The sequence below is a fragment of the Hyaloscypha bicolor genome, assembly GCF_002865645.1.
Source record: "Hyaloscypha bicolor E unplaced genomic scaffold K444scaffold_86, whole genome shotgun sequence".
NCBI lineage: Eukaryota > Fungi > Ascomycota > Leotiomycetes > Helotiales > Hyaloscyphaceae > Hyaloscypha > Hyaloscypha bicolor.
Genome location: NW_020194588.1, coordinates 107,519 through 251,697, shown reverse-complemented (window position 1 = coordinate 251,697; position 144,179 = coordinate 107,519). Strand labels below are relative to the sequence as shown.

At 26.3% G+C, this 144,179-nt stretch overlaps 15 protein-coding genes across 15 annotated transcripts in view; 6 read left to right on the top strand and 9 right to left on the bottom strand.

The window, feature by feature from the left end:
- K444DRAFT_530070 (uncharacterized protein) overlaps positions 1-478 on the bottom strand; it is a gene marked incomplete at both ends in the record, with an annotated part of 4,035 nt that extends 3,557 nt beyond the window's left edge. The window contains one exon of the mRNA XM_024874872.1: positions 371-478. Coding sequence (XP_024736265.1) covers positions 371-478 — 108 coding nt within the window. The remainder of the gene's footprint in view (positions 1-370) is intronic.
- A 58,851-nt stretch (positions 479-59,329) lies between these two features.
- Positions 59,330-59,976, bottom strand: K444DRAFT_613336 (uncharacterized protein). The gene is made up of 2 exons (XM_024880327.1): positions 59,572-59,976; positions 59,330-59,519 (listed from the first exon to the last, which is right to left on the bottom strand). The coding sequence occupies exons 1-2, from the start codon at positions 59,703-59,705 to the stop codon at positions 59,450-59,452; spliced, it is 204 nt and encodes a 67-aa protein (XP_024736264.1). The 5' UTR covers positions 59,706-59,976; the 3' UTR covers positions 59,330-59,449.
- Positions 59,977-61,523: 1,547 nt separating this feature from the next.
- On the bottom strand, positions 61,524-62,854 carry K444DRAFT_613335 (uncharacterized protein). The gene is made up of 3 exons (XM_024880326.1): positions 62,411-62,854; positions 62,056-62,361; positions 61,524-61,993 (listed from the first exon to the last, which is right to left on the bottom strand). The coding sequence occupies exons 1-3, from the start codon at positions 62,513-62,515 to the stop codon at positions 61,688-61,690; spliced, it is 717 nt and encodes a 238-aa protein (XP_024736263.1). The 5' UTR covers positions 62,516-62,854; the 3' UTR covers positions 61,524-61,687.
- An 829-nt stretch (positions 62,855-63,683) lies between these two features.
- On the bottom strand, positions 63,684-67,423 carry K444DRAFT_613334 (uncharacterized protein). Its single transcript, XM_024880325.1, has 2 exons — positions 65,459-67,423; positions 63,684-65,413 (listed from the first exon to the last, which is right to left on the bottom strand). The coding sequence occupies exons 1-2, from the start codon at positions 66,948-66,950 to the stop codon at positions 64,002-64,004; spliced, it is 2,904 nt and encodes a 967-aa protein (XP_024736262.1). The 5' UTR covers positions 66,951-67,423; the 3' UTR covers positions 63,684-64,001.
- Positions 67,424-67,969: 546 nt separating this feature from the next.
- Positions 67,970-70,639, top strand: K444DRAFT_613332 (YggS family pyridoxal phosphate enzyme). The gene is made up of 3 exons (XM_024880324.1): positions 67,970-68,296; positions 68,374-68,542; positions 69,877-70,639. The coding sequence occupies exons 1-3, from the start codon at positions 68,183-68,185 to the stop codon at positions 70,428-70,430; spliced, it is 837 nt and encodes a 278-aa protein (XP_024736261.1). The 5' UTR covers positions 67,970-68,182; the 3' UTR covers positions 70,431-70,639.
- A 789-nt stretch (positions 70,640-71,428) lies between these two features.
- K444DRAFT_530225 (uncharacterized protein) lies at positions 71,429-73,102 on the top strand (the record flags this gene model as incomplete). Its single annotated transcript, XM_024874886.1, has 3 exons — positions 71,429-71,624; positions 71,682-71,888; positions 71,937-73,102. The coding sequence occupies 3 exons, from the start codon at positions 71,429-71,431 to the stop codon at positions 73,100-73,102; spliced, it is 1,569 nt and encodes a 522-aa protein (XP_024736260.1).
- Positions 73,103-76,466: 3,364 nt separating this feature from the next.
- Positions 76,467-78,781, bottom strand: K444DRAFT_652994 (carbohydrate-binding module family 35 protein). The gene is made up of 5 exons (XM_024885844.1): positions 78,609-78,781; positions 78,259-78,560; positions 78,152-78,208; positions 77,312-78,107; positions 76,467-77,265 (listed from the first exon to the last, which is right to left on the bottom strand). Exons 1-5 carry the CDS (start codon positions 78,725-78,727, stop codon positions 76,551-76,553), a joined length of 1,989 nt encoding a protein of 662 aa, XP_024736259.1. The 5' UTR covers positions 78,728-78,781; the 3' UTR covers positions 76,467-76,550.
- A 2,788-nt stretch (positions 78,782-81,569) lies between these two features.
- On the bottom strand, positions 81,570-82,016 carry K444DRAFT_410028 (uncharacterized protein). The gene has a single exon (XM_024872604.1). It carries the CDS (start codon positions 81,911-81,913, stop codon positions 81,617-81,619), a length of 297 nt encoding a protein of 98 aa, XP_024736258.1. The 5' UTR covers positions 81,914-82,016; the 3' UTR covers positions 81,570-81,616.
- On the top strand, positions 82,017-83,395 carry K444DRAFT_410049 (uncharacterized protein). The gene has a single exon (XM_024872605.1). It carries the CDS (start codon positions 82,121-82,123, stop codon positions 83,351-83,353), a length of 1,233 nt encoding a protein of 410 aa, XP_024736257.1. The 5' UTR covers positions 82,017-82,120; the 3' UTR covers positions 83,354-83,395.
- Positions 83,383-84,675, top strand: K444DRAFT_643443 (P-loop containing nucleoside triphosphate hydrolase protein; the record flags this gene model as incomplete). Its single annotated transcript, XM_024884860.1, has 6 exons — positions 83,383-83,529; positions 83,622-83,753; positions 83,816-83,828; positions 83,953-84,066; positions 84,123-84,206; positions 84,254-84,675. 6 exons carry the CDS (start codon positions 83,383-83,385, stop codon positions 84,673-84,675), a joined length of 912 nt encoding a protein of 303 aa, XP_024736256.1.
- Positions 84,676-84,685: 10 nt separating this feature from the next.
- On the bottom strand, positions 84,686-86,391 carry K444DRAFT_590189 (uncharacterized protein; the record flags this gene model as incomplete). Its single annotated transcript, XM_024878142.1, has 3 exons — positions 84,686-85,557; positions 85,589-85,778; positions 86,011-86,391. 3 exons carry the CDS (start codon positions 86,389-86,391, stop codon positions 84,686-84,688), a joined length of 1,443 nt encoding a protein of 480 aa, XP_024736255.1.
- A 1,231-nt stretch (positions 86,392-87,622) lies between these two features.
- On the top strand, positions 87,623-88,638 carry K444DRAFT_663787 (uncharacterized protein; the record flags this gene model as incomplete). The annotated part of the gene is made up of 2 exons (XM_024886878.1): positions 87,623-87,949; positions 88,027-88,638. The coding sequence occupies 2 exons, from the start codon at positions 87,623-87,625 to the stop codon at positions 88,636-88,638; spliced, it is 939 nt and encodes a 312-aa protein (XP_024736254.1).
- Positions 88,639-88,907: 269 nt separating this feature from the next.
- On the bottom strand, positions 88,908-96,901 carry K444DRAFT_590185 (uncharacterized protein; the record flags this gene model as incomplete). Its single annotated transcript, XM_024878141.1, has 4 exons — positions 88,908-89,475; positions 89,547-89,687; positions 95,833-95,863; positions 96,656-96,901. 4 exons carry the CDS (start codon positions 96,899-96,901, stop codon positions 89,141-89,143), a joined length of 753 nt encoding a protein of 250 aa, XP_024736253.1. The 3' UTR covers positions 88,908-89,140.
- Positions 96,902-98,120: 1,219 nt separating this feature from the next.
- K444DRAFT_630144 (uncharacterized protein) lies at positions 98,121-99,151 on the top strand (the record flags this gene model as incomplete). The annotated part of the gene is made up of 3 exons (XM_024883161.1): positions 98,121-98,145; positions 98,327-98,455; positions 98,550-99,151. The coding sequence occupies 3 exons, from the start codon at positions 98,121-98,123 to the stop codon at positions 99,149-99,151; spliced, it is 756 nt and encodes a 251-aa protein (XP_024736252.1).
- A 26,842-nt stretch (positions 99,152-125,993) lies between these two features.
- Positions 125,994-126,834, bottom strand: K444DRAFT_530196 (uncharacterized protein; the record flags this gene model as incomplete). The annotated part of the gene is made up of 2 exons (XM_024874882.1): positions 125,994-126,675; positions 126,734-126,834. Coding segments are annotated over 2 exons (783 nt in total), but the record flags the coding sequence as incomplete, so codon positions are not given.
- Positions 126,835-144,179: the final 17,345 nt, after the last annotated feature.

Here is a 144,179-nt window from a genome sequence, read left to right as displayed (position 1 = left end):
AAAAGTCTCTTATAAAAACGATTTAAAGCTAAGAAAGGAAAAACTAGAATATAGGAGGCTTTAAGGGAATATATATACTTTATAATATACTAGTCCTGAAGGGGCTTAGCCTTCTAAATATCTCTAGTATATTCCAAGTATATTTCCCTAATAAGGCAACTATATTATATATATCTAGAAGGCATCTGGTATCTGGGAATTATAATAGTTCGAAAAGCTTTCTAATTCTTTATACTAATAACCTTTTTGAAATCGATTTTAATACTATTTATAGAAATAATAAAGCCAAGATATTTTATATATATATAATATTAAATTTATATTTCTTAATATTTATTTATAAGCCTATATTCTAGATATATTAAATAACTTTCTTTATATAAAGTTCGTATTCTAGCTTATTATTAAAATAAATAAGAATATTATTAAAATAAGCTATATAAAAGTTCTTAAGATAATTAAATAGAATATTATTTATATAATATTAGTAAATAACTAGCTTATTAATTAATTTAAGAAATAAAATCTTATATTTATATATTCTATAATATATATAGAATATTATTAATTCTTCTAATTTAGAGTTTATATAAATATAATAAAAAGCCTAATAAATATTAAGCTTTATAAAGATTTTAGTTTAACTAATTCTAGCTAAGGTTTTATTAATAGAAGAAAGAGAATAATAGTTCTTATAAGTAATCTAATTAAGCTTCTAGTAATTAATATAGAATTATAAACTTCTTTTAGGCTTTTTTATAAAAAGAATAAAAGCTGTAAATAGTAACTAGCTAGAAATAATAAAGTCTTTATTAAGGTTCTCTAGAAGAGATTTCTTTATAGCTTCTAATTTTATTATTATTATTTTATATAAAAGCTATATTTTAGATATTTCTTTATTTATTTCTCTAATTATATCTTATAATTATATAACTAATAAAAATATAAAATATTAGAAGCTTTTTTAGAAAAGATATTATTAAACTTATTATATTATTTAAAAATAATAAAATCTTTAATATTAGCTTTTAAAAGAAACTTTTTTTATTATTCTAAAAGGCTATTAATCTTATAAAGGCTTATAATTAAGGCTTTATTCTCGAATTATTAGAGGTTATAATATATATTTATAAAGCTAATACTAGTAATCTTAATAATAAAAGCTTTTATTAGCTTTTTTTCTATATATAATCTCTTTTAGTATAAGGTATTTATAAAATAAATAATACTAGTTAGAAAGTTTTCTATTTAGTAATAGCTATTTTAAATATTTTATTTATAAAAGTATTTAATCTTTGGCTTTTAAGAAATAGAAGTAATTAGTACTAGTTTAGGCTTCTTATCCGGATCTAATTCTAAATTAGTAAAATTATATTTAGAAGCAATATTATTAATAAAGCTAATATATAAAGAAAAGTTAATAATAAAGTCGTTTTTTATATTATAGTTCTCTATAAAGGCTTATTTCCTAGCTATTATAGGAAAGAAACTATAATAAGATAAAAACCTATATAAAGTATACTAGAGTATAAAATATAACTAGATAGTAAAATAATAAATTAAAAACGTAAATAGTAAAATATAAATAGTATATAATATATAAAAGCTTAATTAATTAAATATATATAAAGGATTATTCTCTAAGTTTATAGAAAAACCAGCTTTCTTATATAATTTCTATAAGTTATATATAAAAGGCCATAGTCTTTATTATATAACCTAAACCTCAAAACTACTAAAATAATATAATTTTTAATAAATATAGCCTATTATATTATATCTGATTCCCTATTTATTTATATTTGTTTCCTAAATACCAAAAATAATAGAAAAATCCTATTTAGAGTCCGAAATAATAAAATATTCAGGATCTTCCTCTATTAGTTAATCCAATTTCTTTTCTATATACCTAAAATAAGATTTATTATTTTCAAATAGTCTTATTTTATATTCCCGAACTTATTTAAAGGTAATCCGAACCCGCTTAGCTATATTCTTATACTAAATCCGATATAGTTCTCTATATTAATTAGTATTCGCCTTTAACTATTACTCAATTTCTGCCTTTATTATAGGGTATTAAGGAGGCTTATTATAGTAAATTATATTATAAATTATACTAATATATTCTAAACAGATAGCTCTTTTAAATTTCGTATTATTTACTATATTCTTAAATCGACTTTTAATAAGAGGAGAAAGCTCTAAGTAAGAGATTTTAATAACCTTATAGAAGATTCTATTTTTATATATTTTATCTTTAATAGTAATTAGACTTATTAGAACTATAGTAAAAGGCCTATTAAATAGCAAATTATTATTAAGCTATTCTTTAACTTATATAGTATCCGAGAACTAATACTTTCCTATAATTCCAGACTTATAAATTATCTAGCTAAAGGTATTTATTTATCTAGTTATATAGATTATATTCGGAGTCTTTTCTTCTATTGCCTTTAGTAAATACTTACTTAAGTCTTTAGCTATTTCTGGCTCAAATTTATCGGAAATAGAAGAGTAATTAATATCTTTAAAGAACTTCTTATTAAAGGTAATAGCCTTCTTATAGTCTATAAGGAAAATATAGCTAATATTCTAATACTCTTTACTAAAATAGAATTTGCTATTCAAAACTTTAGTAGTAGCCAGATCTTTAATATTGTTTTTATACTAATTATAATTAATATTTCCAAGAATAAAGTATTAGGCTAGCTAAGAATAAGTAACTAAATAGATAGGATATTTATTTAATACCTTATAAAATCCAAGCCATATTAATAGATCTATTATTAAAAATTAAGAGATTAAGGTAAAATAGCTATTACTAAGATCTTTATATATTAATATATTTTTTTTTTTAAAGATAGAACTATAGTATCTCTATTTCTTCTATTAAGAGTTTTCGAATACTAAGCTTTTTAATCTATTTTAGATAATCCTTTTTATAAATATAACTATTTATATTTAGATTAGTAATACCAGATTTAGAAATAGGAACTATAGTATTAAATTAGAGCTATAGATTTGGGCGGAATTAATTAGAAATACGGTACTTATATCTATACTTTCTAATTATCTGGGTTTCAAAAAAGAAATCCTGTATTTCCTTATTTATTTAAATAATAGAAATATACTTCTTGCCTTTAGTAACTTTATAGATCTTAGTAGCTAGCTTTAGAATATTATTAATATTATTAATATCTTCTATATTAATAAAGAAAATATTAGTAAGCTACTAAATATATATTATATAGGGAGCTTTAAGGAATTCATTAGTAATTCTATAGTATTCTTATTTATAAATAAGTTCTAAAATACTACTATATATTTCTTTAAAAGTATATTTATCCTATTAAGCAAGTATTAGCTTCTATTTAGCTAGTATCTTATAAGTATACTAAATACCTTCTTTAAGTTCTCCGGATTTAATATTCTTGGTCTTCTACTTCTTGGTTCTAAATATAGATATAGGAGTCTTTCGGGATAGTATCTTTCCCTTTAGTATAAAGGGTTCCTTTTTGCTTTCTGCTATTTTACTAACTTTATATTTAGTCTAATATTTAGATTTCTGCTATTTATTAGAAGTTTTAGGCTTAGCTTACTTTCTATTCTTATCAGGTTTCTCTTATCTAGTTATATTAGTTCTACTAGTCTTACTAGTTCTATTAGCTTTACTAGTAGCCTTCTTACTAGGTTCTATTAAATTAGCTCTATTTTTCTCAGCTAGATCCGGTTAAGTTAAAGCTGAAATTATAATAGGAACCCATTTTTTAGGCTTATTTCGGAAAGCAGGAAAAGGCTTATTACTATAAGCTCTCTTAATTAGAATTCCGGAAGTATTAAAGATATACTATTTAGCTTTGAGGTTATTAGCTAATAATAACTTAAACTCCAATTTTCTATATTTCAAAATAGCTTTAGTATACTTAAATACCTTAATAATATCTAATTTAATAAATATACTAGTATTCTAATACTTCTTATTCTTTATATATTTCAAAGTAGCTTTATTAATTAATTAAATAGCTTTATATATTAAAGCTTCTGTTTTAAAAAGAGAATATAACTTTTTATAGATATTTTTACTAAGATTATTATAGATATTATTAATATATTAGCCAAAAGCTTTACTATATAGTATAATTCTATTCTAACTCTTAGTTTCCAGACCGTTTACTATAGTTTTAATTTTATTGAGTTTCTTTTATCTGCCTTTAGAAATACCTTTAATAATATTCTCGAATTCCCTATTATTGGTTTAGTAATTCTTTAGTTCCTCCTTAATTAATTCCAGTCTAGTTCCATTTCTAATAAAGGTTTTCTATTTCAAGAGTTTATTATATATATTATTTAGCTTGTCTAGAATATTTATATTGAATTCGGTAATTATAATTATCTTTTCTGGTATTAGTAGGCCTTCTATAACTACCTAAGCTCCTTTAATATTCTAAACTTTAATACTATTAATCTATAGGCTTTTAATAATACTATAGCTTATAAGAACTAGCTACTATATTTTACTAACTTAAGAAATCTGTTTTTCGGCTATTTTATTATTTTTAAAGATATTATAAAGATATTATTAGTATAATAGTTATTAGTTATAGAATTAAAGGTTCTTAAGATTATAAGAATTTCTTTTAAATATATTCCAAAATAAAAAGTAAATTAGAATAGGCTTGAATTATATAAAGATATTATATATATTTGAGTTTTTCTTTTTTTCTAATAAGAAAACAAAACTAAAATAGTAGTATATATAATAGGGAAAGTAAATATAATAATTAGATATATTTAAAATAATATAATTATAAATTAGAAATAATTATAGAAAGTAAAATATAGAATTGGGTTTCTATTATAAAAAAGAATATAAATATATATACCTAAGGAAATATAATTAAGGAAATAATTAAGGCAGATTAAACTAAATAATAATAATAGGAAAATAAAAAGGTAATATAATAGAAATATAAATATAGTAATAGTATTTAAAGTATTGAAATATAAAAGGAAATAATGAAAATTTTATAATATAAATATATTCCGATCCCCTATTTATTTAGAAATATTCCTATTAATATAAGAAATAGTATAAAAGAAGAGAAATAGTATAGGGAATATATAAATAGTAAAATAGATAAATATACTAAAGATATTAGGAAAATATAAAATAAATATTAAAAAAAAGAAAATCAGAATAATAGAATTAAGGAATAATTTAGAATAAGGTATTACTTCTTCCGAAACTAATTTGTATTTCTTCTAAAAGCTAATTATATTTATTTAGTATTTATTAAAGTCGGCTTTATATAATATAAAAACTATTTAGTTAATTAGAACTTTAAAGTAATATCTATATCTATAAAAGTAATATTAAATACTTCGGAGGTTATAAAAGAAAGAACTATAAAATAGTATAAATAAGGTTTATAGTACTATTATTAAGTTTGGAATAGTTAATATTAAAGTTAATATAGAATATAAAGAAATTAGGTATTCTAAATTAGTATTAAGAATATAGGAATTATTTAGATAATATTTAATAATAAGAAATAGATTAATAATAAGAATTAGTAAATTATACTAGCTTTTTAAAAGAGTAATTAATTTCTAGTAATAAAACGGTATTATAGTTAGAGAATAGATTCTATACTAGAGAAGTTCTCTATAGAAATAGAAATATATAATATATTAATTAAGCCTTAATATATATTTTTAAAACAGCTATAATATATACTTTAAATATAGTTATAATTATATTAAAGAAGAAGTGGCTTTTCTAGTATAAAATAGGCTTTAAATAGGTAGATTTGGTTTATCTAATATCTAAAAGATTCCCAGAATTATATATTATTAAACTTCTTCGGAAATATCTATTAAGTTTAATAAGGTTTCCCTTTTCTTTTATAGGACTTCTAGTTTATCTATTCTATCTATATATAATTCCCAATTAGGAAGTTTGTTTAGATATTATAAGGAAACTTATAATAATAGTTCAAGTTAAAATCGAGATCTATAGATATTATAATTAAGCTTTAGACTAATATAAGCCGTAAGAATAGCTAGTTAAAAAGGCAAATAGAACTTCTAAAAGATCTCTATTTTAGTAAGATATATATAAAAGGCTATATTTCTTTTTCTCTTTTTCTTTTATTCTAATTCTAAATATAATTACTATTTATTACTATAGTTCGGAATCAAGAGTTTATAAGATAACCTCTGAATCCTCTATTTATTTATATATTAAAAAGAATCTTTTATATTTAATTTCTAAGATCTAGTAATAGGATTTTATATTAATAATACTATCTAGTAATAATAATTATATAATAGTAAGAAATAAATAATAGTAAAGCTCGTCCGATTTCCAGAATAATAGTCTAATAATAATATTCTCTAGAGACTATAAATAATAGTTAGAAGAAAGAAATAAAAAAATATATAAAGAATTAAAGGTAATAAGCTTTATTCTAGATTAAGAAAAGTTTCTATTATTAGATACTTCTTTCTAGTTCTTTATAAAAGAAATATATTTTATTCTTTCTAATTCTAGTAATTCTAAAATATATATAATAATACTAATAGCTTTCTTAATCTCCTAAATATTATTTTACTTATAGTATTCTATAACTACTTTCTTTACTAGTTCTATATCTATCTTAAAATACTTATTTATAAATATATATTTATTATTAACTTTATTTTTAGAAAAGTACTAGAATCTATTTCTTTTAATAAACTATTTAAATTAATTTCTAGTATATATCTTTTAAAATATAGTATTATTAAGCTTTTCTAGTATATAGTATTCTTTTAGTTAATTTATATACCTTATTCTATATAGGCCAAGCCAGTAATATAGTAGCTTTATATTCTTTAACTTATTTTAATTTATTAATTTAATATTATATATAAAAATTAAATCCTTTTCAGAAATAGGCTTTATATGAATTTAATAAGTAATATTAAATTACTCTTTTCTCTTTTAGTATTATCTATTTTTCTTTATTCTAGCTTTTTTAATATCTTTATTTCTTATCTATATTTACTTTATATATATTTCTAGAAGTATTTTTCTATTATAAACTTTATTTTATCTAAGTATTCTCTAGGTTAGAAAATATATTTCTATAAATAATATAGCTTTCCTACTATAGACTATATAAAAGGAAATAAACCTAGTTAGTCTATATATAGTAACTCGATTAGTAAATAAAATATATAATAGTAAATCTACCTAAGACTTCTTTTTACCTATTATAAGTATAATAAGTATTTAAATAATTAGTAAATATCTTTTCTTAATTATACTATTTCCTTTAGAATTATAGGCCGAAATAATAATTCTATTAATTCCCAGCTTATTAAGTTCCTAAATTACTATTTATTTTAAGTTATTTAAATAAACCATATTTATAAATAATTTCTTCTTAAATAAACTTAGTAATCTTCTTACTAGTTAGATTCTTTAAAGATCTAGCTTTAATCTATCCTAAAAAGTCGTTTCTAGTAGTAATTAATAAGTTATATCCTTTATAATCTAGTAGTTTAACTATATTAATTCTAATATAATAGAAAAGAGATATAGATTTTATTAGATATAGAGCTTCTTTTTATCTTCTTTTATTCTTATATTAATAGACTTTATAAATATTAATATACTTCTATATATAGTTATAATAACCTTTCTAGTAATAGTAGCTAGCTACTAAATAAAAGATACTTTCTTTTCTAGTATATCTAATCTTATTATATAGCTTTTTAATAACGATTTCCCTTTACTTTTAATTATTAATAATAAGCTAAAGCAGATATGTTTTAGATATAACTCTCTAGAGTAATTAGTTTCTTATATTATAATTCAAAGCTTCTCTATTTAATTTTCGAAATTCGGCTCTAGATATTTCTTCTAGTCTAAAGAATATTATAAAATATTATATAATATTCTAGTATTATTCGGAATAGCTATTATCTAGAGAATCTAGTAAAATAGTCAGGTTATTAAATAAAGTATATAAGTTAGTATTATTATTTACTATTTTACCGGAAGTTATATATAAAAGGCTATAGCCTTTATTATATAACTTCCGGATTTTATTATTTTTTAATATTACTAATTCGCTTCCAAATATAGTAAGGCTTTAATTATTAATCTCTAGTAATAAAATACTATTATTTAAATATCTAGTAAAGGTTTTGGGAATCTAATTCTTTAAAATAATATTATATAACTAAATCGGAACTACTTCTTTTAACTAAACTTTCTATTTAATAGGTACTATTTTAATAATATTAAGCTCTATTACTAACTATTTATTAATATTCTCGTTATCTTTAGTATTGTCTTTTTACTATAAATGTTTTAATAATTTATTAATAGTAGTATACTTAATTTCTTTAATATACTTAATTTTAAAGTCGAATAATTAAATCTATACTAGCTAATAAGTAATTAGAGTTCTAGAAAAGTCTATAGCTACTTTATTTATCTATATAACAAGTATATTAGTATCTAGTTTAAGAATAAAATAAACTTTATATAGCTAGAATTATACTTTCTATAAATACTTTACTAGTTCTTAATATTCTTTTTTAGTAGTATTATATTTCTATTTAATATTATTCCAGATTCTAGACTTATATTATATAACTCTATTTTTTCTTTTATTATTATATTAACTAAAAGTCCTGCCCTATTTATCTAGGCTAGTATTTACTACTAATATAATTATTTTCTAGCCTTCTAATAAATTATAGTATAACTTATAGAATATTAGAATAATAATAAGCTTTTCTTAAAGAATTTATATAGCTTGCTTTTATTTATTATTCTAGTTCTATATTATATCTTTCCTTATTAAATAATAAATAGATTTAGTAATAATTATAAAGCCTTTAATCCAAATATAGTAATAAATAATAATTCTAATAAATGCCTTACCTTTAGTTATATTATTATAATATTCCTATTTTAAGATCTTAGTAATTCCTAAATTTAAAAGGCTTCTTTTAAATACTCTATAAATAAAGCTAATAATAACTATATTATTATAATAGAACTATAATATTTCTCTAATACTAATTCCGGTTTATTTAATTTTATTCAAGATTATATTTAGGTTTTAAAAGTATTTAAATATAAAATACTAAATTTCAGATAAAATAAGCTATTTATTATAATTTATATAAGGTCCTTTAATTCTAATATTATTAATAAATAGTATAGTAATTTTGGGAAATAGATTCTCTAGAATAATTATAATAACTTATATAAATTATATAATAGAATTAGTAATTTCCTAAAATAATATAGTTATTCTTAATAGCCTCAGAAATATTATAAATATAATTAAATCTCTATTATAAGTATTTAGTATAAGTTAATTATATCCAGAAAAGAAATTAATTAAAAAAATATAAATATATCTAGTAAATTTCTTTAAGATTTTATTAGTAAATAGAAATAAGTTAGTATTTTATAAAATTACTAAATTTATCTTTATAGTAGTATTAATTAGTTTATAAGTTCTAGTAACTTTCTTTATAATTAAGAACTATAGATTTTAGTAAGATCTATTATATTTTTTAAAAATTCTATAATTTAGATATTCTAATAGTATTTTTATTATTATTAGTATTAGAGTTTTGGGATATAGAAAGTTCTTCTCTTATTAGACTTTATATTTAATAGTTTTAATTAGAATAGAGAAGCTAATATCCTTATAAACTTTTCCTATTTCTTTCTAATTAAATATAATAATACCTTTTTAATTAATTATTAATTTTCGGAATATAGCTAGTTTCTCTTTTTAGAGCTAGTTACTAATATTTAATTATTTAAGATATTTCGGAATAAGTTATAAACTTTTTAGAATAGCTAATATTCTTAGTAAAAAATAGTTCTTATATTTCCTAGTATATTTTTATAGGTATTTTCTAGCTTTAGATCTCTTAAACTAGTTCGAATATTTATTAGGGCCTTTTCTAGTTCTATTATTAGTATTTACTAGTTAAATCTTCTTATTTTTTATTTTATATATTTCTATAACTAGAAATAAACTATAATTATTATCTTTTTTTTTAAAAGCTATAGCTATTTTCTCTAATATTCTTTTTATCTAATCTCTAAAGTTTATAACTTTCTTACTTAGCTTCTTTTTAGTTAGATATAAAAAGTATCTTTTTATCTAATATTTTAATATACTTTTCTTAAGCTCTTATATATTCCAGAATTCTTTCTAATCTTAGGTTTAATATTTCTTAGTTTCGGAAATATATTTCTTTATTATTAAGAAATATTATTTTACTTTTTCTTTAGAAATATCTTTATTTAATACCCTTTTTACTTCCTTTTCTATTAAATCCGGAATAATTCTTTATAATATTCTAATTAGAGCCTTTTCTGTTTTAGTTTCTTTAAAAATATTATTAAATTCCTGAATTTCTAAACCTAAAATAAAAAAATCTATAAGAAATTCCGGTATTTTTTTATTTTCTCTAATATTATTACTAGTTATAATATTAGGCTTTATTTTTTCTTTTTCTTTTTAATTTCCTATTTTATATTATTTAATTTTTTAATTCTAAAAGTTTAATATTCTTAAACTATTACTTTTTTTTATTTTCTGGTATTTTTTAAAAATAGAATAATTATAATAATATAAATATTCTAGTTATTTTTAGGATTAATAAATCTTCTATTCTATAAATTATTACTCCTATATATAATATTTATTTTTATCTTTACTAAAAATAGTTAATTAAGTAAGATTTTTAGAGCTTTTTTAATTAAAAAAAATATATCTTTATATTCTATTCTATTTATAACCTTAGTTTTAAACTTTACTATTTTTATAAATCCAAATTCTGCTTTAGTAATAATAGATATTTAATAATCTATAGTATTATATATTACTTTACTAATATTTCTAGAGATCTTTTCGGAGAAAATATTAATTTTAGTTCTAGTATTAATTATTTCTTTATATTTAATACTTTTTTAAAGTTCTTGAAATATAAATCAGAAATATAAAGATTATATAATATATTTATAAGCTAGTAATATCCGAATATTAATACTATTACTTTTAAATTAAATAATTCTATTAGTATTAAATATCTAAACTAGTATTTCTAGTTCTTTAAATATTCTATCTATTATATAAGCTATAGCTACTAGCTTTATAGATCTTCTAATATATCTAATTATATTTAATATAATAGTATTTCCTATTTATAAAATAGTAAAATAGGAATTATTATTCTTAATTTATTAGTTTTAAAATATAATAGCTAGATCTAGTATTTTTAAAGTATTAATAAGTATTCTTATTCTTTTCTAAGTTCTTAGAAATAGGATAATTACTTTCTTTAGTAATATTATTAGAATATTATTAATTTCGGGAATTCTATATTTATTATAATTAAATATATACTAGATTTCTAATTTGTCTTATTTATTTCCGGAACTATTAATATTTATATTTTTAGCTAAATTATTCTTTTATTTATTATTTTTTAGAATAGTATTTTTCTAGCCTCTTATATAAAATAGCTTTTCTTTTATTCTAGCTTATTTTCAGAAAACTTCTTTAACTATTTCTATTTCTTTTCTCTTTCTCTTTAATAAAGAATCCGTTATAATATTAATAGAAATACTATTTATAACTAAATCTTAATACTATTTATTAATTCCAGAACCTGAAATATTAGTAATTCTAATATAATTTCCTCTAAGGTAAAGTAGCTATTTAGATTCTCTAGATATAACTTACTTACTTCTATATATAGATTCCGGTTAGCTAGTTCTCTTTTTTCTTTCTTATCTAGTAAACTAGATATCTCTTATTAATCTCTAGATATTTTTAGGCCGAGTATTTAAGTTATAGTTAAATTTTCCTTTTCGGATTTGGGATATAATTTAATTAAATTACTAGTATTTATTAGTAAGGAAAAAGGAAATACTTTTTTATCTAGGCTTAAATAGCCCTTTATATTATCTTCTATTAAATTAATAAATATATTTATAATTTATAAGTTCTTTTATTAGTAAGTAATAAAACCAAAAAATATAGATATATTTTGGATTAATATTATTATTCTTATCTTTACTATAATATTTATAATAAATTTATTTTCTCGGTTCTGGGTCTATATTATAGGCTATATTAACTTAAGTAGTATTTTCTAATTATATTTAAGATTAATTTTTTCTAGAATATAATTATTTAGATTCTTTATCTAATCTAGTTTAACTATTATAGCTACTATAGTATTCTCTATATTTTCTATTATAAATTCTAATATATTTTTCCCGAAAACCCGAATTATATTTACTAGGCTATTAATACTATTATATTAGTTATATTTATTATAATTAATTAGATTATATAAGTAGATTATAAATATTCTCTCGAATTATAATAGTAGCTATATTAAGTTATTTCTATAAGTTCTCTTGAGTTATAGTAATAATAAATAGTTTTTCCAGATTTCTTATTAGCTAGTTAATATTATTTCCCTTAGGTTTACTACTTTTAGTAGGTTTTATATAATTAGCTATAAACTAGATTCTTTTCTTATTTATACCTATAATAGCTTTAAGAAATATAATAGAAAAAACTAGTAAAAAATAATTATTTTCTGGTTTAGGAACTATATTATAGACTATTATATTTAAATATTCTTATCTAAGTCTAGATATATCTGGGTTATTAGTAATATTAAAATAATATTTCTTTTCTTTATACTAATAGAATATTACTACCTTCTTATATATTTTATTATATTTATAAATAGAAATATTTATAAGCTCGAAATTTATATTTTTAAGAATATAATTCTTTACTAAAATAAATAATTCTTTTATAAACTCTCGGTATTAAGTGATTTTATCTATCTCTTTTCTCTTTAGTAATTCCTTTAATACTTTATTAAATATATTAATATAAGACTTGGAAGAGATTCTTCTATTCTGAGTTTATATAATAATCCAATTAAGAAAGTTATAACTAATTTTAAGTATTTTCTAGTTATACTTTCGGAATTTCTTTAGTAAAGCCTTAAAGAACTTGGTTTTCTAGTAATCTTCTGAGTTATTAGTATAGTATTCTGGTATAGCCTTAATCTAATTCTTATAAATAGATAAGATATAATAGATAATTCTTTTTCTTTTAGTATTATTAGAAATATAATAATTCTTATATATTTATATATTATTCCAAGAATATAGAAATATTAATTTTCTAAAACTATAGTATTTTAGGAGCTCCTATAAGCGGCAGGTTTAAACCCGGTACTAATATATACTTATTCTTAGCTATATTAATCTTAATAACTTCTTCTATAGCTAATTATAGAGTTTCTATACCTAAAACTTCTATTAATAATATTTTTAAAGAACTAATTTCCTATTTAAATATATCTTTTAATTTAAAAACCGGAATTAGAGAAAAACCGGTTAATAATAATAAATATAATTAAGGTTCGAATTTTAGTATTAGTAGTAATAAAGTAATAGCTTTTCCTATCTTATTTCTATTATATATATTCTCTTTCTTATTTCTTTAACTTAATACTTGCCATATTTTCCTTTAATTTTACTAAACTAAGTATATTTATTAATATTATTAAAAATAATAATAAAAATAATAAATATAATTTTACTAATTTTTCTGACTTTTCTAAATTCTCTTTTATTTTTTTATTTAGTATTTATTCTTTTCTCTAGAAGCTTTTCTAGTTTATTTATATAATTTCTTATTTCTGATTTCTTTTTAATTCTTATTTCTAATTCTAGTTTACTATTCTATTTAAATTTGAGGATATTTTCTCTTTTGAATATTTTCTCTAGACTTAGAAGTAAGCTTTTCTACTAAAATTAATACTATTTCTATTCCCGTTTTTATTATAACTAAAAGTAATATATAAATTAATAGTATAATTTTATTTCCGAGTACTAAAGTTTATTTCTAATTAAGATCTAATTTATATTATTTTAGTATAATTTTTTCTATTCTATTTCCTTTATTTCTTTTCCTTTTATAATTAGCTTCTATTTCTATTATTCCTATATACTATACTAGTAACTATATTTTATAGCTAATCCGTATTCAAATTATTAGATATATCGGAAATTAATATAAAATACTGAGATTAATACTTATATATCTTTAATATTTTGGCCTTAGGCTTAAAGTATTATAATAGCTCTTTTTTCTCCTAATTTACTAAGCTAATATTCTGCCTTATAGATATTCCTTAGAACTTTATAAAAGTATTATCTTAATTATAAAGTTTCTATTCTCCCTGTATTATTTACTATAAAATATATAAAAGGGAAACTATAATAAGACAAAAACCTATATAAAGTATACTAGAATACAAAACATAACTAGATAGTAAAATAATAAATTAAAAATATAAATAGTAAAGTATAAATAATATATAGTATATAAAAGCTTAATTAATTAAATATATATAAAGAATTATTCTCTAAGTCTATAGAAAAACCAGCTTTCTTATATAATTTCTATAAGTTATATATAAAAAGCCGCGGCTTTTACTATATAACCTAAACCTTAAAACTACTAAAATAATATGATTTTCGATAAATATGGCCTGCTATACTATATTATTCATTATTAGTTTTCTTTATTAAATATATAATCTCTAGCTTTAATATTTATCTAATAATTAGAATAAGAAATATATTTCGAAATAGAAAATAAAGCTTTTTAAAATATAAGGATCTCTTATATAATCGAAAATAATAGAAAGAAGCTTTTAAATAATATTAAATATTAGTTTTAAATATTAAAAAGCAAATTAAAATATTCTAGCTATTTATAATTAAAAATAAGTTTATAAAATTCTAGTTTAAGAATTAATAAAAAAAATATTATATTATTATTTCTTATTAATAATAAAAAATATTTTTAGGAAATAAGTAATACGGGTTCCTAATTTACTATTATAATTTATTAGATATCCAGATATCCGGTATTTGAAATATCTGGCCAGATATTTAAATACCTTTTAGATATATATAATATAGCTATTTTATTAGAGAAATATATTTGAAATATACTAGAGATATTTAAAAGGCTATATTCTTTCGGGACTAGTATATTATAAAATATATATACTTTCTTATAGCCTCCTATATTTTAGTTTTCTCTTTTTTAGCTTTAAATCGTCTTTATAAAAGACCTTTTATCTTGCTTTTTAAATCCTAAATACTATATATATAATAGTATTTGAAGTTTACTTTTTTTAATTCTATAGAGGATTTCAAATAAATTAATTTAAAACTATTAGAAATATAAATATTACTAAAATAATAGAACCTCAGAAATTTAAATAATAGATTCCAGAATAATAAAAGCAAAATGCTTTAGAATTCTTAGAAGAATTAGATATTTATATCTTTATAAATATATATAAATAATATATTAGAAATCCTTTTAAAAACCCTAAAAATTAAAGAACTTTATATAAAGGCTATTCTTTAATTAAGTTCTAAAATAATAGGTATTTATAGATTTGTAAACTAACTACTATTTTCAAGTTCTATTCTATAATTTTATAGGCCTTATATATATACTAGTAATAAGACTATTAGAAAGAATATAATAAAAGAAAAATATAATAGACTAATTTCCTAAAATACTATATAACTAGAAACTATATTAGCTTTTACTAAGGCTTCTAAAGCTTCTATTAGTTTAAATTATTTTATTAGTAGCCTTTTTCGAACTAAATATCCTATTAGTATTTCTAGAGAATTTATAAACAAGTCTATAAAAATAGAACTCTTTATTTTTATTTTAAAGCTTCTAGAAACTAATAATTATATTACTACCGGAAAGTTATATAAATGGGCCAAGAAGTCTAATATTTTACTTTTAGATATTAATATTATTATAAAGAAATATTAAAAGAATATTTATAAGGCCCTTTATATAAGAATATCTATAGCTATAATAAAGCTATTCTCGAGAATACTAAGCTTTATAATACTAAACTCGAGGATAATATTAAATATTATATAGTTATAGTAAATCGATTTATAATAACTCTAGCTATTTCTATTCTATTTGCTTTTACTATTTCTATAGTTCCGGCTATTTCGAATTAGTTTCTAAAGAATTCCGAACTATTTCTTATTTATTTCCGTCTAGAATCTCTTATATCTTATATTTCTTTTAAAGATATTAGAATTACTAAGCTTCTAGATCTAATTCTCTTTACTAAAAAAATATACTATTTTTAATAACTAGCTAGTTCAAATTAAAAATAAGCTATAAAGAAATACTAATTTATATTTCTTAAATAATTTTAAAATTATCTATATTTCTAGTAGATTTATAAATAATACTCTTACTCTAACTAACTCTTATATAAATGAAAATAGTCTGAATTAATATTATTAGCTTTTAGAATTATATTTCTATTTAAAAAAGCTATATTCTAATTCTAATAAAATATATAATACTTACTATAACTTTAGTAAGCTTTAAATATATTCTAATTAAATATTTTAGAAGTTCTATATTTTCTTTTTATAACTATTTATAAAAGGCAATATTAATATTTAAGATATTAAGTATAAACTAAATAAAAAGCTTTTATTAAAGCTTTATAAATTAGTATATATATATATTATAATAATTCTTCTATTAATACTATATTACTAATAATTAGTAAATTAAGGTTATATATAAGAAAACTAAGAAATATAAAAAAATAAAAGCTATTTTAGTTAAGTTTATTTCTAGTATTATATTCTTTTATATTTCTAAGAAATATATTTCTAAAAAGAAATTCAAGAAGTCTATATTAGTTGTTTTAATTAAATATATATTTCCTTATAAATATAAGTAATATTTTATAAAAACTAAAAATCTCTTAACTATTAAATATCATAATTCTACTAAGTTTAGCTATTATATTAAATACTATCTAGTTAATATAATATAATAAGCTATATTCTATTAAAATTACTTTATTTTAATAGTTTTAATATTTTAGTTATATAATAAAAGCTAAAGTCTTTTATATATATCTTATAGAAATTATATAAGAAAGCTAGCTTTTTTATAGTTTTAGATAATAATTTTTTCTTTATATTTAATTAATTAAGCTTTTATATATTATATATTATTTATTATTAATTTACTAGTAATATATAATATTATTTTATAAATATAAAAATATTATTTATATTAAGTTAATAAAGTTATTATTATTTAGAAATAAGAATTATAGTATTATAATATTAATATATAATTCCTAAATCTATTAAGTCTAATAGAATCTAGTTTACTAGTTAAATTACTTATAAGATATAAGGTTATATAACTATATTCTATATTCTATATCCTATTACCTATATTTTATTACCTATATCCCATATCTCGAATCCCGTAACTATATATATAACTTCTAAAGAAATAGCTATACTAATACTAGAACTTTTCTAAAAATACAAAAAAATAGTATTTCTTTCTAATTATATACTAATTCTCTAATTCGGTCTAGTATTAGATTTCCCAAATACTCTATATATTTATATTACTTTTTAAGGTTTTAGTTATATACTAAAAGCTATAGCCTTTTATATATAACTTCTCTTCTTATACTATTCTCTTATCTTATATATCTATTTCTTGCCTTATTTATATTTAATTTATTTCTTTATATCTAATTATATTAATTAGGTATTTAAGAATATTTATTAGCTTTAATTTTATTATAAAGTCGGTAGAATTTAATTCTCTTTTAATTTATTTAATTTCTATAATCTCTTATTATTTATAAATTTAGTAAAGGTATATTATATTAATTATTAGGCATTTCTTTCGAGTAATACCTAATTTAATAAGGCATTTATATAACGACTTCGAATTTATATAAATTACTAGTAATAGTTCTATTTCTAATATTTTATTAATAATAGATTTAACTAAAGTACTAATATTAAAGCTATAAGTTATATTATAGAGTTCCGAAACTAGAATACTTCTAATAACTTTCTTATATTTAATACAGAACTAGTAGATAATATTAGTATATCTAGTTCTATTTACTAGAACTAAAATATAACTAATTTAAAAAAAGAGATTTCTATTATTTATAAATAAAGCATTTATAAAAATAATTAAATATAAGTATTTCTTTACTAGCTTTATAAATCTTAGTTCTTTAGTAATATTCTTAATTTGCTATTAAATATATTTATTAAATATCTTTATATTAATTTCCGAGAGTTTAATAGCTTAAATAGTAATTAATAAGTTATATAAAGCTTCTAGTTAATAGACTAATATAATATATACTTTTCTAGTATATTAGATAATATATTAGTTCTTAATAAAGAGATCTTAATAAATAGTACTTCTATTACTTATAATAATAATATTTTTTATAGAAATAATTCTGAGGTTTTTATACTAGTATTTTTATATAAGAGTAATTTTAGTAGTATTTATATAAATAATACCTTTATTAAACTTGAGATTATAATTAAAAGTAAGGTATTTATATTTCTTAACTAAGAACTTAGTTTCTTAAAGCTTTAATTATTTTGCCTTTATAAAATTATTAGTTCTAATAAATATTATATTATTAGTTTAAAGGCTAATAATTCCGAAGAATTACTTATTATAGAAAAGGTAAGAGTTATAAGTTAATTATTCTATAAAAAGCTTATTAATTTAATAGAAATAATAAGTTTTAAACTAGTAGTTCCCAGTTTCTGGTATATTATATAATAGTTTTATAACTTTTAGAATAGAATTATTCTTTAGATTTAGTTCTCTAGTAAGTTTGCAAAATAAATTAATATAAAAATTATAGTTAAATAAAATTATTAATTAGATATAAGATTTCGAGATATTATATAAATATAATTCTATAATATTTATTATTATAATAGTAATACTAAAAATAATTCTCTAGCTAATATATTAAATAATAGGTAATTATATTAATATTATATATTTCTTACTATTATTATAAGCTTAGATAACTAGTTGCAATTTCTTAAACTCTCTCTCTATACTTTTATTTTTAATCTTATTAATAAACCGGGAATTAAAGATATATATCTCCTTTAATACCTGAAATCTAAAAATAATCTTAAATATATTCTTTTCTAGAAGGCTAGTAATTTTAATTTAATAAGAGTTCTTATATAGGTTATTATCTTATAGAAATACTATAATATCCGGGTTCTTATAAGGGCATTTTCTACTATACTTTAGTAAAATAGCGAGAATAATAAAAGAAATTATATCTGTATTATTTTTAGCCTTATTATAAAATTCGGGAATAGATTCAGGTTCGGAACTATTAGTAATAACCTTAATATCTCTTATATAAAAGGGCTTTATAGAGGTTAAATAGAAGGTAATATTACTATATAATAGAGCTAGTATATAGTTTTCTTTATTAATAGCTACTAGCTTATATAGCCTATTTTAATTACTAGATTAACTAGTATTTCTTTTATATTATATAAGAATATTTGAGTTTAAAGAAAGTTTATAAATATTAATAATACTAGAACTATTTCGGGTATTAAGAATATTTGTAATTTAATATCTAATTCAAAGCTTCTAAATTTCTACTATTACTTTCTTAAGTATTACTAATTATTATAATATAATTAGTAATAGGATATTATATTTGGTTATTTGAGAGAAAGTACTATAAACTAAAAGAGTTAAAATAATATTATTAGGTCCTATAGAATTATTAATAGCCTTAAAAGCTATTTGAAATATAGTATTCTTATTAATTTTATTAATTTTAGCTATAATAATAAAATAAATATATTAAATTAGGCTTATAATAGTATTTTATAAGAATAATTTTAATCTTAATTCCTATAGTATTTATAAGTTAAGTAAACTTTTTACTAATAAACCGCTTTTTAGTATTTGCTATAATCTAATTAAAAGAGCCTAAATAGATATTAATCTAATATTATTTTAGAGTATCCCAAATATATAAAATACTAATATTTTAAAGCTATTAGCCGGCTTAATATCGAGTTTCTTTATTAATAATATAAAATATAGAATTACCGGAAATATAGAAAATATTAATAATAATAAAGTAATTAAAGCTAATATTATCTTTTAAATTAAACTTGAATTATTTTAATAATTATTTCAATTTCTAGTATTACTTATAATATTTTTTAAGATATTTAAGGGCTTTTATATTAATATTATAGCCTGCTTATTCTAGTATCTTTTAAAGCTTACTAATAAATAAATAACTAAAATAGTAATATAAATATTATAATTTAATCTCTATAAAAAAGCAGGAATTATAAATAAAGAATTCGGAAATAAAGCTTTATAATATAATATTTCAAAGAAGGAAAGAATATTTAAAACATTATATTATAAATATATAATATCTAGTAAAAGTAATAATATAATTAGTAAAATTATTAAAATAGACCTTTAGCTTATTTATATTAACTAAGCTAAATAGAGTTTTTATAAATATAATATAGAATTATACTTATCTAATTAGTATTTTTACTATTATAGATCTAATAAAGAATATAGATCCAATACTAAACTAGATATTAACTTAATTATTAGTAGTTTTATTAAGTTTAATACTATTATTAGTCTATTATAAGGCTTGAAATTAATTAGAACTAGTAGTTGAGAATCAGAAAACTCTAGTATTAATTATAATTTTATAAAAATAATAAGTATTATATTTTAATATATTATTAATTATAAATATCTAAATATTTTCTATTTATTTAATAGGCTTTAAGGCATGGTTTTTACCTATTATCTAATATATAAGAAAAAGAGAAATAAGGTTATTTATAAGAGTATTAGTTATAGAAATAGTAGAAGTAGAAGTAATAAAAGTAGCTAAAAAGCTCTTAATAGAAATAAAATAGAAATTTAAATAATATTTCTTTTCTTTATTTATTTCTATTAGTAAAACTTTAAATTTATTATTTTCTAGTTTATTTTTACTATTTTTATTATTTTCTTCTTTTTTAATTCCGGTAATATACTATATATAGGTACTACTAAACTATTTATTAAAGTTATAGGAATTTCGAAATCTAAATTAATAGATATTTCTATTCTTAAATAAAGCCTTTTAGTGTTTTTTTCTCTAGTATATATTTCTATAAATAGTATTCTGGTCTCTTATATATAAAATATAATTATTATAATTATAGGACTTAAAGTAATTATTACGGGTTTCGAAGTTATAGCTAGGTTTATATTAATAATTTTCGAATAAATAATAGCTTAGAGAATTTTTAAAAATAGTATTATTAATTAGTAAAATAGGTTTTAGTATTAATTCATTACTTCTTTTTATAGGTAATAATAGATAATTAGAGCTTATTAATAAGCTAGCCGAGTTTATTAGAAGAGTCCGAAACTATATAATAGTATATTAGTATACCTTAATAATAGTTAATAATTTTATTATATAAGAATTCGGTATTTTATAAAATTGGAATAAGGCTATATTATAGTTTATATAGGTTATTAATTAGTATTTAAACAAGCTCAAATATCGTCTTTTTAGGGTTTTTAGTTATTATAGTTATTAAGGTAATAGTATTTTATTTATCTAAATTTTAATAATAGAAATTAGGGCTTTTAAAAAAACTATAAATATTTATATAAGCCTCTTTATATATATATATTAAAAGAGCTAGTTATTTTCAAAATAGTCTTATACTAGTTCCTTTAATATAATAGAAAAGGCTCTTACTAGTATCTCTTTTAGAGGCTTTATATATTAATAAATATTAAAAAAAAATAAGTTTATAATTAAAACTACTATTAGTTCTATTATATTTATATATCTCGAAATATATCTTTCCTATTTCCCTAATAAGTTTCCTAGTAATAATAGTAAATACTAATAAATAGAACTTCGGGCTTAATAGTAATAAAAATAGTAATAAAAATAGAAGTAATAAATAGCCTTAATTTAGAAAAGATAAATAAATAGCTTAATTTCTTAGCTAAGAATATCTAGTTCTCTTATATCTAGTTCTATCTAAAATAAAATAAACTAATAAAATAGATTTCTAAAAAAAGATCTAATCTAATTAAATTATTATTAATAATATTAGCTTTATTTTATATGCTTTTTATTTCCTTTTAGGTAAGATTAATAAGAGATTATATAATAATAAGGCTCTTATAAATCTATTTAATATAGATACTATTATATTAAAGTTAGATTTAAAGATATTATAATAATATATAATTAATTTAACTAAATACTATAATATTAAAGTTCTTGAAATTATTCTAAAACAAATCCTATAGATTATTATTATTCTTTTTATATAAGATATATTAATATATTTTAATAATTAGGTATTTCTAAAGATTATTCTTTATTATAATTATTAAATTAATACTATTCTCTTATTTCTTAATTAGTTTTTTTCCCTTATTAGTATTTATACTAAATAGAGTTCAGGTTTTCTCTAGTATATATATATAATTTATAATAGGTTTATAGAAAGAATTTAGTAATAAAGATATTCAGATATTTAGATATTATAAGAGAGAAACTATAATAAGACAAAAACCTATATAAAGTATATTAGAGTACAAAACGTAATTTAATAGCAAAATAATAAATTAAAAGTATAAATAGTAAAGTATAAATAGTATATAGTATATAAAAGCTTAATTAATTAAATACTTATAAAGGATTATTCTTTAGAATTATAGAAAAACCAGCTTTCTTATTTAATTTCTGCAAATTATATATAAAAGGCCATAGTCTTTATTATATAACCTAAATCTCAAAACCGCCAAAATAATATAATTTTTAAAGAATATGGCCTGCTATACTATATCTGATCTCTTATTTATTTATACTTATTTCCTAAGTACTAAAAATAATAGAAAAATCCTATTTAAAGTTCGAAATAATAAAATATTTAGGATTTTCCTTTATTAATTAATCTAATTTCTTTTCTATATACCTAAAATAAGACTTATTATCCTTAAATAGTCTTATTTTATACTTCCGAACTTACTTAAAGGTAATTCAAACCCGCTTAACTATATTCTTATACTAAATCCAATATAGTTCTTTATATTAATTAGTATTTACTTTTAATTATTACTTAATTTCTGCCTTTATTATAGGATATTAAAGAGGTTTATTATAGCAAATCATATTATAAATCATACTAATATATTCTAAATAAATAGCTTTCTCGAATTTTATATTATCTATAATATTCTTAAATTAATCTTTAATAAAAGAGAAAAGCTTTAGATAAAAGGCTTTAATAACCTTATAGAAGACTTGATTTTCGTATATCCTATTCTTAATAGTAACTAGACTTATTAGAATTATAATAAAAGGCCTATTAAGTAATAAATTATTATTAAGCTATTTTTTAATTTATATATTATCCGAGAATTAATACTTTCCTATAATTTCAGACTTATAAATTACCTAGCTAAAAGCATTTATTTATCTAGTTAAATAGACTATATTTAAAGTCTTTTCTTTTATTATCTTTAGTAAATACTTATCTAATTTCTTAGCTATTTCTGGTTTAAATTTATTAGAAATAGAGAAGTAATTAATATTTTTAAAGAACTTCTTATTAAAAATAGTAGCTTTCTTATAGTTTATAAGGAAAATATAGCTAATATTCTAATGTTTTTTACTAAAGTAAAATTCATTACTTAAAGCTTTAGTAATAGCCAGATTTTTAGTATTACCTTTATACTAATTATAATTAATATTTTTAGAAGTATAGTATTTAGTTAGCTAAGAATAAGTAATTAGGTAAATAGAATATTTATTTAATACCTTATAAAATCCGAGTTATATTAATAGATCTGCTATTAAGAATTAAGGGACTAAGATAAAGTAATTATTACTAAGATCTTTATATATTAATATATTATTTTTTCGGAAATAGAATTATAATATCTCTATTTTCTTTATTAAGAGTTCTTAAATACTAAGCTTTTTAATTTACTTTAGGTAATTCTTTTTATAAATATAGCTATTAGTACCTAGATTAGTAGTACTAGACTCAGGAACAGGAATTATAGTATTAAATTAAAGCTATAGATTAGGGTAAAATTAATTATAAATATAGTACTTATATTTATATTACTTAATTTCCTAGATCTTAAAAAAGAAATCCCGTATTTCCTTATTTACTCAAATAATAAAAATATACTTCTTATCTTTAGTAACTTTATAGATCTTAGTAATTAGCTTTAGAATATTTTTAATCTCTTATATATTAATAGAAAAAGCATTAGTAAATTACTAAATAAATCCTATATAGGAAGCTTTAAGAAATCTATTATTAACCCTATAGTATTCTTGCTTATAAATAAGTCTCAAAATATTACTATATATTTTCTTAAAAATATACTTATTTTACTAAGCAAGTATTAATTTCTATTTAGCTAATATCTTATAAGTATACTAAATGCTTTTATTAAATTCTCTAGACTTAATATCCTTGGTTTTCTATTTCTTAGTTCTAGATATAATTATAGAAATCTTTCTAAATAATATTTTTCTCTTTAAAATAAAAAGTTCTCTCTTACTTTCCTTTATTTTACTAACCTTATACTTAGTTTAGTACTTAGATCTCTATTATTTATTAGAAGTCTTAGGCTTAGCTTATTTTCTATTCTTGCCAGGTTCTTCTTATCTAGTTATACTAGTTTTACTAGCCTTACTAGTAGTTTTCTTACTAGGCTTTATTAAATTAGTTCTATTTTTCTTAGCTAGATCTAATTAAATTAAAGCTGAAATTATAATAAGAGCCTATTCTTTAGACTTATCTCGGAAAGCAGAAAAAGGCTTATTATTATAAATTTCTTTAATTAGAATTCCGGAAGTATTAAAGATATATTATTTAGCTTTGAGATTATTAGCTAATAGTAACTTAAATTCTAATTCTCTAGATTCCGAAATAGCTTTAATATACTTGAATATCTTAGTAATATCTAATTTAGTAAATATACTAATATTCTAATATTTCTTATTTTTAATATATTCTAAAATAACTTTATTAATTAACTAAATAGCTTTATATACTAAAGCTTTTGTCTTAAAAAGAAAGTATAATTTCTTATAAATATTCTTACTAAGATTATTATAAATATTATTAATATATTAGCTAAAAGCTTTATTATATAATATGATTTTATTCTAATTCTCAATTTTCAGACTATTTACTATAGTCTTAATCTTATTAAGCTTCTCTTATTTACCTTTAGAAATGCCTTTAATAATATTCTCGAATTCCCTATTATTAGTTTAGTAGTTCTTTAGTTCTTCCTTAGTTAATTCTAGTCTAGTTCTATTTCTAATAAAGGTTTTCTATTTTAAGAGCTTATTATATATATTACTTAGCTTATCTAGGATATTCGTATTAAATTCGGTAATTATAGCTATTTTTTCTAGTATTAATAGGCCTTTTATAATTATTCAAGCTTCTCTAATACTTTAAACTTTAATATTATTAATTTATAGGCTTTTAATAATATTATAGCTTATAAGAACTAGCTATTATATTTTACTAACTTGAGGAATCTATTCTTTGGCTATTTTATTATTATTAAAGATATTATAAAGGTATTATTAGTATAATGGTTATAGGTTATAGAATTAAAAGTTCTTGAGATTATAAGAATTTCTTTTAAGTATATTCTAAAATAAAGAATAAATTAGAATAGACTTAAATAATATAAAAGTATTATATATATTCGAGTTTATTTTTCTTTTTAATAAGAAAATAAAGCTAAAATAGTAATATATATAATAGGGAAAATAGATATAATAATTAGATATATTTAAAGTAATATAATTATAAATTAAAAATAATTATAGAAAATAAAATATAAAGTTAGGCTTTTATTATAAAAAAGAATATAAATATATATATTTAAAAAAATATAATCTAGAAAATAATTAAGGCAGATTAAACTAAATAATAATAATAGGAAAATAAAAAGGTAATATAATAGAAATATAAATATAGTAATAGTATTTAAAGTATTGAAATATAAAAGAAAATAATGAAAATTTTATAATATAGATATATTTCTATTAATTTAAAGAATAGTATAAAAGATAAGAAATAATATAGGAAATATATAAAAAATAAGATATATAAATATATTAAAAATATTAGGAAAATATAAAATAAATATTAATAAAAAAGAAGTTAGAATAATAGAATTAAAAAATAACTTAAAATAAGATATTATTTCTTCTAAAACTAATTTATATTTCTTCTAAAAGCTAATTATATTTATTTAGTATTTATTAAATTCGACTTTATATAATATAAAACTATTTAGTTAGTTAGGACTTTAAAGTAATATTTATATTTATAAAGGTAATATTAAAGGTATTAGAGGTTATAAAAAAAAGAATTATAAGATAATATAAATAGAGTTTATAATACTATTATTAAGTTTGGAATTATTAATATTAAAGTTAATATAGAATATAAAAAGATTAGATATTCTGAATTAGTATTAAGAATATAGTATTAAAGGTATTTTCTTAATTATTCAGATAATATTTAATAATAAGAAATAGATTAATAGCAAGAATTAGCGAATTATATTAGCTTTTTAAAGAAGTAATTAATTCCCGGTAATAAAATAATATTATAGTTAGAAAAAGAGTTTTATATAAAAGTAGAAATATATAATATACTAATTAAGTTTTAGTATATACTTTTAAAGTAGCTATAGTTATATAAAAGAAAAGGTAGGCTCCTTAGTTTAAGATAGGCTAAATATAAGATAGGCTTTAAATAAATAGATCTAGTTTATCTAATATCTAAAAGATTTCCAGAATTATATATTATTAAGTACTTTTAGAAAAACCGTTTAATAAGGTTTCTCTTTCTTTTTATAAAGCTTCTAGTTAGCTATTTCATTTATATATAATTTCTATTTGGAAAGTTTATTTAAATATTATAAGTAAACTTATAATAGTAATTCAAGTTAAAGTCGAGATCTATAAATATTATAATTTAGCTTTAGACTAGTATAAGTTATAAGAATAGCTAGTTAAAAAGGCAAATAGAGCTTTTAAAAGATTTCTAGTTTAATAAGACATATATAAAAGGCCCTTTTTTTTCTTTTTTTTTCTTTCTAATTCTATATATAGTTACTATTTATTATTATAGTTCGGAATTAAAAATTTATTAGGTAATTTCTTAATTCCCTATTTATTTTATACTAAAAGAGGTACTTTATATTTAATTTCCAAGATCTAGTAATAGAATCTTATATTAAGAATATTATCTAATAGTAATAATTAGATAATAATAAGAAATAAGTAATAATAAAGCTTATCTGATTTCCAGAATAATACTCTAATAATAATATTTTCTAAAAGCTATAAATAATAATTAGAAGAAGAAATTAAAAGATATATAAAGAATTAAAAGTAATAAGCTTTATTTTAGGTTAAGAAAAGTTCTTATTATTAGATATTTTCTTCTAGTTCTTTATAAAAAAGATATATTTTATTTTTTCTAATTCTAGTAATTCTAGAATATATATAATAATACTAATAGCTTTTGTAATTTCCTAAATACTATTTTATTTATAGTATTTTATTATTATTTCCTTTTCTAGTTTTATATTTATCTTAAAACATTTATTTATAAATATATATTTATTATTAATTTTGTTTTTAGGAAAGTACTAGAACCTATTTCTTTTAATAAACTACTTGAATTAATTCCCGGTATATATTCTTTAAAGTATAGTATTATTAAATTCTTTTAGTATATAGTATTCTTTTAGTTAATTTATATATTTTACTTTATATAAGCCAAGCTAGTAATATAATAGCTTTATATTTCTTGACTTATCTTAATTTATTAATTTAATATTATATATAATAACCAGATTCTTTTCAGAAATAGGCTTTAAATAAATCTAGTAAATAGTATTAAATTACTTCTTTTTCTTTTAGTATCTTTTATCTTTTTTTATTCTAGCTTCTTTAATATCTTTATTTCTTATTTATATTTACTTTATATATATTTCTAGAAGTATTTCTCTATTATAAACTTTATTTTATTTAAGTATTTTATAGATTAGAAAATATATTTCTATAAGTAATATAGCTTCTCTATTATAAACTATATAAAAAGAAATAAATCCAGTTAGTTTATATATAGTAACTCGGTTAGTAAATAGAATATTATAATATAACAGGCTATACTTTTTAAAAATTATATTATTTTAGTAGTTTTAAGGTTTAGGTTATATAATAAAGGCTGTGGCCTTTTATATATAACTTATAGAAATTATATAAAAAAGCTGGTTTTTCTATAGTTCTAGAAAATAATTCTTTATAAGTATTTAATTAATTAAGCTTTTATATACTATATACTATTTATATTTTTAATTTATATTTTTAATTTATTATTTTACTATTAAGTTATGTTTTTTATTCTAGTATACTTTATATGGGTTTTTGTCTTATTATAGTTTCCCTCTTATATATTTTATAGTAAGTAATACAGGAAGAATAGAAACTTTATAATTAAGATAATATTCTTATAAAGTTCTAAAAAATATCTATAAGGCGAATTATTAGCTTAGTAAATTAGGAGAGAAAAGAGCTATTATAGTATCTTAAGTCTAAGGCCAAAATATTAAGGATATATAAATATTAATTTTAGTATCTTATATTAATTTCTAATATATCTAGTAACTTGAATATAGGTTAGCTATAAGATATAATTACTAGTATAGTATATAGGAATTATAGAAATAAAGGCTAATTATAGAAGAAGAAAAAATAAAGGAAATAGAATAAGAAAAATTATACTAAGATAATATAAGTTAGACCTTAGTTAGAAATAGATTTTAGTATTTAGAAATAAAATTATATTATTAATTTATATATTATTTTTAATTATAATAAAGACCGGAATAAAAATAGTATTAGTTTTAGTAAAAAAGCTTATTTCTAAGTTTAGAAAAGATATCTAAAAGAGGAAATATCCTTAATTACAAATAAAATAATAAAAAGAAATCAGAAATAAGAATTAAAAAGAAATCGGAAATAAGAAATTATATAAATAAACTAGAAAAGCTTCTAGAGAAAGAAATAAATATTAAATAGAGAAATAAAAGAGAATTTAGAAAAGTTAGAAAAATTAGTAAAATTATATTTATTATTTTTATTATTATCTTTAATAATATTAATAGATATATCTAGTTTAGTAAAATTAAGGAAAAATACTATAGGTATTAAGCTAATAAAATAGGAAAGAAAATATAAATAATAGAAATAAAACTAGAAAAGCTATTACTTTATTACTACTAATCCTAAAACTCAAATCTTAATTATATTTATTATTATTAACTAGTTTTTTTCTAATTCTGGTTCCTAAACTAAAAGATATATTTAAACGGGAAGCTAGTTCTTTAGGAATCTTATTAGTAAAAGTCTCAGATATAGAAACTTTATAATTAATTATAAAGGAAATTATTAAGATTAATATAACTAAGAATAAGTATATACTAATACCGGATTTGAATCTATTATTTATAGGAGCTTCTAAAATACTATAGTTTCAGAAAAGTAATATTTTTATATTCTTGAAATAATATATAAATATATATAAAAACTATTATTTTCCCGATAATACTAAAAGAAAGTGAATTATTTATTATATCTTTCTTATTTATAAGAATTAGGTTAAAGCTATATTAGAATATTATATTAATAACTTAGGAGATTACTAGGAAACTAAGTTTTTTAAGGCCTTATTAAAGGAATTCCGAAAACATAACTAGGAAATACTCAAAATTAACTATAACTTTCTTAATTAAATTATTATATAAGCCTAAAATAAAGGAATTTCTTTTAAGTCTTATATTAATATATTTAATAAAGTATTAAAAGAATTACTAAAAAGAAAAAAGATAAACGAAATTATTTAGTATCAAGAATTTATAAAAGAATTATCTATTCTAGTAAGGAATTATATTCTTAAGAATATAAACTTTAAACCTATAAATATTTCTATTTATAAATATAGTAAGATATATAAGAAAATAATAATATTCTATTAATATAAAAAGAAGAAATATTATTTTAATATTACTAATAATCCAGATATATCTAAATTTGAATAAGAATACTTAAATATAGTAATCTATAATATAATTCCCAAACCAGAAAATAATTATTTCTTACTAGTTTCTCCTATTATATTTCCTAAAACTACTATAGGTATAAGTAAGAAAAGAATCTAGCCTATAACTAATTATATAAAATCTACTAAAAGTAGTAAATTTAAGGAAAATAATATTAACTAGCTAGTAAGAAGTCTAGAAAAACTATTTATTACTATTATAATTCAAGAAAACCTATAGAAATAATTTAATATAACTATTATTATAATTTAGAAAAATATTCGTAACCTGCTTATATAATCTAGTTAATTATAATAAGTATAATAGTATTAATAACCTAATAAATATAATTCGGGTTTTCGGGAAATATATACTAGAAGTTATAATAGAAAATATAAAGAATAATATAGTAGCTATAGTAATTAAACTAGATTAAATAAAGAATTAGTCTCAAATATAATTAGAAAATACTACTCAAGTTAATATAGCTTATAATATAAACCTAGAACCGAGAGAATAAATTTATTATAAGTATTATAATAGAAATAAGAATAATAATATTAATCCAGAATATATTTATATTTTTTAATTCTATTATTTACTAATAAAAGAACTTATAAATTATAAATATATTTATTAATTTAATAGAAAATAATATAAAAGGCTATTTAAGCCTAAATAAGAAAGTATTTCCTTTTTTCTTACTAGTAAATACTAGTAATTTAACTAAATTATTTCCTAAGTTTAAAGAAAAAAATTCGACTATAATTTAAATACTTAATCTAAAAATATCCAGAAATTAATAAGAAATATCTAGTTTACTAGGCAAGAAAGAGAAAAGGAAACTAGCTAACCGGAATCTATATATAAAAGCAAGTAAATTATATCTAGGAAATCTAAATAGCCACTTTGCCTTAGAAGGAATTATATTAGAATTACTAATACTTTAGATTCTAGAATTAATAAATAGTATTAAGATTTAGCTATAAATAGTATTTCTATTAATATTATAATAGGTTTCTTATTAAAGAAAAAGAAAAAAAAGATAGAAATAGCTAAAGAAGTTTTCCGAAAACAAGCTAAAGTAAAAAAGAAGCTATCTTATATAAGAGGCCAAAAGAATACTATTTTAAGAAGTAATAAATAAGGAAATAGCCTAGTAAAGAATATAAATATTAATATTTCCGGAAATAAATAAGACAAATTAGGAATCTAGTATATTTTTGCTTCTAATAAGTATAGAACTTCTAAAGTTAATAATATTCTAATAAAACTATTAAGGAAAGTAATTATTTTATTTCTAAAAATTTAGAAAAAAAATAAGAATATTTATTAATACTTTAAAAATACCAGATCTAGCTATTATATTTTAAAACTAATAAATTAAAAATAATACTTTTTATTTTACTATCTTATAAATAGGAAATACTATTATATTAAATATAGTTAGATATACTAGGAGATCTATAGAACTAGTAGCTGCGGCTTATATAATAAATAAAATATTTAAGGAATTAGAAATACTAGTTTAGGTATCTAATACTAATAGAATTATTTAATTTAAAAATAATAGTATTAATATTCGGATATTACTAGCTTATAAATATATTATATAATCTTTATATTTCTGATTTATATTTCAAGAATTTTAAAAAAGTATTAAATATAAAGAAATAATTAATACTAGAACTAAAATTAATATTTTTCCTAAAAAGATCTCTAGGAATATTAGTAAAATAGTATATAATATTATAGATTATTAAATATTTATTATTACTAAAGTAGAATTTGGATTTATAAAAATAGTAAAGCTTAGAACTAAGGTTATAAACGGAATAGAATATAAAGATATATTTTTTTTAGTTAAAGAAACTCTAAAAATCTTACTTAATTAACTATTTTTAGTAAAGATAAAAATAAATATTATATATAAAAGTAATAATTTATAGGATAAAAGATTTACTAATCCTAAAAATAACTAGAATATTTATATTATTATAATTATTCTATTTTTAAAAAATACCAGAAAATAGAAAAAAGTAATAGTTTAAGAATATTAAACTTTTAAAGTTAAGAAATTAAGTAATATAAAATAGGAAATTAAAAATAAAAAGGAAAAATAAAGCCTAATATTATAACTAGTAATAATATTAGAGAAAATAGAAAAATACCAGAATTTCTTATAGATTTTTTTATTTTAGGTTTAGAAATTCAGGAATTTAATAATATTTTTAGAGAAACTAAAGCAGAAAAGGCTCTAATTAGAATATTATTAAGAGTAGTTCCGGATTTAATAGAAAAGAAAGTAAAAGAAATATTAAATAAAGATATTTCTAAAAAAGAAATAAAATAGTATTTCCTAATAATAAAGAAATATATTTCCAAAGCTAAGAAATATTAAATTTAAGACTAGAAAGAATTCTGAAATATATAAGAGCTTAAAGAAAGTATATTAAAACTCCGGATAAAAAGATACTTTTTATATCTAACTAGAAAGAAGCTAAATAGGAAGGTTATAAATTCCGGAAATTAGACAAAAAAGGTACTAGAGAAAATAGCTATAGCTCTTAAAAAAAAGAATAATAACTATAGTTTATTTCTAGTTAAAGAAGTATATAAAATAAATAATAAGAAGATTTAACTAGTAGATACTAATAATAGAACTAGAGAAGGCCCTAGTAAATGCCCGAACTAGTTTAAGAGATCTAAAGCTAGAGAATACCTATAGAAATATATTAGGAAATATAAGAACTATTTTTTACTAAGAATATTAACTATTTTAAAAGATTTATAACTTACTTCGAAATATCTTAAGTAATTAGATATTAGTAACTGGCTCTAGAAAGAGGAATTAGCTATATTTTAAGAATTAATAATTAATTAAAAAGATATAATTATATTTAATTAGAAAGAAGTAAGAAAAGTTTATAAGAATATTAGCTTATTTATTCTAATTAAGACTATTAAATATAAAGCCTAGTAAGAGAAGAATTTCTTATATCCTAAAGCTCTAGTACTAGTAGTAGTAAAAATACTATTAGAATACCTAGATTATAAAGTTCTTAAGAAATATAATAGATCTTATTAAAATCTATAGTTCTTAGTTATAAAAAAAGTTACTAGAACTTATAAACTAATTAATACTACTATAAAAATAAATTTAGTAATCCTATAAGATATTAACTTATTCCTGTCTATTAATAAGATCTTAAAGGAATTTACTAGATATATTTATATCTTTCTAATTAATTTCTTTTCTAGATATAATTAACTTATACTAGATACTTATAGTAGAGATTTAACTATATTTATAATGCTTCTAGAACTATTAAGAATAATTATATTACTTTAGGGAACTACTAATTCCGTTATATAGTTTATACGGGTTATTATAACTATTCTAGAGAATCTATTTCCTAAAATTACTATACTATTTATTAATAATATTAGAATTAAAGAACTTTATATAAACTATAATAGATAGCTTATCTTACCTGAAATTCGGTATTTTATATTCGAATATTTTTAAAATCTAAATATAATCTTAAATAAAATCAAGTAAGCTAAGACTAGTATTAGAGAAAAATTATAGTTCTATTATAATAGTATAGTTATTATTAGCTTTATTTATAGAGTACTTAAAAGAAGCTCTTTAAGTTCAGGAATTACTAAGATCTTAAGATAAGAATATTATAATAGTATAACTAAAAATAAGGCATTTATTAGAATTATTATTTATTACTATATTTGAATTAAAGGCTTTATAATTATTACTAAATCCATTTACTACTTAATAAGAAAGAATATAATATGGAACTAGAATAATAAATAAAAGCAAGCTATATGAATTTTTTAGGAAAAGCTTATTACTACTTTAATACTCTATAAGTTATACTATAATTTATTAGAAGATTAGGGAATAATTATATTAGTAGTAAATACTAGCCTAGATAGATAGGGCAGAACTCTTAGTTAATATAATAATAAAGGAAAAAAGAAAGTTATATAATATAAGTCTGAAATCTGAAATAATACTAAGTAAAAGTATAATATTACTAAAAGAGAATACTAAGAGCTAGTAAAGTATTTATAGAAAATATAATTCTGGCTATATGAAGTTTACTTTATTCTTAAACTAAATACTAATACGCTTGTTATATAGCTAAGTAAAGTAGCTATGGATTTTCCTAAAGCTTTAGTTACTTACTAGCTAATATAAATTTAGTTATTTGACTTTAAAGTCAAGTATATTAAGGGAATCAAGTATATTACTACTAATGGGTTATTAAGATATCTATAGTAAGAAGGCAATACTAAAAATAATAAGGATATTAATAAATAGTTAGTAATAGAGCTTAATACTATTAGAATAGTACTTATTAGGCGGAAAATTCGAATAAAAGAAGTAGTTCTGGTTTAATTATATAATATTATTTTAAGAAATTAGATTCCTAAGACTTTTACTAGATATTTAAATAATAGTATTTAGTTACTAGAGATTAATAATTAAAGTCTTACTATATCTAGAAGCGAATTAGTAATATTAAAAAATAATAAAATCCGGAAGTTATATAGTAAAGGCTATAGCCTTTTATATATAATCTCTAGTAAAGTAATAAATAATAATACTAACTCTTATACTTTATTTAATAACCCGACTATTTTACTAGATTTCTTAGATAATAACTATTCCGAATAATACTAAAATATTATATAATACCTTATAATATTCTTTAGACTAGAAGAAATATCTAGAGCCGAGTTTCGAAAGTTAAATAAGGAAGATTTAAATTATAATATAAGAAATTAATTACTATAAAGAATTATATCTAAAGTATACCCGCCTCGACTTATTATTAATAATTAAGAGTAAAGAGAAATCATTATTAAAGAGCTATATAATAAGATTAGATATATCGGAAAATAAAGTACTTTTTACTTAGTAGCTAGTTATTATTACTAGAAAGGTTATTATAACTATATATAAAAGTATATTAATACTTATAAGGTCTATTAGTATAAGAGTAAAAGAAGATAAGAAAAAGCTCTATATCTAATAAAAGCTATATTTCTTTTCTATTATCTTAGGATTAATATAATTAAATTACTAGATTATAAAAGATATAATTCATTAGTTATTACTAGAGATAACTTCTTAGAATAGGTTAAGGCTAAATCTTTAAAGAACCTAACTAGTAAGAAGATTACTAAGTTTATTTAGGAAAAAATTATTTATAGGTATAATTTATTTAGATAGCTTAAGGTAAATAGCAGATTAGAATTCAAAGAAGTAGTAATTCAGAAACTTAATAAGCTAGGAATTAATAGAATTATTAATTAATTATTTAAGTATTTATTATACTTATAATAGATAGAAAAAAGCCTTAGATAGATTTACTATTATATATTCTATTTACTAACTAAGTTACTATATATAAACTAACTAGATTTATTCTCTTTTATATAATCTATAATAAAGAAGCTATATTACTTATAGAAATATACTTTCTAACCTGAAAAACACTTGGATAGAATAAAGTTTATAATAGAGAAATACTTCTGAAAATATATATAAAGCAAATATAAATAAGAAATAAAAATATTAAAGAAACTAGAATAAAAAAGAATAAATAATATCGAGAAAAAAAGAAGTAATTTAATACTATTTACTAGATTTATTTAAAGCCTATTTCTAAAAAGAATCTAGTTCTGTTCACGCCCGTTTATTAATACGAGCGGTTTGGGAATCGGGTGCTATTAGGGCTAAGCGAGGGGCCCGATTCGCTAATAAAAAGGCCTAATTTTAAAATAATATATAACTTTCTAATAAAACACAAAGGCCAAATTTTAATTAAATAAAAAGCATTAATACTTATAAGAAACTTAAATAAATATTACCTAGATTAAATTCTATTAAAGATAAAAAGATTTATATAATTATATATTTTAAAAAACTATTTTATAATTAAAATTATATATAGTTCTAATAAAAGACTTTAGCTAAAATTACTTAAATAGTATTATTAACTAGATTATTTTTAATAGATCCTACTAATAGAATTTTATTAATTTATTAATTTGAAAATATTATAATATTTTCAAAATTCGCTCGTATCCGACCTCGGATTTATGAACCGGAGCTCGCTTAAGTAGACGATTAAGCAATCGGGCCCCTCGCTTAGCCCCGATAGCGCCCGATTCCCAAACCGCTCGTATTAACGAACGGGTGTAAACAGTTCTTATATATAATATTAAATTAATAGATTAAGATAAGTTAAGAAATATAAAGCTACTATATTACTAGCTTGGCCCGTATAAAGTAAGGTATACGGATTAACTAAAAGAATACTATATACTAGAAGAGCTTAATAGTACTATATTCCAAAAGATATATACCGGGAATTAATTTAAGTAATTTATTAAAAGAAATAGATTCTGGTACTTCTTTAAAAACAAAGTTAATAACGAGTATATACCTATAAATAAATATTTTAAAATAGATATAGAACTAGAAAGAGAAGTAGTTATAAAGTATTATAAGCAAAATAGTATTTAGGAGATTAAGAAAGCTACTAGTATTATTATATATATTCCAGAGTTACCGGAATTAGAAAGAGTAAAGTACGTCTTTTTTATAAAAAATTAGAAGGAAGTATCCAATAATAGAAGTTTTTCTTAATCTGAAATAAAGCTTATTATTTTTAATTCTTTATATATCTTTTAATTTTTTCTTCTAATTATTATTTATAACCTTTAGAGAATATTATTATCGGACTATTATTTCGGAAATCGGATAAGCCTTACTATTATTTATTTCTTACTATTATCTAATTATTACTACTAGATAGTATTCTTAATATGAAATTCTATTACTAGATTTTAGGAAGCAAATATAAAGAATTCTTTTTAATATAAAAATAAATAGGGGATTAAGAGATTACTTTACGAACTCTTAATTCCGAACTATAGTAATAAATAGTACCTATATTTAGAGATAGAAAGAAAAGAAAAGAAGAAAGAGAACTTTTTATATATGTCTTACTAAGATAGGAACTCTTTAGAAGCTCTATTTGCCTTTTTAATTAGCTATTCTTATAGCTTATACTAGTCTAAAGCTTAACTATAATAATTATAAATCTTGACTTTAACTTGAATTACTATTATAAGTTTCCTTATAATACCCAAATAAACTTTCTAATTAGTAGTTATATATAAACGGAATAACTAAACTAGAAGCCCTATAAAAGAAAAGGAAAACCTTATTAAACCTAATAGTTATTTCCGAAGGTACTTAATAATATATAATTCTGGAAATCTATTAGATATTAGATAAACTAAATCTGCCTATTTAAAGCCTACTTTATATTAGAAAACCTACTTTTTTTTTAATATAATTATAATTATTCTTAAAACTAATATTAAGGCTTAGTTAGTATATTATATATTCCTACTTTTATATAAGAAAACTTCTTTTATATAGAACTCATTCTCTGACTATAATACTATTTCATTACTAGAAACCGATTACTTCTTTAAAAAGCTAGTATAATTCGCTATTTCTTATTATTAATCTATTTCCTGCTATTAAATATTATCTAAATAATTAAGAAGATACCTTTAATATTATATTCTTAATACTAATTCAGGATATCTAATCTTTTTATATTCTATATTAATTTTAATATTAACTATTTCAAACTCAATAATAATACTATAAACTCTATTTATATTATCTTATAGTTCTTTTTTTTATATATCCCAATACCTTTAGTATTACTTTTATAAATATAAATATTACTTTAAAGTTCTAACTAACTAAATAGTTTTATACTATATAAAGTCGACTTTAATAAGTACTAAATAAATGCAATTAGCCTTTAAAAGAGATATAGATTAGTTTTAGAAGAAGTAATACCTTATTCTAAGTTATTCCTTAATTCTATTATTCTAACTTCTTTTCTATTAATATTTATTTTATATTTTCCCTAATATCTTTAATATACTTATATATTTTACCTTTTATATATTCCCTATATTATTTCCTTTCTTTTATATTATTTTTTGAGTTAATAGGGACGTCTCTAAATAAATAAAAGATTAAGGTATACCTATTATAAAATTTTCGTTATTTCCTTTTATATTCTAATACTTTAGATACTATTACTATATTTATATTTCTATTATATTACCTTCTTATTTCCCTATTATTACTATTTAGTTTAATTTGCCTTAACTATTTCCTTAATTATATTTCTTTAGATATATATATTCGTATTTTTTTCTATAATAAAAGCCTAACTTTATATTTTACCTTCTATAATTATTCCTAATTCATAACTATATTACCTTAAATATATCTAATTATTATACCTACTTTCTTTATTATATATATTATTATTTTAGCTTTGTTTTCTTACTAGGAAAAAAGAAAAACTCGAATATATATAATACCTTTATATAATTTAAGACTATTTCAATTTACTCTTTATTTTGGAATATATTTAAAAGAAATCCTTATAATCTCGAGAACCTTTAATTCTATAAACTATAACTATTATACTAATAATATCTTTATAACCTATTAAGAATAATAAAATAGCCGAAATATAGATTCCTTAAGCTAGTAAAGTATAGTAGCTAGTTCTTATAAGCCGTAATATTATTAAAAGCCTATAGATTAATAGTATTAAAGTTTAGAGTATTAAAGAAGCTTAGATAGTTATAGAAAGCCTGCTAATATTAGAAAAGATAGCTATAATTACCGAATTTAATATAAATATCCTAGACAAGCTAAGTAATATATATAATAAGCTCTTAAAATAAAAAACCTTTATTAAAGACGAAACTAGACTAGAATTAACTAAGGAGAAGCTAAAGAATTACTAAATTAATAATAGGGAATTTGAGAATATTATTAAAGGCATTTCTAAAGGTAAATAAGAGAAGCTTAATAAGATTAAGACTATAGTAAATAGTCTAGAAACCAAGAATTAAAATGGAATTATATTATATAGTAAAGCCTTTAGCTAATATATTAATAATATCTATAATAATCTTAGTAAAAATATTTATAAGAAGTTATACTTTTTCTTTAAGATAAAAGCTTTAGTATATAAAGCTATTTAGTTAATTAATAAAGCTATTTTAGAATATATTAAGGATAAGAAGTATTAGAATACTAGTATATTTACTAAATTAGATATTATTAAGGTACTCAAGTATATAAAAGCTATTTCGAAACCTAAAGAATTAAAGTTTAAGCTACTATTAGCTAATAATCTTAAAGCTAGATAGTATATCTTTAATACTTCCGGAATTCTAATTAAGAGAGCTTATAATAATAAGCCTTTTTCTGCTTTCCGAAATAAGCCTAGAAAATAGGTCCCTATTATAATTTCAGCTTTAACTTAACTAGATCTAGCTAAGAAAAATAGAGCTAATTTAATAAAGCCTAGTAAGAAAGCTACTAGTAAAGCTAGTAGAACTAGTAAGACTAGTAAAACTAGTATAATTAGATAAAAAGAACCTAGTAAGAATAGAGAGTAAGCTAAGCCTAAAACTTCTAATAAATAGTAGCGATCTAAGTACTAGACTAAGTATAAGGTTAGTAAAATAGAGGAAAGTAAAAAGGAATTCTCTATTCTAAAAAGAAAGATACTATCTAGAAAAACTTCTTTAATTATATCTAGAACTAAGAAGTAAAAGACCAGAAATATTAAGTCTAGAAAACTTAATAATAGTATTAAGTATACCTATAAAATACTAGCTAAATAGAAATTAATACTTATTTAATAGAATAAGTATACTTTTAAGAAAGTATATAGCGGCGTTTTAGGACTTATCTATAAGCGAGAATACTATAGGATTAATAATGGATTTCTTAAAGCTTCTTATATAGGATATATTTAGTAATTTACTAATACTCTCTCTATTAATATACGAGATATTAAGAATACTTTAAAGCTAGTTACTAAGATCTATAAAGTTACTAAAGGCAAGAAGTATATTTTTATTACTTGGGTAAATAAGGAAATACGGGATTTCTTCTTTAAGATATAGGAAATTAAATAATATAAATATAAGTACTATATTTCTAATTAATTCCGCCTAAATTTATAGCTCTAATTTAATATTATAGTTTCTATTCCTGAATCTAGTATTACTAATTTGGATATAAATAGCTATATTTATAAGAAGAATTACCTAAAGTGAATTAAGAAGCTTAGTATTCGAGAACTCTTAATAGCAGAAATAGAGATACTATAGTTCTACCTCCGAAAAAATAATATATTAATATATAGAAATCTAGATAATAGCTACTTTATCTTAGCCTCTTAACTTTTAATAGTAGATCTATTAATATAGCTCGGATTCTATAAGATATTAAATAAGTATTCTATTTATCTAGTTACTTACCCTTAGCTAGCCTAATACTTTACTTCTGGAAATATTAATTATAATTAGTATAAAGGTAATACTAAAGATCTAGCTATTACTAAAGCTTTAAGTAGCAAATTCTACTTTAGTAAAAAATATTGGAATATTGGCTATATTTTCCTTATAGACTATAAAAAGGCCGCTATTTTTAGTAAGAAGTTCTTTAAAGATATTAATTACTTCTTTATTTCTAATAAATTTAAGCCAGAAATAGCTAAGGAATTAAGTAAGTATCTATTAAAAGTAGTAGAAGAGAAAACTCCGAGTATAATTTATATAATTAGATAAATAAATGCCTTTAGCTAGATAATCTATAAGTCTAAAATTATGGGAAAGTATTAATTCTCGAATAATATATAAGTTAAAAAATAGCTTAATAATAATTTACTATTTAATAGGCCTTTTATTATAGTTCTAATAAATCTAGTTACTATTAAGGATAGAATATACGAAAATAAAGTCTCCTATAAGGTTATTAAAGCCTCTTATCTAGAGCTTTCCTCTCTTATTAAAGGTTAATTTAAGAATACTATAGATAATACGAAATTCGAAAAAGTTATTTATTTAAAGTATATTAGTGTGATTTATAATATAATTCGCTATAATAAGCCTTCCTAATACCTAGTAGTAAAGGCGGAAATTAAGTAATAGTTAAAGGCAAATACTAATTAATATAGAGAATTATATTAGATTTAATATAAGAATATAACTAAGCGGGTTTAAATTGCCTTTAAGCAAGTTCGGAAGTATGAAATAAAACTATTTAAGAGTAATAAGTCTTATTTTAGGTATATAAAAAAGAAATTAGATTAACTAATAGAGGAGGATCCTAAATATTTTATTATTTTGGACTTTAAGTAGAATTATTCTATTATTTTTGGTATTTAGGGAATAAGTATAAATAAATAGAGAGTCGGATATAATATAGCAGGCCGTACTTATTAAAAATTATATTATTTTAGTAGTTTTAAGGTTTAGGTTATATAGTAAAGGCCATAGCCTTTTATATATAACTTGCGGAAATTATATAAGAAAGCTAGTTTTTCTATAGACTTAAAGAATAATCCTTTATAAGTATTTAATTAATTAAGCTTTTATATATTATATACTATTTATACTTTACTATTTATACTTTTAATTTATTATTTTATTATTAAATCACGTTTTGTATTCTAGTATACTTTATATAGGTTTTTGTCTTATTATAGTTTTCTTCTTATACTATTCTTAAAACTTATACCGAGACTTAGTTAGTATATTATATATTTCTATCTTTATAGAAAACTTTTTTTTATATAGAACTCTTTCTTTAACTATAATACTATTTCGTTACTAGAAACTAATTACTTTTTTAAAAAGCTAATATAATTTATTAATTTATATTATTAATCTATTTCTTACTATTAAATATTATCTAAATAATTCCTATATTTTTAATACTAATTTAAAGTATCTAATCTTTCTAAATTCTATATTAACTTTAATATTAATTATTTCAAACTTAATAATAATATTATAAATCTTATTTATATTATCTTATAATTCTTTCTTTTATAACCTCTAATATATTTAATATTACTTTTATAAATATAAATATTATTTTAGAGTCCTAATTAACTAAATAGTTTTATATTATATAAAGTCGACTTTAATAAATACTAAATAAATATAATTAGCTTTTAGAAGAGATATAAATTAGTTTTAGAAGAAATAATACTTTATTCTAAATTATTTCTTAATTCTATTATTATAATTTCTTTTCTATTAATACTTACTTTATATTTTTCTAATATTTTTAGTATATTTATATATCTTATCTTTTATATATTTCTTATATTATTTCTTTTCTTTTATATTATTCTTTAAATTAATAAAAATGTCTTTAAATAAATAAAAGATTAGGATATATTTATTTTATAAAATTTTTATTATTTTATTATTTTCCTATTATTATTATTTAGTTTAACTTGCTTTAATTATTTCCTTAATTATATATATTTATATTCTTTTCTATAATAGAAGCCTAATTTTATATTTTATCTTTTATAATTATTTCTAATTTATAATTATATTACTTTAAATATATCTAATTATTATATCTATTTTCTTTATTATATATATTACTATTTTAGTTTTATTTTCTTATTAGAAAAAAAGAAAAACTCGAATATATATAATGCCTTTATATAATCTAAAACTATTCTAATTTATTCTTTATTTTGGAATATACTTAAAAGAAATTCTTATAACTTTAAGAATTTTTAATTCTATAACCTATAACTATTATACTAATAATAGCTTTATAACTTATTAAGAATAATAAAATAGTCAAAATATAGATTTTTTAAACTAGTAAAATATAATAACTAGTTCTTATAAGCTATAATATTATTAAAAACCTATATATTAATAGTATTAAAGTTTAGAGTATTAAAGGAGCTTAGATAGTTATAGAAAGCTTACTAATACTAGAAAAAATAGCTATAATTACCGAATTTAATATAAATATTCTAGATAAGCTAAATAGTATATATAATAAGCTCTTAAAATAGAAAATCTTTATTAGAAACAGAACTAGACTAGAATTAACTAAAAAGAAGCTAAAGAATAACTAAACTAATAATAGAGAATTCGAGAATATTATTAAAGGCATTTTTAAAAATAAATAAGAGAAGCTTAATAAGATTAAAACTATAGTAAATAGTCTAGAAACTAAGGATTAGAATAGAATTATATTATATAATAAAGCTTTTAGCTAATATATTAATAATATCTATAATAACCTTAATAAGAATATTTATAAGAAGTTATATTTCCTTTTTAAAATAAAAGCTTTAGTATATAAAGCTATTTAGTTAATTAATAAAGCTACTTTAGAATATATTAAGAATAAGGAATATTAGAATACTAGTATATTTACTAAATTAGATATTACTAAGGTATTTAAGTATACTAAAGCTATTTCGGAATCTAGAGAATTAGAGTTTAAACTATTATTAGCTAATAATCTTAAAGCTAGATAGTATATCTTTAATACTTCCGGAATTCTAATTAAGGCAATTTATAGTAATAAGCCTTTTCCTGCTTTATGAGATAAGCCTAAAAAATAGGCCTCTATTATAATTTTGGCTTTAACTTAACCGGATCTAGCTAAAAAAAAAAAATAGAGCTAATTTAATAAAGCCTAATAAGAAAACTACTAGTAAGGCTAGCGGAACTAGTATAACTAGATAAGAAGAACCTAATAAAAATAGAAAGTAAGCAGAGCCTAAAACTCCTAATAAATAATAGAGATCTAAATACTAAACTAAGTATAAAATTAGTAAAATAAAGAAAAATAAAAGGAAGCCTTCTATATTAAAGGAAAAGACATTATTTAGAAAAACTTCCTTAATTATATCTAGAACCAAGAAATAGAAAACCAAGAATATTGAGTCCGGAGAACTTAATAAAGGTATTTAGTATATCTATAAGATACTAGCTAAATAGAAGCTAATACTTACTTAATAGGATAAGTATACTTTTAAAAAAATATATAATAATATTTTAGAACTTATTTATAAATAAGAATACTATAGGATTAATAATAGATTTCTTAAAACTTCTTATATAAGATATATTTAGTAATTTACTAATATTTTTTCTATTAATATATAAGAAATTAAGGATATTCTAAAGCTAGTTATTAAGATCTATAAAGTTACTAAAAATAAGAAGTATATTTCTATTACTTAAATAAATAAGGAAATACGGGATTTCTTTTTTAAGAACTAGGAAATTAAATAATATAAATATAAGTATTATATTTCTAATTAATTTTACCCTAATCTATAGCTCTAATTTAATACTATAGTTCCTGTTCCTGAGTTTAGTATTACTAATCTGGGTATAAATAGTTATATTTATAAAAAGAATTACTTAAAATAAATTAAAAAGCTTAGTATTCGAGAATTCTTAATAAAAAAAAAGAGATATTATAGTTCTATTTCTAAAAAAAAATAATATATTAATATATAGAAATCTTAGTAATAGCTACTTTACTTTAGCCTCTTAATTCTTAATAGCTAATCTATTAATATAGCTCGGATTTTATAAGGTATTAAATAAGTATTCTATTTATCTAGTTATTTACTCTTAGCTAGCCTAATACTTTACTTCTGGAAATATTAATTATAATTAGTATAAAAATAATACTAAAGATCTAGCTATTACTAAAGCTTTAAGTAATAAATTCTACCTTAGTAAAAAGTATTGGAATATTTGCTATATTTTCCTTACGGATTATAAAAAGGCTATTATTTTTAATAAGAAGTTTTTTAAAAATATTAATTACTTCTTTATTTCTAATAAATTTAAATCAGAAGTAGCTAAGAAATTAGACGAGTATTTACTAAAGGTAATAGAAGGAAAAACTCCGAATATAGTCTATTTAACTAGATAAATAAATACCTTTAGCTAGATAATCTATAAGTCTGAAATTATAAGAAAGTATTAATTTTCGAATAATATATAAATTAAAGAATAGCTTAATAATAATTTATTACTTAATAGGCCTTTTATTATAATTCTAATAAATCTAGTTACTATTAAAGATAAAATATATAAAAATAGAGTCTTCTATAAGATTATTAAAGCCTTTTATTTAGAGCTTTCCCCTTCTATTAAAGATTAATTTAAAATATAGTAAATAATACAAAATTCGAAAAAGCTATCTATTTAAAATATATTAGTATAATTTATAATATAATTCGCTATAATAAGCCTTCTTAATACCTAGTAGTAAAGGCGGAAATTATATAATAGTTAAAGGCAGATACTAATTAATAAAAAGAACTATATTAGATTTAGTATAATAATATAGCTAAGCGAGTTCGGATTACTTTTAAGCAAGTTCGAAAGTATAAAATAAGACTATTTAAGAGTAATAAGTTTTATTTTAGATATATAGAAGAGAAATTAGATTAATTAATAGAGAAAGATCCTAAATATTTTATTATTTCGAACTCTAAATAGAATTTTTCTATTATTTTTAGTATTTAGAGAATAAGTATAAATAAATAGAAAGTTAGATATAATATAGCAGGCTATATTTATTAAAAATTATATTATTTTAGTAGTTTAAAGATTTAGGTTATATAATAAAAGCCGCGGCCTTTTATATATAACTTATAGAAATTATATAAAAAAGCTAGTTTTTCTATAAACTTAGAAAATAATTCTTTATAAATATTTAATTAATTAAGCTTTTATATACTATATACTATTTATATTTTACTATTTATACTTTTAATTTATTATTTTACTATTAAGTTACGTTTTATATTCTAATATACTTTATATAGGTTTTTGTCTTATTATAGTTTCCCTTCTATACTAGTAAGTAATCTAGTAATAAAACTATAATAGAAAACCTATCTATTAGATCTATTATTTATTTAAAAGCCTCTTAATACTAAAATACTCGAAAGCTTTATAATTAGTAATAATTAGAAAATTAGGTAAGCTAATTAGTTCTATTTACTATTTCCGGAGTTCTTAAATAATAATAAGAAGTTTCTTATTATGAATTTTATAATAGCTTTTAGCTTCTTAAAAAGCTTTAAAATAAAATATAACTAGATATTATTATTTATTCTCTAGGCTTTTTTGAAAAAGTATATCTATAATAGCTAGATCTAAATAATTAGTTTCCAGACAGGTTTCTCTATTATTTTTAAAATAGAGAAGTATTAGAATAGAGAGAAGTAATTCCTTAAGCTAATTAAAGGAATTTAGTTAGGTTTTATTAAATATAAACTTTAATAAAGTATTCTTTTTAATTAGATAGTTTAAGAAATAAGAAATATATTTATAGGCTTAAATAAACCTATAATAGAAGTTATAAAAGCCTAAAAATAACTATATCTCTCTTTTTATTATAGGTTAATACTAGTTTCAGATAATAGAAATTTTAGTAAAATCTATTTATATATTTTAATTCGAAATAATAAATCCTAAAAATATTATTTTAAAAACTTTAAATTTGTATTTATAAATATTAATTTATAATTTAGTATTCTAAAGCTTTTATAAGACCGTTCTAATATATTATTAATACTTTTCTTATTTTTAGAAAAAATAAATATATTATTAATATAGGCTAAATAAAAGTTATCTAAATAGTTTATTAGAATAATATTAATATATTATTAAAAAGTTACTGAATTATTATAAAATTCAAATAATAGAACTACTAGTTTAAAGAATTCATATCTTATTCTAAAAGCTATTTATATTATAAAAGCTAGTTTTATACGGATTTAATTAAAAGTATATTAAATATCTAATTTAGTAAATACTAATAATTTAGCTAATTAGTTAAATATCTCTATAATAAATAATAAGAAATAGTAATTCTTTTTTATTATAATATTTAACTATTAATAATTAATATAAAATTATAAGCTATTATTTTTCTTTTTAATAAATAAAATAAGTAATAAAAAGAGGAATTTAGATAATTTAATAAAGCTCTTTTTTAGGTTCTTAATAAGATACTTTCATATTTTTTCGAGTTTATAAGAGTTTGTTTTATAAAAATAGGCTATTTTTATTAAGGAATCTAGTATATTAAAATAAAGCTTATAATTAAAAAATCGAAACTAAAGGAGCTTATTTACTATTTTCTTGAAAAATGCTCTAGTTATATTATATAGCTATATAAGAGATATCTAAAGCTTTTAAAGTTCTTTAAAATTAAAAAATAAAGTATTACTAAAAATATCTAATTTATTTATATCTAGAGAATATATAAGATTACTAGTTTAAATATAATATCCGGCAGATTATAGTATTAGTTATCTAATTATTATAAGTAATAATAAATATATCTTTAGTTTATAATTCTATTTCTCAAATATATAATTAATTTTATTAATAGTAACTAATCTAATTAAGTTACTAGAATCTTTAATAGTTAATTAGAAAATAGCTACTCTAATAAAACAGAAGAAATAGTCTAGTAGTTTATTTATTTTAAGAATATTAAAATCTAGCTCTTTTTTTCTTGCCTAATATTTGGCTTCTCTAGTAAAAAAATCTTATAAAGGAATAAGAAATATATTCTTTTACTTTACTAGTCTAGTTTTACTAGTTCTTTTTAGAATTCTAATTAGAGTATTTTCGAGATAGTTATCTTTTTAGTATTTCTTATTAAAATATTAGAGCTTTTAAATAAGGTCTGGCTAATTTATCTTGCGATTTTCTAGCTAGTAAAGTTAGTTCTATTAATAGTTTAGTAAGATATTATATTTCGCAAGCTATTTCTTTTCTAAGATTATATTATAAAAGCTAAGATTAGTAATAAGCAGGTATTATTAAATTTAGGAGTATTAATTAATAGCTAAATTTACTATAGCTAGATATTAAATAGCTTTATTAGGTTATTTATTAAAACCTTATAAGGAAATAAAGATTTTGAGTTTATATAAGAATATCTATAATACTTTTATTAAAGAACAAATATACTTTTAGTTAATTAAAGTATATATATTTACTCTAGTATTTATTAAATATTAGAAAGTTATAGTTTTGCCTTTCTAGTATACTTTATACTTAATAAGAAACTAGTTCTTACTAATTAGTTAAGTGAGATCTATAAGTTCTTAGTAAAGCTCTTATTCTAAAAGAACTACTTTTATATTTAGAGCTAGACTTTTCCCAATTTATTAATATTATACTTTTTATTAGATAATAAATAGAAGTTAATATTTGTATTATTTGCCCCTAAATTATTAGCTTTCTCTAAATAATTCTCTTTAATAAATATAACTTTATTAAAGTTATAATAAGTACTTTTTATATATTTAGGCTTTTTATAGCTATAATAATAGAAATCCTCTAGCTAGTCTAATTTTTTCTCAAATTCTCGGCAAATTACCTCCTTTAGCTATAAGAATAATAGCTATTAAGGCTAATTTGCCAAATATAAAGTTATAGTAGCTTTTTGATTTCTGATAAGCTTTCTAGCTCGAAATAGTATTTAGTAGTAAATGGTTTCTACTAGTTATTTCTTCTAAAACTAATAGTTCTTAATTAAAAGAAGCCTATTTTCTTATTTTATATATTATTTAATAAGATCTCTGGATAAATTAAACTTCTTATTATCTAAGCTTTTAAGAAGTTTAAGATTTATCTTATTTATTAAATTATTAAATTAATTATCTAGTAACTTCTCTAATTTTATTATTAAATAAGTAAATTCTACTTAAAATACCAGAAATAGCTTATTTTTTTTATTTTAGATACTAATATATCTTTTTTATTTCCTAGTATTTTATCTTTTTACTTTTATTATAAGCTTACTAGAGGATCTTAAAGATCTATTTAATAGTCGAGATTTATCTAATTAATTCAGGTTCTAGTTAATTACAAATAAAATTACAGGTATTTCCGGTAACTAGTTATATTATATAAGTAATTTTTAGTAGTTTACTATTAAATTCAGAAAAGTTCTATATTAGTTTATTTCTTATATTAAATATCTAATTATTAATCTAGTAATTATCTTTATTTATAAATAAGGCAGGATCCTTAATTCTAATAAGCTATAGTTAATTACTATAAACTAAAAGCAGAAAAGAGCCTTAGTATTAGCTCCTATATAATTCTCCTAATAGGGACCTATAGTATTTCTAAATATCTATTTACTTAAATCTCTATTTTATAGCTTTTTTTTATACTAGTTTTTTCTTTATATAAAATTAACTAGTAATTACCTTTAGTTTATTAACTTTTTTAGTAACCTAGTTAATATATAAATAGAATTTCTAGTAGTATTTTGCTTATTTATTAGTTATAAGATAGTATTTATTAATAAGGTTATCTTATATAAGTAATTTTTACTAGGCCTTATCTATTTTTGAGATATTTATACTAATTTTGAGTTTTAAATTAGCTAGCTATTCTTTAATATCTTTTTCCGAAATAGTATTATAATAGCTTTTCCAATAATATAAATTTATAATATTGAAATCTAGCTTCTTTATTTTATTATATTAGAGCCTTTTATCTAATATATCTATAGTAGTAGTACTTAATCCCGGATTATCTATAATAGTTTTAGAAGAGATATTAGCTATAAAGGTAAATATTAAGTAAGTTCTTCTTATTTAATATTAGTAAACTATAACTAATTATTATTTTATTTAGTTTTAAATTAGTAAACTAAAACCAACTATTATCTTTTCTTATTTTAAATTAGTAAACTACTACTAATTTTTCCTATACTAGAAGAAAAAGCCGGTTCTTTTACTCTTATTAGTATTAAAGAAATATTATCTGTTCTAGTTAAGAGCCAAGCTCCAAGATTAATTAGATTATAAAGAATAGTATTTTTCTTCTTTTATATTAGTAAAGAACTAATTACTAGAAGAAGAATATTATTTGCTCTAGTTAAAAGCCAGATTCCGAGACTAACTAGGTTATAAAGAATATTATATTTCTAGCTAAGCTCTTTAATTCTTTATAGTTTAAAGAGGTTATTAAATATTAAAAGCAGTATTTTATTTTTATTTTCTAAAAACAAATATAAGTCTTTTACTAGTAGTATTATATTGCCTTTATAGGCCGAGTTAAATAAGCTTAGTATTATATAATAGTAGAATTAATATAATAATTAAAGGCTTAAAGTTTAAAGAATCTTATATATTAGAAAATATTAAACTATAAAATAAAATAGAGAAAATGCTTTAATCTTTAGTATTATTCTATTTAAATAATTTCGGCTTAGCTTTATTTTATATCTATTTCTAATATCTTATTTTTAGTAAATTATATCCTTATACTAGCTATTATACTATTCTAGTATAAGATAGAGAAGTTAATTAATATTAATTTCTGGAAATTATTTAAGAATAATTTTAGTAATTTCAATCTCAAAATATTTAATTAACTAAATTAATATAAACTATATTAATTATAAATTACTTTATAATATAGTAATATTTATATTAAATATAATAATAAAGGATTTACTATTATATAATTCTTAATTAATACTATTTAGAAAAAACAATAATATATCTAAACTATAGCTAATATTATTACTATTAAACTAGACCTTAATATAGGCTCTATTACTTTATTATATATATTTCTTAATAATAGTATTATAAGAAATTAATATATTAAATTAATTATTATTTATATTTCTTTATTATCTAGAATTACTATTACTAGTACCGGATTATAAAAAGCTAATAATAAAGGATTTCTATTATCTTTATTATTTTTAAATAGCTCTTTAACTAGAAAGCTAATTAGAAAAGTAATAAAAATATATACTAAAATATAGAAATATAATAAAACTAATAATAGTTTTAATTAAAAACTTGCTATTTTCTTTAATATTTACTAATATATAAAGCCTCTATAAGAGATACTAATAAAAGCTTTCTTTATTATATTAAAGGCACTAGTATAAGATTATTTTATAATAACTAGCTCTTTTAATATATATATAAAGAAGCCTATATAAATATTTATAGCTTTTTTAAAGGCCTTAATTTCTAATATTAAAACTTAGACAAGTAAAATACTACTATTATAATAATTATAATAGCTTAATATTTCGAAAAGACAATATTTGAGCTTATCTAATTACTAATTAATAATTTAGATAAATTATAATATAGACTAGTACCTATCTTATAAAATACCGAATTCCAATATAATTAGATTATTACTTTTTATTAAAATATACTAATATACTAATATAGAATCTCGAATTCTTCTTTTAATTTCGGCTAATTTATTAATAAGCTTTTATTATCTATTACTATTTATAAGAAAGAGTAATAAATTAATACTAAAATCTTTTTTATTAATTAATAATATTATTTAAGAAAATAGTCAAGTAACTATTTATTCAAAAATTATTAATATAATTCTAGTTATAATTATAGCTTTTAAAATAGCTACTCGAATAGCTATAAGTTCTATAATTATAATAACTATCCGGATAAGTTATATTTTATATACGGAAAACCCGAATACTGCTTTTAAAAATATATATTAAAGAAATAAAAAACTAAAAAGACTTGATTTAGAACCCGAAATCTTTATTAATTCAAAGCTTTAAACTCCCGTTAATTTAATAAAAAATTTAATAATAGCTATTTATAACTAGTAGCTAAAATTAAAGAAAAATAATATTATAAAAGTAATAAAAATAAAAATAAAAAGAACTATTTAGATAATATTCTCAAAACTCTTCTAGTATTAATAAATAAAATAGAGAATTAGTATTTAAATTCGTATTTTATTTTAATTAAAAGCCTTTTAGCTATTCTTATTATACTAATAACTATATCTAATATCTTTATAAATAATCTTAGTTCTCTTTCTCTTATATACTAATTAATAAATAAGAACTATATTTTAGAACCTAATAAATAGTTAATAGAACTAGCTATAAAAAATACCTAAATCTTTATAGTAAATAATATCTTTAGATATAATACCCGTTATTTTTATAAAATTATAATTAATACTAGAGCTTTTAGATTCTTAACTACTAGTTTTAATTAATTTCAAGCTTTATAATAGACTAATAGTAGTATTAAACTTAATAAAACTATTAAAGATTAAGTTAATATCTAGTTTAGTATCGGATTTATATCTTCTATTAGATCTATAATAGTAAAAATATTAATTAAGTAAATATAATTCTATATTATATCTATAAAGACTCTATTTTTACTTAGCTTAGCTAATATAAATAAGCTAAAAGTCTATTTCAATAATTTTACTAACTATTTTATTACTTCTATTAGATATTATATATCTATAATATAATGTTTTAGATATTCTTTTCTATTTTGGAATATTATATTATAAAGCTTTATTTCCGAATTCTTTATTTATAACTTCTATTTTTTTATAAATATTAAATTATAATATTTATTTTATTAAAATAATTATGTATTAATTAATAAGCTCCGAAATATACTAGAATAAGCAGGCTATAATATTAATATAAAAGCCCTTAAATACCTTATAAAATATTATAAATAATACTAGAAATTCGAATAATTACTAAAATAATTCAAGTTTAATCTAAGAGATAATATTAGCTTTAATTATTCTATTATTATTAATATTTCTATATTTCTAATTATTACGGGTACGGCATTCAGGGCTTGGAAAGCAAGGTAGAAGGTCCCTTACGAAGACGATTCAAAGCTAAGGAGGGAAAGCTAGAATACAGGAGGCTGTGGGCTTAAGTGCACCCACAGTAAGCTAGCCCCTAAGGGGCCTAGCGTCCTAAATATCCCCATGCGCATTCCCATACTAGCTGTCAGGTAACTGTATCAGGTGACCAGAACGTCGAAGCCCGAACTGTGACACTAATAAGCCTAAATTTTATATTATTAATAAAAGCACTTAATATTAAGCCGGCTAATAGCTATAAAATATTAGTACTTTATATATTTGGGATATCCTAAAGTAATATTAGATTAATATTTATTTAGGCCTTTTTAATTAGATTATAATAAATACCGGAAAGCAGTTTACTAATAAAGAATTTACTTAATTTATAAATACTATAGATATTAAGATCAAAATCATTTCTATAAAAGCTTATAATTCCGTTAGAATTATAGAATACTATTATAGCTAAAATTAATAGAATTAATAAGAATATTATATTTTAAATAGCTTTTAAGGCTATTAATAATTCTATAAAACCTAATAGTATAATTCTAATTCTTTTAGTTTATAGTACTTTATTTTAAATAACTAAATATAATATTTTATTACTTATTATATTATAGTAATTAATAGTATTTAAAAAGTAATAATAGAAATTCAGAAGTTTTTAGCTAGATATTAAATTACAAATATTCTAAATATCCGAAATAGTTCTAATACTACTAATATTTATAAATTTCTTCTGAATTCGAATATTCTTATATAATATAAAGGAAATACTAGTTAATCTAATAATCAAAATAGGCTATATAAGCTTATAATAATAGATAAAGAGTTTTATATACTAGCTCTATTATATAGTAATACTACTTTCTATTTAATTTCTATAAAGCCCTTTTATATAAGAAATATTAAGGTTATTACTAATAATTCCGAACCTGAACCTGTTTTCGAACTTTATAATAAAGCTAAAAGTAATATAAATATAATTTCTTCTATTATTTCTGCTATTTCACTAAAATATAATAGAGGACACCTTTATAAGAACCCTAATATTATAGTATTTTTATAGAATAATAACCTATATAAGAACTCTTATTAAGTTGAAATTACTAGTTTTCTAGAAAAGAATATATTTGAGATTATTTCTAGATTTTAGATACTAAAAGAGATATATATTTTTAATTTCTAGTTTATTAATAATATTAAAAATAAAGATATAAAAAGAGAACTTAAGAAATCGAAACTAGTTATTTAAGCTTATAATAGTAATAATAAGAAATATATAATATTAATATAATTACTAACTATCTAATATATTAGCTAGAGAATTATCCTTTATATAACTACTATAACTATAAGAACTATAAAGCTATATTTATGGAATATATTATAAGCTTATATCTAATTAATAATCTTATTTAATTATAATTTCTATATTAATTTACCCTATAAGCTTACTAAAAAGCTAAATCTAAAGAATAATTCTATTCTAAAAGTTATAAAACTACTATATAGTATATTAGAAGCTAGAAATTATTAGTTTAAAACTTATTATTCCTATTATATTAACGAGCTTTTTATAAAATAGTTAACTTATAACTTTTATTTCTTTTATAGCAAGTAACTATTCGAAATTAGTAGCCTTTAAACTAATAATATCTTATTTATTAGAAATAATAATTTTATAAAAATAGAATAACTAAAGCTTTAAAAAACTAAGTTCTTAGCTAAAAAATATAAATACCTTACTTTTAACTATAATTTTAAGTTTAATAGAAATATTATTTATATAGAAACTATTAGAATTACTCTTATATAAAAATACTAGTATAAAAACCTTAGAATTATATTAATTAAGAATACTATTATTATAAGTAGTAAAGGTATTATATATTAAAATCTTTTTATTAAAAACTAATATATTACTTAATATACTAGAGAAATATATATTATATTAGTCTATTAACTAGAAGCTTTATATAATCTATTAATTACTATTTAAGCTATTAAATTTTTAGAAACTAATATTAAGGTATTTAATAAATATATTTAATAGCAAATTAAAAATACTACTAGAGAACTGAGATTTATAAAACTAGTAAAAAAGTTCTTATATTTAATTATTTTTACAAATACTTTATTTATAAATAATAGAGATTTCTTTTTTTAAATCAAATATATTCTAGTTCTAATAAATAGAACTAAATATACTAATATTATCTACTAGTTCTCTACTAAATACAAAAGAGTTACTAGAAGTATTCTAGCTTCGGAACTATATAATATAGTTTATAGCTTTAATATAAGCGCTTTTATTAAATTAATAATTAATAGAATACTAGAAATAGAACTTCTATTAGTTATTTATACGAATTCGAAATCGTTATATAAATACCTTATTAAATTAGGTATTACTTAAAAGAAATACCTAATAATTAATATAATATATCTTTACTAGATATATAAATAATAAGAGATTATAGAAGTTAAATAAATTAAGGGAAAATCGAATTCTACTAATTCTATAATAAAATTAAAATTATTAAATACTCTTAAATACCTAATTAATACAAATATAATATAATTAGATATAGAGAAATAGGTTATATATAAATAAGATAGGAAATATATATATAAAATAGAGAAAAATAAATATATGAAATAAGAAAATATTATAGAAATAGAAGTTATATATAAAAGGCTATAGCTTTTAGTATATAACTAAAACCTTAAAAATAATATAAGTATATAGAATATTTGGGAAATCTGGTACTAGGCCAGATTAGGGAATTAGTATATAATTAGAGAGAAATACTATTTTTTGTATTTTTAGAGAGATTCTAGTATTAATATAGCTGTTTTTTCGGAAGTTATATATATAGTTATAGAACTCGGAATATAAGTAATAAAATATAAATAATAAGATATAGAATATAGGATATAGTTATATAACCTTATATTTTATAGATAACTCGACCGGTAGCTAGTTCCTATTAGGCTTAATAGATTTAGGAATTATATATTAATATTATAATTCTTATTTCTAAATATTAATTACTTTATTAATTTTATATAAATAGTATTCTGTAATTATATAATAATATTATATATTTCTGGTAAACTAATACTTTAAAATAGTAATAACTAAATTAATTCTATTTTTTTATTTTTTTATTATTTTCTTGAAATTATTATTTTATAGAAAGTAATTAAAATAATTAAAATAAATAAATCTAATAAAGAAATTATTTATTATAGTAGATTTTATTATAGTGGGTTTTATAAGCTTATATTTAGTTCGAGATATAGTAATTTATAAGAAAAATAGTTTATAAGGCAAATAGTTTATAAAAGATATTATATTTGAAGTAAAATTTCGTTTATAATAAGAAATTTAGAAAATAAAATATTGCAATTTCAGGAGAATATAATTCCGGAAGGGCTTAAAGATTTTAAAGCTTAAAAGCTTCAGGTATTCAAGTAGTTATAAAGAGAGTAGTTTTCTATAAAAAAAGATTATTTTATAAAATAGTTAAATAATTAAATAGCTAACCGTTTAGTAATTAATAAAAAGTAGTATTTTTTCTTTTTATAAAACCAAATTATAAATAAAGGTAATTATTATTTCTCTTTTTTAATATAATATAATTAAATCTTAATAAAATCAAATATCTTTTTTTTTATAAAACCGAATTATAGGCAAAGAATTAATAGTTGTTTTTTCTTTAATTTAAATAATAGCTTTATTTCTAAAAACCCGAATCTTAAATAAATATAGCTTAATTCTTTCTAATTTATAAGTATTAATAAATCTTATTCTAATCTAAATATAAACTAATTAGTTTTAGTTTACTAGAAATATATACTATAATATATAATATATATAAAATACTTAATATTTAGAAATAAGAATTATAATATTATAATATTAAGCTTAATAGAAACTAATTTATTAGTCGAGTTATATATAAAATATAAGATTATATAACTATATCCCGTATTTTATATTCTATTACTTATATTTTATTGCTTTTAAGTTTTATAACTATATATATAACTTTTAAACTAATAGCTATATTAATAATTAGCTAAATAGTTTATTTATTATTATAAAATATAGTCTAAAGCTTTTTAAAATCTAAGTATAAATCTTTAAATAGCCTTTAGAAAGCTATAGTTTCTTTTATTATATAAGTAAGTTTATATATTTGTAATTTAGTTAAAGAAATAATTATAAAGCTTTAATAAATAGCTTTTTATAATATTAGATTTTTAAATAAAGAAATTATATATTTATAATTTAATTACTATATATTTATATTATTTATATAAAATATATCTAATATAATTAATAGCTATATTTTCTATTATATTAAATTACTAAAAACCGGGTTTTAAATAAATATTAGAAAGCTTAATTTATAGTAATAAGGTACTTTAAAGCTGGATTTACTAAGAATTAAAAAAATATTAAAGTAATAAAAGCTATATCTAATTTAATTTTAATTATAATATAAAGTAATAATTTAATCTTTTTCTAATATATTTTAATTTAATATAAATAAGCTTAATTATTATATTTCTAAAAATTAATTTCAAATAAAGAAATTCTAAAATATTTCTTATTTATTACTTTAAACTTTTTAGTAATTTTCTTAATATAGGTATTATAAACTAGCTAAAGCTTTTTAGCTTTTTAATTTCTAATTATATAAATACCTATAAACTATTTTATGTTTTATATATTATAAAGTTTATAAAGTTTTTTAATTTAAATAATAATTAATTAAATATATACTTTATTATTTTTATAATAAAGTACTTAAAAGTTATTTATATAAAAAATAATAAAAAATAATAAAAACCTTATAATTTATATTTATTTAATACTTATATTATAAAACAAGAAAGTTTTATAGTTTATATAATACTCGATTTATTTTATTATATAGCTTAATACTTTAAAATTATTTAATAGCTTATATATTATTATAAAGTTATTAGAATTTTTCTTTATATTAATAAATATATTTATAATATTAAATTACTTTATTTCTAGATTAAAATAGGCTATAATTATACTAGCTATTCTAAAAGACTTTATAATAAATATAGTAATATATATAAATAAAAGTAATGCCTTTTCTTAAAAATCTTTATAAATTACTAGCTTTAAATAATATTAAGTAATATATTTATTAGAATTAATTTTATATATAAATATATTTTTTTAAAGAAATTAGAGATATATTTACTTTATTACTAGAAATAATTCTCTAGTAATTTCGAGCTTTAAAGTTATTAATTTCTAATTTAATATCTAATTTAAAGTATTTTCTAATTAGATACTTCTCTAGATTATTTCATGTCTTTAGAGCCTTTAGAAAATTATTAATATAAATTTGTCTTATTATTATATTATTTAAAGCTCTTTACTTTAAATATATTCTTAATTAAACTATTATTATAATTATAATATATATAGTTTTATAATTTAATTTCTTTTTATAATTCTTTAACTAATTAACCTAGAAAGATTTTAAAAGAAGCTCTAAATAATTAATTTAATTCGATTTATTTATTATTTATAATAATATATTTATTATAATAATTATACTATTATTAGCTTTATCTAAATTATTATTCTAATTATTTCTTTTATATAAGCGCATTTGAATTAGCTTCTTTAATTTCTTCTTTAATTTTCTATTTTAATTAAATTATATATTATTTTTATAAAGAATTCTTTTATTTTTATTAAGTTTTTTGCTTTAATTATAAAAGCTATTAATAAACCTTATTACTAGTTCTAAAAAAAATCTTTTTACTTTTATTAATTTAATATATTTCTTTAATAATTCTAATATACTCTATTATATTTCTTTTAATTATATTAAGTTTTTTTTTAAAAGCTTAGTACTTTTATTTCTATTATTTTTAGGCTCTAATATACTTTTTAGCTTTTTATTCTCGAGTTATAACTTATTAATATACTTGTAACTTCTTTTAATTATTAGTTTATTTATTTTTTATTTGCTTTAATAAGCTATTATATTATAATTCCTTATTATTAAAGATTAATTTAATGTTTTAAATCTTATTCTCTAGAAATAGTTCTATTATAGTTTTTATAATTTTTTTTATAAAGAATATTTTTATTAAATATAATATATCTATATAATATAACCTTAAATACTTTCTTATTTTATTTTATTTTATAATTCTTAATTATTAGATATACTCTAGAACTATATATATAAATTCTATTCTAATTAGATCTAAGATTAACTATTATTTATAATAGAAGTTTTGGGTTATATTAATAGAAATAATTGCGGAATTATAATTCGAGTACTTTATTAAATATTTTCTAGTTATATATATATAAGAAGCTTTAATTATATAAGTAAATTGCGGCTATAAAGCTTTCTAGCTATAGCCTTTCTAGCAAATTAGCTATTAACTATATTATAATAGCCTTATTTTTAATTTTTTGCCTTATTCATTTAGTATTATTATTTAGCTTATATAATGGGTCGACTCGATATTTTCAAAAGTGATGAGGGTCTTGGAATTGATACGGTAGTCAGTCTCTGATATCAGCATTGTTCTGTTCAACTCATCCCCCATGAACATCTCCGTTGGTGCATTAGCCACTCTGGACAGCGTCGTTGCATATGACTCCTTGGGATCTGGTTAGCCAGGCTCGATACCTGCAACATTGATGACCCAGTACTGCTCGAGTTTCCATTCACTGACACCGGAACAATGTGTTGACATGCAATATGCCAATGTCTGAAGGAATGAGTCGTCGGTAGCATAGCATTCGGGCGATGTCGTGAACTCCGCCCCCATATCCATGCCAGCCATTCCGGCCATCGAATCTTCTCCCCCCTCCATGACACTGCAATTCAACATTGCTCCTGAGATGATGCTACGGCACGAAAACGCACATGGCGGCTTGTACATATCAATTCCATATCCAATGAAGCCATGTTTGGTGCGCCCCGAAGTAACATGGCAGAAAGCCAGTCGAGCTGAAACCAACAACAAAGCCAATAGTTGAACCATGATGATATGCGTTGGTGGGAATCGGAGTAAACAGAATTTATGTCTAGCAGATTGGAACAGGTGATGACGGGAATGCCACCGAACTGGTATTGTATTTCTTTCACTTTTGACATTCTAGCAAGTAGTTTTTATGGTACTAAAGCCCGTCCCTCGCACAATCTCCAAAACGAATCATGAAGTGACAATAGAGTGGGGTTCTCCAGGTTCTGTCCGACTTGGCATTCCAAGAACCTTCTCAAACCACCTCGTGGCCCCGAGCCTAGATTCTAATGCATGCAGGCGAGAAGCACCCACCGAAATTCGGATAGGAAAAGCTCTCCTCACATTGAGCAAGTTTCTCATCGATTTCAATGAAAAGAATTGTTGAAGCCGATGGCCAAAAGGTGTAAGGTAATATGCGGGGGATCACTCCTCACACACGAGCTTGTTCAATGAGAACCAGCCTCCAGGGCAGAGGATATAGCTGGGAAAAAAGAAGTACAACTCTGAGCCCAGACGAATATTAAGTGAAATCAGGGTAGGGGGGATTGGCCTGTCATTCTTTGTCTAGTGGTAGTAAGCTATGACAGCGTGTTGCTGCCAAGCTTTCGCGATGCATGCACTTACTGGGGCAGAAGGGAATCTGTCCAGGGGTCTCTTTGCCTGGAAAGCATGGTCTGCCAAGGATTTCTATTGACTGTCTTCATTGGTCAACAGGTTAGGATCACCAATCCATTGAGCTTACTGGAGAGGAAGCAAAATGTAAGGCGACAGGCGCGGAGGGTGGGGCAGGAATTGGAACCGAGAGATATCGAGCAACTTCGAGGTGATGGCGCGCGAAAAGCTCGCCCTTTGGGGAACTGTCCATGTCATAGAAATTCTCTGGTCCTCAACAATGTGCCACAGTGATTAATGTACCGTACATCGGGAGGGTTTAACATAACTGAACATCTAGGTGGATATAGTTAATGAACCGACAGACCGAGCGAAAACCAGTGTGTCAAATGAATAGATTAGATTAGATTAATGGCCATTAATCTAATCCATTCATGAAAAAAAAAAAAAAAAAAAAAAACTCATTAATCATATTCTATTCACGTATTAATTAGATTAATCATGATTAATCTGATTAATTATTCTAATCTAATCAAAAAAAATCTGAATTACGTTAATCATATTCTAATCTAATCATGATTAATGTGATTAATGTGATTAATTCTTTGACACACTGGCGAAAACTATAACCCTTAAGAATTCGAGCCAATTGACAGCGGTTCCTCAAGTCACAATTGTAAGTGAAGGGTCTGATGGAGTATAAGGTCACTTGACTTGTGAATCTCGATGAGATACACATCTGGATTTTGTATTATATTGTAGTCAGCAATGATTCTGAAAGTAGCACTTACAAACAACGTCAATACGAAAGAAGCTTTAATCCTAGGAACCCGGGGCTGTGAGCCCAACTATCCTGAAACATTCCTCTTGGCAAGATTTGGGCGTGACTAAAATTAGAGGCGGGGAAATGTTACAGATGGTTTGTGGAAACGGGAAGTGGCAGAAATTCGAACCAGAGTATAGCAGCCAGCCACAAATATGTCATGTGCTTGAAATGTTATGAGAATGACAGATGTATATGGATGACGAACAGTTTGATTTAATCTATAAAAAATTAAAAATCCGATGATCTTTGAGGCGATTTGGTGAGTTAAGAGAATAAGCTTTTAATCCTTTGAAACTGCTTACAAAATAAATACCTCCTATGACTAAATCGTAATTCTGGGTCCCAAAGCATGCTCTGATCCTTAGATCTCGGTAGTGCCAGAGCTACCCAGAATTCTGTTATTCATCCTTCGACGACGCCAGCAGAATAATATGGAGGCCAGTATAATAATAACACTTGGTAGGCTAACCCCAACGACAATGCCTACTAATGAACCTTTTCTAAAACCACCTGGCTGTGCCGAAGGAGATGGTGTTGGAATTGGTGTTTGAGGGCAAAAATCAACACCGTTTCCACTATCACTGCAAATGACTGGTAAACTGACACTAGTATTCAGTATTTGGCTGCAATTATAATTTCCAGTCGCATTCGTAAATGTGATGTTCGACTTAATCAGAAATAATTAGCATGTTTAGGTTTGTTCCTAACTGGGGGCTCGATTTTTCGTACCAAAGGATTAGTCGCGCAGTATTGTTCGATCATCAACCACTCTTGGTACCCCACATTATTATTGTTCGTAGCACTAATGTTGTTATTAGCAGATGCCTGGCTCAGGGCCTCAATGGCTAATGTCTCCGACTTGTTAGCAAGCTGTAGAGATTGCTCCGCTATTGTATTCGCGTTCGCCGCCGTCTGTGCCATCGAAACCGAGGCATCATCAGCGCGTCTTTGACTTATTCCAAGCCAGATGGTCGTCGCGAAGGTAGCTAATAATATGCAATTCGAAACAACGAACCAGGCCTTTTCGTGGAGTGGCTGGGTGGCAATTAGCCTCATGTATATACTAGCGGGGTTAATAGCATACCATGTCCGTCCAAAGGTAACCGGCTCGTCTTAACTCCCCCGCTCTCCGCTCCACTTCCTTTTCGATCATTAGCTTAACAGCGGACGGCAATTCCTCTCCGCTCATCGAGAAGGATTTTGATGGATTTGCAGCTGGACTGGCTTGGATAGAGTCCTGGGAACCTAGGGATGGTCTCGGAAGTAGTGTATTCGAGTTCTGACGGCTTGCTGAAGGCTCTATCGCAGGATTAGCGGAGTCAGGCTGGGCGATCGCGTTCCCTTCCCCACTTCGCCTGGGATTCACAAGAGCGATAAAGGATGCGCATATAGTGGAAGATCAAAGATGTGCTCTCTCGAAATGCGGCATTGGTCCACTTTTGATATCGCGAGGATTGAAGGGGTGAAGGTTGGCCTCTTTCAGGGAGTTTGCCTGCTGATTGCGAAGCGCGGGCGGCAACAAGGTGATACCAGCTGGTCTGTGCACAGTAAGGGGCTGCGTCAAACAGCGACCAAATCCGTTGGAATCGGCAGCAGAAACGCCTCGAACTTGCTTTATTTTATAATTCTTATTTAAACTGAATTATTATAGCTTAATATAACCAAACCGTCTTCTTTACAAACCTAATCTTCTTCTTTCCTCTTTCCAACATTTTTAAAAGTCGTCCGATACTCTTCTGCAATATACCTTTCTTGGATCAGTGTAGTGCCCTCCCCGGAGGGAATTTCGTCCGCTTTACTTTTTGACTACACTTTATATTTGGGCCTCAGGGGCATTCTTGGTTTTGGGATTTCTTTAACTACTATGCGACTATATTGCTTTTCTTTTGTTACGGATATCTCTGCCCATGAAACTCGCTGTGTTCTTACTTCAGCTCTGAACTTTAGGCCTTTCGGTCTCGCACTTCAAGCTCTTTAATAGGGCCAATCTTGCGGATATTCCTTCCTCTTACAATATTCTGGTGGCCACCCCAACCGGCTGTGGGAGGTTTACAGTCACCAGCCTCACGGCACGTTCGCTTATACTAGAAATGCTTTCTGCGGTTGTATTATAGGTACTATAATTCCCTAGTTTAGCACGTCCCCATGCCCTTCGGGAGGCCAAGGATTGTCAGTTTTCAATTGGCTATCCGCTGGACGTAAATAACTATTAAATCAAATCTGCAATATACTAACCTTTGCCAACGGGCTCATGTTAGTGAGCAGCAATTGCTTAAGTCAAAAGACGGAAGCGGACTTGAGAGAGGTCCAGATTCGGTGCAGATTACAATGGTAATAACCCGAAACGAAGCATGTCTGTGAACTATACATGTGAGAAAGCCAAGGTGAGTACTTGACATGTACAATTGAATTTTCGTTCTATTCTTCTATAATGTGTGTGTGAATCTATTTTGCAAGGCGAGCGTCTCAGACGGCGATGTTATCTCCATGAAGAAAAAAGAATTGGAAATCTCTCATCTCATCTCATCTCATTTATCCATCTCAATCTCCAATAATCTGGACGCCAGAGTCTTCTTACCCTGACTGACATCTGATATGAATCCATATCCAAAGACACATTCCAGGTATGATCGTCTGGCGCCTCAGTCCAGATCAGGAAAGATTGCTTGTGTGGCTCATTGCTGCGAGTCGCTGGACCCCGGACTCGGCCTCCTGGCCCCCAAAGCAGCATTACTCTCCCCTCTCCTCCGTCCCTGGGCCTGCCCTGCCACTGGTTGGCTACCAAGCGGGTTCACCCTCTGCCCTTGCTGCTGCGGAGCAGCCTGTGGGTACATGCTATAACCCCCCGTCGGCTGTTGCGGTTGTTGCAGCTGCGGTGTATACGCACCGTAGCTCGCGTAAGGGTTGTTGTTTTGTGTAGAGCTGGTGGGGTGGATACCCAACTCCGCCTCCTCATCCAGCCTGACCTCCCTGCCCTGTCCAGAGCCCCCATACCCACCGGCACCACCACCACCCAAGAAGGTCGTCCTGCTATCCGCCCTCTCCCTCGACGGACTCGGGCCCGTGACGCTTACCCCTGGGCCCGCGGCGCTAGGCATCGGCGGCAGGACTTCGCCCGGTCTGCGACGACCTCGCGTAGATTCGCGTTTAAGGAGGCTTTGCTTCAGGGTATCGATGTCGTTCGATCGCTGCCTCTCCATACTCCCCTCCCTACTGCCCAGCGTGATATCATCGCGTGCAGTCCACGCCGTATCACCAACGGAATCCAACGGGCGTCGTCGATTCAGCATCTCCGCCGCATTCTCCTCTTCCTTACTCCCTAACTCCGCTCCGCTTGACTTGCCCTGCGGCTTTGTGGACGAGGAAGGGATGAGACGCTTCGCTTCTTTCGCCTGGCTAGCCTTTTCGCGAGCTTCAGCAGCAAGCTCGTCCGACACCGCGACCGAATACGAAGGGTTGTTGGGGCCGCCGAGCGGCTCGCCGCCACCGCCGGGCGCGTAGATGGGTACTTTTCGCAGGGCGAGGACGAGTGCGCACATGAATTTGCTGCGTCGGGCTGCCCGGACGGTTTCGTTGTGCCAGTTGGACTTGTGGCGGATCTCAACCTTCAATTGTAACTTATCCATATTGCCGATTCCGGTCGCTTCGAGGATGATATCGCTTTGAAAGTCGCGTGAATTTTCTAGATGCCGGACAAATGCTTCCATTTCGCTGCGGAGAAGTTCGATGTCTTCGAGAGAAGTGTCGAAAGAGATGTACATTTCAAGTTGTTCTTTCATCGCTTTGGAACGCGTGATGTTCTCGATCCAGAGGTTGTTGAGCACGATGTTGGGCACTTGCACCATTTTCATGCTGTCGATGCGCTTGAAGACCGTGAAGAGGAGGGAGATCTGTTCGACGACCAGGTATTCTTGGGTGGGACCGACGATGTCGACGCGGTCGCCGACGTCGTAGGGATGCTTGACGAAGAGGAATATGCAGGAGCCGAGGAATTCTTGAGTGGTGGCCGCGAAGACGAAGGATAGTGACAAGAGTGTGGTTCCGGCTGTTGCGAGCGTTGTGACGAAGTTGGTGTCTTGGAAAGCGACTTTACACTGTTAGTGTGAAAAAGGGGAGGGGGAAGGGAAAATACCAAAGATAAAGATAACTATCACGAATAGAACAGCGATGAGCACTTGATCCAACACGCCGATCGCTTGTCCTACATCCCGCATGCTGGCTGCGATGGCCTTCCTGTCTCGTCCGATCTCGACAACTTTCATGATCATCTCGTCAAGGCTGATATCGCCGTTTCCATCGTTGTCGAGAGCGTCGAATGCAGCTTGTGCATCGTCCTTTCTTGCCGGGCCGAGAACCTCTTCGAAATCTTCTTGGAACAGTGCTTCCTTGCCTTCCACAACGAAAGACATCCACAACCTCTTCGCCAGTGCCTCTGAAGATCTCGTCTTCTCCAATGCCTCAACGACAACCGAGTGTGCAGAGGTAGGATTGAAGACTTGCTTGCCGGTAATCTCAGATGCGATGTTGCCGAATATCGAAGTGACTTTATCTCCAATGCGGCCAACTTCGCCAATGATCCGTAAAGGAGTGGCAGATCCGCTTCGCTTGTGTCCAAGTGCCCGACCCGTGCTCTTCGCAAGCATAGCTTCAATGCTATCACTAATCACATAATCCTCTTCGACGAACTCATCGCAATACATCGGGAACAATGTCCTGCTCGCGTCGTACAGCAAGCCCAGAAGATGAACATTCTTCTTGGACTCCTTGATCCTGCCATCGAAAGAGCGGCGGTGGTAATTGATGCTGATGAACTGCACAATCATCTTCTCGCCCAGTAACAGCAGCGTAGCAATGAACGCTGGCACCAGCAGATTCCTGACGACCGAGACCCAATGCTTAGAAGCCGTTCCCCGTCCCGTATTAATATCCGGCTGCATCAAGGCCGTGAAGGTGACCAGACAAGTAACAGACCAACCCACCAAACTCAATGGGATCTCCACTGCCTTCAACACCAGTGCATATTTTCGTGTACCGGAGGAGACGACCCCGCACAGGAACATAAACACATACGGCACCGCCTTTGAAGCCAGCTTGCTGATCCAAATACTGAGCCAGATAATCTCAAACCAAGTAAAGAAAACATAAACCCTGATACCCGTGTTGCCCAACAACGCTCTCGGATTCAAGACCGCATAGATCACAATCGGCGCCGCAATCAACAGTGCCACCGGCAGCACATACACAAAGTATCTCGTCACCACCGAGAAATTGACAATCTTTTTATAGAAGCGCCCAAGCCCATTGACCGAGACTTCCTCGCCATCTGTGCCAATGCGTTTGGGCTTGCTGTTGAGCTTCTTTAACTTTCGATGGCCGGCAGGTCCGCGCGCGAAGAAGCCTTTCTTTTCGTCGTCCGGTATGGTGGGCTCTGTGTCAAGAGGGGAGATGACGCCTTCGCCGGGCTTGCGGGCTCCGGTCGAGGAGCCGAGGGTGGACACTTGCTGGAGGGGGATGCCGGGCTCGTTTTCATAGCGGGTGCCCATGCTGGAGGAGTTATTCTGGGGGAGGGGCTGGAAGCCGCGGCGCGAGAAGTCGGTGGGTGTTTTTGGGCTGCGCAAGGACATATGGGGGTGGTGGTGTTGGAGCTATGCCTTCAGGGAAGGCTGTTCGAAGGTATGGAGGGGTTGAGTCGAGGATGGAATGTGGTTCGGAGGGTGATACAGGCAGGAGGAATTGGTCGAATCAATTGTGTTGTGCCTGCAGAACGAAGGTGAATGTATGTATATGGACTCGAGAAGGTAGTCGTACGGTCGAGGTAGTGAATAGGAATAGGGGATCCGCGTCAAGCGTTCTTGGGTGTTGGTCTATGATGTCGTCCTCGTGTTCCGTCTCGTCCCAACAAAGCAAAGCAAAGCCACCCGATTGATTCCCTCTGAATTCCGCACAAAGAGACCAAGCAACAGAAACGAGTGAAAGGAAAGCTCTTCGATTGCAAGAAGATGGAGAAGAGAGAGACTTGACTGTCTGCCAAACGAACGCGCAGCTGTGTTGGGTGTTCTGGTCCCTGGCTTCCCCACTCCTGATTTGATGATTTGAGGATATGTCAGCAAAGTTTCCTTTCGTGGTCGTGGGCTCTGCAAGGTACGCTGGACGCGAAACCTCGGCAGCCAATGGGAGGCGAGGGATGGCTGGGCTCGGCTGGGAACTGGTCGACGGGCGCGTTTCACGTCGAGCAAGGGGCTGAGACCGCACAGGAGGAGCTGGAGGTGGAGGAGGAGGTGGAGGATGAACGATTGGAGAGTTTGGGCTTAAGAGTGACACTTATGACATGTGACGGCGATGGATCTGCATTTCTATCAAATTTCAGAGACGGTGTTTGCCAATTCCAAAGCATGTTTGTTGCCTTTCCTAAATATCTCGTGTTGGAAAATACCTGGCAGTTGGTGGAGCTGAAAATGAATGGCAAGATGCAGCGCAGCACTCCTTTGCATGTGCGCAGCCAGCCTCGACCCGCAGCCCATAATTTTCTAAAATAGCCACCAATCTTTGCAGCCCGCGCCTTACATCGGCATTCTTCCTACACAGGCTACACAGCAAACTCTTCTGCAAACCAGCGAAGATTTCCCCTCCCGTGTTACCTAAACCCCTTTTCTATTTTCGTGCTGTCAATCGATCGAAGTTTTTCACTCCGCCCCGCCCCACTTGCCCGCCAAGACTTTCACCTTTCCTTCCCTTTCCCTTCCGCTGGGCTGAGGCTGGGCGCTACGGTACCCGATTGATTCGGATTGAGCCATCACCATCAGATCGAGCCAAACACGCGAGCACATCTGCATCCCAAGTCTAGACGCAACACAAGATGAGTGCGGAAGGAGAAGTAGACATGAAGGTTGATCCCTCGCGTGCGAAGGCGCTATCCTCCGCCATCTCCTCTGTCACACAGCGCATTGAGGCTGTTGCAGGCGGCAGAAATGTGAGTTGGTCTTTCTCAGTCACCTGATTCGACGATGGTGCGAGGAGGAACGGGGAAAGGAGCTGATGATAGAATAGGTTAGATTAGTGGCCGTCTCGAAGCTGAAGCCTGCGTCTGATATCCTAGCGCTGTATCAAGAGAGCAAACAGCTGCATTTTGGAGAGAACTATGCGCAGGAATTGATGGAGAAGGCGGCGGTCCTGCCGAGGGACATTAGGTGGCATTTTATTGGAGGGTTGCAATCAAGTAAGACCCTTCCATCCACCTCGTTTCTCTTTGCTTTGTTTTGGTTCTCTTTCGTTTTCGCTGGGGTGATTGCGGCAAGGTCACGTGTCCGGTGAATGTCGGGTCTGGGCTTGAAAAGCCATGAGGATCGCCACCATGAGGTGGCTGCAGAGTTTTGTTGCTCATCGTAAAAGAGGGGCTACTTCGTATGCTTTCTTTTTGCGGGATCGCCTCAAGACGTTGAGAAGTCTCGGTTTTGTTGCATGTCTGCCCCTCGGAACGGGCCGTTCTGCATAATGGGGTTGCATTGATGCGATGTTGTGGGGGTCACCTTTGAAGTCAAAGAGACAAGTGTAGCAGCCAAAGTCCGAAGGCCGAGGGAAATTTTGTGGGTGCCCAGTTGAAAGAGAGTACATTGTACCTGTCCTTCAGCTTGGCACGATGTATCAGTTTGAAATGGTTCGTTCAAGTTTGGATTGGTAAGTTCAAGTCTGAATGTTTCATTCAACTGGCGATATTTCTATCTATATTTCCCACTAAGACGGCCTGATTATTCTTCCGGTCGGAGGCTCCCATTAAAAGAGAACGTTCCAAGCGAAGATGGGGCTTCGGAGGCAGCAACGGAGGTCTTCCTCAAAGGTCACCCAAGCACAATTGATGTCACACCTCGCCAATTCAACGTTGGAGATCCATGAGACATAGACTGCACACGCTTGGGATGATCAATCCTCGTGTTTCAGAAAGGGACATGCTGCTAGACCAATCGCGATCATGGAACCTCCCATTTTAACTGCGGTTCATCTTGTCAGTTACTCTAAGATGTCGGACGGAGTCTGTCGGACGATTCATTTTAATTCAGATGCTTAATTTGCATGCATCCACCCCTTGCCAAACATACTTTCATTTGGTTCCGCCTGGTCTTTGAAATCGTCGACTGGTTGTCAGCTAGATTCAACTGAATAAGTTGGAATCGTCCAGAGAGTCAACAGCACTTTGATTTGACAATAGAAGACAGCTAGCGATAGCAATTTGGCTTTGCCCCTTCCAGGTAACGGCTGCTTACTTTTGATTCTGTTCTGCACTCGGCACTCAGGTACACTTGGCAGCTGCTAACAATGAGTAATGTGGCAGTGTGATAAGGCCGAGTCTCCATTCACAGCCTCAAACATCTCATCATCCATTCTTTGGTTATTTTTTTCCGCCTTTGCCATGCCGCGGGAAACTTTATACCTATTATTTTCCCGCTCACTCCTGTAGTTGGAGCACAACCATGGTTCAATGGTGTATTATATGTTTGTGGCATTTCGAATTCACAAGCTGCTGAAAGACATCCTTTGCTAACACGAAACGCCTAGATAAATGCAAACCCCTCACCTCCACAATACCCAACCTCTTCCTCGTCTCCTCGGTCGACAGCCAAAAGAAAGCAACCCAACTCGACAAAGGCCGCGCTGAACTTTCCTCCTCGCAACCCTCCACCTCCTCAATCACCCTCGGCCCACTCAACATCCACATCCAAATCAACACCTCGGGCGAAGAATCGAAATCCGGCGTAACACCCGGCCCCGAAGCCACCTCACTCGCGCGGCACATCCTGACCTCCTGCCCACATCTCAATCTCCTTGGTCTCATGACGATCGGCGCAATCGCGAGAAGCAAGGCGGCGAAGGAGGGAGAAGAGAATGAGGATTTCATCGCTTTGAGGGGGGAGAGGGATAGGTTGGAAGGGGAATTAGGGGATGAGTTGAAGGGGAGGAGACTGGAGCTGAGCATGGGGATGAGTGATGATTTTGAGGGCGCGATTGGGATGGGGAGTGATGAGGTGAGAGTGGGGAGTACGGTTTTTGGAGAGAGACCGGCGAAGGAGGATTTCAAGGTGAAGCGGCAGGTTGAGGCTGGGAAGGAGTGAGGGATCAATGCATAGGTGAGGCTGAATGCGCATAGAAAATTTTCACCTCTGCTAGGCGGCAAGGCTCGCATGGTGCGTTATCAGAAAACGCTGATAAACGTCAACAACTGTAAGACTAATTCATCTTTCCTACAGCACTGAACCGCTTAAAACATCGGCGAAAAGGATATAAAAGGGAAGATTCCCAAGGGAAACTTTCTACTGACAATGAGACGAATTCGGAGATCAAATCATGAGGGATGCTGGCCACGTTCATAGTCATTCTTTTAAATTTGCCTGCACCCATCAGCTCCTTTAGCTATTGAAAGAAAACACTGTACAGGAGCACTGGAGTGGTGGGTGAGAGGCAAAGTTTTTCGGACGGCATAGCTGACAATGAGCTTTTCGATGACAACAACACAGTAATGGGAGGAAGGCAATATCGGATGGGTGAAAACACTGGGTTACAGGACTCTCCCCTTCTTTCATCCCAGAAGCCTCCAAATCATCCAGGGAGGGGGCTCTCACAGGCCTCACAGCTGACATCCACGTGACCAGCCCCTGGCCCAGCGGTCCCGTTCCAGCCTAGCGCTCACTGGGAAAATGACCAAAAACTTACCAATCCATGTCCGCAGCGTAGCCACCGCGACCACACATCACCTCTCAGCTCAAAATCCATCACACTCTCCTCCTCCACAAAAAGTAAGCACGCACAATACCCATCAAAACAACGCGATCCCTTTTACGCATCTCCGATGATGAGAAGCGGGAGCGCTAGCCCACATCCATCTGAAGCTTGAGGCGCGGATTGAGGGACGGATTGAGACGATCACGGGACCTGCGGCGCAGCCGGGAGGATTTCAGCCGCGCAAGGACCAAGAAGAGCCAGTTCGAGTCTAACTAAGGACGAGCGTGAGCGAGTGGCGAAAACGGAGATCATGGTGAACGGGGGCGGAAGTGGCAGTGGTAGCCTCGCAGGAGGTGGAGGAGGCAATGGCGGAGCCTCGTCGAGCAAAGGCATGCAAGGCGGGATCTTTGCCCGAGAAGACGGGGCCAGCTGTCAAGATCCACCGGGCATCTTGCGAGAAGAGAGCGTCACCAAGGCGAGGAAGTGGAATACGGATATTCCCAGTATCTTGCCTCATGAGAGAGTGTTCCCGATTCAGATTGGTAGTGAGTTATTCCGGTTGAGTGGTGCGAGTATTAGTTCTGATGGTATGTATGAGAAGGGGGAGAGGGATGGGAAAGGAAGCAAGGCTGACAAACCTAGAGCACCCTCATACTTTTCCCAGTTTTTTCAATGCCAGTTGCAGCAAGCGGAAGACAACGGCGATGATTCAAACGCCATACGAACCCTATACATCGACCGCGATCCCGTGACATTCAGGGACATCTCCCTTCATCTACAGGGCTACCACGTTATGCCACGAGATGGTAGCCACTTCGTGAAGCTCTTCGCTGATGCGCAATTCTACAGTCGTACGTCCCCCATACCCTCACACCCAGGATCCAACTGACAACGTCCAGTACCAAGGTTAATATCCCAGCTATACGAAGAAAGCATCTTCATCTCCGTTGGGCAACGCGACTTCCAAGTCCCCCGCGAGCTCTTCTCCGACCCGGGCAACAGCCCCAACTACTTCTCCCTTGGCTTCGCCGTCTTCTTCAGCACGCCGACCGAAGTATTCCCAGGCCTGAACCGGGAAGGTCTACTGCGTCCCCCATCTATCATTCCGCCCGCAGTCCCAAACCGAAGCGCTGACACATTCGCCGAGATCCTGCACCTACTTCGCGGCTACCCCCTGCACATAAAAAACGAAGACCACCGCGCCGAGCTTCTGCGGGACTGCAAATACTTCCACCTAAAAGGCCTAGAGCAAAAACTCATCAGACATTCAATAACATTCAACCTCGCGCGCAACCGGCACGAAATCACCTTACGACTAGACGACGTCCGCCAATCCGGGATCTCCGTCGTCAGCGACCTATCCACGCCTCCCCCTCCCGAGCTCTCTACAGCCTCATCCGCACCCTCCTTCTCGCCTCCCCCGGTATCAGGCTGGGTGAACTACGCACGCCCCTTCGTCGACGACCGCGCGTACGAACTCGTGCTCGAGATCGGCGACGAGTGTACCCGTTTACACTTATCAAGTATGCGCTGCGAGTTCTTCGGCGACGGGAAAACGAGAGTGAGCAGACTATTCGAGGTCATTGCTACAAAGTTGAATCTGCCGACGAGTCAACCATTAGGGTTGCTGATGAAGAAGGGAGGGGCGAGCAGTCAGCCGGCGAGCCCGGGGAATACGCCGATTAGCGAGGATTGGGTGAGGTGTGTGCTTGGGGAGGAGAGCTTTGTGCGGCTTGATGGGAGAGAATGGCGGGGCCATACTTCGGGCCTTGAAGACTCGATTTGCGGGAATCGCTCAGCGGCCACCTCCGGGGATGAAGGAGACGGTGGCGGTGGGTTGTTGCATCCCAGTCAGCCGTCGAGAAAGAGGAGGAGGACGGAGATGAGTAGTGGGGGTGGGGAGGAGAAAGAGAGCTGGGTTGTTAAGACGGGGCAATGGAGACTGAGGGTGCAGAATGCAAGGAATGGGAAGGGGGGCATCGAGTGTGTGCTTGTTGCTGTGAAGATCGATGCTGTGAGCGGGGAGCGGGGGAGGAATATGCAGAGGTTATTCTTGGCGGGGTAGATTCTGCTCTCCTCCTTTTGGCATAAGCCGGGGTGCACATGGGTGGAGGTTGCGTAGATTTCTGGAAATTTTTGAGAAGATTATTGGGTTTAGGGATGGGGATGCGCAGGAGAGATGGTGGGTTTGGGTAGACGAGTGTATTTATGTACTTCTATATCCATGCATTCACGTACTTTCTTCGTGCAGTCCGGCCATTCCCATGCCTCCCCCCTTCCTTTCCCTCCTTTCCCATAGTATAGCGCAAGTGCCGTGTCCTTCTCCCTATCCAGATTGCTTTTGTTTGCCTCGGCAGTCCCAGCAGAGCAATATCTCTATAAAGGTCCCCTTCTCTCCAAACTAGAGAGCAACCAACAGAAAGACCTCAATCGTTCTTGGCCCTTGTCTAGGCGCTCTAAGCCTTCCGTACTTGGGCCCTTTCCCAAACTTCCCCACCGCCTCCCATCCCAACATTCTCCCCCCGAGTTCTTCAATGTTCTTTGACCTCCTAAGAGGATAGAGATTGCAGGCTAAGAAATTACGGGATGGAAAATTGCTGTCATTCCACTCTAATTAGTCTCAAGTCAAGACGAAGTAAGATCCAGTTCTGAAGAAATGAGTAGGTCCTACTGCCATATATCAATTCCACTTCTATTCTTACACAAGCTGCGCCTGTCAGTTAGTTTCATGCCGCAATGTGCAACCCACACCATGCCAGTTCCGAGGTCTGACCTCGATTGGAAGCTTCGGGAATTCGATTGAACCGGCTCAGAAATCTCAAGCTGTCACTCTTCTTCATTTTATAGTGCAGAGCGTTTACTTTTATATTTCTCAGTCGTCGGCGGCACTGTTTCCCTTAATTCGAGAGAGGGGGAGGGGTGGTGTAGCTAAGGTTTATACCAATTCTATGCCAGCGAGGGCAGGAGGAATCACTTTAGCGTTATTTCAGAGAAGGGAAAGAAGGATGGGTTTCAACTGTAGACTTCTCTGTCTTTATACTGCTTTGGGGTTGCTAGATAAGATATTCATTTTATCTTCATGCTTTGTGGGTGAATAGCTCGGATTTGCGGGTACAAATAACTCCTTTATGCAGGCATGCGAAATACAATTAAGGAACTTGGCACGAAGGAGAAGGCTGGTGGGGGAAGGATAGCGTGGGATGCCGGGTGAGGTTCCACTGTGCTCGGTGATTGCAGTTCCATTGTGGCCAGCCAGATTTGGAAGGCGAAAGTGAGGCAGGCCAGAGTTCAAGAGGTGAGAGATAACGGACAATATTGACTGTCAACCTTTTCTTTTCTGTCTCTCCACATGTGACGATTTGGCCTTTCTGTAAAGTGTTTGAACCTTCTAGCTGTAAATGAACAGCGCAAAAGACTCTCTAGTTGAAGATTGTCTTTCTTAGTGCCTCCCACCGCGATGCGATAGCGAAAGACGCAGCCGTACTCCTTGAAACAAATGCTTACCAAATGTTGCAACCAACTCTCAAGGGGTTATATTTCAGCATGTCGATATAATCTCTAGCTCGGGCTCCAATATCTTGCCGGCTCTCGAAAGATGACTTTAGATTGACTATCCGGCACAACTACCCTTATTTATTCGCGTAGAATCGGCTATTTCTGGTGTTTTTTTCATGCATGAGGGACCGTGCCTAACTGCAAATGGGGCTGTGCATGTTTGCGTAACATCCATTAAGCGCCCACCTTGATCCTCATCGACTTGTTCCTCCTTTAACATCACTTACCTTTCTCATCAAAAGCCTATCAACAGAAGCCATTGTAGAGTCTCTTCTATCAAGTGTTGCTTCCTTCCACCCAATCCATTGATTTTAATCTATCTCCACAAGCGTTAGAGTGTCACAAACCAGCCAGGGCTGCAAGGCTGCCACAATGTCCGATCTCCAAGTCCTCTCCCGCACAGTCCAAGACCTCCAACTTAGTATTGGACGCATCACCAGTGAGAGAACAAGCGTGGATCGCGTTAGAGCGAATTGTCAAGTGCAGATCAACCGGTTGCGAAACATCCAAGCCGGGCTCAAAAGTCAGGCTACGCCAGGTCGGCTCTCCTTCTTTCTCCTTTGCTCCATTCCGCGCCCATCTTACCAATCACTGAACTGCCACTCTCGCGAAAGTAGATCAGATATGAGACGACGAAGCTGATTAGTTGGTGTTCTTCAGGTGCGCAAAAACTCCGCGTCGACCTCACGATGTGGGAGAATCGGTTCCGCAGCGCAACAACGCAGTTCCAGAACTTGACGCAGAGACTGGAAACAACCGTTAATCAGAGGAAGAATGCACAAGGGAGGTTGGAACAGATGCAAGAGGTGCGGAGGAGACAGGCTGCTGCGATGGCGGCGCGGGGACGTGGGCGTGGACGAGGTAGGGGATATTGAAGTGGACAGTGGCTACTTGTTATAAGTAGGGGGTGAGAACTGGGTCTGGTATCTTGTGCTTTCCTTTTCATGCGGCTGAGGGGGTGGACGATATTGGTGCTTTTCTTTTCAACACGTAAGTGTCGTATGGTAATGATAGGCTAGTCTGGCCCGCGGGATTTGAATTCCTGATTATCAACAATTTTGTAGTTGGCGGCGTCCCCACAAACTTCGAAATATTGGGTGATTTTAAGTGAACTCATTTCACACCTCTTCCGGCACTCTAATTCTCGGCTAGGAATTCCACTTGTGATGAGAGGCATCTCCCGAGAACAGCGGTGATCTTTCTTTTCGGCAGCGATCAGAGGCTGGTCGCACACCTCTATAGAATAGAATGTGACTTGAGGCTGTAAATTACTTCGTTTCTGGTCTGATAAGGGTTGACTACATCTCGACTAATACTCCTTCCGTCTGAAACCTGAGTCTTCTAGCCTGAAATTCGAGGTGAGTGTTTGCGGGGAGAGTGAAACCAAAGTGTGGGGTTTGAATATCCACCTACGGGGATCTGGGGAACGTTGGGCAGGCAAACGTTCCACTTTGTGCATACCCTAGGCGGGCTGAATACAGGAGGGAGGTTCTACTGGAGGATGATTCCAGGTGTTCTATAACGGACCGATTACTGGGAATTCCAGGGATTCGGCCCTGGTGGTTCGGGGGACCCAGTTACTTGGCAGCTTCCTCATTCCACACACAGCATCCCCACCCCGGTTGTGCCTCCTGCATCGTGTTCCATGCTGCTCCGTAGATGTCGAACCCCCTGGATTGGACGTTCTTATTCCATATGTCTTTTCAAAGATGCCGAAGAGAGTGCGAAGGTCATATGCCTCAACTTTGCTTTGCTCGTCTCTCTTTAGCGCACCAGTGGTGCATGCTTCAAGTCCATGCACCAAAATAGGGGTGAGAACTCAACCCAACACTTCAAAAAATATAAAGATAGATTCAACTATACAATGTTAAAATGGGGCTTGACAGCAACCTTAAAGATATGGCTACACGGCTTGCACCCACCATTGCCCCTCTGGTCTGCCTGAGTCTGCGTAATCCTCACCAATAAACACTCAGCCCCACGAAATCAGCACCGTAATTCACCAAACCCGAACTCCCGTAAACGTTACCCACAACAACGTTATTGTTCCCATCAGTCCACCCCCCCAATAACACTCCAAATACTCCTGTATCTTCCCAACCATACCCTGGGCTAAAGAGCTCACTGCTTCTTCCACTCAACGGCAGCTCGACTCTGGTCGTCACACCATTAACCGCAATCGTCATGTTCCGCGTATTCGTGCCATAATCCCAAGAGGTTTGAAAGGCGATTTCGTTATTGCAGAAATAGATTTCCACATACTTACTTACTGCCAAACCAGAAGAGGTCTTGTATGGGGCAGGAATTGAGAGTGAAGCGGAGCCGGTAGGTGTCAAATAGCCGATTTTTGACCCGACGGGCTTGCAGAGGCCGGTGTGGCATGTGGTAAGTATTGAGGATCCTGACACTTTGAAAGATGTGGACGGGTAGAAAGTTGAGTTTGGAGGAGTGATTGAAAGCGAAGTTGGAGGAATAGGTGAGGTTATGATGATAGTATTGTTGTTCGTGGCGTTGAGAGAAAGAGGAACGGTCAGGTATGAAGAATCGGTTAATGTGTAAGGGTTCCCATTCACAACCACGGAAGCTGCCGTCTGTTTATCTTTGAAGCTGAGAAGAGCAGAGTAGTTTTGGCTTGTGGTAGAACCAAAGATCTTGCCAAATGTTGTGGTTTGCCTGTCCCAGTCAGCATTTGTATATCGTCAAACTCCATTAGACTTACCCCACTGTGACAGCATTGGAGGAGTCATAAGATCCTGCACTGACCATCTCACCTAGTTCCAATAGAAGCGTTCCATGTGCTTTTACCAGAGCCGTGTATGAGGTGAGAGCATTCGCGACCGTGACTCCATTCCAAATATCTTTGACCAATCCAGCCTTTTGGACCCCAACATCAGGAAGATCTAATGTCAAACTTCTATCGGTATTTTGAAGGTTTATGAGAGCGACAACCATTCTATTTCCACTTAGTGGGCCAGCCCAAAGTTCGTAGCCCGCTTCCGTCCATCTTCTTCTGAAGCTAGCTGCAACACCCAGACTGTCTTGGTTATAACCGATGATGTCCTTGTTCTTCAGTATTGCCAAGGAAGCCTGCGAAATACTGCTGTAAGTATCTTTTAAGGCTGCTCCAATGACCAATGGACTCTTCAAAATTGCCCAGAGCGAGAAGTGCGTTTGTTCCTCGGGAATCGTGAACACGCCATTTCCAACCTCGAGCATGTCAAGATCCAGCCAATGTCCCGGTCCAGCAAAATCTGTCTGAGGAACCACTTGATTCAGAATTCGAGGGATCGTGCGAAAAGCTGGGATGATATCGTTCGTGACACGCCATGAGTTACCCAGTGCGGGAGCCCACAATGCAGGAAAGTCGACTCCCCAATCACAAATCTGGAAGAGTATTGGACGGTTAGTTGCCAAAATAGCGGCGGTCATGTTAGCGTAACGGCCGGACGGCGACACGGCGGGTGTGTAGTCAACGTTTGGATATCCAGTTGCTGCTTCTGAATAGCAGTCGTCATCTAAGGAGGTTAGCTCTCGGAGTGCACAATGGTGGGGCTCTGACACTTCAACAAATCTGCTCCCCATGCAGCAAATGTCTCCGCGTCGATGCGTTCATGAACTGAATGAGATCAGCATTTCGTTGTTCTAAAAAGATATCCAGGTACATACATAAGCTACCGACTTGAGTGGGTGATCCAGTCATACAGGTTTGAATTCCAGCATCTTGATAGACCCCAAACCCCAAACCAAGACCATGGATAAAATTTCCCAAGGCAGGATAACCACTAGGAAATCTTGCTGGATTCCACGTCAAGGTACCGTCTGCGATTCTGTCCGGTAAAGTCCATCCACAATCTACAGTCACATAATGATAACCCAGAGGCTGCAGGCCCAGGTCTACGAGAGCTTGCGCGTTTGCATGGATAATGCTCTCGTTTGGGGAGCACGAGTAATGGTTATAAGAGTTCCATCTGCACTTTTCGTCAGTTCTGGAATCGATAGCGGTTCGGGAAGGCTACCCCATCGGCGGCGTAATGGCCAGACCATTATTGAGTCCTGGAGAGAGAGATTCATGTGTGACATTTATAAGTGAGAAGAAGGGCAGAGTTAGCTGCTTGAGAGAAAAACGGGTTGACATTGAGAAGACGAGAGGGAAACAAGTTGTAATGTGAGATGTCTTGAAACGAATCTTGGTACTTACTACATACGTAGAAGTTGAGTTATATATTAGAACTTGACGGTGAGCCAAGCCAGGAAGAGAGGTTTCCTCCGCAAGCAAAATATCTCAATCCGGCTTTCGGTTGAATGGTGGGGGACCCCGCATCAACGGTCCTCCCCCGATGCGCTCCAATTAGAAGCAACTTCTCCGGCAGATCTCTGCGTTTTGGGTGAAGCGCTTGCAGGAACCGGAGAATGTTACATTTTAAGAGGACTGAATTAACCTGGTTACCTGCATTGTATCGGTGACGGTATGGCAGCGTAGATGGTGGTCCTCGGGCTGTACCGGCAAACTTCACTTCGCCGGAATAATTACCGAAAAATCCCAAAACATCCCTATTGAAGACTCTTGCTTCCGGGAATTGGCAGCTTGAACAATTTCTCGACTTCAATTAACATTTCCTTGACAAACAATGATTTCCGACTAAGTGATACGCTGACATTTTAGGCATTATACTCTATATTTCCGCATATGCAGTGCCACATTCGGGTATGCACTGTCCTCTATATCTCTTTATAAAGCCAATTCAAAAATTCAAAAATTCAAATACAAAAATGATTTTAAAGTGGGAGGGCAGTACAAACTACTAGTATACGAGAGATGAAACCGGAAGAGGGGGGACAAGCAGCGATGATTATAGCAACTTGCCTGCCCAGAAGACCAGCTAGTACAAAAAAAAGTACATGGTTATCGTCGTTGAGAACAAGTTGAATGATAAGGGGAGAAGCTTTGCTAGGAGAGTTGAAATGTTGAACTGAGAAAAGAGAGACAGGAACTTTTGTCTACCTTATAGGATCTCTTTCGTCGTTGAGGTATACGAGGTGTCTAGCCAAATATTTCCTTTATTTTCTCCAAGTACAGTTTGAGACAGCGGGATTAAGATTATTATGTAGGATTCAGAACCCATCCCGTCCTACCATTGTGTGCTTTCAAGCTGCCTGTATGCGTAATCGTAAGAAGTAAAGCGCACCACTCAACGAGCAGCGGGCTATATAGGACTAGCTCGCCTCCGAAACCTAACGAAGCTCCTTTTTCGGCTCCGTAGCCAGCGGACGAGGTAACGATGTAAGGTTACTCGCAGGCATTTCCGCACCCGGTTCGGACCAGCTCGCCATGCTCGCTAGTGACACCAATTCCGACATCCCAACAACCCCGACATCGATTTTTTAGTCTCTATTAGATTAAAAAACAACCATACAACTAATAAGGATTTTGTTTATATATAATTATAAGCTATAGTAGACTCTATAATCGCGCAATAGAATATTTTTTAATATGATTAGAAGTATCCACTAGCCAACTGCCCAAACCCCCATCCGCCCGCCCCAAAAAAATCGATTTTTAATCACACCTTTATTATAATTACAAATCCTTTAATATATTAATAAGACATAGTATTTTCAATATCCTAACAAGTATATATTTATTTTAATCTTGTAATACGGCTAGAATCGCCTATTAAAGTTGGATTTTTATTTTTTGGTATGCGGCCGCACCCAATAATTTTTAGTAAGCCGGGCATATACCAAAAAAATAAAAATTCAACTTTAATAGGCGATTCTAGCCGTATTACAAGATTAAAATAAATATATACTTGTTAGGATATTGAAAATACTATGTCTTATTAATATATTAAAGGATTTGTAATTATAATAAAGGTGTGATTAAAAATCGATTTTTTTGGGGCGGGCGGATGGGGGTTTGGGCAGTTGGCTAGTGGGTACTTTTAATTTGACTATTAGTATTGCATGGCAACTGCGTGCTAGTGGTCACGTGTTGGTTCACGTGACCGCATTCACTGTATTTAAGCTTTGGCCACCCGTGCCACACCTCCTTTTCCTCGAATCTATCTATATATTATTATTATAATATAATAATAACGTTTTATTATAATAATTAGTTACTAATTTTACTACCAAATTAATTACTATACCACGGGGCAAGAAGCATAAGACTAAAGCTATTAATACTCAGATAATGCAAGGAGATATATAGACTCTTAGTTCTAATAAAAAAAATGGAATTTAATATTAATAAATATAGTAATTAGTTAATAACTGCAAACTAATTTCTTTAGAGAGTATAGTTAATATAACTGCTTCAAATTGCATAATTAATAATTTGTACTATAATTTTCTTATATCGCAAAAGCTCTATTATATAATTATAAACTTAATTAGGGGATATAATAATCTAGTTTTATTATTGCAATATCTTATGCGGCTATTTTAATAATTAATATTTTATCGCAAATGTCGGAGTTGCTGGGTCCGACTTGCTAGTGTAAGTCGGCCCCAGCAAAGCGAGGAATTGCCGACGGGTACTTGAACATCTATCAGGCTATTAGAAATGCTGGGTCAGTAAGGAGGAGAGGCTTGCTTATCACCTACATCGATTGGTTCGGCGCTGTGTAGCCGTAATGTGTGCTGTGGGTCAGCCTGCTCGGTGGCTGAGCAGCGCACAGCCTCGCAACTCCAAGCCGCTGAACAAGTACGACACAAAACTCGGAGTCGTCTCACACGTCGCTACGTAGCCTTCTCCTTCTACCACGACAAATGCTCCAGCTTCACAATTATTAGGAAGCCTCTGTGCGCCGTCTCCGAGTCTACCAGAGGTGTGAAAATTATGCTTCCATTCAGACACAGCTCTGAAGTCGCTCTCTGGCCAACACAAGGAATGTCTGGTAAGGTCTTCCGCTGGATTGGAATTTACTGACAGTTTTGCACTGTTATAGCAGGTCCACAGTCTCCATCACAACATCTACCTATTGCAGAGGGAACGCCTGATCTTGCGATCCTCCCGACCATTTCACGCGATACAACCCAGCTTGGGGGGCCAATATTCAAGCTCATCGAGCACACCCGGCTGACAGGCTTGGGCACAAGTACCTACCCCAACCTCCACCACCTCCAGATTGGTCAGGCGGAGACAGTGTCCCAGAAATAGCGTTCTCCGAGAGATCATACGCGGTTCAAGGGAGAACAAGTTCTGGCTCGGAATACTCGAGCGATGACTCTGATGATTCGCCCATCTCTGAAGATTACTCGGATAACTCTCGGAGGCAGTATAAGTGGCGAAAGAGACTGTGGGAAAGAAAGTCCGCATTAGTGTCGAGGGACAAGCGCAGAGTTGCAGGCATGGCGCCTGGATTCAACCAAATTTCTTCGAGCCTACCGGATCTGAGGTTGTACGAGAAATGGGATGCAAGAACAACGCTGAAGGTACTGCCTCAAGTAAACTTCATTTCTTTCCCACTTCCAGCCGGTGTAGTTTTAGTAATGCTCGTGGTAATATTGACAAGCAGTGTAGGAGATGATGAAATTAAAAGATTCCAGGACCACAGCCAAGAGCAAGAGAAAAGCACCTCGGGACGGAAAGGCCTCGAGCCGTCTGCCAGATCTTGAGGGCATTTTAAGTCGGTCCATTGAGGAGTACGCTGGTTGTAACCTATTTGATGACAGTACTCAGTCTCTATTATATGGGCACCTACTCGATACAATTGCCCGACTACGCGGTGAGGTGGTGCACCTCGGGGAAAAAGCCAGGAAGCCGCGACCACCTTGTCTCAAATGTGTAAAGAAGTTGGCCCCGGTGCCTAAACCGGTGGAAAAGCCGCCCGTTCGATTTCAGATTCTCCACCGAATTTTCTGTGCCAGTATGTCTCATAGTCATGACCGCGCAATTTATGAGGACGAACCAACCAGAAGAAGTACTAGTAGCGGGCTCAGGGGGGACAAAAGAGTGACTAATATCGACCAATATTGCACTCAACACAAGGATTTGTCCTTTATTCTCTTTAAGGAGCATAGTTGTGTTATGTCTAACATGTCAGCGCACAATTTTATGGACAGAGAGAATTTCCGGATTTCCAGTCGAAAGGAACGCTTGCTAGTTGTGTCTGACATCTTGCAGAAGGCACTCAACCAAGTTGCACTATGCTCTCCACAAGACACGAAAGACGATCCTGGACTAATACACATGCATGCGCCGTACTTATTCTTATATCACCACAGAGCTCTTCTATCGGATCTCGCGGCAACGACAGGTGGCGAAACGGAAGAGCATGTTTCCCTACTGCTATCATTCATTAATGAACATTATAGAGATGAGTATAAAGAAGCCGAAAGACTATTCAACACTGGAATTATTACCAAAGAACACGTCGAAAAACTTTACCGTCCGAACAGCATTGTAATCGATAGTACTGGACCCCAGGACCGCGCTTATGTTATAAAATCATGGCTCGAGGTCGATGAAGGGGATATGAAGCTCCTTTGCTGGTCATGGGAATACGATGGTTCATTCCTCAGGAGAGGGGAAACCCACTTGAAGATGAATGCGCCATCAGTTGCGGGTTCTGCTTCGAGTGTCATTGGTGTTTTCCCCATCTCCATGGCCGACCACGAAACTCTTGAGAACCTGAGACTACGAGGGCAAAAGTTCTGGTCTATGAAAGGGCAACATTTTACATGTTATTCTGGCCATGACGTCGCCAAAATGAGGCTCCATGTAAGTAATGTTTGGCATTCTCGATGCACTAACTAACCCCCTTGTCAAAGCACAAAGCAAGATTCATGATAGATACGTCTACCTACTTCAGGATGCATCAGCCTCAGTCCCCAAACCCTTCTCATATCGTCCCGCAATTTGACCCCTGGCCTCCATTCATCCCTCGCAAGGCTGCACCAGATGACTCGTCGATTCTCTGGCTTCCGCCAGTTGTCCACGCATTTGATCTATAAGATAAGAAATGGGGTATGTAAATACCCCTGTGGCATATTTCGTTCTTTAACATGGACACTTGATAGTGAAGCTCTATATCGAACAACTCCATCCCATTCAATGGAATAAGAAAGCGTTTGATCAACTTGTTCTAGGGAAGAGGACCAAGGGACTTGTGAAAGCACTTGTGGAGGCCCGAATCTCCTCAGAAAGAATGGAAGATGTCATTGAAGGGAAGGGCAAGGACTCATTATGCTATTGCATGGAAGCCCAGGAACCGGGAAGACACTAACAGCTGGTAAGTCTCTTTATGGCGAACTTGATAGCCCTTGCTAATAGTATCATCAACAGAAAGGTTGGTCCCTTGACCCAGCGTTGAAAGATGTGATGCCAACCACGTTGATGTTCTTTAAGTGTGGCAGAAATTGCTGAGAAGCCGTTATACCGAGTCACTTGCGGTGATCTTGGGACGAAAGCAACTGATGTGGAGAAGTATATGCAGACCGTCCTTTACCTTGGAAAAACATGGAACTGCGGTAAGTTTCAAGAGCACTTGTGTCCTCGAGAAAAGTTTCTGAACTGACTTTCACAGTCCTATTTCTAGATGAAGCGGATGTGTTCCTTGAAGAAAGGACAACTGGTTATGCTGATCTGGAACGCAACAGTCTAGTTTCCGGTAATAACCCCCCCACACATTTATGTGCTTAGCTAATATATACTCAGTCTTTCTTCGCATCTTGGAATACTACGACGGCATACTCATCCTTACTAGTAACAGGGTTGGGATTTTTGATGAAGCATTCAAATCACGAATTCAAGTATCTTTGCATTACGAGGATCACACAGCTTCGGCACGCAAAGCGATTTGGAAGAATTTTATCAATATACTAGAGAGTTCTAGTGCCAATGCGAACATTGGTGAACTTGAAGACCATCTTGACGAGCTTGCTCAAGAGGAGATGAACGGCAGGCAAATCAGGAATGCGATGACTACCGCTAGACAGCTAGCGCTACATCAAAAGGAGCGATTAGATTGGACACATCTTGAACAAGCGCTCTCAACTGCCAAGGAATTTGATCGGTATCTGAAGGTGCAAGGTGGTCACTCTGATAAGCAATGGGCGAGGGATAACCGGTGGAGATAATTCATGTATATTAATAGAGGAATCTCCGAAGAGCGGTTTGTCCAATTGCCAAAGTACGACTTGAACGATTTACTCGCTGCTTTGAGAGACCCGCAAGCCGACCATGAATGTTGATTTGATAGATACTTTCCGAATCCTGGTTACTTAGACCACGAACTGGTCTCCAAGAAGCTAGCACTAATTTAACACCCGGTCTCGAAGAGAGCATCAGACGAAGTCGCATTAAAAATGCGTTTGCGCGAGTGCTGTTATCGTTGACGACGGCATTGATCAAAGTCATGTCAACAACGATGTACAGATGATAAATACCCGCCAAACATCGAGCCAACAGCTCAAAAGTGCGCTCCGCAGCCTCAGATTCCTGCGACCCAATATCCTGGAAGTGCGGAATCATCACTGGAAAGTTGCCTTCTGCCAGGACTCGCGGGCTGACTTCAAGAATTTGCATGACCAATACCAATAGAATGTCGCTCAAAGAGCAAACCTTCTCGTCAAAAATATTGGTGTGAGGAACGATCCATACGACGGGGATACTGTTTGCTCGTAAGATATCCACGTAATCAACTGCGAAATCTGTTGAGCCAGTTCGGAGCCTTCGTGCTTGGGCGTTCAGAGTTGACGGTGCTTCCCGGCTACTATACCACCACTGCAGCTTTGCTATCTCGTTCTCATCCATCAAAGCAGGTGTCTTTCGTCGATTACGAAGAGAGCGACAGAAATCCAAGGATCCAACCGAGCTTGGAAGGCCTGCGATGATTTTCAGCGACCTGATTTGTGCCATTTGCGAGCTCTGAATCCACTCTGCTTGCCCTGCGAGATGATTCGATATATTTGTAGACATCGATAGTTGACGGTCAAAGTTCACTATTACCGAATGAGCTACTCGCAAGGTCATGAACTCGGAAGAGCAAACTACTTTTTGATATTTCCGAGAGATGGAGGACTTGCATATGAAGCCCTCTGATTTCAGCTCTCGACGCTGCAGCTGCTTCCTTGTCGATATTCCGAGAAGCTTCGGCGATTTCCTCAACAATATCCTTGAAGCTTAAAGAGTATGGTCTGGTAATTGGGGAAAGCGAATGTTTAATCTTGCCTATCTTATACTATTTGACCGCATCCTGAACGAAGCACATTATTTGGACATACAGTTGTGCTACGACACGATTCATGCGATCTGTTTGGTACAAACCCAACGCAAGCTCAGCTCGAGGCAAGACGTCTGCTATCCTCGATACAGTCTTCGATATTTGCGTCAGCAGGTCTTCGTGGTTGATTACGGCCTACGAGTTTAAAGGTTAGCTGCTAGCTTAAGATTAGCCTCAGTGACTGGCTCACAATGAACAAGAACTTGAGCGCTCCCCAAGCAAGGGAAACGTATTCCGGATGATGCTGAGACAAAGTATCCATAATGACCCCATAGTATATCACCCTCTTGGAACAATTTGCCAACCATTTCCGAGCCTTCGACTGTCCCGACCGATTCTGGTACTTCTCTCTGGCTGCAATAACAGCCTCCTCTACATCATGAATTGTCATTGTCTTGGGTGGGAAGATCAGGTTATATTCCTCATCGTTTAACGAGCGCCGGAATAGAGTCCGGGCTTCAAGGTAGGCCGTTTTCGCACATTCAAAACCCCTAAGTTCACGTTTATTAAAAGGTCTGTACTGGGTTTCAATCTGGCTTCTGACCTTTCTTGTGTATCTTTCGCATACCATGTTGACACCCTTTGTTCTGGGTAAACCGAAGGAAGTTGGGCTGAAAACAAAGTGGTAGCCTGGAGAGTCGAATTTTCAAGAAAATGGCTGTCATGCCCACTTCTGGCAGTTTCGTTTGCCTGCAGCCTTGTCAAACATTTCACGAAGCCGGTGCTGGGAGGATGGTTACCATGGCTACTCATCTGACGATTTTGGCGCTAACCTCTTGCGAGGTCTGGCAGTCGTTAAACAGGTGTTGTCTCTGGGTAGATTGTTTGGAAAGCGGCAGGTTGGAAGGTTGAGAAGTGAGGCTGGAGCCTCAAGCCTGGAGCCTCAAGCCTGGAGCCATGGAAGCGCTCGGCATTTCTGCCAATGGCAAATGCCCCCTATAGCCTGGCTCGCTCGTGGGGGCCGACATAGCGGGGCATCCAATGCACCTCTAGCTCAGGCGCTAATCACCCTCGGCTCAGTCAACTCGCCTGAGTAACCTGAGCAGCCCACCTGAGCAACCTGAGCAACTCACCTGAGCACCCTGAGCACCCTGAGCACCCTGAGCACCCTGAGCACCCTGAGCACCCTGAGCACCCTGAGCACCCTGAGCACCCTGAGCACCCTGAGCAGCTCACCCAAGCTAAGCCTAATCATCCTGAGCAAGATTTGCTACATCGTCACGTGTTTTGACTTCTCGTTTTTAGCCAATCGCTCTTGATCTGACCTCTGTTCAAGTAGCGGTGGGCAGGGTTTAGCGTGGCACCTCCACAAACCAGCCAATCTAATTGTCGCTGCTCTGACCCACTTCTCTCCACCAATTACAAATGGCAAGCTTTCAGGCGCTTGTGCGATTCACCAACAACCTCACTTCTGAAATACCGATACCCTCAACCCTTCTTCTTCATTTCTATTGGAAAGTAATCGATTTATTGATGGAAAATCGATATATTGGAGTTTGACAATCTGTAGAATGACTAGATACAGGAGAGTGAAGAGTAAAAAAGGAGAGGAGGGAATCTAAAGTACAGTTCTTATATACCCACTAGTGGGTGGCGATTTCCTCCAGAATATTATAAATCAGATGACTCATATATATTAGTGAGCGTTCCCTGAGCTTCCATAGTGAGCTATTCCATAGGCTTCCATAGTAAACTATTATAAATGAGAGTGGCGAAGCTAATATTAGTAATTGAACCTGGTACTGGAAGGACTAGTAAGCTAGTACCAATTCAACAATTTCCATCCGCTCCTTAGCTATCTCATGTCGCCGTCTGCATATCAAAGAATCAAAACCTCGAAGGAGAGCCGCAGAAACATATATCGCAATGCCAGAGACTGCTCCTCCGCCCCCGCCCCTTGGTTGGCAGGACACGGACCCCTCGACTCTCCCAGAGTTCCTAAAAAACCTACCTCCTGCCCTGATGTGTCACAATATCCGCAATTTCCAAATGACAAACCGTCATCCTTTGGGGGGCGTGGTACTCTCGAAGCTCGGCAAGTAACGCGCATTCTCGAGAATGCCAGGATCCCGTGCTGCATTTGTGGGATCGGTGCCCTGATATATTATGGTGCTGCCCGAGTAAAGAATGTACGTGATCCTAACACTACCAAAGAATAATCATTATTATTCTGATTTTGCGTTCTAAATGTTCTTGTGTTTGCCAGGATTGGGAAATTTGCGTACCCTCCGAGTCGAAGGATAGAGCTGAGGCGCTGCTGAAGTCGGAGAATTACATCGACGAGTACATTTCTCTACCACCATGGCCATTTACGGGCGTGGGATCCCTTAGTTATACTTATACTCGCTTCAAGTTTACAGGAGTTTCATTCTACTTTGTCTTGGTTCCGTCGAAAGACATTCATCTTCCCTGCGAACCCCAAAACTTTCAGCGAAGTCATAACGATCTACCTTTCCCTAAGTTGGATTTATTGATCCAGAGTTTCCTCGAAATGAACGACCACGTGTCTTTAGCCGATGCTATTGACGGTAGCAACGTATCTGAAAAATGGGGTGTCGAAAATCTTGACTTGGAAGGCGAAGTGGACCTGGGTTGGGCGGAATGGAAGAACAGTATCATACGACAAAAAGATGGGAACGGGCCCCACTTTGGATTGAATCCAATAAGACAACATGTTGAGAAACGTTGGCTCTGGGAATTCATGGTCAGGAATAAAGGGGGAAGACGAGGGTGGACCCAGCCCACGGAGCTGTTCGCCACTCGGTTTCGACTGCACGGCGACTCTGATCCGTGGCTGGAGAAGAGAGATAATTGCTAGAAAGATAATCACATCACCTGGTTCTCAAAACTTCATTCAAACCCACCATTCTTCCCCAACTTCTTCCACTTTCAATAAGCTATGATATAATCATATTATATTTCCTTGTGCCGTGTTCGACTTCTGGTAACCCAAGTAATCTATATCTATTCAAAATGACTGTGGCCGGGAGAAGGGTGATACTGGTAATTCACGGGGATGCCATGGTTCTGTTTACGGGGAATGAATTATGAAGAGCCAAAGAAAAGAGCAACAGAAGTTACCAAGGAGTCCAAGTACAAGAAGGGAGCATGATAGTTCTGCTAACAACAGTCCGAACTAAAAGAGATCAAGTGAAAAGAAACCAGGAAGACCAGTCAAATGACAACAAACATACTGAAGATTACGTGTAGAATCAGTGAAAGGGAGTGAACAACAAGTGCGGGCTACATAGGAAAGCAGTCAATCAAGTGCAATAATACAACCTGAGAAATCCATGTATGCCAATATATAACTAGCCAGTCTAATCCAGACCCAATATCGTTCTCGCATAGTTGGTATCTTCTTGCGAATTCTGATCGGCGAAATCTTGAAAGAACAAGGACCGGTGGGCGTAGTTGAGGGCATTGCGGCAATAATAAATCTCGTTGGCGTGGTATTTAAGCAGCCATTCTAAGTCTTGGTAATCATTTCCTTGGTTTCCGGTAGCTCGACGGGTATTGAATGCATCAAGTTTACTACGGAATTGGAAGAAGATGTTGATAACACGGATTTGGTTGTTGCCTAGTGGTGTTTGTTGCGCCGGTGGGGTAACGAGCTCGGTATCGTTAGGGATGTTACGGGGCGTGTTTAAATTGCCTGTGGATAATTAATGAGTGCCAGATAAATACTTTGATAGCCTTCCGCTTTATAGCTAAGACTCGACATACCATTAATGATAATATCTGCGCTGACAGCGTATGCACGATAACCTGTATCAAATTGCCCACCGGTGTGGACAAATATCTCGATGGAGGTTTGGCCGTGGATTGCTGGCACTGACAGCCTGGGATTTGAGTTAGTTAAACTGTCTATTCTTTGTTGAGTAGGATTACCTTACCTTGAGATCTGTAATAGGATGGCCTTAAGATATTCCATGGTCGTCCCCAGGCTCGGCAACGATTGGCGTTTTGCACTATCGATAACAATCGATGCCACAATTACGGGTGACCATAGCGACCAAAAGGGTCAATGGCTTTTTCCGCAAAATCGAATTTTTGGAAAATCGCATTTTTGACCCATTATATATTACTTACTTGAATTATTCCACTTTCAATATATTGCACGCATTATACGGTACTAAAAATGCCTCTAAAGATTAATCTTAAGCCTTATAAAAATAAGATTCTTAGTTGGATCTCTGAGAAGTATATAATTCCTGAGATTTTAAGTAAAATAAAAGAAATTCTATAGATTGAATATAGCCTAAAAACACTAAAACAAGCTCTCTCTAATTAGGGTATATTGCATAATAGAAAAAATAGGTCTCCTGAGATTAAGAGAATCAAATTATATATCTCTGAGTTATTTGCAGGCAATTATAATAATAATATAATTCTCTAAATACTTTTAGTTAAGGGAATACCCCTCTACTACTAATAGCTTATATAATATAGGCTAGATCTTGGCCTTATTTAAAGAATAATAATAGAGGAAAGAGAGTAGAAGTACTAATAGCTTATAGGTATTATATATAAGAGAAGTTAGACTATAGGAGGATTAAAAGCTATAGAGCAGGCTTAATTAAGATATATTTCCGTTAAATAGGGGTTACTACTTCTCGTAAATTAATCTATAATATTATTAAGGGCCTAGATAGTAAGGGCTATAAGCGTTATATAAATAATATATAGTATAAAAAGCAAGAGATAATAGTTAAAGGCCCGGATTAGAGGTAGTCTCTTAATTAGTATAATAAGCTAGCTCTATAGGGCTTCTAAATCTATACTACTATTAATATTTATTCTTATAATATTATTTAGTACTATATAGGCATTTCTAATTATATAATATATAGTATACTTAGCTAATTTCTTTAGGTACTCAGAAAGCTTAGCTATTATTCCCGAGTAATTTCCTCTAATAAAAAAGAAGAGGTCTCTTTTATTACTAAAGTCTAATATATTCTCTCTTATATAATAATACTAATTCTTTCTTTTAAGAAGATCTATTACTTTAGAACTAGTATAAAGAATTAAAGAATTAAGTTTTAGTAAAATTAACTTAAGAAATTCCGGCTATATTATTAGTATATTTATATTTATATCTATTTATATAATTCTTTTACTTGGGCTAATCTAATATAGGACTTTTTTTGAGCCTTTATAGTAGCTAGGGACTTTAATAGTACTTTTATGAACCGAATTACTATACTAGCTATTTATATATTTATTATATAATATACTATAGTATTATATATAAATATATAGAATTACTACCGGATCCAGAAAGATCTAAAGAGGAAATACTATATAGTAGGAATTTCTATATTTTTCTATAAATATATAGCTATTAAATAATATAGGCTTTTAGTAAATAAAGGGCTTTTAGCTAAATTAGAGCAAGATTATATTAATTAGAATAAGTTATTTCTATAATCTTTTTCTTTTTCTAATTTGGGTAGTAGCTTATAATATAGCTTAATTTAGAGGCTTATATAATTCTTATTTAAGTAAATAAACCGAGCTCTAATATCTTTTTATTATTAGTTTCTCTTTTTAGCTCTAGAGCCTCTTAGTTAGCTAGACTACAAATATATCTTTATATACTAAGATTATTAGCTATAGATATTAATAAGTATTTACTATATAATATCTTAATATAATATAAATTATAGCTTATAGATATTGGAATTAATTCTTTAAGCCTTATAAAAGAAACTAGTAAATTAGACGGTTTTAGGCTTTATATTAAGGTATATTACTGCCTTTAGCTTACTATATAATATTATATTACTAGTAGAAACTTAAGCCTATAGCTAGAACTTGTTCTAAAGATTAAAATTAGTACTAAAGAGATATAGCAAAATGGATCTCGCCTTAAGTAACTAATCTTAGAGAACTAGAAGTTTATAAAGACTATATAATTCTAATAAAGAGAGATTAAAGAAGTAGATATTAGTAAAGAAAGTAATTTATGTAAGTTAGATAAGAAGAAGTAAAATAAAAAGCAGCCGGATAAAAGAGACTTATTAGAGTAAAAGGCCTAAAAGAAGAAGTAAATCTTTATTTAAGGATTTTACTATCTTTTTATCTTTATTATATAATTTACTTATAATTATATCTTTTTTCTTTCTTTACTTTAAAATACTTTCTAGAAAGATTTCTGGCTTTCTTTTCAAATGCCCTATATATAGAAATACTCTTAATAAGCCTAGCTAGTTCTAGTATAAGTAATATAATATAGAAGTCTCTTATTTATTTAATTTATATAATTTAAAACCTTAGTATTATAGTATTTCTCTAATTAATCTTATAATATCTTCTCCTATATTATAAAATATAAAAGAGACTACTATTAAGATTTTAGATAATAATCCGATATCCCCTATTAGTAGCTTCTATTATATAGCCTTCTCTTCTTTTCTATTATTACTTATAGAGCTCTTTATTAAATTTTATTAAGCCCGGGCTAAGCCTAAGTAAGAAGCCTTTCTAATTAAATAAGAAGAGAAAAAGAAGACTAGATATCTTTCCTTTATATTATATAATATATAGGCTATTAAACTATATCTAAATTACTCTAGTTAGATTAAATTAAGGCTAAAACCTTCCAAAGCAAGTAATTTAAGCCTATTTCTCTCTATATTTATTATCTAATTATATAGGCCAAGAGTTATTTCTTATATAATAATTATAGCCGGTTTATATTAAGTTTCTGCTATTACTACTACTAGAAAAGAGCAGAAATGTCTGAATACTAGCTTTTTTTATCCTCTTTTATTATCTATAATTTCAGGTAGAAAAATCCAAGTTTAGATTTTAAAAGAAAATTATATAATTAGCTCTCTTTAAAGTTTAAAGATATTATATCTAGCTATTTAATAAAGAGCTTAACTCTTTTTTTCTTATATCTTCTCAGTTCTATATTCTTAATATATATATATATTCCTTATTTATTAATTATATAATACTTATATTATTTTAGGAAATAATATTAAATATAAGGTTTTTAAAATAAATCTCTTAAAACTTAGATATTAGAATAATAATCTAATATAAGCCTTTATTATTAATAAGCTTATAATAAGTATTCTAAATAGAAGATATAGCTAAATATATAGTTATATAAAGAAGCTAGTTCTCTAAACCGGGAAATATAAAACTTAAATAGCTATAGCTTAAAAAAATAAAGATAATTTCTTTTTATAAGATCTAAAAGAGCTTTCTTCTAGAGAAATTTATATAATAGAGAATCTTTTACCTTATTTAGTTATATTAGTTTAAAAGAATATTTATAAGTTTCGGGCTTATTTAATTCTATTTATAAAGAATAAAGACCTTATTCAGAAAAGCCTTTAATACTATTAAAAGAGATATAAGGCTATTCTTATATTACCTGAACTATTTAAGCTATTATATAATAGAGAAAAGAAGTTATCTCTCTTGCTTTTCTTTTTAACTTCTCTTTTAATAGGGGTTACTTCTTCCTAATTAGAAGCCGTTAAAAAAGAGAAGTATCCGGTTTTATAAAACTATATTTTATTATATAATTAAATAGTTCAAAAAGTAAGTTCTTTTATTAAGCTATTTCTCTACTTTTAACTAATATTTATTTCTAGCCTACTAAAGTAGCTAAAGCTAAATATATAAAAGTCGAGCCTATTATTAAAGTAGAGCCCTTTTAATCTATTCCGAAACTAATAGTATTAATATAATACTTATTTAATTTATATACTAATACTTCTCTAAAAAGAAACTTTCTTCTAGCCAAGTTCTAGCCTTACTAAAAGAAGCTATCCTTTTTTCTCCCTAATTCGCACTTTCTAACTTTCCAGAAACTATATATTAATATATAAATCAGTGATCTGTAACTCTTAAGTATAAGAAGATAGCTAAAGAATATAAAAGTATACTTCTTATTAAGCTTTAAGAGCTTAAAGACTTTATAGAGAAAGAAGATATAATTCAGAATTTGGTAAGCTATACTTTTAAGGAAAGAAGAAGCTTAAGTAATTATATATAAAAGCAAATATAATCTCTTTTAGGTCCAGAGGTATTTTGTCTAGAAGAATAAGCTAAGAAGCAAATTAGGCCAAATTATATTCAGACTAAGAAGAATTAAGCTCTAGCTAAGAGAGAGAGAGAAAGGGCTATTTCGCTTATTTAAAGTATATTATATAGTAGAAGAATTAGAAAGATATTTATAAAACAGATTAAATAAGTTAAGTCTAAGGGTTTAAAGAAAAGAGGAAAGAATCTAAGAAAGAAATAAGGCTTTTTAACTTGGTTTAATATTAAGAGATTCTATACTTATTATATAATATTTTGGAACTAGATTAAATTCTCTTTTTCTTAATTTTTAGGTATTTCCAAATTAAATTATAATTATAAGTAAAATTAAAAGAGGACAAATATTAAGAGCTTAATATAATCTATTAGATATTATATAAAAGCCAAGTAATTATATAATATAATAAAAGTAGTTCTATTTATTTATTTATAATAAAAGAAATATTCTAGCTAGAGTAATATTTAGGCTTTAAAATCTAGCTACTTTATATAATTTGAGGGAATTTAGGCCATTTTCTACTATTGCCCTCTTTTCTATTATTATTAATATCTCAAGTACTATATTAGATTATATAACTATAATAAATATAGTTACTATATACTTTATATTACTCTTTTTTAGGAACTCTTAAATACTTCTTAAAAATGCCTTAACTATTTTAATAAGTAATATAAGAAGTTTGAATATTAACTTGGCTACTATATTATTTAGTATAGATTATATAAACTTAGAAGAAGTAACTTATACTTGTTAGATTAAGATTATATTAATAATCTTAGAAAGAAGTAGGATATTAAAGATAGTAGTAATATAGAGACCTTTAATTATAATATCTAAAGGTTCTGGATTATTAATATTAAAGATATACTTCTACTAAGGGCTACTATTAATAACTAAGGACTGGAGCTTATTTCCTTCTATATAAAGGAAGTACTAAATATTATTAGAAGCGTCTATACGAGTTCAGACAACTAGATTTTATTGAGCTTGGGCTGCTATTATATATATATAAAGTATTATATGTAAAATATTATATATAAAGTATATATAGAGAGAAAGAATATATAAGTATATATATATAAGGAAATTGGAGGAAGGATTGGGAGCTGAGAGCCTATTTTATAGATATCTGGGGCCAAAAATAACTTAAATAGAAGCCTGAATAATTCAGATTAAGCTATAAATTAAGCTGTAAATTATATAGTTATTTGATATAGTTCAGATAATACAGGCAAAATAATTGGCTAGGGCCTTAGAAATAGGGCTATAAAGCTGTGAATTATATAGTTATTTATTATAGTTCAGACTATAGGGCTAAAATAATTGGCTGGGGCCTTAGAAATAGTTATATAAAGCTGTGAATTATATAGTTATTTAGTATAGTTCAGATAATGGGGTCAAAATAATTATATATGGCCTTAGAAATATGGCGAAAATGCGAAAATCAGGCATTGACCCTTTTGGTCGCTATAGTCAACCAGAACAATCGTAAGGTATTGATTGTAATCGATAGTACAATCGATTATTTAGCGAGCTAATCCCTACATACGTATGATTTTACCCCTTTTCTAATGCCAGAAGATCCAGGAGTTTAGTAGAGTACTATACTATATATAATAAAGGTAAGGCTCTCTCTTATTTACTTATTTAAAGAAAGTATCTAGAACTCTACTTCTTTTCTAGTACTTAAGGTACTCCTGCGTCTTGTTTCGGCTTCAAGCTACCCCCTATTCTAGGTTGCTTACCGTACGACAAGCCCCTGAAAAGACTCCCTCTGGCTCATCGCTCATTAGTACTATTAAAATAATATTAATAGCTATTCCTGCATCCGGTAAGACATAGTCCATACTAGCAAGGGGGTCTGTTACGATTTACCCTACCAAAAATCGGCCGCACTCACATATTACTACCCCTCCTTCCTTTTCTCTTAGCATTTACTATTACTTAAAATATTTACTCTCTCTTTAATTCTTCTCTCTCTCTCTATATATAAAAATATAAAAGTAAGAGGGGGGATTAGGGGATATCAAATTCAAGTAGTTAAAAGCCTTGGTTCTCATTACGAAGGCGACGGGCGAAAAAAACCAGCCACTCGCCAAATCGCGAGGAATACCAAAATCGCTACCTTTAGAAAATTACACTAATATTCAATACAAGGCCTAAACTCTTTACTTTTTAGTTTGTGCGATAGAGAAGAAGCAGATCTATCTTTTATAATAATTTTGCTAGAATTAAATTCAAGTTACAATTACGAGAATTTTTTTATTACAAGGCTAAGATTACACAAATTCTCGCTAAGGGATTTGGACGGTTTTTTTCGCCCGTCGCCTTCGTATTAAAGGCGGGGAAAGGCCCCTTAATATAGTACAAATTCACTAGTCTCCCACTAGCCCCCCCATACGCTGGCTGCCTTAGGCCCATAAGCTTGGCAACTTTTAATGGGGGGAGGGGTTAAGAGGGCGAGTATATAAAAGTAAAAAGCAATAAGTGAAGAGAGAAAGTGAGAAGTAAGCTTCGAGGCTTGTGGGTTGCGAGGAAAAGGGAGCCCTATAATTATAGGCTGCTTATCGCTAAATTTTAGGGCTACGGTCACTAAATTATAGGCTATAGGTACTAAAAATTTAGTGCTTAGCTTTCGTGGGGTGCGGGGTAATAATCATTTAGTAATTGATTACCAATCGATTATAATCAATAGCTAATCAATAGTGCACACAATCGATTACTAATCGATTGCTCAGTAATCGTTGCCGAGCCTGGTCGTCCCGACGGCAATATCGACATCTTGGGTCCGACGGGGGCTTCCTCGCACATACATTGCCCAGCCGCCAAGAAAAGCGAACGGGATTCTGTAATACTCAAAAATTTGGATCATGAATCTCGCTGCAAGGCAGAGATCATTGATTTCTGGCGCGCGTGAACCATAGTAGAGCTCTCCGAAACGTGTGGTATCGTATACCTCGGCCAGTGGGGCCAGAGTTGAGGTCGAGGCTTCGCCTTGTTGTGAAGAACTCATGATATATTTTATCAATTTCAGGAAGGTTTTGTTTGCGAAGACAGAGGGCGCAGAATAATATGGACAAAGTGATGGAGAAGAAACGGCTACAGTAGAGTCTTAAATAGAGGTGGAAAGGAGTATTATATACATTTTTAAGCTATTCTTATCCTTGACAATAGCATGGCATAGCTTTGTTGTACAGGCGCTTACGTTTCAAGACTGGTCTTGAAGAGGGTTTCTCGAATCTGTGCCCCAACTTACTATTCCCAGGAAGCGCCAAAATTTCGATAGCTGGCGCAGCCCGCACCTCGAGACATGTAAGTAGGCTTCGCTCTCAATTGGTGAGTATTGAGGATATTAAAATTCAATATCACAATGTAGGGGGGCTCAGCTCTAGGTTGGTGTTTCAAACAAGCGCTCAAGTTTAGACAACTGGCGCAGCTAGCACTTCGGGCTGCTCGAGTCAGGCAACGGCCGAGTGGCCCATGACCAGGTCCAGCTCCGTGTTGGTGTTTCTTGCACACATTTAGCAGGGTTCTCACAACATTTTGGCCTCAGATCTCTGTAAGTGTTTCATGAAATCGAGGAGTTAGACCTTTCCAGGACCTTCTTGCGCCTTGCTGCATCTACGGGTTGGTTGTTGGCAACCAAGTTGTGACCGGTGAACAATACGCGCCGTCGGATCGATAAGTGTGCGATATAGCCAAAATAAGGAATCAAATGACACAATTACCTTTTTGAAGGCTAGAAAGGCGTACTCTGGGTTACGCGCAGTTGGCTTTGAAGGTTGGTAGGCCGGGAGCCCTGAGCCGGTGCTAGTCTTTCAATGAAACATACATGAAAATAAACTAACAAGTGATAAGTACTTGGCTGAGAATAGATTTTCTCATTCGAGTTACTAAAATTAGTAATTATATTACTGCAATTCTTTTTATAGGCAGTCGTGAGTTGGTAGACTCTTACCAAACCACTAAGTCGGCCTGGCTATTTCTACTTCAACGACGCGCGCCTTGCTATTGCAAGTGTCAGACCTCCAAAAGGGGAAAGATCTCTACATATATAACCTGCCCTCTGTAAGTCTACAGAGCTCAAACAAAGGCCAGAACCGTGACAGCTCTTTATCTTTAGACTCGGGAACTTGCTCTCCTATACAATACTTCTGCCAACCCAACCCCAGTTCTTTTCATCCGAGATTCACGACTTTCACTCAAAAGTTCTCAGTTGGGACTGGTTTACCATGCCATCACGGCCGTCGCGCATGAGTATGTCAGTCATTCTGAATTTGATCACCTTATTCATCCTGATTCGAATTAGCTAGTGTCAACTGGAGATATTCCTCGTATTTCATTATTATCCCCACCTTGCTTCTATATGGTAAGATTCTTTATGTACGAGCCAGCGCCAAAAGCAAGAAAAGTAGGCTAACGCTTGAAATCTACATAGTTCTTTCTCTCACCGGCTGTGTATCAAACTCGCCAGGATTACAAAATATCTTCCTAACAGCGATTCAACACCGGAATGGTAACTTAACTACTACCTCGACAGGAGTTCAATTGCGTGTGGGATACTTCGGTAAGTGCATCATTACACCTTCCATTACTAAAAATAACAATTACGAAAGGAGTATGCGGGCATGCCAGCACGGATACAACTTGTTTCATTTCAGCAATGACTTCGTTGGATAAATTAGCATCACAGCTCAACTCCACCATAAATCTCAGCGATGTTGACATTAACCAAGTCACTGCCCTTCTCTCCGTGGCATTGGTTCTGCAAACCAAAATACTCTTTCCACTTTTGGCTGCCGCTGGCTCTTCGTTCCTCCTTGGCATCACATGTTTCATTCTTTTCAAGTGGGCCGCGAAACGACCTAAAGTCAACCTCACAGAATCTTCTGCCAAGCGATTGCAAATTTACAGGCGGGGTTGCCTCGGCTTTATCTGGACTTCTGTGGGTCTTTCCACCGCCTTGGTGGTGTCAGTCTCCGAATCTACAGCTGCGTTGCAGTTTTGGACGGCCAATGCGCCTGAGTCGAGCATGATTGTGTCTACTGGAACAACTATGCAAGCTTTGCAATGGGTTCTAGTTGTACTATCGGCCCTCTTTGCACTCACGGTTTCTTCTATGCTTAGAGTAACTGAAACCGGGACTCTTCCGGGACCCAGAGGAAATGGATTGCCCCCAATGGGTTCAACAATGCCGCCGGCATCAGGAGGTCGATTCCAATCTCCAGGCCAAGGAGTACCACCACCCCCACCATTTATGTAAATTTGTATATTAATTCTGTTTTCAATTAAATAATAAATCAAGCTTTTTCGAATTAAATAAATATAATTATTACTTCATATAATCTTATTAACTTGTATATAAATTTATTATTTATTTATTAAAAAATTCTTTTAAGCTTTATATTTTTATATTTCATTTAAAAGAATAAATTATATTATTTTTAATTCTTAATTTATTAAAAATATAATTATATAAATAATAATAAAATAATTTATTCTTTTAAAAGAAATATATAAAATAAAACTAGTATTATATAATATAAATTAAATTAATTTATTTTAATTCTTATAAGCTTTATAGTAATTAAATATATTAATTAAAATAAAATAAAAAGAATCTTATTATATAATTAAATAATAGAATTAATTATTTTATAAATTAAATCTTTAATATAAAAAAGACTAATAAATTTTAATATTATAAAAAGAAAATTATAATAAAATAAAACTTATATAAAAGATATTAGAAAGAAAAACATAACTAATACTAATAATAAAAGTATATATAATAAAGTAAAAATAGTATATAATTATAAAAGTATTATTTAATTATTAAAAAGGCAAATAATTTTATATATTACTTTTAAGTTATATAATAGTAAATAAGTTCGTAATTATATAATTATTATATAAAAATTACTAAAATAATATATATTTTTTGAAATAAAGTATAGTTTATTATATTATAATATAAAAAGTATTTATTTAAAGAAAAGAGCTAAAAGTAAGCTTTAATTTTCGAGAAATAAGAAATATAATTATATAAAAATAAGCTTATATATATATAATATATTAATTATAAAACCAAGTTTTAACTTATTATAAACTATAAATAAAATTATAGAATTAATTAAAACGCTTTTATAAAATAATTAAGGTTATTAAATAAAAAGATATATAAGTAAAAAATAAAAGTATTTAATTATAGAAATAATTTTATTAATTAATTACTTTAATAAGTAATCAAAAAAGTTAAATAATTTTATTTTAAATAATTTATTAAATATATTAATATAATTGAGTTTTATTAATAATTTATTAAAATAATTATATTATTAAATTAAATAATAAATATATTATTAAATAGGATTTTAGTTTTCGTTTTATTATAATATTAAGAATTAAATAAAAAATAAATAAAAAATTTTTTTTATTAATAAAAGATATATTTTAATTATTAAGATTTTGTTTTAATTTCTATTAATTTTATTTATTAAAAGTTAAAATTTTTAATAATAAAAGCATATATTTTTATTTTATATTTATTTTAATATAAGTATAATTGGTCACGAAACCGGGCTCTGGGCTTGGAAAGCAGGTAGAGTGGCTCTTAATCCGAGGATTCTAAACTAAGGAGGGAAGCTCTAAGTACAGGAGCTTTGGTATTCTAAAGACTAGCCAGCCGCATGCGTCATCGCGTGGTCACGTGACGCTAAATTTACTAGTGAAGCGGTAGAGCGTAACATAATTCTTTAATTATTATATAATTAAATTAAGTCTAATTAAATATTTAAAATCTTAATTTATTATATAACTTATATTTCCTTATAATTAATAATATTTTTAAACTTTAAGCTTTACCTTTTTTATAACTCTTATAATATCTTTTTATATTTTTCTTTAAATAGAATATATTATTAAGTTTAGTAATTTTATATTTTATTTATTATTAAATATTTTTTATAAAATTAAAATTAATAAATATATATAATAAATATAAGTAAATATTAAGTATTATAAATTTCATTTCTTATTTTAAATATTACTTATATAAATTATATTAAATTATATTTTCTAATTAAATAAAATATTTTTATATATTTAGCTAAATATTAAAAAATATATAAAGAAGTATATATAGTTTTAAAAAAAGACATTAATTAGTTTTTTATTAAAAATATTTTTAAGGTATTTATTAGTAAATAATAAAATAATAAAATGAATTAGTAAGTTATAGAATTATAGTATTAAATTTAGTATAGAACTAATTTCTATTTTTTTATAAGGTTTAGAGAAGTTTTCTTTAAATAAGAAGCCCTAATAATATATATATATTTAGTAATTTATAAGCCTAAAACCTATAATATAAATAGTAATATAAATATAATATTAAAGAACTATTAATTTCTTTAATTAATACCTGTAATATTCGAGGTTTATTATATATCCTTTAATTATAAATGACTTTATATATATTATAATTATATTTCTCTTTTAGAATCTTATTCTTAAGATTTATTAATTTATTCTAGTAAAATATTTAATTAAAATAAATTTCTAATATTTTAAAAAGTAGTTTTATTAATATAATCTAAATAATAAATATAAAAATTATTTAATTAAATTAAGGCTAAATAAATAAAAAGAAATAGTAATTATATTTCAGATAAAAAAACTAGCTAATAATTATAATTTTATTTAGAAACTAAGTATTCTAATTAGTTGAATTTAAAGTACTAAGATATTATTTTATAAAATTAATACTATTTATTGGATTTTATATTAAAATAATCCAAATAGCTTTATAATAAGAATTTAATAAAATATTTATATAAGAAACTTATATAAATATTTCTAAGATTCTAGAAATTATTTATAAGTTTCTAAAAGTATATATTAATTAGTTATACTAATTTCTAATTAAAACTAATATAAAAACTAATAATCAATTCAAGTAATTCTTTATTTTTATAAATAAACCTCTTTATATTATTATATATTCTTTTTTTAATAATTATATATATAATAACTTCTTTTATTTTTATTTTCTAGCCTTTTCTTTTATTCTTTTTCAAGTTTTCTTTAATTATTTTTAATTAATTTTATAATATCTGGCTTTATTATTTATTTTTATAATAATAAATATAAGGGTAATCTTATAGTCTTTTTTTCTATTACTAATAAATACTTGAAATATTTTAAGTATTTATTTATTAATTTCTTTATTTTATATATTATAATATTTAATAAGAAAAGTTATAACTATTATAATAAGGGTTCTAAATCTTATATATTAGTAGTTTTTTTTTAGCTTTAATATTTATTAAAGCTAATATAACTTTAGATTACTTATTACTTATTAAAGGCTTACTAATTCTAAAAAAATACTATTATTATAGGCTAGGCTTTTATATAAAGAACACTAGTAATTCAATTAACTAAATAGAATTCTTTAAGGAAAAAGAAAAGAGAAAAACGAAAAGAAATAAAATTATATTTCTTGAAATATTTAAGTTCTTTAAATAATATATAATTATTATATTAATTTAAGGAAGTATATTATATAATAAAGGCTTTGGCCTTTATTATATAACTTAATAATGGCTTTTAGCCTAGTATATAAATCGGGGTTTAATTTATTATAATTATTATAATATTTAAGAAATTTCTTGAAATTTATTCTAAATAATATTATACTAATATAAATAATACTATTAATTAGGTCTTTAAAAACTAGAAAAAGTTTAATAAGTTTCAGAATTTTATTTATTGTTTTAATAAAGCTAATAAAAATATTATTTAAGTTAGTATTTTAAAGATAAGTTTTTCTAATATATTTAGATATTTATTAATTTCTTAAAAAAATATTATAAAGTTTACTTTTAGGGTATTAATTTTATTAAGATTTTTAAATTAACTATTAATAGTACTTTAAGTATTAATAATATAATACTTATAATTATTCGAGATTTAATTTTAGAAATTCAAGTCTTTTATAAGATATATATAAGATATATATAAATATTAATATAGCTATTTCTTTAGAAATCACATATATAGTTACGGGATACGGGATACGAGATATAGGTAATAGGATATAGGTAATAAGGTATAGAATATAGGATATAGTTATATAACCTCGTATCTTATTAGTAACTTGACTGGTAAACTAGATCTCTTTAGACTTAGCAGATTTAGGGATTATATATTAATACTATAATACTATAATTCTTACTTCTAAATAATAATAACTTTACTAACTAATATAACTAGTATTTCTATATTTATATAATAGTACTATATATTACTAGTAAACTAATACTAATTAGTTTATATATATAGATTAGAGAAGATTTTAGATTAGTCCTAAAAGTATTTAATAGCCTAAGACAAATCTAGTCTATTTTATATTAAAGAAAAGAACTATTTATTAACTTTATAAAAGTATTTAGTAACCTATAAAAAAGATATCTAGCTCTTACTAATTAATAAGTAATTAGCTATTTAATTATTTATCTATTTAACTTCTATTATTCTTTAAAACTAACTTCTTTTAGCCCTAAGACTACTTTCTTAGAAACTATCTTTTTTACTTATATAATACCTATATTTATAGGACTCTCTCTCCGGAATATATATTCTATATATATCCTTAAAGCTCTTTAACTACTACTTCGATTTTATTATTAAATTGAGTTCTTTGAGCTTTAGACTTTCCCGGAATTATAATATTTCACTTTCTAAATTTCTTATTATAAATAAAATATTTAAGGGCAAAATATTTACTTTAATACCTATAATATCCCTGGATATCTGGGGTATCTGGTATCTAAACTAGGTATCTGGTATCTTAATCAGGTATCTGAGCTAGGTATCTGGTATCTAAATCAGGTATCTAAACCAGATATCTGAACCAGATATCTGGATATCTTTATTACTAAATTCTTTCTATAAACCTACTATAAACTACCTTATCTTTAAACCCCTCCTGCTACGAATTATATATATATACTAGGAAGAACCTGAATTCGGTTTAGTATAGATACTATTAAGAGAAAGAAACTAATTAAGAAATAAGAGAATAGTATTAATCTAGTAATTATAATAAAAGCTAAACTTCAGGAATATATAACTACTAAGATATATTAGTATATCTTATATAGGAAAAGTAATAATAATCTATAGGATCTATTCCAGAATAACTTTAAAAACTTTAATACTATAGTATATAATCTAATTAATTATATACTTATATAAAATCTTTGAGCCTAACTTTAGTATAATAGTATTTATATTAAATAGAACCATAGAAATCTTACTATTATATAATTCTTTATTAATCTTACCTAAGAAAAAATAAAGAATATATAAAATAAAGCTAATATTATTAATAATAATTTAATTAGAATAAATCTTTTTTAAGAATCTATTATATTAGTTTATTTTACTCTAGATAAAACTAGATATAAGAGAACTAGATAATCTTAATTAAGAAATCAAGCTATTTATTTACTTTTTCTAAATTAAGGCTATTTATTACTTTTACTTTTATTACTACTAGTATTACTACTAAACCCGAATTACTATTAATTAGTATCTACTATTTCTACTAGAAAGCTTATTAGGGAAGTAGTAAAAATATACTTTAAAGTATAGAAATATAATAGAACTAATAGTAGTTTTAATTATAAACTTACTATTTTCCTTAATATTTACTAAAATATAAAGCTTTCAGAAAAGATACTAATAAGAGCTTTTCCTACTATATTAAAGGAACTAGTATAAGACTACTTCTATAATAACTAGCTCTCGAGCCATATATATAAAGAGGCCTATATAAATATTTATAGCTTCTTTAAAGGCCCCGGTTACTATTATTAAAATTTAGATAAATAGAATACTATTATCTTAGTAACTATAATAGTAAAGAAACCTAAAAAGCTAATATTTAAGCTTATCTAAATACTAATTAATAACCTATATAAATTGTAATATAGCCTTATTCCTGTCTTATAAAGTACTAAATTCCTATATAATAAGATTATTATTTCTTATTAAGGCTTACCGGTATACTAATATATAGTTTCGGACCCTCCTAATAATCTCGGCTAGCTTATTAATAAGCTCTAATTATCTATTACTACCTATAAGAAAAAGTAATAAATTATTACTAAAACCTACTTTACTAATTAATAATACTATTCTCAAAATCCTTTAAATTACTATTTATTCGGAAATTATTAATATAGACCTAGCCATAACTTCGGAATCTATAATAACTACTTCAAGCCCCGTAATTATAATAATTATACTCTAAAGTTATATTTTATATATAAGAAACCCAAATACCGCTTATAGAAGTATATACTAAAGAAATAAGAAACTAAGAAGGCTTAATTTAAGAATAGAAACGTTTACTAATTTAGATCCCGAAATACCCGTAACTTTAATAAATACTTTAGTAGTACTTATATATAGTATATTACCGAATTTAAAGAAAAAGAGAATAATAAAAGTAATAAGGACAAACTAGTAAGTAATACTTTTAAAGCCTTACTAGCAGAAATAAATAAAAGAGAGATATATTACTCTAATTCTTACTTTATTTCCGTTAAGAGCTTCCTAGCTACTCCTATAGCCCTTACTCTTACTATTCCCATAACTAATACCCTTATAAATAACCTTATTTCTCTTTCTCTTATATACTAGATAATAGGCAAAAACTATACTTTAGAGCCTATTAAATAGATAGAAATGTAATAGGTATATATAATAGTATATAGACAGGTATTAGATATTATAGATCTAGTTTCCTATTTTAGGTAAAGCTTATAATCGGAATTATACGGGCAATCGGAATTATATGAATTATATAGAATTATATTTCCTAGTTAAGTAAAGTGCTTTGCAGGCTTGGCTAAGTACTAGGGAATATATAGGGAGATACTTCTAGCTTTGGAAAGGGATATTAATTAGTTTTTTATTAGAATTAATTCTTGGAATTAGTTATATTTGCAAGTATTACTCTATAGCTTACTTACCTTAACTACTTATATATTACCCTGCTATTATATGTCTTATATTCTAATTAATCTAACCTTCGGGAAGTAGTTTATTACGAGATAATTAAGCTATTAATAGACAAAATATTAATAGCTAGAGTATTAACCAGAAGAAGCGCCTCTACTATTACTAGAATAACCTAACCTGGTATTCAGGGGAGTGCCTAGTCAAGTACTCTTTATATTACCTAATTAGGAGAAGGAAATAGAACTTAGATACTCCCAGAACTAGCGGATAGGATAATAATAATAGAGAAATTAGTAGCGGCTTGCTATTATATTATTAAGTTAGAAATAGAGATATAATAGAGAGAAGATCTAGAGAAGCTAGAAGCTTAGATCTATTATTTTAAAGATATTCGGATACCCGGTATAGAACCCGTTATACCCCCGGCGGTACCCTTGGTTTAGAGAACTCCAAAAACCCGAGAACTACCTATTTACTAGGGAAAGAGTATTAAAGAAGCCCAGGACTTCTTCTATTAAATAGAGTTAAAGTAATATAAAGACGGTAGAATTACCTAGACTACTAATATAGTAAAGGTTATATATTATACTTCCTATTTTAAGAATATAGCCAGAGATATCTGGAAATATAGGAAGTAATTAGTAGGTATTAATACTACGGATTAAGAGACCTTTATTAAATTTATAAAGGATTCTATCTTAGATCCAGAAAACTATAATAATAATATCCTTACTAAGTTTAAAGATACTAAATAATAGCCAGGCCAGAGTATTTAAAGCTTTATATCTTACTTAGATAGCCTATTAGATAACTTGGGATATATGGGTTTATTATAAGAACGGAATAATTTATTTAGTAATTTAAGACAGGAGATTTGGAACAAGATTAATTATTAAGGAAATACTTTATAAGAAAGAGAGAAGCTTATTTCTATAGCTATAAGAGTTAAGAATAATTTAAACCTATTTACTTAACGGGAATATAATAATAAGCTAATAAAATAGTAAAAGAAAGGAAATAGGAGAAAAGAGAAAGGAAATAATAAAAGAAAACAGAAGAGAAATATATCCCTATTATAAGATTTATAAAACCGGAATAGTAAAGGTATAATAATAGGGTTTAATATAGTACCTGTATTGGGATCTATAAGACCGGATATAATTTGCTTTACTTGCCAGAAAGAAAGTTACTATATTACTACTTGCCCTAATTAAAAGAAACCAACTTATTATAACTATAATAAGTCTGGCTATAAAGTATATAAGTACCTAGAACTAAAGAAGCCGGAAAACGAATATACCTTATAATAGTTATACTTATTTATATTATAAAAGGCAAGACTCCTAAAACGAGAATAGTAATTAAGATTACTATTAAAATAATAAAAAATAGGTAAAGAATTAGAGTATTAGTAGACTCGGATATAGAGGCCAATTATATAAAGAAGAAATTAGCTTTAGATATAAGTATTTTATTAATATTAAGGGCAACTCTCTTATCCTTACTAGAAAGAAAAAGAATCTATTTATATAGAAATTATATTCTTGAGATTATTACTAAAAATATACTAGGGAACTAAAAGAAGGCTAATATATACTTTATATTATATAATTTTAATCTAAATCATATTAATATAATACTTGAATTCCTATAGCTTTACTAAGTTAATTCCCTAATTTCCTTTAGGGAAGTAATATAGAGATACCAGATTTAATTATAGAAGATTAAAGTTCTAAATACTAGGAAGTTTACTAAAATAATAAAGTATAAGATACATATTTTTCTATTAATTACCTATCCTATAATAAATAGCTAAAAGATTACTACTATTACTACTAATAAAATAGTTATATTTCCCAAGAAATATTGGGACCTTTTCCAAGTATTTTCTATAGAGGCTATAGGTATATTACCCGACTATTATATAATAGAGTATTATATAGATCTGGAACCAGAGTCCTAACTACTATATAATCCTATATATACTTTATTAGAAAGAGAGCTTAAAATCCTTTAGGAATATCTTAATACTAGCCTAGAAAAGAAATAGATCTATTATTCTACTAGCCTAGCTAGTATCCTAATTATATTTATTCTAAAAAAAAGAAGCGGCCTATATTTATATATTAATTACCAGAATCTAAATAGGATTACTATTAAGAACCAAATACTATTACTACTTATTAGTAAAACTATAAATAGGCTTTATAGAATAAAGATATATACGAAGCTAGACTTAAAAGATACTTATTATTAGTTATAAATACGGGAAGGCAATAAGTAGAAAACGGTATTCCGAATATACTATAGATATTTTAAGTATTATATTATATCTTTTAGACTATCTAATACTCCGGTAATATTTCAGATATATATTAATTATATACTAATAGGCCTTGTAAATATTATCTATATAATTTATCTAGATAATATTTTAATTTATTTAGAGAACCCAGAATAGTATATAGTAGTAGTCTAATATATACTCGAGTAATTATAATAATACTAGCTTTTTATAAACTTAGTAAAATACGAGTTCAATATAGAGAGAATAAAGTTCCTGGGATTTATAATTAGCCCAGATAGTATAGAAATAGAAGCTAGTAGGATTATAGCTATTAGGGAATAGCCGGCCCTAAAAAATAATATCCGAAAAGTCCAAGTATTCCTAGGTTTTACTAATTTCTATTAGAGGTTTATTTATAAATACTCTAAGGTAATAAAAGAATTAACTAATTTATTAAAAACTAGTAAAAACCCACAATATTATTTTAGCTAGATAAATAAGGCAAATAGGGCTTTTAAGGAGCTATAAATTATATTTATAATAGTATTAATTCTTTATTATTTTAACCTAGCCTTAAAGATTTATATAGAAACGAATACTTCAGGATTTATAATTATAGGTATAATTTCCTAGCTTTTTAGTAAGAAAGCAAAAGCCAGGTAATACCCTATTACCTTCTATTTAAAGAAGATAACTATAATTAAAAGCAGGTATAAGATATATAATTCTAAGCTCTTGGCTATTATTCTGGTATTTTATATCTAGTAGCATTACCTAGTATATATCTAGTATACTATTATTATTAAAACAAATTATAATAACTTGAAATACTTTATAACTAAGAGAAAACTAAATAATTAATAAATAAGATAGGCAGAGAAGCTAGCTATCTTTGACTTTGTCTTAGAATACTAGCCAGGATATAGTAACTCTACTAATAGGCTATTAAGAAGGCCAGACTTTATAGCAGGTATAAATAAAGATACTTTATTACCTATACTTTATAATAAGCTATAGAATATAGAACAGAGAGCCCTATAGATAGTAGTAATAGGATACTATACTATTCCTATAATACTATAATTTAAGGCCCAGAAAAGAGGAGGTAGGTATTCCTTAATTAGCAAGATACTAAGGAATTCCGAAAGAGAAGTCTATTTTAGTAATAGAATAGTACCGGAAATATTACTACTTGAGCCTATTACTAGTATAGCTAGTTATAAATAGTATATACTACGGATTCTAGCTATATAGGTAGCTAGGTCCGAAATAGTATATAAGAAAGGCAGAAAGATATTACTTAAATTACTATTATAATACTAAAGGCTCGATCCGTTAGTATAATACTAATAGTATAAATAGTTCTTAAAAAAGACTTCTACTAGAGCTATTAAGACTTAGGAACTTAATATATCTGGGTTATTAAAATATTAGGATACTATTTATATATTAAATAAGCTAGCTCTCAAAAAAGAATTACTATAAGCTAACTATAATAATTCTATAGATAGGCATTTTAGTACTAGTAAGATACTAGAGATTCTCTAGAGAAAATACTTCTAGTAAAGTATAAAAAAGAATATAAAAAACTATATTAGAACTTGCCCTATATATTAATAGACTAAGGTAAAGAGATATCTACTATATAGTATACTCAGTTTATTTTCCCTTCCCTTTAAACTATAGCAAGAAATTACTATAGACTTTATTATAGGGCTATTTCCTTCTAGGTTTCGCAGTAAGGTATATAATTTTATACTTATTATTATTAATAGATATATGAAAATAGTATAATATATTCCGACTACTAAGGAAATCTCGGCTCCTGAGTTAGTAGAACTATTTATATATTATATTATTAAAGACTTTAGTATATCTATAGGTATAATCTCTAATAGAGGATCTGTCTTTATAAGTAAGTTCTAGTCAAGTCTATACTTTTACTTAAAGGTTTAATAATAGCTAAATATAATATTTCACTTATAAACTAATAAATAAATAGAGAATCTAAACCAAACTCTGGAATAGTATTTGAGATACTATACTAGCTACTAGTAAGATAACTAGATAATAAAGCTTACTCTTATAGAATTCATATATAATAACTTTATATATTTAATAATAAGAATTTCTCTATTCTATATATTATACGGATTTTATTCTAGTATTAAACTATATATTAAGAATAATATTCCAGAAAGAGAAGTACTAGTAATACAGGAAAAAATATAGAGAATTCAAATAGAACGGGAGGTACTAGAAAAGTAATAGTAAGAAGTAATAGATATATAGAAAAAGTACTATAATAAGAAATATATTAATAAGGAATTTAATATATATAATAAAGTTATATTTTATATAAAAAATATTTAATAGCTATAACCTAGTATAAAGCTAGTAAATAAATATCTCGGTTCCTTTAAAGTTCTAGAAGTTATAGGAATATATAAATAGGTATATTACTTAAAATTACTATTATTATATTAGATCTATAATATTTTTCACGTTTCTTTCTTGGAACCATAGTACCTATAAGCTAGTACTATGGTAGAACCAGAACTAGTCGAGATTAAGGGCAAAGAAGAATTCGAGATAGAATTTATTATAGCCTATAGAGAAAATAGAAAAGAAAGAAAATATCTCGTTTATTAGAAAGGCTACTTACTAGTAAATAATATATAGGAACTACTAAGTAATCTAGAAAATATAGCTTAAGAATTACAAGAATACTTGGAAAAGAATAATATTATAATACTATTAGCCAAATAGAAATATAAAAGATAAATACTTTTATTAGAAAACTATTAAAAACCATATATTTATTTTTGGAAAAACTATATAAAAATTATTAAGAACTTTAAAAACTTTAATTTCTATACCCTATAAATACTTTACCCTTATAACTACTCTTTACTATTCTTATTATTATCCTTATTAGAATTCTTTCGAGAAATAAGTAATAAATTAGCCTATAAAGCTATTAGCTATTAGTAAGAAATAAGGAAAAAGTAAGCTTACTTAATACTAAAGAATATTAATTATACTATTAAGAGTACTTTATATTTATACTAAGCTAGTAAGAATTACTTAATCTATTCCTTGGATTATTAGGGAAATCCGTTAGCCTTAAATAATAGCTTTAATATAAGAAGTATATACTATTTAGTATAGAAAAAGAATAATAATAGCCTTTTCCCTTTTAGGCAAAGAATAAGGAAAATACTTATATATATTAATAGCTTAAAGAAGGCGGTTTAACCGTACTATATATACTTAAGGAACCTTAGATAATATTAAAATAGGGAATAAATAAAAGAAATTATAATTTATAGAATTATACTTCTTATTCTTAAAGTAGTAATAATTATATACTAAGTAATTATTACTCTTAATATAAGTAAGGTTAGGAAACTTGGTAATATTCTTGGAATATTAAAGATAATAAGGGCAAATTAAGAATATAGAAGTATTAGCCAAACAGGTAATAATAGGCTAACAAGTACTAAGAGAAGTATTTATCTTAATAAATAAAGAAGTAGAAAAGGGAATTAGAAGGGAACTTAAATAAAGCTTAAAAGAGCTTAAAAAAGGCTTAAAGAAGAAAGGTAAGAAATAAGGAGAAGCTAGATATAGTATTATAGTTAAGAAAAGAAAGATTAGTTAGTAGGAAAAAAGAGGCCTTTTTATAATATCCTCTCCCTAAATAATAATCGCGAATTCGGAACTAGCTCTATACCAGGAATACCTAGAAAATTCCAAAGAAGGAATTTATAAATAAACCAGAAAATCGGATTAACTTTTCTAAGCTCTTAGGCCTATAGAGTAATAATTTATTCGCAAATAAAAACTAAGTTAGAATTTACAAACTAATCAGAAGACCAGAAGAGCTTCCTACCTAATAGTATATATTATACCCGTACTACTTTTATAAGAGGGAATTACTAGAGGCAATTTGCGGATTAGCTAGACAGGGTTAGTAAACTATATTCTCAAGTCTATTACCTAGTATAATAATAGGGCAATTATAGGGAGTCTTTAGGGAGGACTAATAGCCGGAAAGGTTTCAGGGAATTATTTATAATACTATTCGCAGTTCTCTTAGGCCTCTTGGGAATAAGGGCCCAAAAAAGGGGTTAATATAATAGGTATATGTAATAGTATATAAATAGGTATTAAATATTATAGATCTAGTTTCCTATTTTAGGTAAAGCTTATAATCGGAATTATATAGGTAATTGGAATTATATAGATTATATGGGATTATATTTCCTAGTTAAGTAAAGTGCTTTACAGGCTTAGCTAAGTACTAGGGAATATATAAGGAGATACTCCTAGCTTTAGAAAGGGGTATTAATTAGTCTTTTATTAGAATTAATTCTTGGAATTAGTTATACTTACAAGTATTACTCTATAGTTCACTTATCTTAACTATTTGTATATTACCCTGCTATTATATGCCTTATAAGAAAACACCTAGATATTTATAATTAATAGTATATTAAGATATAATACTTACTATTTTTACGAAATTATAATTAATACTAGAGCCTCTAGATTCTTAACTACTAGTTCTAACTAATTCCAAGCTTTATAGCAAACTAATAGAAGTATCTAACTTAATAAAACTACTAAAAGTCAAATTAATATTTAGTTTAGTATTAGATCTATATTCTCTATTAGATTTATAATAGTAAGAATACTAATTAGGCAAGTATAATTCTATATTATACCTATAAAAACTTTATTTTTACTTAGCTTAGCTAATATAAATAAGCTAGAAGTCTACTTTAATAATCTTACTAATTATCTTATTACTTCTAATAAATGCTTTATATTTATAATATAATGTTTTGGATACTCTTTTCTGTTTTGGAATATTATTCTATAAAGCTTTATTTTCGAATTCTTTATTTATAATTCCTGTTTTCTTATAGAAATTAAATTATAATATCTATATTACCGTTTTAGTTATTTATTTATTAATAAGCTTTAAAACGTACTAGAATAAACAGGCTATAATATTAATATAGAAGCCTTTAAATACCTTATAAAGTACTATAAGTAATACCAGAAATTCGGATAATTACTAGAATAATTTAAGTTTAATCTAAGAAATAATATTAGCTTTAATTATTTTATTATTATTAATATTTTCTATATTTCCGGTAAGCCTATACTCTATATTATTAATAAGGTACTAGATATTAAGCCAGCTAATAGCTTTAAAATATTAATATATTATATACTTGGGATACCCTAAAGTAATATTAGATTAATACCTATTTAGGCCCTCCTAATTAGATTATAGCAGATACCGGAAAGTAGTTTACTAGTAAGAAGTTCGCTTAGCTTATAAATACTATAGGAACTAAGATCAAAATTGTTCCTATAAAAGCTTATAGTTCCGTCGGAATTATAGAATATTACTATAGCCCGATTTAATATACTTATCTTATTATTATAGCCGAAATTAATAGAATTAATAAAAATACTATACTTTAAATAGCTTTTAAGGCTATTAATAATTCTACTAGACCTAATAGTATTATCCTAACTTTTTTAATTTATGGCGCTTTATCCCGAATAACTAAATATAATATCCTATTACTAACTATATTATAATAATTAGTAGTACTTAAAAAGATAATAATGAAAATTCAGAAACTTTAAACTAGATACTAGATTATAAATACCCTAAATATTCGAAATAGTTCTAGTATTACTAATATCTATAAACTTCTCTTAAATTCGGATATTCTCGTATAATATAAAGGAAATACTAGTTAATCTAGTAATTAGAATAGGCCATATAAGCTAGTAGCTATTAACGGAAAGAACTATATACTAGCTCTACTATATAGTAATACTACTTTCCGTTTAATCTCTATAAAGCCCTTTTATATAGGGAATATTAAAGTTATTACTAATGGCCTCAAACCTAAACCTGTTTCCGAACTTTATAGTAAGACTAAAAGTAATACAGGTATAATTTCCCTTATTATTCCCGCTATTTTACTAAAGTATAGCAGAGAATGCCCTTATAAGAACCCGGATATTATAGTATTCCTATAAAACAATAACTTATATAAGGACTCCCGTTAAGTTAAAGTTACTAGCCTCCTAGAAAAGGGTATATTTAAGGTTACTTCTAGATCTCAGGTACTAAAGGAGATATATATTTTTAATTCCCGGTTTATTAATAAGATTAAGAATAAGAATATAAAGAGAAAGCTTAAGAAGTCGAAACTAGTTATTTAGGCTTATAATAATAATAAGAAATATATAATATTAATATAATTACCTACTATTTAATATATTAGCTAGAGAATTATTCTTAGTATTACTACTATAATAATAGATACTATAGAACTATATTTATATAATATCTTACAAGCTTATATCTAATTAATAACCTTACTTAATTATAATTTTTATATTAACTCATTTCGTAAGCTTACTAAAGAGCTAAATCTAAATAATAATTTAGTTCTAAAGGTTATAAAACTACTATATAATATACCGGAAGCTAAGAACTACTAGTTTAAGACTTATTATTCCTATTATATTAATAAGCTTTTTATAAAATAGTTAACTTATAATCCTTACCTTCTTTATAGTAAGTAATTCTTTAAAATTATTAGCCTTTAAACTAATAATACCCTATTTATTAGAACTAATAATTTTATAAAAACAGAGTAACTAAAGCTCTAAGAGGCTAAGTTCTTGGCTAAGAAATATAAATACCTTACTATTAATTATAATCTCAAATTTAATAGAGGTATTATTTATATGAATATTACTAGAATTATTCTTATATAAGAATACTAGTATAAAAACCTCCGAACTATTTCTATAAAAAATACTACTACTATAAGTAATAGGGGTACTATTTATTAAGATCTCTCTATTAAGGACTAATATATTACCTAATATAATAGAGAAGTATATATTATATTAGTTTATTAACCAGAAGCTTTATATAACCTATTAATTACTACTTAAGCTATTAAACCCTCGGAAACTAATATAAAGGTATTTAATAAGCATATTTAATAGCAAATTAAGAATATTACTAGAGAACTAAGATTTATAAAGCTAGTAAAGGAGTTCTTATATTTAATTATTTTTATAGATACTTTATTTGCAAATAATAGAGATCTTTTCTCCTAAATCGGATATATTCTAGTTCTAGGAGACAGAACTAGATATACTAATATTATTTACTAGTTCTTTACTAAATATAAGAGAATTACTAGAAGCATTCTAGCTTTGGAACTCTATAGTATAGCTTATGGCTTTAATATAGGCGCTTTAGTCAAATCTATAATTAATAGAATACTAGAAATAGAACTACTATTAGTAATCTATACGGATTCGAAGTTATTATACGAATACCTTATTAAATTAGGAACTATTCGAGAAAAATATCTAATAATTAATATAATATACCTTTACTAGATATATAAATAATAAGAGATTATAGAAATCAAATAGATTAAAAGAGAATTAAATCCTACTAATTCTATAATGAAATTAAAGCTAATAAATACTCTCAAGTACCTAATTAATATAAATACTATATAATTAGATATAGAGAAATAGGTTAAGTATAAATAAAGCAGGAAATAAATATATAAGATAAGAGAATATTATAGAAAGGGAAGTTATATATAAAAGGCCGCGGCCTTTAGTATATAACTAAAATCTCGGAAGTAATATAAATATATAAAGTATTTGGGAAATCTGGTACTAGGCCGGATTAGGGAATTTGTATATAATTAGAGGGAAATACTGTTTTTTGCGTTTTTTAGAAAGTTTCTAATATTAGTATAGCTATTTCTTTGGGAGTTACGTATATAGTTACGGGATACGGGATACAGGATATAAGTAATAGGATATAGGTAATGGGATATGGGATATAGGACATAGTTATGTAACCTTGCATCCTATTAGTAACTCGACTAGTAGACTAGACTTCTTTAGGCTTAGCAGATTTAGGGATCGCATATTAATACTATAATACTATAATTTTTACTTCTAAATAATAATAACTTTACTAACTAATATAACTAGTATTTCTATACCTATATAATAGTACTATATATTACTAGTAAACTAATAATAAGATATATATAAGATATATATAATTATTATAAGTTCTTTATTTACTTCTTTTAATATTCTTAATACTAATATTATTATAATATAATTATACTTTATTAAAAAATAAGCGAATTTCGAAAAGTATTACTTAATTCTTTATTAAGTTCTAAATAGAACTAGTATTTAGTGTTTTTATTTTAGGAATTAGGAATTTATAAAAATTAGAGTTTATTTATTTAATATATTTATAACTAGTTTACTTATTAAATTTTTTTTTTAATTCTAAGCCTTTTTTTAATAATTTAAATATAATTTTTATAAGCTTTAATAAAATTCTAAAAAATCTTTATAAATAAAAAAATCTAGGAAAAAAGTATTTCTATTATTATTTCCGGCTTTTTCTTAGCTATTTAGGTTCTTTTTTTTCTTTTAAATAGCCTTTTTTTTTAGTAATTTAGAATTCTTTTTAATTTTAAGAAATTATTAAAAAATAATTTCGGATTTTAAGCTATAATTTTAGTTATATAATTTTAAGATTAAAAAAAGCAAATAACTAAATATTATAATCGTTAGACTAGGCTATTTATTTAATTAAATATTATTACTTTTTGCTTTTATTATTATATTAATAATTAATAATAGCTTTTATTTTTTATTCTTGTTTTTTATTATTATTTACTAATTTCGGAAATTCCTCAAAGAAATATAAAAAATTAAATATAAATAATTATATATATTTAGTAATTCTGACTTATATATTAAATTACTAATATATTTAAGGATTATAAATATATTTATAAACTTTAGCTTAAGCTTTCTTATTTTAAATTTAATATTTAACTAATTAATATTTATTATAATAGGATTTCTAGTTATTTTATATATAATATTATAAATTCTTAAGGTTTCTTTATTTTATTTTAAGGGTTTTTAGCCTTTTATATATAGCTAATATCTTTTTTATAATTTTATTCTTAGAATTTTATAGAAATTAAAAATAATATTTATAATATATATATATAAAGATATATTTTATAATATTTAATATTTTAAGTTATTATATATAAATTTTATAAAAAATAGCTTTTTAAACTTGTATCTTTTTTAATATTATAATAATATCTTAAATAATATTTTAAGGTTTAATTTTGCCTTTTTATTTAATTATTTATTTGAGAATAATAAGCTATATTTAAATACTATTTATATATTAAATAAATATTGTTTTTTAATTAGAAATAATTTTATTAATAGAACCCAAAGTTAAGAAAATATATTCTTATATAATTTTAATAAGCCTTAAGAAATTAATAATTTTATAATATATAATATATTTTATTATTTTAAATTACTAGTTAATAATTATAAGAATTATATTAAAATCGAAATCTTTTATTAGATTTTTATATAATAATAAACCTATAATAAATTAATAAGCAAATTATATAATAAATGCCTCTTGGCCTTAACTTTCTAATAAATATTATATTCTTAATAATATTTATAAGTATCTTTTTTTATATTTTTCTAATATTAAAATCTTTTAAAAAGCTTAAAAGTTTATTTTATTTTATAATAGTCGACTATTAGATTATTATAATAATGCTTTATAATTTCTTAATATAAAGCGGAATTATTAAATATAATAATTCTTAAATAATATTTAAATAAGCCTAAATTATCTTTTTAAATTATCTTTTTCTTTAATATTTTTTATTAAGCTTTTATTTCAAGATATTTTAATATTAAGAATTATTTCTCTAAGTTATCTAAATAATAGATTTAGATAAAAAAGCTAGTATTATAGCTCTTTTAGTAATTATATATATTTATATATAAGGAATTAAATATTTATAATTATTTAATTTAAAAACTCGAGAAATTAAGAAATCTTTGATTTTATTAAATAATATAATTATAAATATTCTTATTACTTTAGCTATAATAATAAAGCTTTTAAAGTATTTTCTTATACTTGCTTTTTAATTAATTTTATAATTAAGGGATTTATAAAATAATTTATTTACTTATCTTATAATAAATATTTTTCTTTAATTATTATAAATATAGTAAGTATTAAATAATCTTTACTTTAAAGAAGAAACTCTTTAAATATTTATAAGAATCTCTAAATTATAATTATAAAGGTTTTCTTTAACTTATTTTAAAAGATTAGAAGCTAGGTTATATTAATAAAACCTTTTTTATTATTAGGCCCTTTACTAAATTTATTTACTAAATTTAATATATCTTTATAATAAATAATATTAAAATTATATATTATAAAATATATTATTTAATATATTTAATAATTCTTTAGATACTTTATTTTTATAAAGTATTAGAGATTATTATAATCTATAATAATCTTAATTATAAACCTAAATTTATTAAAATATTAATATTAATATTTAAAGGCTTTAATAATTATAAGTAATTCCTTATTATAAGTACTATAATTAGGTTTGGCTCTAAAGAATTTTCGAGACTAGAATATTACTAAATATTAGATTTTCTTTAAGTTATTACTAGAATTAACTTATTATAAAATAATACTAGTAATTGCGAATTTTAATATATTAGTTTTAATATAAATTTTCTTAAAAAAATTAAAATGAGTATTATAATAAAAGCTTTTAATAACTTTATTTATTTATATAAAGAAACCAGATTTTTGGCCCTTTTTTATTTCTTTTAAGAAATTTATTAAGCTTATAATTATTTAAAAAATAATAATAAATAAATTTATAATAGAAATTAGTAAATTTAAGAAATATTTAAATATTAGAAAATAATTCTAGTTTTAGTTATTTAATAATATTATAAACTTATTTAGAATTTATTTAAATATCTTTTATTTTAATAAAAAAGCCTAAGAATTCGATTTTCTTAATATTAAACTTGAATTTACTAAATTTATAAAATAAGTTATTTTTATATAACCTAATAAGAATTTAGTAAATATAATTATAATATTTATTTTTATTTCAAGAATAAATAATTATAAAATAATTTAAAAATCTTATAAATATAACTAATATATTAGCTAATTTAAAAGCTATTATAAGGTATTTAAAATAATTATAGCGAGTTCTAAAAGTCATTTTTTATTTGTATTTTTTATAAATTCTTATTTAATAATATATATTTTTAAGATTTAATTTTATAAAAATCTTTATTTCTTAAAGCTAATTAAGGGTTTTATTAATAAAAGAAAGCAAATATTAATTTTTAATTATAACTTAATTAAGTTTATAAAAATTAATATAAAGATATAATTCTTTATTCTTTTTTAGAAATAAAAAAAATAAGTATTCTTATAAAGCTTTTATTAAGCCTTATTTAATATTTGTAAAATATATCTTATAAATACAAATATAATACTTTTAGTTAAATTTTTAATAAATTATATAAAGATTTATATAAAATTATATTATTTATATTAATAAAGTATTTAATATTACTAAAATTAAAAACCTTTAAAAAAAATTCGTATTTATTATTTTAAAGATATATAATATAATATAGTAAGTTATATTTTAAAAAATAGCTTTATTTTAGTAATTTTCAAGTTTTAGTTATATATTAAAAGCCAGGGCCTTTTATATATAACTTGCGAAAATTATATAATAAAACTAGCTTTTCTATAATTCTAAATAATAATTCCTTTATATATTTAAGTAATTAAGCTTTTATATATTTATATACTATTTATACTTTATTATTTATTATATTATTTTTATTATTAAATTATTAAATTATGCTTTATACTTTTATATACTTTATATAAGTTTTTATTATATTATAATTTCCTTTTTATAATAAGTATTTCTAAAGCTTCCTTTTATAGAATATTAATTTACTATATTAAAAACTTTTATTTAGTATTATTAGAATTATATAATAAAATAAAGACTTAATAATTATTATAAATATATAAAGCTTATTATCTAAAATAATTATATTTACTTTAATTAAAAATGAAACTTGAAATATTAGCTTAAAATATAAGTTAAGCTTTTTATTAAATTCTTTTAGTATTAGGATTTTAATATTATTAAATTATATAAATATATATATTTATTATTTCTTAATATAAAGTATATATATTATATAATAATTCTTTTATAAAGTTCTATACTAAAAACGAGGCTATAAAAGCTAACATTTTTATATTTATAAAACTAAAGCTTAAAAAAACGTGTTTTATTATAATTATTTATAATAAATATTTTAAGATTATAAGCTTAATAAATCTCGAATTCGTTTTTATAAAAAATTATAAATTCTTAATTATATTTAGCTAAAATAATAAAGCCTTAGCTTTAAATTCAATTATTATTAAAGAAATTATAATTTAATTTAATATTATTAAGTTTATTATATATTTCTAAGATATTTATTTATAGCTATATTAATCTTATTTAAATAATTATATAAAATAATATATCTTTTTTATTATAACTAAAATTATTAATATTTAAAATTTGGCTTTATTTTTCTTTATTTTTTAAGAAAGTCTTTTTTAAAGCACTTTTTTATAATAATAATATAAACCTGCTTTTATAAATACTTTAGCCTTTCTATAATCTTGGCCTTATTAGAGTTTTATTAAGCCTATTTATTATATTTGAAATATTTTTTATTTTTTAAAAAGTAATTTTTCTAATTATAGATTTAATAAATTAAATTTAAAATAAAACTAGTATTATAATAAGGCCTAAAAGAAATTAAAGTATTATTTAAAGAATTCTAATATAATTTTCGGAACTTTTCTTTCTTTTTTTAATAGTCTTATAAATTAGAATTCACTAAATTAAAGTTCTTAAAAGTAAAGGTACTTTTACTAAATTTCCTTATCTTTATTTTCCTTAATTTAGAATAAGTAATATATTTTGCTTTCTAAGCTTTTTTAAGTTACTTGAAAATAGATATTTCCTTATTTCTTAAGAAAATAAATATAAGTATTTAATAAATCTTATAATTAAATAAAGTAATATTAAGAATTCGAATTTAATTCCTTTTAAAATATAAATTCTAATTAACTTTAAAACTAATTATTCAAGTATATAATTTAATAATTATTTTATTATTCTTTTAATAAAGATCTCGAAGTTCTTTAAAGATATTTTACTAATAAATTTAAGGTATTTAAAGTATATTTACTAAATAGACCTTAAATTACTTTTAATAAATCTTATATACTAATAGGCTTTACTTTATTATAGCCTTTTAAGTATTATAAAGTTTGTTTTTAAAAGTACTTATAATAAAATTAATTCGAGAAAACTATTTATTATAAGTTTAAGATTAGGTTCTAAAAATTACTTTTAAAAAAATATAAATATTATTTATTTCTTAAAAGACTTTTTATAATATAAATTAAATATTCGAAATTTAAAAAGTTTCTTTTAATTTAAATATATTTTTAAAATATTATATAATAACTTTTAATAAATAGTATTAAAATTACTTTTAAAGCTTATTATATTAGAAAAAGAAATAAGTTCTAATTTCATTTTAGGAAGTTCTTTAATGGAAATTATTAAGAAAAATAAAATAAACTTATAAATAAAGTTTTTACGAAATATAATAAATTATAAGATATTTTAAAAAATATTCTTATATTAATCGTGCGTCAGGACTTGCACTAAAGCCCCTGTGTCCCTGCGGGTTTAGTGCATATTAGTAATATGGTCGCTTTTTTCTCTCATTTATCGATTTTAATTAATTAAATATTAATACCATGGCCAAATATAACCCAGAAGAAGGGTAAAGGATAGCCCAGGTCTCCGATCTCTATACCAGGAACCCACATATCAAAAAATCTGCGATTGCGCATTAATTCAGGGTAAAATATCGACTCTGGAAGCGCGTTTGGCTGGACGAAAACCACAAAACACCAAAGGGAGCTATAACAAAACCCTTAATTCTGACCAGAAGAAGGACCTCAAGTAATTTATCGATTTCCTGATCTATTTAGGCTATAAAGCTAATCTCAAGACGGTTCGGGCGGCGGCAAACAAGATTCTGGCGGAGAGTGCGTCTACCTACCAGGCAATATATGTTTGTATATAATAATAAATACTAGCTAGAGAGCTTGGTTTTGTCAAGCTACCCCCCCTTCTACCTTCATTTTATAATAATGGCTTTGGTAATATAGTTAGATCAGATACTAATGGGGAGAAGATAATTATTAGATATATGAATTAGGAGATAGTAGTTATATAATTAATTAATTTCTTAAAATCATAGTATTTTGGAGGGGTCGCCAATAAGGTAAAGTATATAATATTTCCACTATTTTTTACTATATATATATGTAATATAAAAGTAAGAGAATTTTATTTATTAATTATAGTATAAATTCTATATAAACTATAAAATATTTTTCTGTGATTTGTACTAAAATTCTAAAAATTAGTATTTCAAAAAATGACTATATTACTGATTTTCGACCGTATTACTAATACGTACTAAACCCGTAAGGATACAGGGGCTTTAGTACAAGTCCTAACATACGATTATTTTAATTATAAAATATATTAATTAATTATATTTACTAATTCTTGCTTTTATTAAAATGTATTAACTTTAATATATAAGCTTTATTTTATAGTTTAAATAATAATAAATTAAGTATTAATTATAATTCTTAATTATTATTAGAATTATTCTTATTATTATTATTAGCTTTTAAAGGCTTTTAAAAAGCCTTATTAAAGTATTAAATAAGCCTCTATTATTACTAATATTAGAATTAATTTAGTTAATTTCTTTTATAAAAATAGCTTTAATAAAAAATTATATATTTTATAGATTTCGAAATATAATTACTTATTAAATTATTTTCTTTAAAAGCAAAAAAACTAGCTTATAAGGTATTTATTAGTAAATAATAAAATAATAGAATAAATTAATAAATTAAAAAGTTATAATATTAAATTTAATATAAAACTATTTTTTATAAGATTTAGAAAAGCTTTTTTTAAATAAACGCTTCTAATAATATATATATTTAATAATTTATTAGCCTAAAGCCTATAATATAAATAGTAGTATAATTATAGTATTAAAGAGTTATTAATTTCCTTAATTAGTACTTGTAATATTCGAGGTTTATTATATATATTATATTAATAAAATAAAGCTAATAAAAATATTTCTTTAAAAAGAATAATAATAATAATAATAATAATAATAATAATAATAATAATAATAATAATAATAATAATAATAATAATAATAATAATAATAATAATAATACTATTAATAAAAGTATAAATAAGTATAATTAAATATTATATAATTAAGCTTAATAAATATAAATAGCTTTTATATTAGAACTCGAATATTATTAAATCTAGTAAGTTTAAGAAAATAAAGCAAAAATATAAAGTATTTTATTATAGAAATATTTATTTCTAAATTATATAAAATTTGAAATAAAATAAAAAAGATTTATTTTTATAAAATATCTCGAGTTTTAGCTAATATAATTCTTATAATATAATTTTTCTTTTTAAAAAGAATTCTTTTCTTATATTTTAATTTATATAATTTATAATAATATAATTTTTATTAATAATTATATATTTATTAAGCTCTTTTTATTATAAACCTAAAAAACCAAAATATAAAAGTAATAAAAGTTTATTAGAAGCCGAAATAGCTTAAATAACTAGTTTTTTAAAAGTTAGCCTAAATTATAAATAATTAAGTAAAGTTAAAAACTAAACTTATAATTTATTTAAAATATATCTTTTATTTAAACTATTTTAAATAAGATATAAGCTTTAAAAACAAGCTAATAAGCTATTATTTTTATTTAGGCTATATTAATATTATTAATACTATATATTTTAAATTATATTATAAAAAAAATTTTAAGCTAATAATTATTTCAAATAAGGCCTTAAATATAATATATAATTAAATTATAAGATATAATTTCTTTATAAAATATATAATAATTAAGTTATTAAATTTAATATATAAAACGTTTATTTTAAAAATAATATTATTAATAATAGACTAATTCGGGCCTTTATTTATATAAATATTTAATATAACTTTAATATTTTAAAAAAAGTTCTCCGAGAAATAATAAATTAATTTCTTGATATAAATCCAGAAATTATTATTTTTAAGTAATAATTCAAGAAGTTATATACTCGAATTAAATAAAAGTACAAGTTTATTAATTAAGTATCTAAAAGAATTAAAAAGATATATAAAAAACTTAACTAATAACTTAAAGCTATAATAAAGAGCCTATAAAACAAGCTTAAGGCTAAATATTAGAAGAATTACCTTTTTTCTATTCATAATAAAATAATAGAAAAGTAATTAAATAAACTATTAAATGAAATTATAATAAAAAAGAAAGCCGAGCCTATTATTAAATATTAGCTCGAAAAATAAATACAGTTATAACTAGTATACAAAAAATTAATTAGATTAATTAATTAATTTATATAAGTATTATATTAATTAAATTCTATTTATACTATTTATAAATATTTATAAATTAATTAAATTAGAATAATTAATTATAATTATTTATGAATACCTTAATTAATATACACGTGACTATAGCACGTGATAGGCTAGTCTAATTAAGTAAGGTTCTTGCTCTAGTATTGCCTTAGTAAGCTTTTCTCTCTAGGAATAAAGTAATACTCGAGCCAGATCCTTACCTAATTAAATTAGCCTATTATATATAGTGGTTACATATATATTAATTAAGGTATTTATAAATATTTATAATTAGCTTAACTAATTCGTAAATAGAATATAATTAATAAGAAATTTTCATAGATAGATTAGATTAGTAGCTATTAATCTAATCTAATCTATTTATTTCTTATACTAGTTATAACCAGTTCTTTATAATTTCTTTAAAGACCTTAGTTCTCAAGTTAATATTACTCGAAAAGTCTATATTATTAATCTTTAGATTATACTTGCCTTATAATAAGAGCTTCTAACTTATTAATAGTAGTTTACTCTGGCTTATAAGAATTCTCTCAAGAAAGAATCTCCCGTTTCTACTCTCACTCCTGCTCTTAATTCATTTCCACCGGCTAATAAGTTTCCCCTTATCTATAAAAATATCTAGTACATATTCTATATTAGTAATAAGCGGCTCTTATATAGAAATAAATACGTAAATTTCGCTGCATTTCGCATATATGGAACCATATCAAGAATATTTACTCACGCGAGGTACTAATAAAGTAGCGGATCCCCTATAACTATCCTATCTACAAGGCTAAGGAATTAGTTCTTAATAGCGTAATGCGTCTCAAGCGTCACGTGGCGACTGTCTACAAAATCGACCTCCGACCCAGAATATTCCCTTATTAACTAGTAACGCGCGCTCCGCACGTTGTTGCCCTGAAACAACGCAGCAGTCAAGCAAAAGTGAAATGAGAGCAAAGATTTCTAGCCTAAGATATACTATAGTAAAAATATCGACTTTAAAGACTTACCCCCCTCTTAGTACTATTCTAGCGTTACTTCTGCTCTTCTTCCCACTCGTTATCCTCGCCACTGCTCCTCTTCCGCCCTTCCTCTATCTCGTTAGCTCGAGGCTGCTAAGTGATAAAATCTAGAAATACTCTATTAGCTTTTTTTTCAGTATTCGTTAAGTCTCTGACTATTGAGTCAGAAGGGAAAACTAACCGTTAACAGCAACAACAATCCCAATTACGTTGGGCGCCAGCAGAACCATAGCGGCAACTTGACCGAAGCCCCATTCTTGCTCCGTATGACCACTGATTAACAAGCCCTCGTTTGATTTCCGGAGCATGAAGATCGAGTAAACGTGCACAGGGAACTGGACGAAAGTAACCACTAGAAGTAGTGGTTTTCGGTGATGCTGCAAGAAGTCGCTGACTTTGGTTTCTTGGAGATTCTCCAAGACTGCGAGAAGGCCCCTGGACCACCGACCCTGTCCTCCCATCCTCGAAAATAATCCTGTGGCCCTAGTATATAGATTTGCCCACGGAAGTCCTCCCCTCTTCGAAAATAGTGCCATGAGCCCGGTGGATGTGCTGTCTTCACTCATATTAAGAAGCTTAGTGAAACCAGTGGCCAAGCTGATTGTTGCGAATATGTAGAAACACGTGATTGCAATATAGACGTTGTCAACGGATGGATGCCGAGCGGAAGGAAGGGCAAGATGATGCGTGTTGTAGCAATGGCCTGGGGTGCTGTAGTCCCAGGACTGTAATCGCTTACCGAAGAGCGATGTATAGGTTAGGTAGAGAACTGACCATATCGCAATCAAATAGTAGCGGACGATGCCAGCCGTAGTTTTTGGATCCAGCGAGCAGACAGCTGCTGCACAGTTTGAGATTCTAAGAGCAACAATGTGAGAAGAATGGTCCTTTATAAGGGCAAGTACTTATTACTTACGCAACAAATGACACAGTGTCGTAAACAAGGTGTAGATGGTAAAAAGTAAGGGTCTTGATCTGGACTAGCGCACTGATTAATAGAGAAATGCCTTCAGTCGTTAACTCCCGGTCTGTTTTGATCTCTTTAAAACAAACCTGTCATAGTCTGTACATCGCTGTTGGTTTGAAGTAACGTTTTCGCAGTTTCTTGAAGCTGAATCCAAGTGTCTGAAGGTCGACATAAGAATTCTGGCTTTAGAGCCACGGTTTCGAAACCAAATGAGAAGGCTGAGATGATAATTGTGAGCAGTGCTTGGATTCCGAATGATAGAAGAATCTGGAGGTTGGCTTTCAGCTCCACATTCAAAGCAGGGCATGGTGAACGCACTCCTATTCCAGCGATGTCGGGATTCGCGTCACCAACTTCAATGCACTCGTTCCCCATCACAGACGTCCGCTGTAAGACAATCTCTGAATGTAAATATATAAATTCTCCTGTAATCGTCGCGATCTAAGGCACCTGAGAAGTTCAAAGCATATTTTCGACGTCTCAATTCAGCTAAAATTAGCGCCAGACTATGGCGTCGACAAAAGTAGTGAGGAGGCTGAACGCCCCGCGCTCAACTTTCTAATTATGGCAAACCCGAGAGTTCCACCACTGCATGGCCACTAAGCCAAAACAGTACATCACGTGCAATACGATCCCTTTCAGGAAGCTTGGCAACCGGTTTGGTGGTGCGCACCGCACCAGCCCACCAAGGGCCGTCAGCGAGCCTCCCGGCAGCGGGATAGTTTCCCTTTTCACTTCGTTTCAGGGCACAATCCCTTTCTGGAAGCTTCTAGCAGCGGGATAGTTTCCCCTTTCACTTTGTTTACATAGGGTATTACAAGTACGTTACTGTTAAATGAATGAATCTCTTGGTAGAAACACGTGATTGTAGTTTAATGCGGGTTAGTATATAAGTAGGGAGATGGTGCAAAAAGGAAAATAAAACAATTAACTATAATTGAATTTGAAAACGTAATATTAACCCCGTATTATTCAGTATTTTACTAATTATAGACTAGGAGAGTATAAATAATAGAAAAAGTAAAAAAACAAAAAAATAAAAAACCAGTTCGTACTTTTATAACCTTTTAATTATTAGTTTCTACTATTAATTTATTTAGTTATAAACTAGTCCTTTGGTTATATATTATTAATTATATTATTAGAGAAGTTATAATTATAAAAAGGTTAATATATTTATATTAAAAACTTTGCCTTTTTATTATCTTAAATTAATAATATAATTAGCCTTATATTTCTTAAATAGTATTATTATTATATTATTTAAAGGGCTTTTAAGATAAAATATATTGCATATATTAAATAAGTAGCTAGGCTTTTTATTTTTTAATTAATATTCTAGTACTAATAATTTAATTATTGTTATAGCTTAATTACTAAAGTTAAATATATTATATTTCATATTTAGTATAATTCTATTTTTGGCTATTATAAACCCGTTATATATATATAAGGAAAAAAATTATTTATAATAATAATTTACTTAAAGAATATTAAATATTTATTATTATTACTTTTAAAATTATTTTTAATAATATATAATATTATTTTAGTTCTAAATATAAAATAGTAATTCGGTTTTATAAACTACTTTTATAAACTTATTTAATATATTATAATATAAGATATAATTCGAGGTCTCTTTTATTTATATATAATTAGTAAAATTTGTATTAGTTATATTATTTAAAAAGAAAATAATTATATTTTGGCCTTATAAATAAAGTTCGAAATAATATATAATTAGTTTTATAAAAGTCATACTAGAAGTACTAAATAGGCTTATTATATTAGTAATTAATATAAAGAATTAGTTCAAGAAATTAATTAATAGAATAACTAAAGAATAAAAAAAAGTAAATAATATTATTAAATTACTTAAAAAAGAAATAAATTAAAGTTAATTATATCTAGTTATAATATAAATAAATAAGAAATTATTTATATTAGTTATTAGACTAAATAAATTATCTATATTATTAATATAAAAAGAAATATTCGAGATATATTAATATCTGGAAATAAATTTATAAAATATTTAGTTTATATTATTAGAAATTATAATATTAATTACTTTAATAAGCTATTAAAAAGATTTTTTTCTTTTAAAAGAAAAATAAAATATATAATAAATATTTCTAAATATAACCTAATATAAAAGCTTTTATATTTTATTAAAAATTAAAAGAAAAGAATTTTTTTTTAAAAAAAAACCTATTTTAAAGTAAAAGTCTTATTTATTAAAAGCAATATTTTAATTATAAGATATACAAATTCAAATATTAAATTTAAATATTTCTTATTTTAAAGTTATATTCTTATTAGCAAAATTATTAGTTATTAGAAATTATAAAATTCTAATATAATTAGTATTTTTATAATAAATAAAATAAAGGTTTATATAATAGCAGAAATGAATTAATAAAATAAGGCTTAAAGATTTATGATTTCGATGTCTTATAGAATCTAAAGCTAAGGAGAAAAGAGAGAGTGAGGTGTGGCAGTGGATAAGTAAGTGCGGCTAAGACTATTAAAATACTAAGCTTGATTTAAATTATAGCTTGGAATCTTAGCTAAAACTAACTTGTAATACTTATATAATATTAATTATTATAACTTAAATAGTTAAGTACTTTTATATTAAAAATATTTTATAATTAAATAATATATTTAAGATTAAAATAATTTTAAATATTATATTAGTAAATTAATATAAAAGTAAAAGCAGAAATAATTATTAAATAATAAAAAATTAAAAAGAATATTTTATAATAAATAAAATAAAAAACTTTATTTTCTTTATAATATTATAATTTCTTATTAAAATATATAAAGTTTTATTATTTTTATTATTAATTAAAAATCTGGCCAAAATTAGAGATTTTTTGTATTAATTTTTTATAGAAAATATAATTTATATAAAAATTAATATTATAATAATTATATATATATTAAGTAATATTTTTCATAATTATTTTATTCTCTAGTAATAAAATTATATTTAAGGTTAAAAAATATAATTATAAGTATTAAGCCTTGAATTTTATAATTAATTAAGCTAAATATAAGATATATAAAAACTTGTTTTTTTTATATAAAGTATTTTTAATAAAAAATAGAAATTGTTTTAAAATTAAAATCTTTAAACTAAAAATATTATAAATTACTTTATTAGAAAAAACCATACATTAAAGGTTTTATATATAAAATATTTATTTTAAAGAAGTTTATTAATAAATATATAATTAGTAATATACTATATTATTAATAATAATAAAATATTTAAAGTAATATTATATATATTATATATTTATTTTAAAATAATATAAAGATTTATAAGAAATATAGCTAGTATTTAAAAAATATATATAAAAAAACTAGAAAAGAAAATTCTAGTATTTTAATTAATTTGTTATAGCAAGTTCTTTATATATAAATAAAACAAACTTATAATTTTAATTTAATTATATAATATTAAAAAATATAAATTCAAGTAAAGTATTTTATTTAATAGTAATTAATATAATAATAAAGAATATTAAGCTTAATAATAATAATTATATTCTCTAAATCTAATATAAATTTTTATTTTATTTAATATACTAATTTAAGATAATAATATTAGTAAATTAGTATTAAATAATTCAATTATTTATATTTTTAATACTTCTAGTTTTTTAACTAGTAAAAATTATAATAAAGAATTTACTAGAAAATTAAATAAGCTTTTATTTAGAAATCTTATAATCTTTTATTAATTAATAATAATATTAAATATATTTAAATTAATTATATTTATTTTATTAATAATAATAATTGTCTTTTAAATTATAAATTTTTAATATAAAAGCTTGTTATTATTTTTTATAATTTAATAAAACTTATATTTAGAGCTATATAATAAATATTATTACTTTTATTAAAATTATAAGAATAACTTTCTTTATATAATATAAAAAGTTTATATTAATAATAATAATATTAATAATTTGGTTTTTATTTTTTTCTTATATAAAAACTTTCTAATTTTATTAAAAGAAATATCTTTATTAATAAATATTATAAGACTTTTATTAATAAAATTATTATTAGTCTAAAATTATTAATTTATTATATTCGAAGCCCTTTTTAAAAAAGCTAAAATAAAATATTATATTATATTTTATATTAAAATTAAAATTATTAATCTTATATATAAAGTATTTATTAGCTTAAGTTTTATTAAATTTAATAAAACCCTTAATTTGGGATTTCTAATATTATAATATAACTAAAATAAAAAATTTAAAGCTAAAAATAATATTAATATTAAATTAAAAAATATAATAATAAATAATAAATACAAATTATTTAAAAATAAAATAAATTATATTAAAGTTATTATTAATATAAAAATAATAAATATTATTATATATATTATTAAAATAAGAAAATTCCGAAAAAATGTTTAAAGAATTAAATATTAGAAAATATAAAAGTTTATAATAAGAATCTATATTCTTATATTTTTATTTAAAGGCTTATTTATATATAACTAATATCGAATTATTAATTAAGAAAGCTAATTCTTTAATTTTTTAAATAAATTAATAAGCTTATTAAATTAATATAATATTTCTTAATTCTTAAATATATTTATAGCTTATAATTATAATATAATATATTAATATTTAAATAATTAAACTTACTATATTAATTTCTTATAAAGTAATATAAAAAAGAAAGATATTAATATAAGATATTAATAAAATTTATATAATTCTAGTTTTTAATATTTAATTAGAAAGAAAATAATATTAATTATTATAATTAATATATAAGAACTAAATAAAGGTCTTAAATTTAAAAAATTTATAGCTTATATATAAGATTCTAGTTTTAACTTTATTAAATAAACTATTATTAATTAAAGTATAAAAAGTAAATAATAAATATATTATATATATATATATAAGATATATTTATTTTAAAGTAAATAAGAATTCTCGTATTATTAAGATTTTTATTAATAGTTTTTAGATTAATATTTATTTAAAAGAATATATCTTAAATAAGTTTTAAAGTAAATATTTAAGCCTAATAAACTTTTGACTTTTTAACTAGTTATATTTTATTTATATATAATTTAATTTTATATTATTTTAGCTTAAAAAAATATAACTAATTTATATATAAGTATTATTTATTACTAATTATTAAAACCAATTATTTATTAAATAAGCTATAATTAAATCTTAGTATTATTTTAATTACCGATTTCTAATTATTATTTGCTATATTTTAGAAAATATATTAGAAAGTTAATAATATTAAATAATTATTTTAAAGCTTTATAATATTATAAATACTTTTTTTAATAAATTACTTATAAAAATATCTAAATTATTAATACTTATTAAAATTCAGAAATTATTAAATAATACTAATATAAGCTATTCGATTTAGAAATACCTTATTTATTTAAAGAATTAATTATAATATTAAGAAACTAACTAATAGTAATAAGATATATTAAATTTATTAATTAAAAGTAAAAAAAGCTAATTATTTAGTAATTTTATTTAGTTTAATAGCATTTAATTAATTAATTAATTATATTATTAAATAAATAATATAAATGCCTTATAAAAATATAAGAATATATTTAAATTCAAGAATTATTATATAAATAAATTATATATAACTAAATAAGAAAGATTATTATAAATATATTAAAATATAAAAGTACCTAATTCCTTTTATAAAATAAGTTTAACTTTATACTAATTTAACAAGAGAACTTAATATATAGATTAAGTTATTATATTTTTGAGATTTAAAAATAGTTAAAATAACTTTTTTAATATTAAGAAAATATAAAAAAGAAAATAGTAATAAATTAAAAACAAGTTTTTAATATAATAAATAAGAAATAAATACTTGGTATTAATTAATTATTTACTATTATTCTTATTATTTATTAATAATTAAATTCAAGAATTATTTAATAATATTTTATTAAGAATTTAGAAAGTTTATTTAATAAATATATATTTCTTAATAATAATTAAATTCAAGAAATAAGCTCTTTAATAAATAGTTCTCGAATAGCTTATTGATATTTTAGGCAAAAATTAGTTTAATAATTTACCGGAATTTATATGATTTATTTTATTAAGATTAGATTATTAAAAGTATTAAATAATATTATTAAGTTATTTAATTAAGAAATTCTTATATCTAAACTTGTACTAAATACTAATAAGATATCTATAAGAATATATTTAATTAAATAAAAGTATTTCAAGAAATTATTTAATATAATAGCTTTAAAATTATATTTTAAAAAAAGATAAAAAAGAAGTATTTATAATAATATAAGAAATAAATAAAGAACTAATAATAAATTTTATTAAAATAAACTAAGCTTATTAGTATTTTTCTAATATTAGTTTAATATAAATTATAACCTTATTATAAAGAAATATTAATATTAATAAAATCATAAATAATAAAGTTAGAAATCTTTTACTAATATTTTATTATTTTTAAGGTTTTTAAAGTATTTAATATATTATTTCCCTTTTCTTATTAATTACTTTATTCTTAATTATAATAGCTTATTTTATTTCTCGAAACTCGAATTTCCTACTTATATTTATTATTATTTTCTTTTCTTTAAGCAAAAAAACTACTAGTATTAAAAGAAAATTCAAGCATTTTCCTGACTTAATTCTTTATTACTTCAAGCCTCAAAACCTTTTTTAAATTCCTTTTTTAAATTCCTTTTTTAAAAGTAATTATTAATATTTCTAATATTAATTAATAAATTTTCGCGAAACTAGAAAAAAAATAAAAGAGAATTTCTTATATAACTTATTATATATATTAAGAAAATGTAATTATAAATATTTTATAAATTAATATTAATAATAATTATAAGCCTAATTTAATATTCAAGTAATATTTTTTTTAATAATATATATCTATTATAGATTATTATATTATAATAAAGAAATTATATTTTATAATTATTATATAAAGTTTAAATTTATTAAATAATATATTTATTTATAGAAATAAAACATTAAAAGGAAATTAATTATAACTAGTATAAATTAATAAAGAAATTTATATAAAAATATAAACTAATTATTTTATTAAGCCAATTAATATTTCTTTAATAATTTTAATAAAATATCTTATATTAATAAAAATAAGTTTTTAAGAAATTATAAAATAATAAAATTAGATTTAAATATCTAGTTTTAGTTTTATATAATTTAATTAATAATTCGGTTTTAATTAAAAAAAACCCAATATATTTAGGCTTTAATTTATAAGATACATAAATCCTTTTATAATTATATTATATCTTTATATTAAATTCTAATATATATAGTTTCAATTATAAAAGAATTCGAGAAATTTAATAATTTAAAATTCTTATATATTATTATATTTATTTAAAATAAAATAATAATTTAATAATTTCTTAAATAAGCTATATTACTAAATAACTATTATATAATAAATATAAAAGCAAAAATAAATAAATCTTAAATATATTATTATTTAAGTCGGGTTTTATATAATTTATATTATTATAGATTTATTTATAATAAGAAAAAAACTAAAATAATTTCTTTTTTAAATATTAATTAGGGATATTAATTACTATAATTAGAGGTATTAATTAAAAGCAAATAGGCTACCAATTTAAAATAAAAGTACTTATATATAAAATACTAAAACTTTAGTCTTTTCTTATATTTGATTTAATTCATTATTTATTTTATTTTATTATTATATTTAGTATAAGCTATTTAAATATAAGCTTTTTATAAAATTTGAATTAATAATAGTTATTTAAATTAAATAAGTTAAAAATATATTTATTTTAAAATATAAAAAATAAACTTAAAAAAACCTAGAAATTTAATAAATAAGTTCCTAAAACTAGATATAAGAGCCTTATAAGGCTTAAAAACTAAAACCTAATTAATTAATATATAAATTTCCTTAAATTAAAATATTATTTTAAAAAATCTTTTTTTATAATTTTAATATAAAAGTTATATATATTAGCTTATTCTTATATTAAAAAATCTAATTTAAGATTTTTAAGAAACTTAAATAACTAATTATAAGTTATTAATACTTTTACCCTAATTAATATCTTTAATTAATATTAGAAAAAAATTGTTTTAGTTTATTTTTATAATAATATAATATATTTTTAGTTTATTTTTATAATAATATAATATATTATTATTTTATTTTATTTTAAATATAATTTTAAAAAATAAGAATAAAATAAAAACAAAGATATATAAAGAAATAAAAAAGAAATTAAAACTTGTAATATTTAAAGAATATTAAAGAGAAACACGTAAGAATATTAAAATATATATTAAGAATTTGAGTATTTAAGATATTATTTTAGTAAAAAGAGAGAGGAAAAAAAGAAAAAAGAGCTATATATAAGTTAATAAATAGCTAATAGTATATAACCTAATCGCGGAATTAGTTCTTAATTTTCTATTATAATATATATAGGCTTATTATATATTTAAATAAATAATAGTTTTAAACTTTCTATAAAAGGTTTTAAAAACTTAATTCTTTTAAATTTATATATAAAATATATAAAGCTATTACTAGAATTTATATAATATATTAAATATAATTATAAAATTATTTATATAAGTAAAGAATATTATAAAAGATTATATTTAAATATTATTTTTAAAATATATTAAAAATAAAAATAAAACTTAACCTTAATTTAGAATATAATATATATAATAAAACCTTTATAAAAAGTCTTTAATATAAATTAATTAATTATTAAAAATATTAATTAAAAGATATTATTAGTTAATTATTCAAATTATTTAATTATTTAAATAATAATTTAAAATTTTATAAGTAATTAAATAATTTAAGTAATTAATTAATAAATTTTTCTAAACTTTAAGGTTTTAACTTTTTTAAATATTTAATAATATATTTTAATATAACTAAAGAATTTCTATTTCTAAATTTCTTTTAACTCTAATTAATATTATAATTTTTATATCTAAATTAATTTATAATTTACTTTTAATATTATAATAATGAGATATTTTATTTAAAATATTTAATATATTATATATTCTTTTATTAATAAAATATATTAGATTCTTTTTTTTTACTAATTTCTAATATAATAAGTATAAGAATATAATTATTATAATAAAAATATAATAAGAATAAATAATATAATATTAATTATTTATTTTAATATTATTATTAAGTTTGCCTCAAATATTAAAGTATTATTTATAAAAAGAAAAAAATATATTTATTAATATTATAAAAGCTTATAAAATACTTTAATCTTTTAATATATTTTTAAGATATATTATATAATAATATTTTCCTTAATTAAAGTTTTAAAATAAAACTTAATAATTTTACTAGCTTTTTAATTAATAAATAAAACTCATTTAGTTATTATAAAACTAGTTATAAATATTCTAAAATTATAAATATTTTAATAAAAAATAAGCCTTTTATTTTTGGCTTTATTTTTTATAAAATAATAATAAGATTTAAACTTTATAAAAAGCTTTTAAACTTAGAAATAATATATATTTAAAAAAAATATTTAAGCCTAGCTTTTTAATTATATTTAAAGATATTATTACTAAGTATTAAGCTTAAAACTATATAAATATAAATAAATTACTAGAAAATATAAAGGCTAAAAATATTTAATATTAATAATTTCTAATTATTATTAAATCTATATTAGTTATATAAATTTAATTATATTTTTATATTTCTAATAACTTTAATTTTTATATATTTATTATTTATTTTATTTTAAGTAATTTTATTATTAATACTTCTTTATTTAAGAAAAGAATCTTTATTTTAATAAATAAAAAATAAAATAATTAAAATATTTATTATTTCTAAATAATTTAAGCTTTAATTTATATATTAAAAATATTAATAAAAATCTAATACTTTAAGTAAATTCTAATAAAATTTAGTTTTATTAAATATTACTTTTTATATAATTATCTTAATATACTGATTTTTTTTAAAAAAACTTTATTTAATTAAAAATAAAAAAAATTCTTATTTTAATTAATTTATATATAAATATTATATAATTATATAAAGGTATTAAAATATTAAAATAATAATTTATTCGAAAATAGCTTTATTTAAAAAAAATGTTTAATTTAACTTTTCTTATAATATTATTATAGCTAGTTCTTATTATTTAATTCCCTATAATATAATATAACTTATATAAGTTTTTAAGCCTATAACTTATACTAAAGTAATTAAATTCTATTATTAATTAATATAAAGTTTATAAAATATTTATAAAATATTTATAAGACAAATATAAATTATGGTTTATAATTTATAATTTTATTTATTTTAAATATAAGTTTTTCTTATTAATTTTAAAAAATACTTTAAGGCTTTATTAAATTATTTAAATATAATATTATATATATTAATATTTAAATCTAGTTATATTTACTATATAAATACTTATAAAGCTTACTTTAATATAAATAATAAAATACTAAAAATAATAATAGAACTTAATTAATTTATTTAATATTCTTTTATTAATATAACTTGACTTTATAATATTCTCTAATAAATTATAATATAAGCTATTTGTAAATTAATTTTATAATCTATACCATAGTATTAGCCCCCCCGGGTTTAGCGGCCCCCGGATCGGGCAAGGCGCATACACAGGCCCGCCGCCGCTTTCAATATCTATAAAGACCATACGGGGCCCCCCCTCTTTTAACTATCCTCCTCCTTTAATACCTTCCCCAATACCTTCCCATCACCTGGCCGCTCGGTCTCGTTATACGCCTATCCTTACCCCTCACCTACTACTACCACCTCCGTCGGCCTCACCGTAGCTGAGGGCCCTGGGGCGACATATAGTCTGAAGCCAGAATCCTCGATTCCCTGGATCTCCTCGATCTTCCCCTCGATCTTCAATACTCGTAAGCATCTACAACGGCGGCCCATCCTCCGAATCACATCATATTAGCCGAGATACGAGCCTTGAGCTTGATCTCAATACTAACCTCCCGCTTGCCGTCGCACCATTACGGCCCTCAACCGCAGTACTTGTCAGTAAACCATAATAGTAGACTCTGCTTTGGCCATACGTCTGGTACATTATGACATAGCCAATCGAGAAAATGCCGTACGGTAACATGGCCGGCTACTGCCTAGCTATACCGTAGTTTAATTACGTATCGCCGGCGGCATTAGTTATCTCGGTAAGCTTCTTTGGCCTAGCAGAAGGCAAGGGGTTTGCATTTGTATACCTAGACTTGGGCTGATCTATAATGAGAAGGACCGATATCTGCATATATAGTAGCAGGAGATTAGATAGTTAGAGTTTCTAGCTTTAATATCCTTTAGTCCGAAATCTCGATAGCCCCTCTTTCGAAAACTGTTATATAATAATGCCCGTTAATATAGCTACTGTAATTCCCCTTTATCCGAGCTACTAATATAGGGATAGAGAAAAGGGGGAAACTCATTCCAGGTCCGAAATAGGCAGGGCAGAAGAGTAGGAATTTATAGATCCTCTTACAATCTCTCGATTAACGGTAACGTTATCGGATATATAGGTGGGATAGACAGGTAGCAGAGTATAGAATATAGACAGATCCGGAGCCTTCTGATCTCGGGACTTTATAATATTTAGCCCTTATATTCTTAGTAAGATAAATCGGATACCTCGAGCCTATATAAGGATTATTTTCTCTATATACTAGTAATAAGAAGTATATTAGCCGATAGGTCTGCTATCTAGGAAGGTTATATAAGCTTAGCTCTTTATAGGATATTGGGTTAAATCCCATATAATATTAAATACTGCCTTATAAGCGGACTTCTCTAATTCTTATAAGACAAGGCACGTCTTACGGAGTATAGGGAATAGAGACCGGAAAATAAAGGAAGAGAGAGAAGTTTTTATATACTATATTATTTCTTATAGTATTTTGGGTAGATAGGGAACAGGCTAGTAATAATAGTATAATAATTATAAATAGTAAATAGATATAGAGGGTAAGGTAAAAAGACGGGCCTATCTTTACTTTAGTATTACCTATAGGCCGGCTATATAAGCCTTCCGTATCTCCTATTTCTTTAATAAAATTATAAATTATAAAATTAATAATTTTGCTAGGACCTAACTTCTTTTATCTCCTTTAAATTTTTTACTATAGCTATTATTAATTTGGGTTATATCTAATTTTGGAAGCCTTCTTTAAACCTAATACTTTCCAAATATACTTTACTGTATATATACGAGAATAGTAAATCTGGCCCAATAACTAGCTTATATAGCTAGCTAGTATTACTATATAATAAAGCAGACGAAATACTCGAGTATAGTAAATAGCCCAAGTCTACTATTATACTGGCTTAGTACTAGGGGTATAACTCCGTATTTTAGTAGGAAGGTAATATAATTAAAGCTCAAGGTATAATAAGAGAGAATTCTAGAAATAGACCTGGCTAATCTATTATATATATATTTATAGGCTACTATAATAACCCTACTAATAGTAATACTAAAGTAGATAATAGTTTATCCTTAATTAATAAGCTCCTGGCTTTCTCAAATAACGGGATCTCAATAATATACTAGAACTTTCCGGATATCCCCTAGTACCTTAAAGGGCCTACTCTTAATATAAATAGGAGCTGTCTTAATCCGGACCCCAGACCAGGTATAGGTAATAGCTAAGGCACTCGAGATATATACCCTAATTCCCTATTACTATATATTAAATAGCCTCCTAACTTATATATAGATAGCCCGGTAGTTCTTAAAAAAAATAAGTTAGATATTCCCGAATCTGTACCTAAAGCTATTATTATTTCCGTCTCGGTTAATACTAGTACTAATCCTATCTCTAAGCCAAGTAGAGGGCTATAATAGGATATTAAAAACAAGTATTATATTAATAATAACCTCTACCTAATTCCTCTACTCGAATAGGATAGTTTAGCTTTAATATCCGTACTAGCCTAGCCTTACTCTTACTACTATTTTCCTAGGTTCTTATAGGACTAGATTAACTAGTATAATAATAACGGAATAGGAGGCATACCAGACGAACTAGTACCCTATACTCTACCCTAGCTATTAGGCGAGAAGGGTAAAGAAAGGGATAATAAAAATGCCTCTAAGCTAGAAAGAGATATATAACTAGCTTATAAAAAGCAGGAGAAATTATTACTGGCTCCTGCTACTAACTCGCTATATCCTTACTATACCTTTACTAAACCGCTATATCCTTAAACTAAGCAGGAATATAATCGAGGCAGAACTAGTTATAGTATATTAGACGAGCTCGGATATAGCCCTCGATATTATAGTTAGGACCGGGAAAAGGAGGTACGAGAGTAATAGTAGTAATAGGAGGTAGTAGTAGAGCTAATAAGGGAGGACGGCGGTAGTAGCGGTAATAGCAAGGAGCCGAGATAATAGGGAGAGAAGCGGCGGTATCCGAATAAGACTAAGGGCAGTAATATATATTACCCCAAAGCTAGTAATTAGAGCCATAATACAGGTAACAAGAATAACGAGGATCCATAACCTGTAAAATAGCAGAAGCTTCCCTCTATACTTACTAATAATACCCTAATACTACCTAATAAGCCGGTACCCGTAGCTAATAATAACTACTATTACTCTTTGTAAACCTCTCATAGTCCCTTTATTATAATAAAGTCGGTACTATTTATAGAGTATTAGGAATAGCCCTTTTATAGCTTCCTAAAATATACTAAGATTAGGGATAAGATAATATATAGTCTTGAGTTCTAGCTATAGTATATCCCGGAATACCTCTATTCCGAAGCCTTAGGTATATACTCTAATAAGGAGGCTACTTCTATAGAGGCTATAACCCTTTATACTAGTATATTTTCCAAGATATATCCTGTTACTATTTGTTCTTAGATAAAGTATCTTTAGTAAATAGATAAAGAGGATACTATAGTACTTAAGATAAGGGACAAGGATAGCTACTTATAGGAAGAGATTACTAAAACTCCTTTACTTCTCTCTTACCGGACCCCAGAGGCAATCTAGTAGTACTACTATATAATCCGAGCAAGTATTAGTAAAGCTAATATCTCAGATAACTAGTAATAGAAGAAATAGTAAGGCCGGCCCCGGAAGCAAACGTGAGGCTAGTTATGAAGTTATAGGAAGGGTATAAGATTTTTAGAGGTATTATGGGAAGTAGTAGAAAGTAATGGTTTTAGTTAAAGGATATTACGGATTAATAGCCCGTAGTTAGAGACTATTATATTAGGTATTAGTAATATGGTTTTATTTGAGCTTGCTCTTTCCTACTTATTTCCTTTATAAAGAGTAGTTTAATTAGGATATAAGAAGATTATAAATTAGGCTAGTAAATAATATTATTATAAGAAGCCTTTATATAAAGTCGGGTAATTAATAAAGTACAAACTACTCTTAGTAGGTAAGTATATAACTATATTCGCATTTCCTTTTTTCCTTAGATAGCCGGTCTATTACTTAGTTCTAGCTATAGTATCTTGTTTATTAGGTTTTAGTAAGTTAAAAAGTTATCTATTACCTTATATTTTCTTAAGAAGTATTACCGTATTCTAGGTATTACTACTAACCTCGAATAACCTCAATTAGTTACTCTAGATCCTGGAATATATTAGTTACTATACTACCTATAGTTTATAATCTTTACTTCGGATTAAAGAGTATACTATATTAAATATAGTAATAACGGACTTACTAATACTTATTAAAGCCATTATTATAAATAAAAATATCCAAGCCACGAAAATAGCCTAATAATTTTTAAGAAAATAAGTATATATATTATTCTTATTAGGCCTTTTATATTCTATAGCAGGGGAGTTAATTACGAAGATTATAATAGGTAGTTTGTTCTCCCGGCTTATTCTATTACTTAACTATTAGTATACCGCCCCTTAGTATTATTTAGTATATAGGCTAATATTAATATACTTTCCTGACTTCTTATTAGTATTAAAATAGAGGAGCAGAGGAATTAATTAGGCTATTATATAGGGCTAGAGATAGGATATTAATAAATAACTAGCTAAGCTCTTCTATAAGATTATTATTAATATATTTATTATAGCCATTTATAGGTTACTTTATTTCTTTACTATATTATTCCTAATAGAAACTAAATTACCGAGCAGATATAAATATATCCTAGTTCGGATTTAAAATAGACTTTAATAATAGTACTTTTAAAGATTAGTATTAGAGAGCTATTAGTATTCTCAGAAGAACTTATAGCCAAAACAAGCCAAGAAACGGCAAAGTATTAGCTCTTACTAGCCTTAAAGTAGTTATACCTAATTATAACTATTCTAATAGAACCCTTAACTGAATTAGATAAAGAAAAGGCCCTTTAGTTATAAAAATTAAAGAGGTCCTCGAGGCTAAGATATAGGAGATTATAGATTATAATATAGAATTCGTACTTCTTCCTATACCAGGCCCTGCTAAAGAGATCTTTATAAATATTAGCCTTATACTTAAGTATAGGTATATTATTTATATAGTTATATAAACTTAATTAATAGTTATTCCCTTTACTATTAGAGTTAGTAGGGTAATTTGAACTTATAGGGTTAGCTCTAATTACTAGCTATTCTAATATTTTGGTTAGTACTATATTTAGTTAAGAGGGTATAACTTTATAAGAAGTTTATTAGTAGGGATAGCTAGTTCCTAGCTAATAGAATTTCTTTTTACCGAGATCCCTATATTTAATATATAAGAAAGAGGATATTTCTTTTTTATAGATATTAGTTAGTATAGCTATATTTACCTTATACTTGGCGTATTTAATAAAGGTTTTAGAAAATCCTTATATGTGATTTTAATATTAATTAGGAGAGTTATAACCCGTATAATTAATATTAGGGTACTAAAGGTTATAATTAGCTAATTTGCTCGCATATAGCAATTAAGTATATATATTAAGAATAAGAGAAATCTCTAGATAGAGGTAATATTACGATTTTTGGGAGCCAAATACGTGTCTAGCCTTAAATGAAAAGAGTATACTAGTATAGTACTCGAGTTATATAGGGGTAAGTTAATTGGAATAGATAAGTTTACTTGAGAATAATAAATAAAAGGTTTTATATTTATATGAATTACTTAAGAGAACTATTACTAATTAATTCTTTAGTTATTCTATTTATAAAAGTATAACTCACTTTTAGTCTCTCTTCTATATAAGCCCCTACTAGTTTAAATTGGCTATTATCCCGCTTTATTCTTATAAGGCTAGTATCCCTACTTATAAATATATAGTATTATATCTCTAAGATATAATTACTTAGAAGCTATAATTTATATTAAATTCTTTTATTTTCCCGTATTAATTAAGGCTAGTTATAAAGATTATAACTAACTTATAGGTATTAAATATATATAATTTATAAAGCAATACTAATAGAATACTATAATCCTAGAAAATCATTATATTTTGCTATAATTATACTAGAGATAAAGAAGAAATTAAAAGCAAAGTTTATAATAAAAATTACTCTAAAGCCTATTACGAAATCAAATAGGAAGCTAATATACAAATTAACTACTTTAACTTTCTCTGGCCAGGGAGTATTATTATAGTCTAGATATAATACCTATAGTTTAAAGTACTTCTTTATTAAGGATAGAAATAATCTATTTTATAATAACTAATCTTGTATTTTATTTGGCTATTAATTTGGGAATATAAATAGTTATAAGGAGAAGTCTCTTATACTATATTAAAATTAATTTATTCTATTATAATTTGAAATAATTTACTAAATTTATATATTATCCGAGCTTTATAACTAATACTAGAGAGCCGCTATCCTTCTGGTTCCTTAGTATAATGTCCCGAATTAAGTATGGTTTATATTTATACTTTATAGAGTACTAAAGACCTTTATAGTTTCTAGTAATACCTTATATATTAAAATTATAATAGCTAATCCCAGATATCTAATTACTATATTTATAATATGAACTTTTAATTAGTTTATATAAACTAGAGTTATAATAATTATATAAGTATAAGTAACTATTAATATGGCTATTACTTTATTCGAGAATATAATAAATAATTACATATTTATATTTAAAAATATTAACCCGTAGCTCAAAAAAGTATAAAATTAATCTCGTATAATATACTAAAACTAATTAGTCTAGTAATTAGCTAGTTATAAAGAGGCTAAAGGTCAAGTAACCTCTGCTACGGAAACCTTCCAGAATTAAATCTAAAATCGAACTACTCTCGAATTCTTTAGAGTAATCTAGTAATTACTA

What these genes read in the sequence shown, in the direction of transcription:
- K444DRAFT_613336 (XM_024880327.1), bottom strand. Translation starts at nt 59,705, where the DNA reads ATGGCTGGCATGGATATGGGGGCGGAGTTCACGACATCGCCCGAATGC. An exon ending in AGTGAATGGAAACTCGAGCA is followed by an intron (nt 59,520 to 59,571) that starts GTACTGGGTCAT and finishes CCAGATCCCAAG; the next exon opens with GAGTCATATGCAACGACGCT.
- K444DRAFT_613335 (XM_024880326.1), bottom strand. Translation starts at nt 62,515, where the DNA reads ATGAGCGGAGAGGAATTGCCGTCCGCTGTTAAGCTAATGATCGAAAAG. An exon ending in GTTACCTTTGGACGGACATG is followed by an intron (nt 62,362 to 62,410) that starts GTATGCTATTAA and finishes ATTGCCACCCAG; the next exon opens with CCACTCCACGAAAAGGCCTG. An exon ending in ACTGCGCGACTAATCCTTTG is followed by an intron (nt 61,994 to 62,055) that starts GTACGAAAAATC and finishes TTTCTGATTAAG; the next exon opens with TCGAACATCACATTTACGAA.
- K444DRAFT_652994 (XM_024885844.1), bottom strand. Translation starts at nt 78,727, where the DNA reads ATGTCAACCCGTTTTTCTCTCAAGCAGCTAACTCTGCCCTTCTTCTCA. An exon ending in GGGAGCAGATTTGTTGAAGT is followed by an intron (nt 78,108 to 78,151) that starts GTCAGAGCCCCA and finishes TAACCTCCTTAG; the next exon opens with ATGACGACTGCTATTCAGAA. An exon ending in TCCAATGCTGTCACAGTGGG is followed by an intron (nt 77,266 to 77,311) that starts GTAAGTCTAATG and finishes TGACTGGGACAG; the next exon opens with GCAAACCACAACATTTGGCA.
- K444DRAFT_613334 (XM_024880325.1), bottom strand. Translation starts at nt 66,950, where the DNA reads ATGTCCTTGCGCAGCCCAAAAACACCCACCGACTTCTCGCGCCGCGGC. An exon ending in GATAGTTATCTTTATCTTTG is followed by an intron (nt 65,414 to 65,458) that starts GTATTTTCCCTT and finishes AACAGTGTAAAG; the next exon opens with TCGCTTTCCAAGACACCAAC.
- K444DRAFT_613332 (XM_024880324.1), top strand. Translation starts at nt 68,183, where the DNA reads ATGAGTGCGGAAGGAGAAGTAGACATGAAGGTTGATCCCTCGCGTGCG. An exon ending in CTGTTGCAGGCGGCAGAAAT is followed by an intron (nt 68,297 to 68,373) that starts GTGAGTTGGTCT and finishes ATGATAGAATAG; the next exon opens with GTTAGATTAGTGGCCGTCTC. An exon ending in TATTGGAGGGTTGCAATCAA is followed by an intron (nt 68,543 to 69,876) that starts GTAAGACCCTTC and finishes CGAAACGCCTAG; the next exon opens with ATAAATGCAAACCCCTCACC.
- K444DRAFT_410049 (XM_024872605.1), top strand. Translation starts at nt 82,121, where the DNA reads ATGATGAAATTAAAAGATTCCAGGACCACAGCCAAGAGCAAGAGAAAA.
- K444DRAFT_410028 (XM_024872604.1), bottom strand. Translation starts at nt 81,913, where the DNA reads ATGCGGACTTTCTTTCCCACAGTCTCTTTCGCCACTTATACTGCCTCC.